This window comes from Balaenoptera physalus, assembly GCF_965194825.1.
Source record: "Balaenoptera physalus genome assembly, chromosome: 11".
Taxonomy (NCBI): domain Eukaryota; kingdom Metazoa; phylum Chordata; class Mammalia; order Artiodactyla; family Balaenopteridae; genus Balaenoptera; species Balaenoptera physalus.
This window is the reverse complement of record NC_138896.1, coordinates 107,392,858-107,533,948: the sequence shown is the minus strand read 5'-3', so window position 1 is coordinate 107,533,948 and position 141,091 is coordinate 107,392,858. Positions and strand designations below refer to the sequence as shown.

General features: G+C 53.7%; 1 protein-coding gene and 1 long non-coding RNA gene across 6 annotated transcripts; both read left to right on the top strand.

Moving 5' to 3' along the window:
• The first annotated feature begins 30,082 nt into the window (after positions 1-30,082).
• LOC309638044 lies at positions 30,083-35,023 on the top strand. The gene is made up of 2 exons (XR_014250973.1): positions 30,083-30,205; positions 34,737-35,023. It is a non-coding gene; the product is annotated as an uncharacterized lncRNA (long non-coding RNA).
• A 10,762-nt stretch (positions 35,024-45,785) lies between these two features.
• On the top strand, positions 45,786-124,318 carry SLC6A6 (solute carrier family 6 member 6). Of its 5 annotated transcripts, none has more exons than XM_082413467.1 (16): positions 45,786-46,030; positions 58,240-58,277; positions 73,840-73,949; positions 84,836-85,078; positions 87,005-87,139; positions 88,214-88,448; positions 97,917-98,049; positions 104,859-104,993; positions 106,144-106,247; positions 106,380-106,504; positions 110,222-110,334; positions 114,984-115,121; positions 116,078-116,180; positions 116,770-116,870; positions 119,065-119,235; positions 121,880-124,318. In XM_082413467.1, the coding sequence occupies exons 3-16, from the start codon at positions 73,931-73,933 to the stop codon at positions 122,018-122,020; spliced, it is 1,896 nt and encodes a 631-aa protein (XP_082269593.1). In that variant the 5' UTR covers positions 45,786-46,030; positions 58,240-58,277; positions 73,840-73,930; the 3' UTR covers positions 122,021-124,318. The 5 variants fall into 5 exon arrangements, with proteins under 5 accessions (XP_082269593.1, XP_082269592.1, XP_082269594.1 ...); XM_082413466.1 differs by having other exon boundaries at positions 45,786-46,077; XM_082413468.1 differs by lacking the exon at positions 73,840-73,949.
• Positions 124,319-141,091: the final 16,773 nt, after the last annotated feature.

Sequence of the window (141,091 nt, the reverse complement as noted above, 5' to 3'; positions counted from 1 at the left end):
TATACTAAATTTAAGCTGCCTTGTTCTACAGGGTCCACCACCCTAAAATGGATGGAGTGTTCATTTCCCTTCTTAGACTGAATTGGGTGTCTGTTTCCACACCCCGCCCACCACGTTAGGCTGGAGGAAGTGGCTCCAGGCCCACAGGGACTCACAGGCCCTGCAAAAAGCCCTGGACAGGGAGCCCCACACACACCTCGATGCCAGTCTTGGCTCTACAGCTAACGAGGCACTTCTCCTCATTTTTCTCATCCATATAATGAGGACAGTCATACCCACCTGAGGGCACAGTGCCAAGTGCCTGGCACACAGTAAGTGCTCAGTAAACATGAGTTCCCCTGACCCCCACCCACCCTGGTCTCCCTTCCTCCTCATTCATGGCTGCTCCCCCCATTTCCTGGGTCAAACACCGGCCACAGATCTCTTCCCGCTTTGGCTTAACCACGGCAAGTTGGAGTTGGCCACAATTAAGAACAAAACATCTGCAAGAAAAAAAAAACAAAACTCAGAACAAACAAGCGCCTGAGCCTGGATGCCTCTGAGTGACATGTGAGGTTGGCGTACAGGGACAGAGGTGACCATCCAGGGGCCGCTCAGCTATCAGGGGTCGAGCGGGTCAGGGGCCAGCTCAGGGTTCTGGAGCTGCCAGCCCTGCCGGTGAGTCCAGGTTCTGATCTTCCGTCATCGCGTCCCATCACGCCCTCCCCTCCCGCCCCCCAAACCCCCGCTGTGCCTGCTTCCCCGTCTGTGAGATGTGGGGAGAAGGAGCAGGCCCTTCTGGCTGGTAATCCTCCAGTCTGCCCATGAAGTGGAGCGTGGAGAAGGGGCTGAGGCAGAGAAGGCTTTTTAGGGGGCGGCCGTCAGTGTTGTCCCATCCCAGGTGGGCACCGTGGGGAGGCGTTTCGCTGCTGTGGCCCCAAAGCACCCTGAGCGCAGTCAAGTCCGGGGGAGGCTCTCCTCGCCCCCCAAGCCTGCATGCAGTAGGTCCTTTGTCAATCATGGTATGTCAGACCTGGAAAGTCATCTAACCCAGTGGTCTTGGCCTTTTTTGTGATAATAACTTTTAGCTTCCGTCCTCTTTCTTCAAATAAATTCTTACAAAGCAGCCCATTGGGGAAAAAGCAGCACAAGATCCCAATCCTGTCAGCCCATCCTCCTCCCTCTGCCCCCAGCCGCCCACGCACACCCCCATGAACCACAGTGTATAAATCTGAGCCCAGTAGTGATGACGCCTGCCTGCATTAATAGTGCGCCTGCTGTGTACTCTGCACTGCCTGAGCCGGGGGTCTCCATTCCCTCCACTTGTCAATCACAGTCCTAAAGTGTGATCCATCTCATCCACCTGCTTCCCTGTGAGAAGACGAAGACTAAGAGAGACTAAGTCAGCCGGGGTCACCCAGCTGGTTTGCAGCGTCCAGGATTCACCCCGAGGCCGTCAGCCCCTTGAGGGCTGTGCTCCTTCCACTGCCCCAGAGAGCATGGAGAAACTGCGGCCCGGGGCCGGGTGGGAGTAGCGACTTCCCGAGGCTACCCCAAAATCTGCTGAACGTGGGTCAAGGCCAGCATGACCTTGGTGACTTCCAGGCTGGTCAGCTGTGCTGTGCCGATACTGTCTGTGGGCCCCCGGCATGGGGAGAGTTTGCTGGGCAGGGTTTATACTGTCCTGGACTCTGCCAGGCGGCAGATGAACATCTAGAGCACTGAAACCACAGCCACATGTAGGGTGTCTGGGGCCTGGAGGTTGCCATCGCCCTTCACCCTGAAATCCAGCTACCAGCATCCAAAGGTGGCCAGAATGGAGGGACTGTCAAGACTAACCCTAATGTTTGCAGATGGGAAGACTGAGGTTCAGCCTTGCAGCCTTCCACTGGGCAACCTCTGTCGCCATTATTTCACAGTTTTATGGGTAACGTTAGCGACTGCATCCTCCCAGGAACCCCAGCAGTCAAGGAAGGGGCAGCATTAATTAAGCTCTGACTGTATGTGTAATACTGCTTTAGGCGTGTTCCTGTCATCTTTTTCACCCCGCACAACTGCTCATCTAGTGGAAGGGGACCCGGAGAGGGAAGGTGACTTGCCACCTCTCCCTGACTCTCAGACTCATTTCCCAAAGCCGCAGGGACCCACCATAGGAGCGCTGGTGTAAGCGAGAGGGCAGAGGGTGATTTACAACCCTGGAGACACCCACCAAACAGAATGTGGGCTCTACTGCACACAACACGTGCTTCCTGAGTGCATGGTGGAACGGATGAACCCCAGACTCATTGGGTGCCCTGTAAGTGTTTGTCGAGTGAATGGGTGGATGGGTGAGTGGAAAATTCTCAGTTGGATACATTAAAAGACTCCCGGCCCCTGTCCTTATTAGAGTGGAGGCTTGGATCAGTCTGATCCCCTGCCCCCAACACCTTATTTTCTCTTTCCCCCCTTCCTACTCCTCCAGGAGAGCCACCTGCCCAGCTCAGTTTCTTGTTGGGAAGTACTTGTCTCTGCCTCCCTCTGTCTCTCACCTCTCAAAGCTGCTTTCATGGTCCATTCTTCAGGGACATCCTTTTCTTGACTGAGGGATGAGCACTAAGGTCTGCCTCGGTTCCTTCTAGGGGCAGGTTTGCACTTTGGAAGGCGTAGTCTTGAGAAGGTAGAATCTGAGAACTTGGTGTGGTCTGGCAGCATCCAGGACTGGGGCTCAGCGTGGGGCTGGAGCTAGGGCTCAGTCTGAAGCCAGAACTGGGAGTCGTCCAGAGATCGAGTTCACGCCCTGTCTAGAAACAGAATTAGAGCTCAGTCTGGAAACAGAGTCAGGGCTCAGTCTATGACCGGGATCAGGGCTCAGTTAGGAGCTAGGGTCAGAGGTCATCTAGGGGTCAGGGGATCAGGGACAGGACTGAGGACTCAGTCTGTAACTTGGGTTAGGATTCAGTAGGGTTAATGTTTGGGCTCAGGCAAGGAGCAAGATCAGGGTTGAGTATCCAGTCAGGATCAGAGCTTAGTTCATTCTGAGAACCAGGATTACGGATGAGTCTGTGGTTAGGGTCAGGGCTGTATCCAAGGCAAGGGTCAGGCCTAAGTCTATGGCCAGAGCTAGGACTCAGTCTGTGACCAGGATGAGGCATCAACCTGAAACCCAGTTCCATCTATGACCAGAGTCAAGACCCAGGTTATGACCAGGATCAGGGCTCAGCCCGGAACTAAGAGCAGGGCTCAGTCTGCTTTCAGGGTCAGGGCCCAGGCTAAAACTTAGGTTCAGGGCTCAGTTCATGACTGGGATGAGGGGTTAGTCTATGAACAGAACTAGGGCTTAGTTTGGGAACGAGTTCGGGCCTTAGACTGTGACTAGGGTCAGGGCTCATTCTGGAGCCAGAACCAGAGCTCAGTCTGTGACTGGGGTCAAGGCCCAGGTCATGACCAGGATCAGAGCTTAGTTTATGTCTGAGGCTACGTTATAACCAGGCTGTGTCTGGGATGAGGAGTCGTGTGAGACCACGATCAGGGCTCAGCCTACATCTGTGTTCAGAAGCTCCTCCATGGATTCCTGCTGACACAGAAGAGTGAACAGAGCTTCCAGAACCATTTAGCTCCCTCCCTTCCTGGCGCCAGCTGAATTTGCATTCTATTCCTTAAAACCCTAGCTTCTTTCTAGTGGGCACTGTCCTGCCACTGCCCACACTGCCAGGGGAGCTGCCTCCGTGCCTCCACCCAGACCCCAGCCTCCCACTTCCCTGCCAGAGAACCTCCTGGCTCCAGGGCTATTAAGGGAGGAATCTGTGTGAAGAAGAGGGTAAACAAAATTCATGATGTCGGGCTGGGGCAGGCGCCCGTCCCTGCTGTGGCTCCGTGGGCTGACTCCAAGGGAAGCCAGCGGCACTGAGCGGGTGATGTTGACAAGAGACTTAATGAAATCCAGAGGGAGGTGCCCTGGCAGGGCCCACCTGGAAGGAGGCCCAGGATAGTAATTAAATTAATTCTGGGGTATGTCCCAACAAGCGCAGAAGCGAGAACTGAGGCCAGGGCCCATTCACTCGGAGCTCCAGGAGTTTGTCATAATTACAGGGAAAAATAAGTTTCAGAACTTACGTAACCCCACTGCTCAGGCCCTGAGGGTTAGGCCCAAATTGCTTTTCTTTTCCAGGAAATTCACTATTGCACAGCTGCACCTGCACACCAGGGTCACCTCTGTGGCTCACAGGACGTGCAAGAGCACAGAACAAGAACTTGGTTCTCGACCCCATTTCTCAGATGAGGCCAAACGAGGCTCAGGGGGCAGAAGCGTCTCGTGCAGAGTCATGTGATCTGGACATAGGACAATCTTCAAGTCCCAGATCCCAGTTATCCTTCCTGGAAACCTCTCCAGTGTGGAGACTGTGGGTGAGCAGGACAGAGGGAGACTTGCTCTGCCTGAGAGAGAGGAAAGGAAGGCTCTGGAACTGGTGCCCTCCTTTAAGTATGAGTGGGGGTTGGCGGGCCGAGAAGGGGGAGGAGTGTACCAGGCAGAGGAAACAGCATGGGGGCTGGAAAGAGCAGAGCATGTTGGGAGGAAGTGATCGTCCCCTCGGGCTGAGTGCCGGTGGAGGGCTGGGCTGGAGAGGGGGTTGAGGTGGGCTGGCCAAGAGGCCCAGAAGCAGGGGGAGGCACTGAAAGGTCTCCCACAGCTTGTCTTCTTTAATCCTCACAATGACCCTGTGAGCGAGATGCTTCGTTGTTCCCATCTGACGGATGAGTAAGTGGAGGCTCAGAGAGTATAAGACACACAGCCAGGAATTAGAACCCATGGCTGTAGGGCTCAAAACTGCCCCCTTAACCATGCTTCACCGCTCCCAACTCTCCCGGCTTCCTACTTCAGCTCAGCCCGGGTACCAAGGCATGAAGCTGCTCAGGCCAGGGTGGAAAACCATCAGGATTTCCAGGAAGAGGAAAAAGAGAGGAAACCGCTTGCCCAAGGGCAGGGCAGCGGCAGGGAGCTGGCTGTCAGCCTCAAGCCTCTGCAGAGCCGTCTCCAGGGTGAGGAAGCCCAAGACGCATGGCGGCAGGGAAGGGGGGAATTATGGGGAAGCCGGTTCCAAATGAACTGTGGGCTTCCTGGCCAGGAAGTGAGCATCCCATCCCAGGAGGTATGTAGGCAGAGGATGGACAGGAAGGCAGGAAAAGGCACTCCTGGATCAGATCCCTCCCAAATCTGCTCATCTGAGCTCTCAGGAGCCCCCACTTCTCCTGGGAAAAGCCCTTCCTGGCTGTTGGCAACTGAGGGATGTCATCAAATGAAGCTCCAGGAAGTGGCTACTCCCACCCGAGGGATCCATTTGCTTCCAGAGTGTTTCCCTCTTCAGACGTCTCCAGTACCTTGAAAGCAGTCCTTGAATAGAACCTGAAGGAAAGGTCCTTAGTGTGCGGAGAACTCTCTGTGGGGTCCTGTCTCCCTTGAGCAGGAGGCAACAGACGCAGTAGCAGGAGTAGAGGAGTGACCGATGGGGCATCACACAGCATGGTCCAGGTGGGCCTCCTGGAGAAGGGATGTGGCCAGGCTCAACCCTCTGGGCGAGGCCCTCTCTTTGGGTTAGAGGGTCCTTGACGTCGCCCTTCATCAGGAATGAGAGTGTTTGTTTTTGGCTGAATATCTTCCCGACTGCAGACAAGACAGGACAGAACTGCCCATTCCAGATTTCTGGCAGCTTGGGAAACTACTGTGGGTCCTGCCCGGTCACCTCGCTTCGTCCTGGTGACCTAGTGCCCACCCCTAAGGCCTGGGGTCTGGCTGCCAGCTTGTATGAGAACCCTGCTTGTGGCAAAAGGTGTTGGCAAAATTCACTGCCTCTCCTTTTTCCCCATCCTTGCAGACTCCGTGGTCCCTCCCCTCAGATCTCATCTCCATAGCTGTTAACCTGGGTGGTTGGTGTTGCATCAGACACAGCAAGGACAAGCATCTTGGGCAAGGGAACAGCATGTGCTGTAGCCCAGAGGCATGATAACAGTGTGGCCTCCTCAGAGAAGGGCACATGTGCTCTGTGGCTGAAGCACGAGCCTCCTGCTGCATGGGTGAGGAGACAGATAGGCAGGTTTGGCCAGCTTTCCAAGGCCCAGAGCACTAAGAACCTGTGTTTTATCCTGGGCTCAAATCTTGATGGGGAGCCCCAGAAGTTGAGCAGGGGAGTGCCATGGTCAGAAATGTGTCCCAGAAAGCTGCCAATAGATTGGACAGGTGAGAGCATGGAAGCTGGGAGAGTGGGGAGGGAACCAGACTGAGAGCCCAGCCCAAGCATGGTACAGAGGAAGAGACCAGACAAGCACTTCCAAACAAGAAAGGCAGGGCCAGGTGATCAGCTGGTTGTGGGCCTGACATGTGGACATTAGGGCCCCCATTATACAGAAAAGGAAACTGAGGCTTAGAAGGAAGTGACTTGCCCATGGTCACTCCTCTAGGGAGTGATGGAGCCAGCACCATAGATCCAAGTACAGCGCTGTCTCTCTCTACTGCATCCCCCTTAGCAAAGTTCACCACCTTTGCCACCTGTGGCCGTGATTTGCGAGGTGATTCACTCCCCCTAGCCAGGCCCTGGTGAACTCCTATTCATCCCTTGATGCCCACCTCCTTAAGGTTGCCCTCTCAGACTGCTGCAAACAGAATCAGTCTCTTACTTGGGACAGACAAACTCTGGGAAGTTTGTCTGTCCCACTGCCTGGGAGGGCCTTGTGGGCAGAGGGCCTATCTCATCTCTGTCTTCCCAGCACCCAGACCAAGGCCAGTATACAGTAGGTACTCAATAACTGTCAATTAGAGAGAGATGAATGAACAAACAGGTGAGTGAATGAAAGAACGATAACACATACACTCAGGAGCACAGATGGTCAAAGACAGGTGTTTTTTTTTTGTTTTTTGTTTTTATTTTTATTGAAGTGTAGTTGATTTACAATGTTCTATTAGTTTCAGGTGTACAGCAAAGTGAATCAGCTATACATATACATATATCCACTCTTTTTTAGATTCTTTTCCCATGTAGGTCATTACAGAGTACTGAGACAAGTTCCCTGTGCTATACAGTAGGTCCTTACGTGGAATCTAAAAATATGGTACAAATGAACTTATTTACAAAACAGAAATAGAGTCACAGATGTAGAAAACAAACTTATGGTTATCAGGGGGGAAAGCGGGGTGGGGGGGAAAAATTGGGAGACTGGGACTGATATATACACACTACTGTGTATAACATAGATAACTAATCAAAGACAGGTTTTGAAGTCAGACAGGCCTGGACAAATCTTAGCTCTGTGTCTTGCGGGCCAGTGGCCCTGGGGCTTCAGCCCCCTAATCTTGGCTTCCTCCTCTGTGGAGTGTTGGCAGTCGCCCTCGGTGTGCAGCCTGATGAGCAAGTTTGGGAACACACTGATGCCAGACAGTCCAGAGGAGCGCTTGAGCATGTGCTCCATGAAGCCAGCAGGCCTGGGCCCAAATCTTGCCTCTGCCACTTAACGTGCGTGAGTTTGGACAACATGCTTGACTGCTCCGTGCCTCAGTTTCCCCATCTGCAAAATGGAGAATAACAATGCTCACCTCGTAAGGTTATTTTGAGGATCAAATGAGGAAATGCATGTAACATGTTTACAACAGAATGTGGAGAGTAGTGAGTGCCAGACACGGGCTTGTTACATGTGGTTGTTCATGACACGCCTGACACGTGGTGTGTGCCTGACAGGCGAGGGTCCTGCTCTCCCACCCCCTCTCCTCCATCCTGCGGCCCAGGAGGGGTGCTGCGGGGACACAGCTGGGCCAGAGGGGGCTCTGATTGGCTGTCAAAGCCTCAGCCTGTCTCTGTGGAAACATCAGTGGGTCAAACACTGCAGGATCTGCTGCTTCTCCAGACAGAAACCCCACATAGACATCAAATTAACCGCCCACGTCAGCAATAATGGCATTCATTTCAGAAACTTCAAGGAGGAGGAAAATATGAAGCACGTCTTGCTGTGATGGGACTTCAACTTAATGGTTTCAGCCTCTGAGCTCCGCTCCAGAAGTGCCTTTTTAACATGCTCCTTTTAAATCCCAAACTGTTCCAGTCTACTCAGCAAGGTCGATGTTACTATGAGCATGATTATTTTACTTGCCTTTTTTAAAAACTATTTATTTATTTAGGCTGCGTCGGGTCTCAGTTGCGGCACACGGGATCTTCGTTGCGGCACGCAAACTCTTAGTTGTGGCAGGCATGCGGGATCTAGTTCCCAACCAGGCATTGGACCCAGGCCCCCTGCCTTGGGAGCGCAGAGTCTTACCCACTGGACCACCAGGGAAGTCCCTAGCTGCCGTTTTTTTTGAGCTCTAAGTACTAGGTGATGCACCCAAATTATATGATTAATCCCTTCAACCCCATGATGGAGTGTCATTCCTGATGGAAGGAGGAGACGAAGGCTCAGAGAGGTTGCCAAACGAGCCCAAGGTCACCCAGCACGGAAGCAGGGTCAGGAGTTGAGCCTACACGTGTCTGACTCCAAAGGCAGTGCTCTTCACACTGGTTCTTAGTGCTGGCCACACGTCAGAATCAAATGAGAAGGGATTTCCCTGGTGGCGCAGTGGTTAAGAATCTGCCTACCAATGCAGGGGACACGGGTTCGATCCCTAGTCTGGGAAGATCCCACATACCACGGAGCAAATAAGCCCGTGCGCCACAACTACTGAGCCTGCGTTCTAGAGCCCGTGAGCCACAACTACTGAAGCCCGTGCGCCTAGAGCCCGAGCTCTGCAACAAGAGAAGCCACCGCAATGAGAAGCCCACGCACCGCAACGAAGAGTAGCCCCCACTCGTCGCAACTAGAGAAAGCCCGCGTACAGCAATGAAGACCCAACACAGCTAAAAATAAAAAAATAAAAAATAAAAAAAAGAATCAAGTGAGGAACTTTGAAAATGCTGGTTCTGGCATATGGCCTGGGCATCAGGTTTTATAAAGCTCCCCAGAAGGGGGCTTCCCTGGTGGCACAGTGGTTAAGAATCCTCCTGCCAATGCAGGGGACACGGGTTGGAGCCTTGGTCTGGGAAGTTCCCATATGCTGCAGAACAACTAAGCCTGCGAGCCACAACTACTGAGCCCACGTGCTGCAACTACTGAAGCCCGCGTACCTAGAGCCTGTGCTCCAGAACAAGAGAAGCCACCGCAATGAGAAGCCCGCGCACCACAATGAAAAGTAGCCCCCACTTGCCGCAACTAGAGAAAGCCTGCGCGCAGCAACGAAGACCCAACGCAGCCAAAAAAAATAAATTTATATATAAAAAAAAAAAAGCTCCCCAGGAGATCCGCCAGGCAGCCAGGTTGGCAGGACAGGTACAAGGGATGGGGGCTCATACCCAGGGGAGATGCATGTGATGGGAGAGATGCAACCCATGCAACTCTAACCCTTGCCCCCTCAGCTCCCCTCAGCCCCACAGGAACAATGTAATCATTCGAGACCAGACCCCAGGCTGAGAACTTCTGGAAAGCTGCAGCTCCACCAGGAGTCAGCAAGGAGGCAGCAGGTGCTGGGATGGAACTTCTTCCAGAAGCCGCTCTTGGGCTGGAGGCTTGGCTGTGTCCCCCTGATCTGACCTGGACCCCTCTCCAGCTCACAGCTCAGCACAGGCCTGACTCTCCAACCTTTTATTCCTGTTTCAGCAGTGGGATCATTTCTTCAAACAAAATCTGGGGAATTTGGCTTCTCCAGACTTTGACTCAGGCCCATTCCTTTTGACATTTCAATGAAATGTCTCTGAGCCTGCATCCTCCCTCCAAAAGCTCCTCCCAAATCCACAAACGCAGGTCCTGGTTGCTCATCCACCTTCCCCGAGGCTGGCGGCTTCCACAGCCCCCGTAAGATGCTGGCTTCCAATCGTGGTTCTACTGTTTCTGAACTGAGAGGCCTTGGGATGGTCGCTTAACTTCTGTGAGTCTCAGTTTCCTCATCTGTAAAATGGGCACCTACCTCATATTCATAGAAGGGCCGCCAAGATTGCAAGAGAGAACAGTGTAACACCCTTTGCCAGTGCCTAACATGCAGGAGGCACTCAATAACGACACTTGTTGTCAGCCTGATTGTGATAGGGGAGGGACAGCAAGCAGCCTAGACTGCAGGCCTCTGGGATTCATACTCCAAGAGGCCCACAGCTCTGATCCTGAGTCATTGTCCTGCTGCCAGAGGCTGACTCCAGGTGGTCATCCTATGGGTCAGAGGCCGGCACACCCACTGATGCACTCCCTTCCCCTCCCCCCAGGCCACCACACCAGCTTTAGTAATTAACACAATGAGCCTGGCCCTGGCCAAGGGACCCACTGGGTGCCACTGCCCCTCACACCGCCCTCTAAAGCTCTCTCGCTCCACCCCCACTGCCACCACCGTAGTCCAGACCCCCAGTGGTGCTCATTTCCTCCCTCCCACCGTGTCTCCGGGCTCAGCCCCTTGAGTGGATTCTCCACCCAGCCGAAGCCAGGTAGATCGTTTTAAAGCATTGTGATCATCTGTCACCATCCTCCATGGCTCCCCAGTCCCTCCGTCTCAGCCAGCCTCTGGTGTCCTCTTGTGACCTGGCCACAGACTCTCCATCACCTCCGGTCTCCACTGTGTGCTCCACCCACCCTGCAACTCTTGGTGCTGCCCAGGTGTGCCAAGCTCTCTCTTGCCTCTGAGTCTGAGCCTTTGCACATGCTGTTCCCTTTTCCTGCTGGAATGCCCTTTCCCCATCCCCTCTGCTGGTCAACTCCAGTTCATCCTTCAGCTGAAGTGGCTGGAGCCTTCGATCTTCCCTATGTGGGTCTCCACAGATGACTTGGGCTTCCTGACAGCATGGTGGCTGGATTCCAAGAGCAAGTGTCCCAGAAGACCAGATGGATGGTGCCTTGCCTTTGTGACCTAGCACTGGAAGCCATTCAGCATCACTCTGTCTTTGCCACAGGCCACCCAGACCCCAGGGAAGAGAACATGTGGACTTTACCCTCCAAAGAGAGGAGTGTCAGAGCCATATCGTAAGAAGAGCCCGTGCAATGGAAGATGTTGTGGCTATTCTTGGAAAACAAAAAACAAAAAGAGGGGGAAGGAAAATGTAAGAACTCAGCACACAGCTGGGGCCACCAGTGCGGGGTCTGATGTCCATGACCTCACTGACTTACGGCTAGTGCTTCGGTAGGCGGTATGGCTCTGACTCAGTCAGGAAAGTTTAGCAATGTTAGTCTCCTCTGCAAAGCGCATGAGGTGTCAGGGGAAGATTTCTGTGTATATTGGAAACATTTACAATTTAAAGCTCTAAATGCCAGTGATCTTGAAAATTCCCCTGTGTTGCTGAAAAAGTAAGATGGGCCACAAGTGATTTCAAAGAGGTCTGGGGCAGGAGAGATGGGAAATTTTCCAAGTACACCTGGCCCACTAAGGATCACGTCCTCTGAGGGCTGTTGGGAGAAAAGGCTCTACCTGGCATCCATCTTTCCAACCACAAGAAAGGCCTGGAATATTCTGGGGGGATGTCCAATTGGTTCTGGCATGCACACACTCCATGCAGAGGTTACAGAAGGAAATTGTAAGATGGGGCTGAGGGTGCTGGTGTGAGCAGAACCAACCCAGATTTCCTCTCTTGTCTTTCACCCTGGGTTCTGCTTCCTCTTTCCTTTTGCCAGTTGGGCCCAGATAATTCAGATTTCCAGAATGTGAGGAATCTTCAGACCCCATGGTTTAGCCAGTGACACCCTATTTTGGCTGTTACAGCTGTGGGGCTCCCTCACCCTTGAGCGTTTGGCTGTGCCATGTGGGTCTCCCTGGGCCTCCAGCATTGACACCTGCTCTGTCTCCTTGGCCAGGAAAGGTGAAGCTGTGTGACTTGAATCATGTTCCCTCACCTCTCTGAGCCACTCCCAATAGCACCCTGAGCTGCTGGTCTCACGGAGCAGTTAGGGAATCACCAGACAAAAGTGATTCATGAAGAGACTCTGACAGGCTGTACAGTTAGCACTCATGGTTAATAATAATGGAACTCCATCCCAAGACGAGAGCAAGGGTGCAGACAGAGAAAGGAGGGATTTAGGAGCTCTTTTGCTTCCAAGTGTGAGTGAACCTTTCACTGAGCATTTACTGAGCACCACCTGTATACCAGGGCCCAGGAAGCACCATGGACACAATGATGGACATGATGTATGTGGCCCCTGCCCTTGAGGGCTCACTATCTGGACTGTTCCAGAAACAGAACGTGAGGTCTAAGCAGAGACCTGAAAGATGGAGAACCATCCAGATGGGAGGTGGGAAGGGTTGCTTTCCTGATAGATGGAACAGCGTATGTGAGAGCCCAGGGTCCAGGGAGAAGAAGGGCTTCTGGAAGGTAGAGTTTCAGCACAGAGGTGGAGCTAGAGGGGGATAAATAGTAAGAAAAATGAATAAATATAATATATGGCATGTTAGGATTTGGTAAGCGCTAAAGAGAAAAATAAATCAGGAAAGAGGCTGAGGTGTGTAGGGGGTAGGGATGGGGGTGCCATTTTAAAAAGGGGGAAGGCTGCACTGAACAGAGCCAAGGAAGTGAGAGTCACGTGAGTATTTGGAGAAAGGGCATTCCAGGCTGGGGGAAGCAAGTGCAAAAGTCCTGAGGCAGGGATGTCCCTGCACTTGGGAGGAATAACCAGGAGCCAGTGCAGCTGGAACAGAGAGACCAGGGGAGCATGGTGGAAGGTGAGGTCTTGGAGATAACAGGGCTCAGACTGCACAGCCTTTGTGGGCCACTATGAGGACTTTGGCTGTTATCCCAAATGAATTGGGAGCCATGCAGGGGGCAGCTGAACAGAGGAAGGATGAGGGTTGACTTTAACAATATCCCTTTGGGCTTTGTGAGAAGAGGCTGAAAGAGCAAGGAAGGAACAAGGGAGGAAGCGAGAGAGATTATGGTGGCTGGACCAGGTGGCAGCAGTAGGTGTGGCAAGAAGTGATGGGTTTCTGGATGTGTTTTGAAAGTAGAGCCAACAGAAACTGGAGAGAGAGAGAGAGAGAGAAGAGAGGCATGAAGAGGGGAGGGGAGGGGGAAAGGAGAATGGAAAATCCATGGCACACACACCTCTGTTCCCTCCTGGGTCCATGACAGACATCATTAACTGAGACCTTTTCCCCGTTGATCCCAGATTGGTCCTCAGACTCCTCCTCAACCCAAACCTACAAGCCATTATTCCCACTAATCAAGATTGAATACTGAATGAGGTTGGAAAGCAGTCTAGGTTCACACAGGGATGGAAACCATTATTTTGGGACATCTACCCCATGCCTGGCACTAGCTAGTTGCTTTTCTCTTTATTTATTATAATTTTCAAATTAGTTAAGTAATTAAGTTCCACCTTTATTGAGATCTAATTGACATATGCTGCTTGTTTTTCACATTCTCTCATTTCAATACTCACAACATACACTCTGTGGTTGGCATCAGCATCCCCATTTCACAGATGAGGAAACTGAGGCTCTGAGAGGTATGGACACTGGTCCAGAATTTCCCATTTAGGAAGTTTAGCACCAGGGTTCAAACACAGCGGTCACCTATTCCAGTGCCACCCCCAGCTCCCCACTGGACACCTCCCTCCCCACCCTGCCCAGGCCTCACCCACCACACCTGGGCCTCCTGGCCCTGCCAGGCTCTACATTCTGACAGGCTGGTAGAGAAAGGTGTGGGCAGAGCACACCTGCAGGCTGAGAGCCCCGCCTGCCAACCCCCAGGCCATCACCAGGCGGGAAGTTTGGAGGGGTGCATGCAACGACGTTGAGAGCCGGGTGCTGGCTGGGGGCTGGCCCTGCCTGGCCAAGGTTGTCAGTCTCTTCTCTCCTCTACAAGTTCAGGGCCAAGACTTATTAAGGAAAAGGTAGAACTGAGGAAACGGCACCGTCCATACCTGGAGGTGACGCCAAACTCCAGGAGGTGGGGCTGGCCGTCATCACCTGAGCCACCCTCTTCTCCAGTGGGGCATCTTCCACATAACTAGAGAGTAGATGCGTCTGTCTGTCCTGATGTACTGTGGAGTCTCTAAGAGGCTACCGTGGCTTAGGAGGACAAAGAGAGTCATGATTCCATGGGGGGCTCCAGAGCCAGACAGCCTGAGCTCAGATCCTGGCTCGGCCACTTACCTGCTGTGGGGCCTCGGGGCAGTTACTTTACCTCTCTGCACCTCTTTCCAGGTGAAGAGGGAAGAGTAATAGTATCCACCTCATAAAGTTTGTGAGTATGGTGGGTAGTATACATGTGAAACATTTAGCACGGTAGGTGCCCAGGAGGGCAATAGTAGTACTATTACTATTAGTATTATTAGTATTTCGTCATCATCATCATCATCATCATTATTCATCCCTGAGTCTTCAAGATCCATGTGGACCTGAGCAGGTGCCCAGTAATTCTGTGGAGAAACACAGTGACAGCCAACCTCCTTGAGGTGGTAGTGGGGGCTGGGGCCTGAAGGGTATGAGCCCATGTCAGTCACCATCTTGCTGTGTGACCTTGGGCAAGTCCAGTGCCCTCTCTGGACCTCCATCTCCCCTTTGTTCACGTGCAGACATACACGAAGGTCCTCCCAGCTCTGCGGCTCTGTGACTAGACTTTTTATGGGCACCTGCTGTCGGCCCAGCCCAGGGCCACGTGCTTGGTGAGGACTTGATATCAGATTTGGAGGGGGCTCGGGACCTCTGGGCTCCCAGTCCCTTGGAGGGGTGCTTGTTTTCTGAGGAGGGGGGATTGGGTCTTGCTGGCTTTTTGGTTTCGCCGTGCGCATCCTCCCACTCCCCCGCAGGCTGAGGTCCACGCTCTCTTCCTGGTGTGCAAAGCTCCAGCCTTTTGGTACCAAGCCAGCTCTCCCTCCTCCTTCCACACTCAGGTCGGCTCCACCTCCTCCAAGAAGCCTTCCTTGACTCAGGCTGAGTTAGTTACCTCCCTGGGCCAACTCATGGCCTCCTCTCATGAGAAGATGGAGCTGGGGGTTCACCTCTCTACCAGACAGCTCTTGGAGGGCAGGCGCTGTGTCTGAACTGTGCTGTGTCCCTGGCACCGTGGAGTGCCAGCCGTGTAGGCACAGGGAGCCCTTGATGAATGAAAGAAGGGAGGGAGGGGGAAAGGAATGAAGGAAGGAAGGTAGGAAGGAAGGAAAGGAGTGGAGGCCACCGAAGGCTCTAGTCGTGGAAGGAAGAGATCTTCAACACTGTCCGCCTGAAGGGATGGGATGATGCTGAGAAAAAGGCCAAGAATCAGGAGCCACACAGATCAGGATCTAAATCTGGCTCTGCTCTGTCCTAACTGGGCAAACTTCCCCTCCGTGAACCTCAGTTTCCTCATCTGTCACAAGCAGGCAATCCCCGTTGCCTCTCAGGCAGGCCCACATGGAAGCCTCGTTCCCCGAGATCCTGGAGATGGTGTGTGTGTGGTTCTGAAGGGTCCATGCTCAGTGGGTTTCTGTGTCCCCTCTTCTGGCCATGAGCTCCCCAGAACCCTCCCTGCCTCACTGGCTTCCCGACACCAGGCCGGCCCTGCCTCACACACAGGGTTAGGGTTAGGGTTAGAGTTAGGGTTAGGCTGCACTGGCCTAGCCCCCCGCACTGAGCAAGGGACGGTCGCCCCACAGGCACCTGCGGAAAGGACAGGTCCTGACGAGGTGCCAGCCTGTGGGAGTCTGAGCAGAAATCCAGGCAGGCTGGGCAGCCCCTGCTCACCCGACCCGGGCCGGGCAACCTCAAGCAAGTGACCAACAGCTCTGAGCCTCCATTTTGTCACCTGTTAAGTGGAGATGTTCAGGGCTGTCTCAAAGGTTAAAAGAGCTATGGATTCAGAGCCGGGCATGGCCCTCGAGAAGAATCTCACTGTGTGAGAGCCCTTCCCTGTGCTAATCTAATGCCTTCAGTCCTTCTGAGCAAGTTGAGGGCTCGGCGCGGGGCGGGGTGTCCTGGGTGCCTCTCTGCCACTGGCTACTCTGTCCTCAGCGAACGGAAAGCCGGCCTCTGGCTCCTAGCTCCCCCAGGTAACAGAGTCTAGAAACAATTATTACAAGACCTTATTCTGTCTTGATTTTATTTGTGTTTCTGGTACCTTCCGTTCATAGCAGCCGTTTCTCAGATGTGACGTGGCTTTTCCTTTCTAAATATGCTGACCTAAGCAATAGTGTCGGGCAGCAGAGGGGTTGCGCTCAGGGACCCTGGGGCCAGGTGGTCCTGGTTGGAATCCCAGCTGCGCTCCTCCGTTGCCCTGTGCTTTCAGGCAGCTCTCGCCTCAGTTGCCCCACCTGTACAGCACGAGGATAACCCCAGGACCCCTGTCTGGCCTGAGGGCTCTTATGACGGTTGATGTGTATGCAGTGCCCAGGGCCGGGCCCGGGGCACGGTCGGGGTTACCTCTTGCTGTGAAGACAGTTTAAGAAGTAAGTTGACATAGAGCACGCTTGGGGCTAGTGACTGCAGCCATCACGCACGGCCTGGAAAACGCCAGCCTGCCCCGCTCCGGCAGGCCTGCTGCTACCTGCCCGCCTCCCTGGTAAGCCCCCTGGCAGCATCGATTTTAATCTCCAGGCTGGTAAACAAGCGATCAGGTTTCCCAGCCTTTGTCCTGTTACTTGGAGCAGTTCTCAGGCCCTTCACTCTCCTCCCACCACCCTCCTCCCACCAGCACTGCACCCACCCTGACTCCAAAACCCCCGGTTCCCTCTGACCCTCACCCATGCCTCAGTTCCCTCATCTGTGAGGTGGGCAAGATACCTAGCTCTCATCCCGGAAATGGGCATCACGCTGTGCTGAGAAATGGCTCAAATGCTTGACGGCAGGGCCCCAGAAGATTCCACTGTGCCCTGCACCCTCCTCTGCTCACTCCCCCGACGCTCAGCCTTTTCCTCAGCTGGGACCCTCACCCAGAATACCCTCCCACTCCTTCCTGCCCACCCATCTTTCCCACCCCCCTGACATCCCACAGTATGGAACCAAGGGCATCACCTGCTACCTGGCAGGTCGACTGGGGCAAGGAAGGCTAGCAGAGGCAGGCCAGACCTGGGCTACCCACTCATTCGACCCTGCGTGCCTCGGTTTCTGCATCTACAAAGTGGGAAGAGTAACCGTTGCTTCCTCACGGGGTTATCCTGGTGGTGCCCTGAGCCACAGGCCTGGTGCAGCCTCATGCCCCCATGACTGTATTACTGGCATCATCATCTGTTTGAGAATGAAACGAGAGACAATCCTGCCTTTTGCACGTCGTTTCTGACACTGTATTCAGTCTAAGCACGTATGGAAAAATTCACCTCATCTCTCGCTCTCTGCACACAGCTACCTTGGCAGGGTGGCCCGGTGCCTCTCACCTGCGCACCACCACATGCCCATCTCCACAGCTGAGAGCCGCGCCCCGCATCCCACCTCCACCGAGGCCAAGCCCTGGAGCACGGCTTCCAGACCCCACCTCTGAGCGGCTCCTCCCCTGCCCTCGCCCCTCCCAACGCCCTCCCACTGCCCCCCTGGTCCCCTGGCCAGGCCCTGTGACGTGTGGTTCCCCAGATATGCCTCCTGCCTTCCTGGCTGGGCCTCCAGCCCGGAGGCCTCTTGGGCTAGCCCCAGGCCGTCACCCGCTGAGATCTTTCTCCTACTTCACAGCTTCAGGCTTTCTGGACAGACCGGGCAGCGGGGGTCGGCCGGGCCTGGTCTGGGTCCTGGCTTCTACCACTGACATGCTGCCTGGTCTTGGCCAAGCTGCTTGTCCTCTCACAGCCTCGGTTTCCCTACCCGGAAAACAGGATCATGTTAGAGATCAAGGAAACATAATTTATGGTGTGGTTCCCACAGTCCAGGCACCCAGCCAAGCATTTCACCCACATGATCTCATTTTCCCTTCCCAGCTGCACTGTGACGTAGGTAACAACTGTGTGCCAAGCACTGTTCCAAGCACGTTATGTGTATTCACTCATTTACTCCTCAAAACAGTGCCATAGGCAAGGGACTGGCATTATCCCCGCTTACTTATGGGGAGACCGAGGCAGGGGAAGGTGGAGTGACAGAGCTGGGCAGTCAGGCTTCAGAACTCATGCACTTGGCCACGGGGTGATATGATCTCTGAGGAGACCCAGAGAGCAAGAGTGACTTGTCCAAGTTCACACAGCTGGGACAAAGAACTGAGTCCAAGGATGGAACACTCCAAACCCTACACCCACAAGGCCAGCCACCTAATAGAGTCTCTGTAGAAGGGATTGAATGGGACTCCCACTGACTAAGGGAAGATCACTTCCTGGGGAATCTGCAGGCTCTTCTCAAGGGCCCCTTTCTGCTTGGGGTGGAAGTGAGCTGTGAACAAGGGTAACCCTCCTACCCACCTGAGAGCTCCTTGACTATAGGGACTTGACCTCATTCATCCATCCACCTACCTACCCACTCATCCTTCCACCCATCCACACACATACCCCATCCATCCACCCATCCATCCATCTGTCCATCCATCCACCCATCCATCCATCCATCCATCCATCCACCCATCCATCCATCCGTCAGTCCATCCATGGACCTATCTACCCATCTATCCACCCATCACCCATCCTTCCTTCCATCTTTCCATCCATTCACACATCCATCCACCTACCCACACTCCACCTTGTATCCACCCGCCCACCTGTCTTTCCATCTATTCATCCATTTTTCCTTCCTTCTTTCCTACCTTCCTTCCATCATGCATTCATCCATTCATCTTTCTATCCATCTCTTCTGTGCTAGTCCCGGTGCTGGGCTGTGCTGAGAACCTGGGTGAATTGTCTCCAGTCCCTAATATCCAGGACTCACCCCCCAGTAAGGGAGACGGGGACTTACAATTCAGTGGGATATGGTGTGACAAATGCGATGTAACTGAGGCAGCAGGAAGGGCTACGATACACCAGGAAAGCAGAAGACTCTGCTTAGGGATCAAGGAAGACTTCCTGGAGGAGGTGTCCTTTGAAGGGCATCTGTATTAGCCAGGGCTCTCTAGAGAAACAGAACCAATAGAAAGTATATATAGAGAGAAAGATTTATTTTAAGGAATTGGCTCATGTGATTATGGAAGCTGGCAAGTCCTAAATCTACAGAGTGGGCCAGCAGGCTGGAGTCCCAGGAAGAGCTAGTGTTACAGTTCAAGTCCGAAAACTATCTGCTGCAGAATTCCCTCTTGCTCAGGGGAGGTCAGTCTTTTTGTTCTATTCAAGCCTTCAACTGATTGGATGAGGCCCACCCACATTATGGAGGGAAATCTGCTTTACTCATGGTCCATCAATTTAAATGTGAATCTCATCCAAAAACCCTCTCACAGAAACATCTAGTATAACATTTGACCATATATTTGGGCACTGTGGCCCAGCCAAATTGACATGTAAAATGAACCATGACAGCATCTGACATAAGGAGGAACAGGGGTTCAAAGCATTCTAGGCAGTGAAAACCATCCTTACGTTGGTCCAGAGATAGGACGCAGCTTTCGGACAGTGGATTCCGCTAAGGGCAGAGAATATGGGCAGCAAGGGCAGTGAGTAGGTGGTCCTGTGCTGACACGCAGAAGGGAGCAGTTGCTGAATTCTGACTCCCCAGGCAGATCTGGGGGAAATGGGGTGGTTCACAGCTGACACTGCCCCTCTATTCCCTTCCTCCCACCCCAAGGCCTTGCCAGGCCCAAGCCGGATGTGGTGGGCAGGGAAGAGGGCCTGGCAGGCCGGGCTGCCTCCAGCTGCCCCTGGGTTAGGGGCCCTGTGTCTGCTCTCGGGGAGGGGCAGGCCTGGCCGGGTTCACTTGTGCCCCCCTCTCCAAACTCTGATTTCTCTCACCCCCACCTCCACGCCTCTACCTGTGTGCCTCCTCTGTTCTACTTTTGTCCCCGGCTGTGTCTGCCCACCACCCCCCCTCTATCTCTCCATCTCTGAGATAAATGAGGCATATATCAATGGCTCTTTCCCTCCCAGACATTCAAGCATCCCAAATACAGAGACTAGCCAGCTGGAAACATCTCAGAGACCACCTTTCCAACAGCCGGGACAACTGAGGCCTCTGAGTCCTGCCCAAAATCACTCAGCAGGTGCGAGGGGGTAAGAAATGCCTCCCACTTCCCCTGACTCAGGGGTGGGCCATCCACAGGGCTTCTGGAGTCTGGGACCCCCTCTCCTTCTCTGCAGCCCCCACAGCAGCTAAACCTAGAAAGAACAGCAGAACCTTGAAACAGCAGTCAAACCCAAGGCTTGCAGGAGGGGCTGGTCGCCGAGGGCCTAGGACTCCGCTTGGTGAAGAACAGGCTCCTTGCAAGTCTTAGGGCAAGAGAACACGCCGGCCTCCAGGGGAGGAGGTCGGGGCGGCGCCACATGTGGGCCTCCGTCTCTCGGCCTCCGTGACCCCGCCCATCCTTGGAGGCCAAGGCTGGGGCCTGGTTGGGACGTCCACGACCCAGCCCCTCTCTGGCCTGCACCCTCAGAGGCCCCACAAATCCCGCTCTTCTGTCCTCCTCAAACCCAAGGTCTGAGGCCCAGGAGCATGGAGTTCAAGCTATGTGGCCCTGGGTGAGGCAAGCCCCCTCCTTGTAAGAATGGAGCTAATCCCCCTCCTGAGCAGGGCTCTGGGGACAACCAGGTGCCAAGTTCCTGGCATTAGTCTCTGTGTGCCTCGCTTTTCTGATCTGTAAAATAGGGAGAGTGGCATCTCCTTCCTAGAGCTGCTGTGAAATCGAGTGAGTTCAAGGTAGAAGTGCCTAGAACAGTGCCGCACAGAGCAGGGGCCATGGCCCTCCTCCTCTCCCTGTTGGCACTGTTATAATCCCTGTTCCCGCCCGACCAGTGGCAGGGCAAGACAGAGAAGATGCCGATTACGTGTGTGTCCGCTCTGGAGAAATGGCTGATGCTGCGATCTTGCTACCAGGGCCACCCAGAGGGCAGGAGGCCTGGACACTCGCCCCAGCTCTGCCGGGTGACCACAGGCAATCCCTGACTCACGCTGTGCCTCAGTTTCTCCATCTGGGACATGATTTCACTCCAAAGCTTCTTCCAGCTCTGACACGAATCAAATCTGGGAAATTTTGGCAGAAGGCTCAGCCCACCTATTTAATGTGAACTGTTGGGCAGACCACCATCCTGGCCCGAGAGTAGCAGTGCCAAGATCAGACCCAGCCTGTCTGACCCAATTCCCAAGCTCTTGCATCAGCCTGCCGTATCTCCCTCGAGGGTGGGCCCCTTGAATCACCTCATGATGGGTCACTCTGAAGCCGCTGGGGACATGGGAGGCAGAGAAAGATGGAGGTTGAAATAGATAAAGCAACAGGGTAGGGTGGAAGGGACCAACAGGGCCCTTGGCACTTGGTGACACGCCAGATAAGATTTCCAGCAGGGCCTGCTGTGGTCTGAGCCCTGAGCTGTCTCTGAGGGTGACCTGAATTGGCTCTTGTGCCCGGTGCGTGCTTGTGTCAAGCCGGTGTCTCCTGCCCGAGTGACGACGTGAGGGTGGGCAGGCTCCCCTGACAGCGGCCGCCCCTGGCAGGGTGGGCGGGGCCTGTGCCAGACACCAAGGGCTGAAGGTTTCGGTGGGTGGGTGTGGGGTGCGGGCTGTGGAAACCCTGCGAGAAGCAGCTGCCTCTCCTGGGGAGGCGGAGGGCGGAGGAGACGGCAGGGGAGGGGTTTTCCTCAGCCCCATCCTTGGGGCGACGTGACCCCGTGTCTGGTGCGTGAGCTGACCGCCGGCTGTGTCCGCGACGCACCCCAGGGCCCTCCCAGTGTGGGGACAGCGCCAGCAGCCAGCGGCCCTGGGCTCCAGGATGCTCCCTGGTGCCCTTGCCGGCTGTGCCCTGCCCACACCGGGGAGGGGAGATGCAGGTCAGGGCACCTCCCACATCTTCTCCCACAGGAGCCGAGAGAGCCGGGCGGCCCGGGGTCGCACAGCCAGCGCACGGTCTGTGGCTAAAGGTCCGTCTGCCATGGCTTGCGGCTGTGCCCTCCTGACTCCTCATTCTCATAGACACTGGGCCCTCAGGGCCGCACTGAGCCCCTGGCCCAGGGCAGGGGCCCAGCACATGCTTGTTGAATGAATGAATGAATCAGTCAATCAATCTGGACAAAACTGGAGTAGAAGCCCCTCGGGATCATTAAATATCAGATGCTCTAAACAATGTTCAAGCCTCCCTCTGAGCAGGTACCATGATTATCCCCAAATTACAGTTGAGGAAACTGAGGCTTCGAGTGGAGTCTGGCTCAGGACCGGCTTCTTCAGCAGCCCGGGCAGGAGGTGTCTTATGGACCCAGGCAGTCCCCCTGTGACTTGTGTGCTGTGTCCCTGGGCTCCCCCTGGGGTGGAGAGAGGCCCACAAATGGGGCTGGTGCGAGGGTGGTTCCTGGCCCCTGGGCTACCTTCCCAGCGGACATCATGTCAAGGCCCCCTCCTGGCTGCCCCCCGAGGGCTGAGATGGCCTCAGTGCTGGCCCGGCTGCGTGGTCTCTTCCCCTCTGTTCGTGGATCTTAATCTAAAGGAGGCTGTGAGCCACATCATTTGGGACTCAGTAGGGGGGTTTCTGCCCCTTAGAAGCTGGCTAATCCCAGACAAACTCCTTGATCTCTCTGAGCCTGCTTTCTCATCTGTAGTATGAGAACCAAAATCGCACCTGCCTGAACCATTGGGAGTAAAACAGGAACAACAGATTAAGTAAGAGCCTCTCCATGGATCACTGTACATCAGTGAAGAATCAGTGTCCTGCAGCTACACGCACCAACTTGCCGAACCTCAGAAATACACTGCGGAGGGAGAAAAGGCAAGTTCCAGAAGAGAGTGTTCGTGTGGTCCTCTTTTTTTTTTTTTTTTTTTAATATTTTTCTTAACCATATTTGCTTATTTATTTATTTATTTTATTTTATTTTTATTTTATGGCTGTGTTGGGTCTTCGTTTCTGTGCAAGGGCTTTCTCCAGTTGCGGCAAGTGGGGGCCACTCTTCATCGCGGTGCGTGGGCCTCTCACTATCGTGGCCTCTCTTGTTGCGGAGCACAGGCTCCAGACGCGCAGGCTCAGTAGTTGTGGCTCACGGGCCTAGTTGCTCCGCGGCATGTGGGATCTTCCCAGACCAGGGCTCAAACCTGTGTCCCCTGCATTGACAGGCAGATTCTCAACCACTGCACCACCAGGGAAGCCCCTGGTCCTCTTTATAGAAAGATTAAAGACACACACGACCTTTGGTACATGTTATTTGTAGATACATACATAAGTATTAATAGTAAAAGAATAAAAATACATTTGAACGAGAAACACCAAGTTCAAGACTTGGTTACCTTTGCGAAGACTGAGAGGCGCCCAGAGGTGTGTGTTCAACTTGTCCAATGTACCCATATGTCTCAGCATCCTTTGTCCCACCTGTGCCTCGTCCAGGCGAGTGATGCAAGAAGATGGGACCAGCATGGTGGCAAGGACGGGGAGAGCGGGTGTTTTGCAGGTATATTTTGACAGGCATTGCCTCTGGGTTGCCTGTGCCTTTGGGCAACTGACTTGACCTTACTGAGCTCAGTCCCCTTGTCTGTGAAATGGGGACACACCTGCATGGAGGGCCGTGGGGGCTCAGTGCAGTAATGCCCGTAAGGCACTCAGCATGATGCCTGCCTCGCCAAGGTGCTCATTCAGCCGTGATGGCCTTAGCCACTGTCGTCTGTGCAAGTGTGGGGGTGTGGAAGAGGGGAGAATCTGTGTGGGCCTCTGGAACTTGGGGCTCTGAAGCTGGGGCAGACCCCCAGGAGCCCCCCAGTAGCCCAGGGCCTCTGCAGCTCTCCCTGTGGAAGGAGGTCAGGCCCAGGGACATTTTGCTCCACTGCAATCCCCAAAAATCCCTCCCCATGTGACTCACGGGCCCCACTAATTGGTCATAAGGTTGACCTTGAGCACAGAGGCTGAGCCACACGACTCCAAACCGCCCTCCTCCCATGTCGTGAAGCCCTGGGCCTGCAGGGATCTCCTGCTGGTGGTGAAGGAGGGCCAGCACGTGCAGCCCAGTGCATCCCAGAAAGCCAGGCCAAGGGCTGCTGCACCCGCATCTGTCTGGGCCCCGGGCACGCACTTTCAAGGCCTGGGAGTAGGCCTTGTTCCGTGTCCTTGGCCAGTCTTTCCAGCCCTGAGCCTTGGTTTCCTCATCTGTCAAATGGGGATATGATCGTGCCCACTGCAATCAGATGATGGGTGGACATTGCTTGACCGGAATAGAGCTACTTTTACTACTAGTAATCATCTCAAGGGCATCTCCAGACCCTGTCCCTGACACAGGACCATACTTTGAAGCACTGTGAGGGCTGTTTCATCCACTGCTGGATCCCAGTGGCCAGCTCAGGCCATGGCACACAACACAGTGTGTGAACAATTGCTTTGTGTCAAGTAGGAGTTGGGGAGTGTGTCTCAGGAGGCGTGGGCTTGAGCCCCCCATCTGCCCTGACCCCTGTGTGACGCTGTCCCCCACCTGCCTAGTTCTCCTGGACGTCCACACCAGCTCAAACACCACCTCCTCCTGGGGCCTTCCCTGATTGCTGGGCCGGGAGCTTTCTCTCTCTCCTAGGTCCTTTTGCCCTTTGTCCCAGTACTCCTGACACATCGGCCGTGTATGTGAGGCCTTGGCTGGTGTGCGAGGCCCTGGCTAAGGAGGCTCTGTCCAGGTTCGGCAGCTTGTTCATCCTGCGTGGCCCACAGGGCTTGCCCACCTAATGAACCCTCTGAATGGATGGAGTTCTTTCACTGCTTACCTCACCCCTGCACACCAAGGCCTAGCACAGGGCCTGGCACACAGGATGACTGGAGGGTGGGCAAATAGACAGAAGTTCTTCCCTCTTAATTGCAATCGACTGCCTGCGTGCCTCCAAGGTGGGTCCCAGAGATTCTCTCCTCCTGATAGTCACACCCTTGTGCAGCCCCTCCCACCAAGCAGGGCTGTGTAACCCGTAGGATATTGCAGAAATGACGGTGTGTGACTTCCGTGGTTGAGTCACACAGCGTTGCAGCTTCCGTCCTACTCGGGGGGAGGCAGCTGCCATGAGGGCAGCAGCCCTTGCAGAGGGCCCGAGGCCTCCCACCGGCAGCCGGCACCGACAGCTGGCCCTGTGAGCCGGCCACTGGGAAAGCAGGGCCTCCAGGCCCAGTCAAGCCTTCTGATGACCGCGATCTCACGAGAGACGCCCCCGGACCAGAGCACACCCAGCTAAGCCGCTTCTGAATTCCTGACCCACAGAAAACACGAGCTGTAACCAGTGTTCGTTGTCGCTTGGGGTAATGTGTTACACAGTGATGCGGGACTGACACACGCAAACTTGGGCCAGAAGCATTCATGCAGGAGCTGCCCCCAGGGCACTGGGAGACGACTCGCCAGGTACAGATGACAGGCAGGGGCCTGACCCTCCCACCCTGGACCGTGGTGGGGAGGCATGAGCCTGAGGACTGAGGAGGCCGGCAGAGCTCTCTGTCCCAGGCCTCAGCTGGGAACTTTCTGTCGCCAGGAGGCAGATCTGACTGTTGTCAACACTGTTTGTCCCTCTGGGGCAATGTGAATGGAGCTCCCCAAAAGCAGAGAGGCCTCCCTGGTGTCCGGGGCAGAGGACTGAGAGTGTTATTAATCAGAACTGCTGCAAGGCCTGCTGGGTAACCAGGTCAGACTCTTGTTCTGTGTTTTGGGGTTTTTTTGTTTTTGTTTTTGTTTTTTTGCAGCATCAAACCCCGAAAGTCAGGACTTCCCTGGCAGTCCAGTGGTTAAGACTTCACCTTCCAATGCAGGGGGTGCGGGTTGGATCCCTGGTCAGGGAGCTAAGATCCCACATGCCTCACGGCCAAAAAACCAAAACGTGAAACAGAAACAATATTAGACTTTAAAAATAGTCCACATCAAAAAAAAAATCTTAGGGCTTCCCTGGTGGTGCAGTGGTTGAGAATCTGCCTGCCAATGCAGGGGACATGGGTTCGAGCTCTGGTTTGGGAAGATCCCACATGCCGCAGAGCAGCTAAGCCCGTGAGCCACACCTACTGAGCCTGCGCGTCTGGACCCTGTGCTCCGCAACAGGAGAGGCCGCGATGGTGAGAGGCCCGCGCACCGCGATGAAGAGTGGCCCCCACTTGCCGCAACTAGAGAAAGCCCTCGCACAGAAACGAAGACCCAACACAGCCATAAATAAATAAATAAATAAATAAATAAATAAATAAACAAACAAACAAACTCCAATCTCTTTAAAAAAAAAAAAAATCTTAAAAAAAAAAACAAAAACAAAAGTCACAGTTTCCCCGAATTCAGGCACACCCAGGTATGACTAGGATGTCCTCTCTGCCAGGCCGCAAGCTGGGCAATGGGTGCTGGTCACGCAGAGGTGCGTGAGCCTCTGCCCTCTGGGAGCTCAGCCCGGACCAGCCGACATTGAAGGAGGGCCCAGTCCATGCAGGGGCTGCAGACACAACCATCCCCTCCACTCCCACCGCTGTAGCACTGCTCACTTGCCTGGACTCTTGCAGTAGCCCCCTCACTGGTCTCCGTGCTCTGTCCTTGCCCCCTGCAGTCTCTTCTCCTCCAAATGGAACTCAAAGTGGTCTTTACCAACGTAATTCAGACCACGTCACTCTCCTGCTCAAAACCCTCCACTGACCCTGACAGAAAAACGAAAACTTACCTTAACGGTGGAAAGCTCTGGGGCCACTACCTGACCCACCTGAGATCATAGACGGTGGGACCACCTGCCATCCTGGGCATCTCTGGGTGGGATGTGATATGCGGGGCACAGCCCTACCTGCAAAATCTTGACTTGGTGAATTCGAGGCGTTTTGGTTCATACGACATGAGGACACATTAGGTGACACCACGAGGAAACCGGCAGACACCACAGCTGTCCTGGACCCCATACTCAGTGTCGCCAGACACACCCCAAACGCCCCCCGACAGGACAACAGGAAAGTGTGTAAAGTCTGTTCCGCCCGGAGCTGAGGCGCCTGCATCCTGGCACTTCCTGCGGGTGTCAGGCTGAGTAGAAGCAGCCCTGCCCAAGAACGCTGTCTGGCCCCATGTCCGCAGAGCTCCAGGACACCCGAACCGGCCTGCAGCAATGGATGGATCCTTGGCTGCCTTGGGCGGGGTGGGGATCGCCTGGAAGAGTGAAGGGAACCTTCTGGGAGAGTGGGAATGTTCTCTATCTTGATCTGGGTGGTGATTGTATGTGTACAGATTCACCAAGCTGCATCCTGAAGATCTGTTCACTGAATGTGCGACAAACCTCAATTTAATAAGGCAATCGAATGAGTAATCTTTTTACAAAGTCAGTGTCAGGGGAAGCAGGTGGGAGACTGTTCTAGCTTAAAAGAATTTGACATAGTCGTCAAGTGCGACATGTAATCCTTCATTAGATCCTGGGTCCAGGAAAGAAAAGAAGGAAGGAGGGAAGACCCAGCCACATGAGACATTCGGGGTCAACTTGAGTATGGATTGAGAATTAGGGAATCATTTTAATTTTCTCTACTAATAATGGTAACGTACTTATGCAGAGGAGCGTTCTCGCTCTTAGGAGACATATGATCAAGTATTCAGGAGTCAGAAGGCATAGAGTTCTCAAGTTTTCTTCAAATGCTAAGGGGAAAATGAAAGTGCGTGTGTGTGGTGGGCGGCAGGGGGACGAGTTCCCCGGTGGCCTAGTGGTTAGAATTCCCGGCATTCACTGCTGTGGCCCGGGTTCAGTCCCTGCTTGGACAACTAAGATCCTGCAAGCCAAAAAAAAAAGAAAGAAAAAGAAAAAAGCACACCTATGTGAAGATAAGGCAAATATGCCAAGATATTAACAGTGGTTGTGGGACTTCCCTGGTGGTCCAGTGGGTAAGGCTCTGTGCTCCCAGTGCAGGGGGCCCAGGTTTCTATCCCTGGTCGGGGAACTAGATCCCGCATGTAAGCCTCAACTAAGCGTTTGCATGCTGCGACTAAGACCCAGTGCAGCCAAAATAAATAAATAAATATTAAAAAAAAAAAACAACCTAGTGGTTGAACCTAGGTGGAATATATGAGTGTTTATTCTATATTCTTTCAAATGTTTCAAATTTTAGGACATTTTTATAATAAAAGTTGGGGTACAATGAATAAAATCTAAAGGTCTGGCTGTGGCCTGTGTGGTCCTGTGTCATCCTGCCCCTGCCATCCCTGATCTCATCCCCTGTCACTCTGCCCCTCACTCTCCCTGCTCCAGCCACACACGCACACACACACGCACAAGCACACGCGCACACGCACAAGCACACACATGCACACACGCACAAGCACACACATGCACACGCACACACGCACGTGCACACAATGCACATATGCACACACGCACACATGCGCACACACGCACACATATGCACACACGCACACACACTGGTCCAGAATACACCAAGCTCCTTCCTGCCTGGGCCTTTGCACTGGCTGTTCCCTGTGCCTGCAACACCCTTCCCCTCAATTGCCACACGGCTGGCTCTTGTCACTCAGGTCTCAGCTCTGATCCCAGGGGGACTCAGTAGCTCAGTGCTGTCCCAGGAACCCCAGCACTTTCTGACTTCCCACCCTCGGTGATGACACCTTCCTCAGCATGTCAGAGACACCTTCCCTCATGGACACGGAAGACGGCTCCAGCTCCAGTTACCAAGTGCCCTCAGCTGCGAGAGATGGGGCAACAACTTCCTCCCCTGAGCAGTGAGGTGTCCTTCTCTTCTCTCCATGAGGAAAACCTTTCCCGAAAGCCCCTCAGCAGACTCCCTCTTACGTTTTATTGGCCAGAACCTGGTGGCACACCCACCCCAGACCTGTCACTGGCCATGGGCAATGGGAAGGCTGGTGCTCCCTCCCCCTAAAGCAGCGTCCTCTTGGCCGCAGGGGGTGGCGACCGGGGAGACCACGCCAGGGTGGTTCTCCCACATGTCTGGAACTTGGAGATGACAAAGCTCATTTTGCATCTGTGCCTTCCTTTCATTCTTCCAACAGGCCAAGGGAGCAGCTGGTAGTCTCAAGTCCCATTTTACAGACGGGCAAATGGAGGATCAGAGAGGCAGAATGACTTACTTAGTCTTGGCTGGTCCAACTCCAAATCCCCTCTAAGTACAGAGGCTGCAAGGGCAGGGTGGGAAAAATGTCACGGACGTCCAGGAGCTGGGGGTTCCATGGGACTGGGAAATGCAGCAGGCTTCCCGGAGGGGGTGGCCCTCAATGGTGCCTGGAGAATGGAGGGGGTTCAGCAGGGACTGGACAAAGTGTCAGATGGAGGGAACAGAGTGACCAGGGCAAGGAGGGACAGAGCACAGGGCACATCTGGGCACCAAGGATGGAGGGGGAGAGCTGGGAGGAGGGTGTGGCCAGATGTCAAGGCCTCCTAGAGCACCAAAGGAGGGGCTGTTCTTTGTTCTGCAGGTAGCGGGGAGCCACTGAAGGTTCTGGGGGCCGAGCCTTGCAGAGCGAGCTGAGAGAGGAGGACTGGAGGGGTGAGATGGAGGCCAGGAGACTGTGGAGGAGGCTGGCACAGAGCTGCGCACGTGGAGAGGACAATCGGGGCCCACTGCTTTGGGGAGAAAGTCTCGACTTCCGGGGGGTTGGGCCTCATCTGTGAAGTGGCATCTGCAGTGGCCCCCGCCTTGTGGGGCTCTCACGAGGACTGAAGTTCTAACAGCGCCTGCTCGTGGGGGCCTCCCCTGCCCTGGGCCCTGTACTGAGAACTGCACTTGCTTCTCGTCGCGCTGAATTCCTGCAGCCCCCTGCGAGGGTCGCGTTATTTGAAAAGCCTCATCCACCACACACAGCTAGGGAAGGGGCCTGGCCGCGGTGTCCTGGAAATCGGGGCCTTTGCCCCAGCTGCCCTGTGACCGCCTGCCTGAAGCCCCACTGAGTCAGGCCAGCCCAGCTCAAGGGGTCCCGGAACCTGCAGTGGCCTCTGATGACCTCACCCACCTCCAGCCCACCTCTGGGCCACCTCTCGGGTCCCCATCCCTGCCTCTGTCCCAGCCTCATCTCCCAGCCCCGGCTCCCTCCTGAAAGTGCCTCTGCCCTCGGGCCAGGCAAAGGGATCTGAGCCTCCTGGAGGCCAAGAAGACAGGCTCGGTGCCAGGCGCCTCCTGCCAACCCCGGGACACAGCAATTTTGGTCTCAAGGAAACCTCCCACTTGGAAGAAGTACCTGGAGCCGGCAGGGAGCTGAGGATTCCCTTCCACTGCTGACTGGTGCAGTTCTATCCATCATGGAAGTTGGCACAGCGTACAGCTCTTCGCAGCAGAACCACTGTTGGCAACAACGGCCTCAGGTAAGCCTCTGGCTGGCATCTTCTGAGATGCTTTGGGTGCAGGATGGGGGGGCTTGCCGGCTTCTCAGGTTCGCTCAGGTTTGGAGGCCCCTTAGCCCTAGATGCTAAGTCTCTGCTGCCTGATAGTCCCCTGTTAGGACACTGGGATTCCACTGAGGCTTATCTCCTGTGGCTTCTTGGGCTGAGAGCCCACCACTGTTCCATCCTCCCCGTGAGCCTGGGGAGGTGGTGCAGGGGTGCAGGGGGTACAAAGAGGGCCAGACTCTGCCCCCAGCCTCAAGGAGCTCAGGAGTAATTGCGCAAAATGCACAATGGTGAGACAAATTACCGAGCTCTGTCCCCTAATTCAGAAGGAGCCCTCTGCTTGGCCTGGGGAATGGGGGGAATGGACCCACAGAGGGGCTGCTCAAGCAAAGGCATAACAGTGGGAAAAGCCTAAAGGAAAGAGAATCCTTTCATGTGGCTGGTCAGAAGAGTTTAGGGGAGGCAGCTGGCAGTCCTGGTGGAGAGGTAGGCTTGTGAGAACTTGAGGGCTGGGCTGAGGGATTTGATCATTCGAAGGGCAATAAGGAGCCCCTGAAGGTTCTTTAGCAAGAGAGTGACATGTGAGTTGGCTTTTCCCCGGGGGCTCAAGTGGAAGTGAGCCAGTGAGGAGGGTTCTGGCAGAGGCCGGGCAGGAGGCAGGGCCTGAGTCAGGGACGGGCCTTGGCATTACATCCCCATGGCCTGGGGACAGGGACTGACGCGGCGGGGGGCTGACTGGGTGGGGCATTTAAGCCCCAGTGAAGATCAGGAAGAGGCCAAGAGAGGGGACCCTCTAGGAATTCAAGATGGCTGGGCTTAGCCCCTTCCTGGCACAGATAGGGTAACCAAGGTCCGAAGAGGGCCAGGGTCCCACAGCAAGTCTGTGGCAGTTCCGGGCCCCAACCCAAGGCTGCGAGCTCCTGATCCCAGGCTCTGTCTGCTCAGACAGCCACCCCCTTCCCCAACCGCTCTGGAATCAGGCCGCCAGGATTCCAGTCCTGCTCTCCTCCCAGGTTCTGTCACATGGGGTGGATTGCTTCATTTCCCTGTTGGCAAAGTGCAGATGATCGCAGCACCTGCCTCACTGGGCTTCCGTGAGGATTAAATGAACTAACGCGGTCGGAGAGCTGAGAATAGGAGCTGCACTAGGGCAGGGCTCAGGAGCCTTCCCGCCACCGTTACCCTGTCCCGTGTCCCTCCTGCCCCTCACCGTCCTTCCTCCACTCCACACACAACCCTTCCCCCATTTTATTTTCCCCTTCTTAAAAACAAACAAACAAACAAAAAAAACAGGCGTTCACCTGGTCAGGTGTGTTTCACAAAAACAAAAAGATCAAACTCACAGCTCCCTGGGGGATCCGCCAGCCAAGGGGAGCCTCTCCCACCCACGTGCTGATCACGGAGCCCTCCCTCCTTGAGGTCCCCCTGCTCCTTCTCACCAAAGAGCCTGAAGCTACCACAGCTCCACTGCACAGGTGAAGAGGCCATAGCCCAGAGAGGTGAGGTCATTTGCCCAAGGTCACACAGCTTGGACGTATGAGAGCTGGGGCTGTCCTACCCCAGAGCCTGTGTGCTAGGCCCCAGTGCTATGCTGGGGCGAAAGGCTAGCCCTTGGGGGCATTTACCCAAGAAGATTTCACTCACTCATTGGTTCATTTATTCATTCATCCATGGTCTCTGCGTCTCCTCATGGATCTCATGTTTCTTGAAGATGTAGACTGTACTGTTTGTTTACTTCTGTATCCCCCAGACCCTCGGGGCATAGGAGGTGCTCCTAATGGAACTGAAGAAATGCATACGTAAGAGAATATTTGGGAACATAATATGTCCACACTGCATGCCTTCCCTTGCTCACCAGCTCACTCCCTGAGCCACTGTGCTCAGACTTCCATCCCCTGCACTCCACGGAATCCCATCTCCAGGGCCATTGATGGCTGGCCTCCAGGTGGACACATCCAGTTGTCACTGTCAGTCCTCTTCCACTGACTCGGTTAACCCCTCCTCCTCCTTCATGATTCCCATGCTCTTCCCTGGGCTCCCAGGACATGCCCTCTTCCCTCAATCCCCTCACTCGTCTTCAGGCCCCTTTATGAGCCCCTCTTCTGAGGTCCACTCCTTCAAGGCTGGGGTTCCCTTCTCTCTCAACATGCTCTCTCCTGGGTGTTCCCATGGATTCCCTGGGATCTAAAACACTAGTCAAGAAGGGCCTGAAGGGCACCTAACCCTGAGCCACCAACAGGAGACCCTCTATAACTAAGACATGGAGAAGGGAACCAATCTCAGGTGAGATAAAATTGGTGGTAAAAATCACCAACCCCACAAGAGGCCTCACCTTCTTTCTTTCACCTTTGACACAGGAGCAGGAGAAGACCAGCACTTAGTGGGCCTCCTCTCTGTGGCAGGCACTGTCCAAAGTGTTCCTTACTCCTCCCCAGCCAAAGAGGATTGGAGGAGGAGGTATTAGTTAGCTCTAGCTGCGTAACAAACATCTGGAAACTAAGTGGCTTAAAATAGTAGCGACTTATTTGGCTCACAATCCCATGGGTTAGCAATTTGGGCTTGGCTCAGCTGGGTGGTTCTCTGCTGGCCTGAGTCTATGGTCAGCTGGTGGGCTTCTCCACATGGCCTCTCATCTGCCAGTGGGCTAGCTGGGCTTTTTCACGTGGCAGGGGAAAGGTTCTGAGACAGCAAGAGCAGAAGCTGCAAGGCCTCTCGTGGCCCAGACTTGAAACCGGCACTTCGTCACTCCCGCTGCATTCTGTTAGCCTGAGCAAGTCACAGGGCAGCCCCGCATGACAGTGGTAGCAGCAGACCCCACCTCTTAATGGGGAGGACTGCAAAGCATCAAGGTCATCTTCCAATCTGCTGCGGAGACAGTCTTCATTTTACAAAGGAGGCTGGTAGTGACAAAACAGCCGGGTGGACTCCAGCCCACTGACCCTCCCACAGACCCAGACCTGTGGGCCTTCGAGCTCGGAGAGGCAGGCCTCACCGAAGAGGCTGTTCAGAGGGGTCCCAGGCAGGCCGGTGACAAGCAGGCGCTTGACTCAAGAGGAGGATTAAGGACACTAAATCCGTCCCTGAGGTTTGAAGGGTGGCCAAAGCAGCAGGGCGCCGCTCCAAGTGCAGGCCTCCCTCCAAGAGAGGGGAGCACAGTGGCCTCCCCACCCGACTGCCTGGCTCCAGCCTTGCTGGCCCAGCCCACTGGGAATCTGTGTAGCCAGCATGTGCCAGGCCCGGGCATCCGATGACCGGCAATGGTTCCTGCCCAGACTAGCAGGGCACACAGGTGCCACCGACAAGAGCCCTCGGTGTTTCCCCTGGGGGTGTCCTAAGGGCCAAGGCTGAGAAAAATGAGGCTTTGGAGCCTGCCTGTGTAGAGCCCAGCCTTCCTGCTTCCCAGTAAGGGTCAGGCCTTGGGCAAGCTGCTGCTCTCTCTGGGCCTCGGTTTCCTCCTCTGTAAGATGGGATTGAAGATGATGCTTTCCTCACAGGAAGGTGACAGAGATTCAGGAAGACAAGCACATAAAGTGCTTCTCTCTGGGCTGGGCAGATGCAACATTGTCCAGAAATGGTAGCCATCACCAACTATAGCCTAGGGCCCTCAGTCCTCTCTCCAAGGGCCGAGTCCCAATGTGCCTGGGGATTAGAAAAGCGACGTGATGCATATACCACATAGTACACGTCACCCCTCGGGGCTAGAGCAGCCCCCATCCATCAGACTGATTTTTCTGTGGCGGAGCTTGACTATTCAAGGCACCTGGGCTCAAGTTTCCAGACAGCTTCATAGAATTTCAAGTTTTCCCACTAAATCAGTTTTTTTTTTTTTTTCAATTTCATTTTTCAACAAATTGTTGGCTATGAGAAGCACAGATAAGGGATTCTTTGGATCATGGTAATTATTACTCAGCAGCTCTCAGTCTTGGCTGTGTGTTAGAATGAGGTGGGGAGCAGGTTAAAATGCAGATTCTTGGGCCTGACACCAGACCAAAGGAATCAAGTTTCAGGAAGTGGGTCCCGGGGAACAGCATTTAAAAAATGCTTCCGAGGTGAGTCTGATGCATAGGCAGGGATGAACCGTATTCTAGAGATTATAAAACAGGGGAGGGGCTTCGCTGGTTTAGGAGGGTCAGGGAAGACTTCTCCGAGAGCGGGACCAAGCTTGAGCAAACTGACTGGGTAAGAAAGGGGAGGAAGAAGGTTCCCAGCAGAGGGGACAGTGGGCACCAACTCCTCAAGGCAGGAAGACACTCAACAGCAAGTTCAGGGAACGGAAAGGTCCCGGGTGGGCTGGAGCAAGGGCGAGCTGCCTCCTTGGGTTCTTCTTTGGTGGGGTTAAGGGGGGAGATTTGAGACCGGGACCTTCCTGAGGGTGAAATCTGTGCAAAGAGGCTCTTTCTCCCCAGAGAAAAGGGAGCAGCAAGGCCAGGGGAGGGGAATAAATTAAAATCAGCACGTGAGGACTTCCCTGGTGGCACAGTGGTTAAGAATCCGCCTGCCAATGCAGGGGACACAGGTTCGAGCCCTGGTCCGGGAAGATCCCACATGCCGCGGAGCAACTAAGCCCGTGCGCCACAACTACTGAGCCTGCGTCCTAGAGCCCGCGAGCCACAACTACTGAGCCCACGTGCCACAACTACTGAAGCCCACATGCCTAGAGCCCATGCTCCGCAACAAGAGAAGCCACCACAATGAGAAGCCCGCGCACCGCAACAAAGAGTAGCCCCCGCTCGCTACAACTAGGGAAAGCCCGTGCGAAGCAACGAAGACCCAACGCAGCCAAAAATAAATAAATAAATAAATTTATAAAAAATCAAATCAAATCAGCATGTGTCGGGCTGGGAGGCATCCCACAGTCCGATAACCCAATGGGTTTTAAGTGTTTTTAAGTTATTTTGGTGGCTTTTTGTCAAACAAAATATTTTGCCACTGTCCCTGTAATGGTTGGAGCAAAGTGATGGTGATGTAGGGGATCTGGGGTCCTGCCCCCTTTGACCTTCACCACCAACCCTCCCCAGGTCCCCTTGGGACTCTGAGGAACCCAGTTTGAAAACCCCAGGGAACCGAGGCTCAGAGAGGGATGATGGGATTGCCCAAGGTGCCCCCAGTCACGAGGGCAGGGCTGGGGCAGGACCCTGGCCCCCTGGCTCCCTTTCCTCTGCTCCTTTGTCCTGGGCAGAGTTCCCCAAATCTTTGTCAAGTAGGTCTCCCTGTACAAGTTTTTCTTTTGCTACAACTCACTTATGGGTTGAACTATGTCCCCAAAAAAGATATGTTGAAATCCTAACCCTCAGTACCTTATTCAGAAATAGAGTCTGTGCAGATGTCATCAAGTTTAAGATGAGGACATTAGGGTGGCCTTTATCCAATGTGACCAGGGTCCTTATAAGAAGAGGGAAATTTGGGCACTTCCCTGGTGGTCCAGTGGGTAAGACTCCACACTCCCAATGCAGGGGGCCCGGTTCCATACCTGCTCAAGGAACTAGGTCCCACATGCGTGCTGCAACTGAAGGTCCCGCACGCCACAACTAAGAAGCCTGCATGCTGCAACTAAGACCCGGTGCAGGCTAAATAAATAAATAAATACATTTAAAAAAAAAAAAAAAAAAAAAGAGGAAGAAGAAGAGGGATATTTGGCTGCAGAGGAGGGTGGCCATGTGAGCTCAGAGACACATGGAAAGAAGGCCAGGTGACCCCCGAAGCAGAGATGGGAGCAATACAGCGGCAAACCAAGAAACGGCAAAGATTGATGGGAACAACCAGAAGCTAGGAAGTGGCAAGGAAGGTTTCTGCCCAGAGCCTCAGAGGGAGCACAGCCCTGCCGATACCTTGATCTCAGACTTCTGGCCTCCAGAACCGTGAGAGAAACATTTTAGTGGTTTTTAAGCCATCCAGTTTGTGGTACTTTGTTACGGCAACCTTAGGAAACTAATATACCTCCTAAATCATTACTCGTTTAATTTTTTTCCTTCAAACAGACTCGTTTTTAAACAACACATTTTGCTAAAAAGCACACATTTTGCTAAAAAGTAAATCTCCCATCGCTGCTAGAAATGGAAGACCACGATCCTTTCCATAAATAGTAGGTGCCTTAAAAGTAAAGACAATGAAAACTGGCTAATCTAGCTGGAGGAAGTTGCCTGACGGCTCTGATCTGGGGATATCTTTGTTGGAAAAGAAGATGAACAGGTGACAGAGGGCACTGAAGACACACAAGCGCCCAGCAGAGACCTCTCCATGTATCAGAGGGAGAAAATGAGAACTGAAGAGAGAAAACTCCCTTATTACCCGAAAATGTCTCATCCTGAGATGTGTGCAATGATTAGGATTTCAGGAGTGGCCATCCCCCACCAAGCCCATCCTCCTCTTATGTTTGAGGAAACTGAGGCCCAGAAAGCTTCAGTGATTTGCCCAAGGTCACACAGTGTTGGTGGCCAAGGTTGGATTTGAACCGAACGCCTATGTGCTTTCCAGGAAATTACATGTGAGAGACTTCTTGGTCCCATCCAGCAGCCCCGGGTCATGCTCGGGTGGCCATGGACCAAGCACAGGGACACAGAGCAGGGGCAATAAGCTCTGAAGGCCAAGCAAGCAGACTCAGCCTGTGTGTCCTAATCCCATAGCAGTTGTAGCCAAGTGAAGGCCATGCAGAATTATTACTATGCTTCAAGGCAATTGGACCTGAGCGAAACTTGGCTCACACCAAGGGTTATAATTCAAGTGATGATCACAAGATTTTTTTACTTCTTGATTCATTAGACTGTCCATATCGAAAATCAGGGTCGATGCGCGCAGCCGTCCTTGTCCTGTTACGTATAGTCACATGCTAAACAATGGAGGTCATGGGGCCCATCCCCAAACCAGGCATCTCCTTCCCCTTCGTCTGACCAGGTGGCCACCCTCTTCCCTCTCCCTCTGCTTCTCTCTCTTCATCTCTTAGCTTCCATTGCCTGCTATGGCCCCTGTGAAGGAGCAAGGCTTAGAACATAGAATCTGATACACTTGAGTTCAAATCCCAGCTCCACTGTGTGGCCTTGGGTGGGTGGCTCATCATCTCTGAGCCTCAGTTTCCTCATCTGTGAAATGGGTCCCTTCCTCTGAGGTCATGTCTGTGAGTGTTTGCCTCAGCGCCTGGCACATGGCAGAAGCTCAGTAAACAATGATTTTCTCCACCTGCCAGGCTGCAAGCTCCTGCTTTCTCTGCCAAACCTCAACTGCCATGGGAGTTTTCAACATCGCCAGCCATAACGCTAATTGTGCCTTTTTATGAGCCGAGTCCTGTTCCTGCATTAACCCATTTCATCTTCCCAGCAACTGTGTGCAGGCCATACTGTTCCTGCCCCAGACAGAGGGGCACACACCTCAGAGGACCTCTCTGGGACCCTCCCCTGCTGCTCACCTTCCCCCAGAATGAGGGTTCTGCAGGGTCAAAGGGAGGTGTACATACAGAGCCGGCACTCTACAGTACCCCAGCCCCGAGTGCTCCACTGTCAGCCCCTCCCGCGTCCATCCACCTGAGGGTGGAGAGGTCCACGGTGGGCACCAAGCCCGAGGGTGGACAAGCGGGGCTCCGCAGGGAGTGCGGGTGTGGCTGAGCTGGAATGGGAGGCGGGGTTGTCCATATAGGTGCGTGTGCAAAGCTGCTCAAGGGCGAGGGCGGAGCCAGGGGTGGCAGGAGAGGGGTGAGGGGGCCACCAGCCATGGCCACAGGCGGAGGACGGCTTCTCCCCTGCCCCCACTTGAGGTATAGAACTCCAAGGTGACTGAGAAATTTTCATTCAAACCTGGCCCCTGGCTCGCCATGAAAATACACCTGCCAAGGTGAGAGAGCAGGATAGCTTCTAGTTAACAGCGCAGTAGCTTGATGTGTAATTTGTCAGTATCAAGACAGATACATGTGGGTCTCTTTGAAGCCTGGGGGCAGCCCCACCAGTGTGAGGAATGGCCTGGTGTCATCTCTGTTTTCTCAACTCCCGACCCATAGAGGACAATGCATTTGTCAAATTAAGGAATGTGCTGGGCCCAAGGCTTTCTGTACACAAGTGGAGAAGACCAGGCTCAAAAACAGCAAATAGCGTCTAAGCACAAGCGATGATAACACCCCTGGAGACCAGGTTCAGGGCCCATGTGGCAGCCACCTCCGCCCTCACTGCCTCGGTTTCCCCACTTGCACAAGAAGGGCATTGGCTTCTCTCCTACCCCAGGGCCTGACTAGGATCCCCCTTGGTAACCTAGACCTAGACCTGTCTCTTCCCTTCCCATCCTCTAAAACGAGCCTCTTACCCCAGGTCAGGCATCTGAGATCTGACAGATAACCTCCTATATCCCCCTTTCCCACCGTCCTCCACATGGTCTTCTCACTTGCTCATGCCAGCTGGCTTTGTCAACTTGGCAAAAATAATCAGAATGATGGAATCATTATAAGGACTCACCTTGTACAAGCCCTGACCTTCACAGTAACCCTGGAAGGGGCTCTAGTGCCATCCTCATTTTACAGATGGACAAACCGAGGTTCAGTTAGGGACTGGTCCCTTGCCTAAGGTCACAGCTGGTAAGGGGCAGAGCCTAGAACCAAACACACGTCTCTCTGACCCCCAGAGCCCACACATCTGCCCTACAGCCAGAAATCACAGAGAAGAGGGGCCTTCTCGGCACTGCTGTGTGTCCTGGGACAAATCACTTGTCCTTTCTGAGCCTCCATTTTCCCGGAGAAGTGGCCACGGAGGGCGCCTGGGGTCACCTAGAGCTGACGGATTCTGGGATTCCAGGAGTGGAGCTGGGGCGGCTGGCATGCCAGGGGCCCACCCCGTCTGGCTCAGATGACCAGTCCTGAGGGCCCAATCAGGCCAGTCTTGGATCAGGCCATAAGTGGGAACAAAACAGTCAGGGAGCTTGCCTCCTCAGCTTTGTTTATTGTCTGGGAGCTGGGAATATTTTGAATTGTTGTGTTTGGGGAGGGAGGGAAAAATAACCAAATATAAGAAGGCAGCCAGAGAGAGGCCTAGGCAGGAATGCAGAGGAATTAGGCCTGCCTGGGTATGTCTAGGAGACGGTGATGCTCCCAGAGGCCCAGCACCCTCTGGGTCAAGGATCCTCCACTCTGACGAGACATTCAGATTGCCTGGAGAACGTCATTAAAAAAAAAAAAAAAAGCCTCATTTCCTATTAAATGAGGATTTTGGGGGGAGGGTGGGACCCAGATAGAAGGATTGTTTAAGCTTCCCAGGTGATGGGGATCTGCTCACGGCAGTGCCCGTCGGAGGACTGGGGAGACATGATTGCTGGCCCTGACCCAGAGTTCCAGATTCGGGAGGGCTGGGTGGGGCCTGGGACCGGGCATTCCTCACAGGTTTCCGGGCACTGCTGCTGGTCTGGGGGCCACACTTTGAGAGCCTCCCCTCTGTACTCTTATGACTCCAAGCGTGGTCTGGGGAGCAGGGGCATCTGAGCACGTCAGAAATTCAGAGCGTCAGGCCCCATGCCGGACAGTGCCGTCGAATCTGCCTGTGAGCCCGTTCCCAGGAGACTGTATGCACTTCGCAGTTGAGGGTCCAACCTAGGTCACCTTGGCTAGCCATTCATGCCACAGATGGGGAGACCGAGGCACTGAGAAGCAGAGGCCCTCAGGGCTACAGAGCCATTAAAGACCCCTCGGTGCTTGGATCCAGTTCTCTCCGGGGAGGAGCTTCCATGTGGGGTTGAATGCACAGTCTTGAAGATGGGGGAGGGAGGGGCTTTAACCCCAGCTACACAAACGGTTAGTTTTACAGTTTGTGGACCTGAGTGTGTAAGAGGGGGTACCCAGCACAGGGGTGGCGAGGCATCTGTAGGTGGCTGCGGTCCCATTCATTCGTTCAGCAGAGGTCTGGGGGCACCTACCAAGGGCCAGGCACTGCTCTAGGCCCTGGGACCCAGCTGACTCAGCCCTGCTGTGTGAAGCGGGCAGCCCAGATGTGGAAGCAGATATGAACAGGTGGACATAAAAGCGATCAAGGTACACTGACATGGTTCTCTGAGTCAGGGTGAAAATATAACCAGGGAGGAGACATTGGCCTAAATGATGTGAAGGAGCCAGTCCGGGAAGGGCTGGGGGATAAGTATTCCGGGACGGGGAGCAGCCAGCGAAGACCCTGAGCGAAGGAGTCTGGGGTTTGAGGGAAGCCTGAAGGGCTGTGTGTGTGGCTGGAGGGGAGGAAGAGGTGAGTGACAGAGCGGGGGGTGGGGTGGGGGGGTCATCAGAGGCTGTGAGGAGTGTGGGCATGGGGCCAGCGGGCAGTGTGTGGGCTGGTTCAAAGCAGGAAGAACTCAGGGGCTCTGGGGCTCTTCCATTAGATTTTTACTGAGGTATTCATCGCATTGAGTGATACGTTCAGATCTAACGTGTATGGGTGTTTGCAGATGTACACACCTGAGGAGGCTTCACCAGATCAGGAGATGGCACCATTCCAACCCAGAAGGTGGTCCTTCCAGCCAGCCCCTCCGCCGCCCCAGGGGCAGCCACTGCTCCTCTTTCCAAGACCACAGATTCGCACTCCTGATTTAGAGTCCACATAAACGGCCATTTAAACGGCGGTCTGTGGTGCCTGGTGTCTCGGCGATCGCCCCGGGTTGGGGCACCTCACGAGTCCTCCGTCTGCTTGTCTGTTCTGCGGAGTCCTCCTATGGATGTTCCGTCTTTCGGTTCTTGGGAATAGTGCTGCCATTCACATGCTCGTACAGTCCTGCGTGGGCGTCTGTTTTCATGTCTCTTCGGTCAATGCCGAGGCATAGAATCGCTGGCAGATCGTTTAAGTGGATTTTTAACCTTATGAGAAATTGCTGAACTGTTTTCTGCAGCCTCTGTGCCATTCCTGCCTCACCAGCCATGGAGGAGAGTCCTGGATCCCTCCAGCTGCCGAGTGGAGATGGGCCGGGCAGGAGGGGACACAGGGAGGAGACCTGCAGTCACCAGAGGGAGATGAGGGTGGCCTGGCCTGGGGAGCTGAGGACCTGGACAGCTGAGCTGCGTGGTGAGTGAATACACAGGCGCACGTGTTCCCTCCCCACAGGTTTGTCTCCTGCACTGACACTGTCCCCTTCCCTGGGGCAGATCTGCTGTTCCCACCAAGGGAGAGGGGGAAGGGCACCCTGACGGCCTGCCACCCACTGACCACCACATCAAGGCAAGGGCTTCCTGGGATCCTCTGTGCTCCGGCCTTGTGCTGGGCACTGCCAGGCACCCCTGCCTACTGGGTGCTCCCAGTCGGGCTGAGATCCAGGCTGCTGGAGGGCAATGGGCAAAGTGCTTTGGGGGAAGGAACAGCATGGGGGAGGGAAAGGCGTGGGTGAAGGCCAGGAGGTAGAAAAGCCCAAGACACGAAGGCGGGAGGGTGGGCGAGCGTCCGGTTAACCAAAGGCTAGACTGTGTGCAGCGCTCTGTGTGAGTCTCCACTTACTCCTCACAACAACATGGCATAGGGGGTCTGACCAGTCTGGTTTTACAAATGGGGAAACTGAGGCACAGAGAGGTTACACGATTCCCTCTGGGTCACACAGCCCCTGAGAGATGAGGGTGGGATTTGGCAACAGATAGGAGGAGGGTGGGTGGGCGGGAAGCAGATTCCTGAGGCTAGATGTGCCGATAAAGCCTCTGTGGTGCCACCATCTGTCCGTCCACGTCCAGAGATGTGGACACGGCCGTGCCCAGGAGAAAGTGACCAGGATGGGGCCACTCGGCCACTCCATCACCATCCCTTCCTCTCTTCAGGGAATGAGGTTCTGAGAGGCATGGAGGCCGGCCAGATGACCCTCGGCAGGGCTGGTGCCAGGGCCTCCCTGCACTGGCCAGATGGCCCAGCATGGCTGGATCCTAGCAGTATTTCAGCAACTCTTGTTGGTTGCCTGATAGATGGATGAGACGAACTATTCCCTGGCAAGGGACGAAGGGTTTTGTTCAAAGCCCTGGATCGATTTTACGTTATTATTGCCAGATGCTGAGAAAAGCATCATCGAGCAGCCTTTTCAAAATCTCATTCACTGCCTTTGAGTCCAGGGCCTTCCGTGAGCTCTCCCCGCAATCGATTTCTGTTCTTGGAATGGGAGGAGTTAGTCCCCACGGAATTTCAGGCCAGGATGCCGCTTCTGAAGGAAACCTCTGCCTGGGTTTCCTTGAAGGTCCCTCCTCCTGCCAACATGTTCACTTCCTTGGTGCTCACAGCCTTGTCCTGGAGCTTCAGACACCCCACCGTGGCAGGGGGACAGGGACGTGCACAAAGGACACCCGGGTCTCACACTCAGCCCTTCGCAGGGAACTGGCCGGGTGGGGATTGGCCCCTGGGGAGCCGCATCCCCATGTGAGGGGGTGGTTGATGCCTCTCGGCTCCAAGTGACAGTAGGTAAGTGCCCTGAGGTGGCTCCATCTTGCCACCTTTTCCAGAGAAAGCAGACATTCAAGTCTGTAAAATGTCAACTCTTCCAAACTTTCATTCACGGCAATTAACTCAAAATATTTTAAAGCGCAGTGGAGGCCAAAGAAGTACATCTGGGAGCCGGATTCAGTGCAGAAACACCAGCCCCCGCAAGTTTGAGACCTCTTGTCACGATGGCTCAATGAGTCCGGACTATGATCTCCTATTATGGATGAGGAAACTGAGGCCCAGAGAGCCGGCATGCAGGCCCAAGTCCCAGCAGAAGGGGGTTGGAACCTGGGGGTCTCTGGCCTCCATGCTGGCTCTCCCCACCTCACCCGGCCCTTCTCTGCCTCTTGCTGCTTCGCCTTGGGGTGGAGGTTGGAGCATTTCCTGGTGCCTTTCCTCCTCCTCCTCCTCCTCTCCCTCTCCCTCTCCCTCTCCTGCCCTCTGGGGTTGGGTTGTGGTCTGGCAACCACTAAAGGCCCCAGAATCCCTTCAGTTAAGAGTGTGTGGCCTCTGGAACTAGATGGCCTGCTGAGTGACCTTGGGCAAGTTACTTAATTTCTCTGTGGCTCAGTTTTCCTTTCTGTAAAATGGGGGGGAGATTAATAGTACCAACCTCACAGGGTGGTTGCAAGGATTCGGCAGGTTAAGATATTTCAATGCATTGTACAGCGCCCAGCATGTAGCTAAGTGCCATACAAGTGTTCGTTAAAATAAATGCAACGAACATTTGTTGAGTACCTGCTGTGTGCCAGGCCCAGGTCTCGATGGAGGTACAAAGGACAAGGTCCTGTCCCTCGTGGAGTTGATGGTCTAGAGGAAGAAGGCAGATGGTTGAAAGGGCCTCATCCGTGGTCCTGCACCGATAGCGTCTGCACTGCACTGGCCCACCTGGAGGTCAGCCGATCCAACAGGCCTTCCAAACGGCAGCCCTGGACATGCCACTCCCCATCACAGGTCCAGTGGCCTTCACTGCCCTTGCTCACTCCCTGCGACGCTCAGGCCCACGTTACCTTTGCTTAGGGCCCCCCACTCCTGCCAGCAGGCCTACGCACAGCAGATTCCTCTTCCTGGAACATGCTCCCTCTCCCCTCCCCTCAACCCTCGGGCTTAGTCACAGCCTCCTGGTGGTTCAAACCTCAACTCCAGGGTCACTTCCCTGCACTGTGACCTGCCACTTGGCGCTGTGTGCAGTGACACACAGGGGGTCTGGGGAGTTTTTGCTTGCCATCTGCCCCTTCAGCTCACGGGGGAGCCTCACGCACATCAGGAGAAGGGGACAGGGGTGGGGACGCAGTCGCTCGATCTCCAGCTTTGGTTTCCTCACCTGTAAAAGGGGGGCAGGTACTCTGAACGCAAAGGAGAGAGCTGAGGTGCCCAGAGTAGATGCCACCCGGGGTGGCTGGGGTGCTAGAGGCACTGCTGGTCCCTCGGTGCTTCCTGGAGGAAGGGGCGCCTGGGCCAGCAGAGAAGGGCAGGGAAGGCTCTGGAGGAAGGTGCAGGAGGGTATGTGCCAGTGTCTGGCTTGGCTGGAGCTGCCGTGGGGGCAGAGCCTCTAGAAAGTCAAGATGGCGCCAGAGAGCAGGAGCCTCAGTGAGGAAACCGGGGAGAGATGAAGGGTCACCCACGGAATCCTGCCCCTCGCATGCCTGTATGCCTTCTGGGGCCGCTCCAAAGAGGGTGTTACCCAGCGCTTTCAGGAGGTGGATACAGGCTGGTCCAGGTCTGGCAACGGGGATGGCTCTCTATGGGGCCTGTTTGACATTTCTTCTTTCAACCTCAATCTAAAAGGTTCTCTGCACACAGCCTCCCAGGTGCAGAGACGGAGTGAGAGAAAGTGAGACCAGCACAGGGCTCAGAGAGGGGAAGGGCATGCTGGAAGTTCCACAGCACTTCCCTCAGGCCTGGCCAGGGTGTGGATGTGGAACGTGGTCTCTGAGGACCTGCTCATGCAAATAAGGACAAGAATAATGGCACATTCCCCATTTTTTAAAAATTTTATTTATTTTTGGCTGTGTTGGGTCTTCCTTGCTGCACGCGGGCTTTCTCTAGTTGCGACGAGAGGGGGCTACACTTCATTGCGGTGCACGGGCTTCTCACTGTGGTGGCTTCTCTTGTTGCAGAGCACTGGCTCTAGGCGCGCGGGCTTCAGTAGTTGTGGCACTTGGGCTCGGTAGCTGTGGCTCGCGGGCTCCAGAGCATAGGCTCAGTAGTTGTGGCGCACGGGTTTAGTTGCTCCTCTGCATGTGGGATCTTCCCGGACCAGGGCTCGAACCCATGTTCCCTGCATTGGCAGGCGGATTCTTAACCACTGTGCCACCAGGGAAGTCCCACATTCCCTATTTTCATTTAAAAATAGACTCTCACTTGGCACTTATGTGCCAGGAGCTCTTCTGAGCTCTTTGCACTGTTAACCTTGGGTCTTCATAGCAGCCAGAGAAGATAAATTCCATTATTCATATTTCCATTTTACAGATGAGGAAACTGAGGTAAGGAAGAGAGCCTGAGTAGTCCCCCAAGGTCACCCAGCCAGGGCAAAGCCAAGAAGCCAGGGTGGTTTCACATCACTTTCTCAGGTCACCCTCTGGCCTGGGGGAGGCGGGAGGGTGGAGTGGCTGTGCCTGGTTTTGTCAGGGGCGGGGGGGTTGGGGGCTGCATACAGAGGCTCAGAGAACCTGGATGCCGCCCAGGAAGACGCAGTGGAGTGCTTCAGACCTCACCACTCAAGGAGCCCTGGCCCCACCCCATAAGCCAGGTGGGGGTGCCGAGTGGTGAGCTTGGTGGCTCGTGTTGGGAGGGAGCGAGTAGGCGTCGTGGGCTCTCTCGTTCCTAATCGGAAGACAGGAGGGTGCTGAGGACCCGCTGCACTCACTCCTTGGCTCCAGGGTTTGGAAGTAAAGGGCTTCCTCGAAAAGAGCGCTCTAAGGGGGTAGGCAGGGGACCGAGTGCTCGCCCGCCGCATGAGGGTGTGTGCACGCGCGCTCGGCGAGCCCGGGCTCTTTGTGTCCGAGCCCGAGCGCGCGTGCGTGTGCGGTGTGTGTGCGTGCGTGTGTGTGCGTGTGTGTGTGTGTGTGTATGTGTGTCCGCGTGTGGGGCGGGGCTCGCGCCCCGGCCCCGCCCCCGCCCCGCCCCCTTCCCGGCCAAGCTGGTATTTTTCCACCCAGCAGGATGGGTGATGCTGAGAGCTGCCTGCTCAGACAACAGACACGCGAGGTCAGGAAGAAGCCGCTTATAAATTACCGCTTCCTCCGCGCCGCCGCCAGCGCCGAGCTTCGGGTCCTGGCTGCAGCACAGCTCGCTGGCCGGCGCCGAGTCCCGAGGACCGCGAGCTCAGAGGCCGAGCCCAGCCTAGAGGGAGCGCCGAGCGCGGACCCCGCGGGCCAGAGATCGAGCCGGCTGGCAGCCCTCGGTGAGCGGAACCGAGCGCAGCCGAGTGCAGCGCCGCGGCCGCCCCAGGTACCGAGGGAGAGGGAGCCGGGCGCGCGGAGCCCCCTCCCCATCCCCGCGCCCCAGCTAGCCCCGACCTCCTCCCCGCCCAGGGACCCCGTTCCGGCGCCCCTTTCACCACCCAGGGACGGACGGAGGGTCGCCCGCTCAGTCCCCCCGCGGGGCTGTTATTGTTTCTCGGGCGAAGGGGCTCGGGCTTCTCGTGCGGGAGCCAGGTGTGTGTGTTTGTGTGTGTCTGTTCTGGTGTCTCGATCTCTCTGGGGGGGTCTACATGTATCTCCGTGTGTGTCTGTGTGTTTCTGAGGGTGGCTGTTTCTCCATGTTCCCAGCAGCATGTACTTGTGTGTCCCAGTGTGTGCCTGCTGTTCTGTGACCTGGGCTGTGCGTGTGTGTGTTCTGGTGTGTGTCTGTGATACCTGTGTGGCTGTGTCTTCAGATGTTTGCTCTTGTGTGTCCTGGAGTGTGTCTGTGTGAACCTGTGTGTGTGTGTGACTGTATCTCCGAGTACCTGGCTGTGCACGTGTGTGTCCCAGAGTGTGGCTCTGTCTCTGGGTCCCTGGTTTCGGACACTCATGTGCCCTCGACTGTACCCGAGGGAGTGTCCCCGGTGCCTAGAGGGCCACACAGCCAGAGCTGGTTCTCCAGGGCAGGCGCTGAGTGGGTAGAGGTGATAGGGCGACATGGCTCCAAGGGTGCTGCCTGTGTGCAGCGTGCAGGTGGCAGTGCCAACGTCCAGCAGCCTTCAGTGGCAGGATCCAGGCCCCGAGGGACAGCTGGGAGCCAAGTGGACAGCGGGCAGGGAGGGCAGGACGCATCCCTCTCGAGACCTTTCCCTTCCTTCTGGGGGTTCCTCTTTTGAGCTGGAGGTTCTCGTCCCCCTCCCACTAGGAAAGCCAGAGAGAGGATCTCAGGGATTTCATCCTCCGACCGCTGAGGTTTTGTCCTGGACCGGAGGGGGACCTCTGGGCTACCCTCCCTGGCACTCAGAGGGAGGTGTGTGCTGGGCAGGGCCACCGGCCTGGCTATTTTGGTCACTGCCCAGCCTCTGCCAGATCCTGGCCTCCCCCAAGACCAGCCCCAAAAGCTTGGGAGGCAGCCTGGACCCCCATTTCCTGCCTGGAGAAATAAATCAGCTCAGTAACCGCCCGGACACTTGAACAGAGGGTCTTGGGGCTGAGGTTACGAGGCACGTGGCTCCATTTGGACTTGGGTGAATTGGCCCATGCTTTGGCACCGCTGATGTTCAAATAAATGTCATGGGGGAGATCTTTTTTAAATTTCTTTTTAATTTTTTCTTGGCTGGAAAGGAGAGGATCTCATCCAGAGTCTCCCAGCCAGAAGGAGTTTATTTTTATGAGAAAGAGCGGGTGAGCGCTTAGCAACCGCCTGCCTCCCTCTCGACCAGGGAGTCATCCGGGGAGTGTGGGGTGGGCACAAGGGAGGTGTGGTGTGGGGGCGGAGTGGGGGGAGGAATTTCATCAGGATGGTTTTGGGGGCGTTTGGAGGGGGCCCGAGGGCACTGGCTGAGAACCCACCATAGCGTAGTAGTGGGGGACTGGCTAGAGGTCGTGGGCCTGGCTCAGTCCCCTGTTGACCTTGGGCAAACTTTTTTGTCCTCTGTTTCCTCATCTGTAAAATGGGTGGAGTAAAGTGGCTATGGGGTAAGCTGAGACGAAAGGCAGGAGCTCTTCCCCAGGGAGCTGAGTCCAAGTACTGTGCCTCTGTCTTAGTCTGCAGGCGACCTTGGGTGATTCCCTCAGCCGCTTTGAACCTCAGCTTCGCTGTCTGGGCAGCAAGGACGCCAAAGCCGGCCTCACTGCGTCCTTGAGGGGATTGAGGGAGATGAGGCTGAATAAGCCTGTGGTAAGCTGTAAAGCCGGGCTCGGCTTTGGAGCTGCCGATTAGAGGGTGTCACGAGGTCCTAGGTCACTGTGGTATGCGGCAAGGGCCAAGGCTCACTCTCGAGCTCTTGTCCTTCGGGGATGCCCTTGTACTGACCTGTGGCGCAGCCACAGTCACCTCCCCTGCCCCTTCCCTCCCATCTCGTCCTGCGGAGATCCGGTCCCATCTGCTTTGTGGAGTCGGGAGGCCCTAGCGAGCGGGTAGTGCCTCTTTTACGGATGGGCAAACTGAGAGCCGCCCAGAGGACTTTGCCTTGATTGGACAGCGGCAGGATTGGGCTTCAAAGGCCTTCCCTGGGCCAGCCGCGAGTTTGGGCTCTGTGGGGCTTTAGTCACTGATGTCCTGGGGAGTTGAAATTGGACCAGGACCTGGGGAGAACAAGGGACAAAGGCTCCGGGTCTTCAGGGTTGGAGGGTGAGTGCGTGGGCCCCATTGGCACCTGGATTCCACCCCTGGTTACTCATTCTCCCTTCTCTGTGCCTCTCAGGGAGCCCTGCCACTCTTCCTACTCAAGTGTCAGCCCCCCACGAGGCAGTGTGGGCTCTGGGGATGGTGTTTTCTAACTCACCGCCTATCAGCTTGTCAAAGGATTTGGGAGCCTCTGAGACTTTATCTGGAAGTCTTTCCAAAGGTCCCGAAATGATAAGACACTTGTGAGTCATTCAACACATTCCTGTATATAGGAAAGAGGTGAAAAATAAATTACAAGGAACACCTGGGATGCAGCCTGGTCACAGCTGGAAGGGGTCTGGGTGGGAATTCGGGTTGGCCTTGGAACCCCAGGGCCACCCTCCAGGTGTGGGCTGACCACCCCCACCAACTTCTGCCGAAGGTCGTAAGTGAGGGTCGGATTCTTCGGGGCTGCATCTCCGAAGAATGCAATCCCATGTTGCAATCCCGTCTCCAATCTCCATGTTGGCTAACTTATCTTGGCCAAAGTGTTTGTTTGAATTTACGGGTTCTGGGGAGGAGCCCTGGGTGTGGAAATGCCCAGGGTGGCCTTCAAGTGTGAATGGGAGATCTTTTATAACATGCCTTGTTTCTTTGCTGTTGTCAGTTCCGGCCAGGCACTGGATTTGGGGTAGAGTATTGGCTTTCGAGGAGCTCATAGCCCAGAGGGAGATGGGCAGCGCAGCAGCCGCTGTGACCATGCTGCATGTGGGTGCCGGCGCTGAGCGTGCCTTGGTGGCAGGGTCGCAGGCAGGAGGCATTTCAGCTTCTTAGAGGAGGTGATGCCGGAGCTGGCAGCTTCTGTGGGCAGAGGAACTGGGTGCGCTGGCATTCCGGGCAGGGGGCATAACAGGTGCAAAGGGACAGGGCATGAAATAGACAAGCGTGTTTGCAGAACAAGCCTCACAGGGACCCAGCTGGAGAGAGGAATAAGAGCCAGGTGTGGCGGGCCTTGAGCGCTGGGTAGATGGGGTTAGCCTTTATTCTGAAGGCAGCAGAGATAGAAATTGCATCAGGCTGGGTTTGGGGACAGCAGTGTCGAAGCCAGTTAAACCCAGGAGTCCAGGAGACCCTCATGGTGAGTGAGGAACTAGTCTGAGGTTCAGGACCGAAGGTGGCCGGGCCACTGCTAGTCAGGGCACAAAGCATTTTCCATGCCAGCGAATCTTGCCCTGAGCTCTTTTTGTAAACATGGGGTGAAGGCCCGGACATGCTGTCTAACAAGTACACAGGCCATTAACTGTGCCTCTGACCTCCCCGGAGCACACAGCCCTGGTGCCTTGGGTGAATTACGTCTGTCCTGGACAAGGCTTCTTTCGGGGTTTCCCTGCCCACCTCACCTGCTCAGAGGCTCCCTTTGGAAACCTAAGCTGAGGGGCAGGGATTAGGGGTGGTGGGGAGAGGGCAGAGAGAATGGAAATTGCTCTTCTGTTTCTAAAAACCAACATAGAAACAACAAATCACCCAACACAGTCCAAGGGGGAGGGGGTGTGTGGGGAGGGGGCAGGTCGCCTTAACTCTAGTCAGGCATCAGAATTACCCGAGTGACTTTGTACAAATTCAGATTCCCAGGCCTGGACATATGGAATCTGAATCCCCAGGGGGTGGAGCCTAGGAATCTGTATGTTTAAAAGTTTTCAACTGTGACTGTTAGAAGTATGTATATGAAAATTGAGATATAATTTGCATTCAGTGAAATGCAAAGATTCTGTTACAGTTTGTTGAGTCTTGATACACCCGTGTAACCATCATCCAGATCAAGATATAGAAAATTTCCAGCTCCCCTGGAAAGTTGACTTGTGCCCTTCCCCTCCCAGAGACAACCAGTTTCTGATTTCTATCACCATTAGTTTTGCCAAGCCTAGAACTGGATGGATTTGTATGGTATATACTCTTTTGTGTCTGGCTTCTTTCTGCTTGATGATTTTAAGATCCATTCATGCTGTTGAGTATATCAGTAGTTCAGTCCTTTTATTGCTGAGGAGTAAACCATCATATGAATGCCTCACAGTTTGTTTATCCACTCTCCTGTGGATGGACATTTGGCTTGTTTCCAGTTTGGGGTGATTATGAATGAAGCTTCTATGAGCCTTCATGTACAAGTCTCTTTGTGGGCGTATATTTTCATTTCTCTAGGAGTGGAACTGCTGGGGCATAGGGTAGATATTTGTTAACTTTATGAGAAACTGCCAAAAGGGTCTCTTTTAATTACGAAAACAATAGACCTCAAGCAATACAGCACTGTACAAACAAAAGGTGATTCTTAAAGATCGTTTTTTAAAAAAGTGCAATCTAGTCTTCAGTCGTCTGTCCATCGTCTCTATCTTCCTATAATAACAATAAAAGCCTTTAAGATTATACGTTTTCCTCTGCGTACAGCTTTGACTGTACCCCTCAGATATCTAGATGTACATATATTCCTTTTTATTCTTTTTAGATCAGTTTTCATTTCAGTTTTGATTTCCTCTTTGACCCAGGGTTATTTAGGATCATCTGTTCAGCAAGCTAGCTGTAGTTCTGTTTTGTTGTTAACGAAAATGACATCATGCTGTTCTTGGTTCTGCCACTTAACACTATTCAAACAACAGACCATTGTGGAACGGTCGCTTGTCAGAACATACAGATCTCCAGGCCATTCTGAACAGCTAGTCTGCATGTGGGAATCACTGACCGAGTCTGGCCTGTCTTAATCACCCCGAGTACTGCCACCTTAGTGAATGAAACGCTTCCACCCAATGGCTTTGAACTTAATCTGAAGGTGGGCAGAGAAGCAGCCCAAGGCAGCTCAGTATTCTGAGATGGGAAGGAACCAATACTTTTTCAGCACCACTAGGTCCTATCTCCCTTCCTGCATTTAAGCCCTGTGCCTGACTTGGGGGTTCTTACCTCCATCTTCTAGAAGAGTTCATCCAGTCTCAGAAAAGTGACTTACCGCCCCTCACACAGCTGGGACCTGGGAAGGAGAACCAGAACCACTGCCCATCCTCGTTCCACTGCGCATGCTTTTTACTGAGCACCTACAAGGTGTCTGGCATAGGGCCAACGCCAGAGGGAGGGATAAACAGATAAAACAGCCCCTGGGCTCAAGTAGCTCACAGTCTCACAGGAGGGGAGAAGATCTGTATCCGGAAGAGGTTAATGAACAATCCCAGCAGATTATGCCAAGGGCAGGGAACCCAGGGAAGGTGTCAGGGAGGGTGCGCGGTCCACTGGCTGGGAGTGTGGGGACTTTGGGGTCATGGAGTTAAGCCTCCCTGCCCACCCACTTAATGGATGAGGAGACTGAGGTCCGAATGAGGCCTAGATCAACAAGAGGGCCATTATTCACAGACTTAAGGTTCTCCCCCTCCGCACCCCGGCCCACCTGCCATTCAGTGCTGATGAAGTTAAGCACAGTGTTTCTACTTCTGTCTCAAACTTTCGATGACTCTCTTCACAGCTTTCCGATCCTGATTGTGTCACAGCGGTGGGAAGGGGGATGGAAGGGCCAAGCCATACTGATCCGAACGATTCCTTGGGCTTGGCCGTGCAGGAGACACCTGCAGCATCTGGAACAGGGCTTCCTGGGCAGCGGGACCACCTGCTCAGGGAGGAGCGGGGAGCCTGGCTCTGGTGGGCAGCTCTGGCCACTGTGTGGGACAGAATGGAGGCAGTTGTGAGAGGGCTGGCGAGTGTCCCTGCTGGAGGGCGGGGCAGCTGCCTTCTAGTTCCGCTCACCTTGGGTCCTCACTGGACAGACACCAGCCCCCAGCTTTGCCCCGCCCTCCTCCACTGAGCGGAGGCTGGGACCACATCTCTGTGGGGTCCCTAGTGTGGACGTTCTGAGAGTTTTTTCCTTCCCACCGCTCTCCTTTGCACACGATGAAAGAATTCTACCATCCACTTTCCTGCAGAAAGTCCTTAACACAGCCAGGTTGCCGTCACCTGGTGGCGGTGGAGGGGTGTGGTTGGCCTTGGGTTTCAGCAGAGTCATGCTTCCTGGGGGAAGGGCTTCGGAAGGGGGCGGTCCTAAGGCTCTGCCCTTTTGCCCCATGGCCATTCGGCACCTGGAGACAGAGGGCTGCTCAGCCCTGATGGTGGACTCAGGCCGTGATTTTAAGAACGTTCATTCTATCACCACATGGCACCTGGTGTCTCCTCTCTGGGTGGATGCCACCACAGCTCAAGACAGGAAACTCCTCCCCAGCCTCCATGCCTCCTGGGCTCTATAGCGTCGGGGGCCAGCTCTCAGCATGTCACTCTCCTGCTCCCAAGCCTTCTGTGGCTCCCTAGTGCTTTGTGAAATCAAGTCCAAACTCCTTAGCCTGGCATTCAGCGCCCTTCCTGATCTGGCTCCTGGCCAGTGTTTATTCTCATCTGCCACCACTTCTCTCTGCTCCCTGTGACCTGGCTGCTTTCTGCTCTCAGCCCGAGCCTCAGGCTCTCAGCCCTGCCCAGACCTCAGCCCGAAAGGCTCTTCCTCCCTTCCCTCCGAATTCCCACTCTTCGAGGGCCAGCTTGAGGCCACCTACTGCATGAAGTCTTCCTGGAACCCCTTAAAGGTGCGTGACACATCGTAAGCACCCAACAAAGATTCTCTGAGTCAAAGTGGACTTAACCTCACCCTGCTCTGAGCCCCTGTGGACCTTTTCTCTGGCTGGAACCCAGACCTGTGTGGTCTTACCTTTTTTCCAGCCACCTGACCAGAGGCACATCAGGGGAGTGACAGATGCCCCAGCAGCCAGCCAGCACGGGGCCTGGCGCACAGTAGGTGCCTGGCACACAAATAGAGGCCCTCTGATTCCCTCTGTCCTGAAATGAGAGCCTATGATTTGAGCATCTGAGTGGGTCCAAGCTTGGAAATTATATCCACCCATCACTATCCATCCTTCCAACAAATGTTTGTTCTAGAGCCTGTCGTAGGCCCTGGGGATGTGGCAATTGAACAGGATGGACCAACTCATGCCCTCAGGGAGCTGACCACAAGGGTTAAGTGAATTGTTACAGGCGCACTGGATGCCCTTGGCCACTGGCTTGCCGTGTGACCTAGGCAAGTCCTTTCCCTGCTCTGTCCTAACCTGTAAGGAAGCTTCATGTTTGAGGGAAATACCTGCTGAGTGAAGGGGGGAAAGACCCTTGTTTCTCTCTGTTGGGGAGCACATGTCACTACATGGGTGATGGTCCTATGGGATTTGATTGTAGTCCCATTGGTTTTCAGGATGTTTTAGCCCTCGCTCTGAAAGGGGGCACCCGATTTGGGGACTGGAGTTCAGGGATGCTCTGAGCAGAGCTGTAGCAACAGGATTTTAGTGGAAAACACTTCCTTGGAGAAGAAAGTGGGGTTTCTTTTAAAAATATTTATTTATTTATTTGGTTGTGCTGGGTCTTAGTTGCGGCAGGCAGGTTCCTTAGTTGCGGCACGTGGGCTCCTTAGCTGCAGCAGGTGAACTCTTAGTTGTGGCATGCATGTGGGATCTAGTTCCCGGACCAGGGATGGAACCCGTGTCCCCTGCATTGGGAGCGTGGAGTCTTAACCACTGCGCCACCAGGGAAGTCCCAGAAAGTGGGTTTTTATTCCGTCATTGGTAGAAGAGTATAGATCAGAATAGACCTTTAAAAAAAAAAAAAAAAAAAAAGACCCAACCTGCCAGCCTCTGTCGCCGGGACTGAGCAGAATCTGTTTCTGCTTCCGCTTCTCACCAATGCAAGGTGTGGGTTGTTTGCAAAGGATTGCATCCCAGGCCTGAGAAAACAGTACTAGTCGCTGCAAAATCGTCCCCCACGGGCAGCTCCGGGCGTCCCGTATGCTTTGTGTGGTCCACTCAGAGTTTTATAAAATTGAGCCAGTGTTTCTTCAATGTGGGTTTTGTTTGTTTTTTGCATCTGCCTCTGGCCACTTGGTTTCTCTGAACGGCCCTCCGTTGGTTGGGACCCGGCTGCCTCGAGGCAGGGACGTGCTGCCGGTGGATCCTGGGCAGGTGGGGGCCTTCCTGCTGTGTTCCTTCAGCAGGACTGATGGTGCAGCATAGGGAAGAGGGATTCCTCCCCCTTTCAGGGGACCCGTAGTGCTTTCAAGGGGCATTTCAGGGCTGGAGCAGGAGAAATCCAGCCACCCCTGCCTGCGCACTGCTCTGTGGGGGGCTGGGGGGGGTGGCCTGGCTGCAGCACGCACCTCCCAGGGCAGCCCCCTCTGCCAACCTCTGCTGGGAGTTCCGGGTGGCGCTGCAGGCAGAGAGGGTGATTTGCCTCCTTGAATGTAAAGCACTCAGCCTTCTGGAGAGCGGACCAGGCAGCCGGTCTCTGCCAAAACCTGTACATCTGAGATCTGTAATTTTTTCGGTGTATTTTGTCGCCTTGGCTGAGCCATGAGTTAAGTCCGATGGTCCGCGCCTACTCGCTAAGCCCTGTGTCCCCTCCCCTCTCCTGAGCCGTCCGGGGGCTTGTCGTTAGTTGGGAGGCTGGGGAAGCTGGAGAATTTTTCTTCCCTCTCTCAACACTTCATTACCTTTGACCCCTGCCTGCCATTCCCCCAGGCCTGGGGGTTGTGGGTGTATCTTGGCTCTGCCCTGGGACGTGGCAAGAACGACAATAGTAATTATGACATATACCAGCACTCCTCAGACTTGGAAGATGTAGGCCTCACTCGCAATCTTGTTAAAATGCCCCTTCCCTGGCAGGAGGGCTAAGGTGGAGTTGAGATTCTGCATTCCTCACCAGCTCTCAGGAGCTGCCGAGGCTGCTGGTCTGTGTGGGCGGGGCACACTCTGAGTAAAGGAGGTTAATCATAGCTTTTGCCACACTCTGTAAGCCAGGCCCTGTGCCTTGTAAGCATCATCTTCCTAATCATCACAAAAGGTACCATTTTGCATGTGAAAAGCTGAGGCCCCAGAGAGAGCAGGTAACTTGCCCGAGGTCACACAGCCGGGAGGCAGCTGAGCCAGGCCAAGCTCTCTGGGCCAGTGCCACCTTGGAAAGGCTGCTGGTGGGGAAGCCCTTTTCTGCTGAATGGTGTCCGTGGTCCAAAAGCCACAGGAGGCTTTTCAAGGCAGCCAAGTCGGATGTAAATCAAGGAGAGCCAGGGGCCAGCCAGGCCGCGCGTTGACAGCAGGGTGGCCCAAGGCAGTGTGTCAGGACCAGGCCCGCTGCGGGATTTGGTGCTGGCGTGCGGCCTGGTTGGGGGAGCAGCTGGGGGATGCCCACAGCTCCTGTACGACCGGTGTGGGGCCTGCCTGGAGCCCAGAGGCACCAAGTCACACTTACCGCCTCCCCATTATTTAGATAACTCCCAGGATGCAGGGCTGGCTGGAAGGGTCAGCAACGGGACAGGCGGAAGCTGGGACCTGGTGCTTTAGTTGTTTAAAGGCTGGCTCATCCTTGCAATCACATGGGCGCTTTCCCTTAATTGGGGGTCTGCTCTGGGGACTGAGGGGCTGTGGTCTCCTGCCTGGCTGGGCCTTCATCTCTACACTAGGCACCTGCCCCAAGCAACTGGGAAGAGTAGAATAGATGTAGAGTCTGGGTCCTCAGAATGTGGGCACTGGGCGAGCAGTCTCAGCATCACTGGGAGTTGGTTAGAATGCAGAATCTCGGTCCCCACCCCAGCCCTGCTGACTCAGACCCTGGGGGTAGTACCCAGTCCTCTGTGTTTTAACAAACCCTCCAGGATTAACTCTGAGAAGGGCTCATTTCTCCATCTCCAGGCAGATGCCCAGGGGTAGGGGAGGATCAGTCCTAACCTTTGCAGTTGGCTAGAGTGCCAGGGCAGCAGGAGGACCGCAGATGTCATTTCATCTGTGCCTCCCTTTTCTGATGGCCTGAGTGTCAGAGAGATAAAGAGACATGCATGAACTTACACCGCAAATTCAAGGCAGATTTGGGTCTGGGTTCTTAGGGTTGCAAGTGGCAATAATCAGTTCAAACATTTACTGACTCCTTTAACGGAAAAGCCCAGAGTCGTACTTCAGGTATGGCTGGATCCAGATGCTGAGAGATGTCACTGGGGCTCAGTTCCTTTCTCTCCCTTTCTGGCTCCATGTCCCTCCTCTGTTGGCCCCATTCTCCTTGGGGTGCCCCCAGCTGCACAGGGTGTTGCCCACCCCCACCCCCAGCAAAGCCATCCCAGCCTAGAAAGAGCTTTCTTTTTTCCCAATATTTTCAGCACAAGTCCCTGTTGTCACTCTCAGTGTCCAGTCTTGGTCATGTGCCTGTCCTGGAGCCAATCATGACAGCCCTGATTGGCTCAGCCTGGCTCAAACACCCAACCCTGGAAATAGGAGGTGGGCTCAGCCCACCCAGAACCCCATGGGCTGGGAGTGGCATGTGGGGGTCTCCAGGGGGAATAGATGCAGGCTGTGCCCAGAAAAAAGGGTCCAGGTGCCAGCACAGTAGCTAGACATACAGGGACTTGTTGCCATTTTTATTCTCCTCTGAGTTGGACTCATGCAACTGCTAATGTCTCACCTCAGATAAAATTGTATTCTCGTTCCTCTGGTTCCTTTAACATTGTGCCTGTAATTGTGCATTGAACATACTACCTCCATTTCCCCTTTGTCCCTCCTCCCTTGGTATGGTCCTGGATAACCAAGAACACATTGCCACTTCCACCACCTGCTGCAGACATTACTAATCCACCCAGACTTCACAGAGCCGTGCGTCCACCCAGAGAGTGAAGCCTCGATGGCATCCATGTCAGCCCCTTCTATGTGATTCCAGGCTCCAGGAGAGTGGCGACCTCAGCTGTCTTGTTCACTGCCGAGTTCCAGTGCCTAGAACAATGCCTGGCATATAGTAGATGCTCAATAAATAATTGACTCAGCATTCCTACACGCAGTGCCTCAGACACAGTGGGTGCCCATGTGAGCCTGGTGAACATGGAAGTCCAAACACGGCAATGAGGTGGTCTAATCTGGGGGACAGGGGGCTCTGTAGACTGCTGGAACCCAGTTCTGAGTCTGGGGAAGAGGCTCCAAGGGCAGGGCTGCAGGTACAAAGAGGAAAGGAGTGAGCAGCCCTGGAGGCCTCTCTGCTCTTCCATCACAACCCCCTTCCTTCCCTGCTAATCTGTTTAACTGTTCATTGAAGTGTAAGATCTTCCTTGATAAGGAAGCATTTCCTGGTTTTCTGCATTTTTTATTCCAGGAAACCAGGAGAGCTTTCCAGCACAGCTCTGCTGGTGGAATGAGGCAGAGGTGATCTGCCCCCACTTGCATTGTTTCCCAAACCGAGTCCAAAAGTACGGAGGTGGTCTATTTAGAAAAAAAAAAAGGCTTCAGCGGTCAGTCACACCTGGGGAGTGCTTGGCTCAGCACAGGTCAGCAGACTTCCTTGGCACAGTGACGCTCAACCTCTAACCAGGTGATGCGTATCAGCTTCTCCATCTGGCTTTGGCGCATCCCTGTGCTCACAGGGGACGGTCACTCACAACAGACCCGGGCAAGTGGCTGAGCTCGTGGGGGGCTTGGGGGAGCGCAGACTTTGGGTTTAGGGCTGGGGAGACGCTTACCTGTTCTCAGCCAGCAAGAAGAGCCTTTCCCCTCCTGAGTGCAGTCTGGGCCACCCACCCCTCCCAGCTCTGGTTCTTGCCACTGACAGTTTCAGGGATGCTGCACCCAGGCGAGGGGTGTGTGAGCGTGTGCCTGTGTGTGAACACGTGGTGTGTGTGTGTGCATGCTTGTGCGAGTGTGTGCAGGAGCGCCCGGGCGCCTGGCCCCATTGGGTGTGGACGGGGCCCCTCCCAGTTGTGTGTGCTGGGTGGTCACACGGAATAGACTCTGGGTCCTGAGTACATCACACCCTGACCAGATCTCTTCTTTCCTTCTCTGCTTCCTTTCCTTGCAATAGGTCCAGAACAACAGCGCTTTGTGAGGAGCCTCCAAAACGTAAGTGGCATTTGACCTCCCCATGGTCTCGGTGTCTCGCCACGGGTGGCAGTGACCCACGGTGGGCGCTCAGGATCTCAGAGGAAGAGACAGAACCCCCGAGGCCCCAGGACCTTGTCCACAGGTCACCTCTGGGTGGCAGGTCCACGGCCTGCCTTGGCCACCTGTGCACATCGGTGGCAGGGAGGTAGCCCTGCAAATGGGCTGAGCACTGATTTCGAAGTCCTCGCCTGGACCCCAGCCTGGCTCTGCTGGTGAGGTGGTGAGGGGGCCTCATGAAGGTGAGGGGGCCTTTGTGGAGTTGAGTCTAAGGTTTGGGGTCAGAAGCGTGTGAAAGGGTGAGCTCCTTGGCTCCCAGCAGACAGGATGCTCTGGGAATCGGGCTGCTGTCGCAGCTATCTCTTTATTGAACGTTTTATTTTTAAAAAATTGGAAACCTTCAAGAAAGTTGCACGAATGTTACAATGAACTCCTGTAAGTCCTTCACTTAGATTTTCCCATTGTTAACATTTGCCTCCTTTGCTTCCTCGCTTCAATATATGCTATAAAAACAGTCACATTGATATTCTGAATCACTGGGGAGTTTCAGGCATGATGCCCCTTTACCTCTAATCCTTCAGCATGCATTTTGTAAGAGCAAGGCCATTCATTCTCTTATATAAGTACACAATGATCAGCCCTGGAACATTTAACATTGACACAATTCTGTTATCTAATCTAAGAACTTAATGACGTTTTGCTGATTGTCTAGTATTTATAGAACCTCCCCCGCCGCCACTCCAGTTCAGGATCACAGTAGCATTTTTAAAAGGGGTTTAATGGGGCAGGAACCTGACTCAGTCACTTTTCTGCAGCTGCCTTCTGCACCTTGATTTAAACATCCTCACTGTAGGGGCTTTCAAAGAAGTCTTGGGCTCGAGACATTCAGTAAGAAGTATACTTTACAACAGCATGCTGCGCGTACTTAACACGCGTGAAACTGAAACGAAAGTTTCACAAGATAAAACTCGTAGTCTCACCGTCTGCAGGGCTCTGTTCTGTTCTGTTCTCTTTTATAAAAATGATAACCCTCACCCTCTAAGTTGATTGCATGACCCACTAGTACACCCTGCTCTGGAATTTGAAAAACCTGGCTACCTGGGCAGACACTTCTCGGGATCACGCTCCCACGGGGCCGGGGCCGGGTTTGGTTGATTGGGGTCCCCTAGGAGGCCAGGACTGGGAGAAAAGCCTGAAGACCCTTGGCCTCTTGCTGCCGGTGGTGGACCCGATTCCGCCCCAGTCATCAAGCTCCCAGCCCTGGGTCTCTGTCACCGGCAGCCACAGGCCTCCGGCACCACCCAACACCTGTTCTTCATGCTGTGACATCAGTTGCGGAGAATCAGGCTGGCATATCCCTGGTGGTCAGGAGATGCCCCGCTCCGGGTCAGCCTCCAGGGTCACCACTGTCATAAATAGCAAAAGGAATAATGGCGAACATTTACGGAACTCTTTAACAACGTTCACGATGCTGCCGAGGGTTTAATGATAGCAGCAGATTTTATCCTGCACCTGTCCTGTGATGGGCGCTGTGGTTCCACCGTTTATTGAGCGCTTGCTCTGTCTCAGGCAGTGCTAGCACCTTAGTCGCCTGCAGTCCTCACAGTAGCCCTGTCAGGTGGGCGCTGTACAATGGTGGTCCCCATTGTACAGATGGGGATACTGAGGCTCAAAGGTGGTGAACTGCCTGCCCCCTCACCCTCGGGTCACACAGGATTTGAACGTGGTTGATCTGACCCTGGTGCCCACACCATCCAGCATAGCCCTCCCCTCCCCCTCCCCCAGGCTGGAGCAGACTCTGGTCCAGCCCCTTCCTGAGGCCTCTCACTGGTTAATGAGTAGCCCAGGGCAGCCAGGAAGCCAGGTGCCTGCCGCTGTGAAGCTGGAATGTGAGTTCTGCTTCCAGATAAAGAGAATCTTGTGCAAGGGGCTTGGCCTTTAGAGGCAATAAACAGAGGCCGGCCAAGGTTCCTCTCCCCAAGTCTTGCTGATCCGTCCATACTTGGTGGGAGCCCATTTTACTAGAGAGGCCGCTGAGGCTGAGAGGCCTGTCTGACGCCTCCTCCAAGCAGCCCTTTTGGTTTAGTCTTGCCAAAAGTGCTCACTGCTCCCTGACATGGCAGGCAGTGGGATTTGGAGGGAGGTGTCTTTAGAGAACAGTTGTCATCTCTGAAGTCTGAGCCCTGCTGGGTGTGCGGCCTTCAGTTTCCACCTGCGAAAGGGGATGGTGATCACTCAGGAGCCCCTGCAGAGATGACAGATGTGTGCATGTCCGTCGGGTGTTCAGCAGACCCTGGGGTATTAATGAACCAGCCAAAAATAGTATTCCTGAGCTGGGGGCAACCCGGATAGTAGAAAGTCCTTGGAGCTGGAGAGTCAGACAGCCCAGGTTCAAATCCTGGCTCCATCCCTGGCCAGCTGTATGACCTTGAGAGGGCAGTCAGAGCCTCTCGCAGCCTCCTCTTCCCCACCTGTGAAATGAAACAATAACAGCCCCGGGAGGAGCAGAAAGTGAGTATGGGATCAGGGGTAACGACCAGTCATCACGGTGGGGTTTGGAAGCGCGCAAGGGGCCTAACAAAGTCAGTGCCCCGCACCCAATAGCATTTCTTTTATTTGTTTATTTTTTATAAATTTATTTATTTTATTTCTTTATTTTTGGCTGCATTGGGTCTTCGTTGCTGCGCGCGGGCTTTTTCTAATTGTGGTGAGCAGGGGCTACTCTTTGTTGCTGTGCGTGGGCTTCTCATTGCGGTGGCTTCTCTTGTTGCGGAGCACGGGCTCTAGGCGCACGAGCTTCAGTAGTTGTGGCTCGCGGGCTCAGTAGTTGTGGCACGCAGGCTCAGTAGTTGTGGCGCACCGGCTTAGTCCCTCCACGGCATGTGGGATCTTCCCGGACCAGGGATCGAACCCGTATCCCCTGCACGGGCAGGCGCGTTCTTAACCACTGCGCCACCAGGGGAGTCCCCCCCAGTAGCATTTCTTATCTCATCTCCTAGGTGGGATCCCCTGAGCAACTCCCCCCCACCTGAAAATCAGGTCCACCCTCTTGGGTGCCCAGGAATTTTAGGGAGGGGGAACCTCTCTGGGCTTGTCGTGAGAATTCCCGTGCGGCCTTCTCCACCTGTGCCTCCCCCGACCTCACCGCCCTCCCTCCCCAGCTTGTAAACTCTGGCAAGGGAGGGGGTGTCAGTACGACCTCTGACCATCCACCAAAGCACTCGCTGCCTAGAAGGGCCAAGACAGTGAGAAAATGGTATTTATTGTTTGTTTACCCTGATTATAAAAGTCATACAATTTTTCCAAAATTGAGATAGGGTTGGCATACAACGCTGGTGTAAATTTAAGGTGTACAGTGTGTTGATTTGGTCCATTGCTATTGCGGTATGAGTGTCACCGTAGCATTAGTTAACACCGCCATCCAGTCACTTAATGATTTCTTCTAGTGTTGAGAAGTAATATGTTTTTCATACAGAAAATTTGGAGAGCGCAGAAAAGTCAAAACAAGAAAATAAAATTCACCTCTATTCCTACCATCCAGAGATAAGCACCTAATGGTACATTTATACACGTGTGGGTAATATACCTTATTTAAAATTTTCCTTTCCAAATTGAACTCGTAGCATGGCTCTTTAGGAGCCAATTTCTCCCAGCACACCCTCCAACCTATTTCTGATAGCGTTTTGGGGTCTTGGGTCTTCCAAGTCCAGGGTTGGCAAACTTCTTAAAGGGTTGGATAGTATGTATTTTGGGCTTGTGGGCCATGGGCTCTCACCTCTGCTATTGCAGCTAGAACCCAGTCCAAGACAATAGGCAAATGATGGATGGAGCTATGGGCCAATAAAACTTTATTTACAAAAACAGTGCTGAACCTAGCCCAGGGGCCACAGTTTGTTGACCCCCTGTTCTAGTTTGTTTTGATTTGTTTGGGTAAACCATCATTTATTTAAGTAATTCCCTAGTGAGGAGAGATTGGCTGTGTGTAGTTTTTCTTTCTTGAAAACCACTCTGCTGTGAACATTTATTTTTCTATTTTTAATTATGGTAAAATACACATAACATAAAATTTGCTGTCCTAACCATTTTTAAGTCTACAGTTTAGTCGTGTTAAATGTATTCACATTGTTGTGCAGTCAATCTCCGGAACTTTTTCATCTTGCAAAACTGTATGCAGTAAATTACATATTGGTCTGGTCAGGAAACTGGAATCGCTAGCATGAAGGGAGTGTGCATTTTTAAGATGCTGGCACTTGTTGCCAAATTATTGACCCTCCAGAAATTGCCCTAATGTCATCAGTGACAGTCCTCAGTCCTTGAGAGAGAGGTGGCACGTTCCTGGTGAATGTGCTCTCAGGGTCTTAGGGGGCAGAAGATTTAAAACAATCCATCCCAGAGGAGCTGCTCCCAGTCTGCCAGCCTTCCGTTTTTGGGAAGAACATAAAAACTCAGGAAATATAAAATGCTATGAATTCTAGGCCTCCTCCGAGGCTGATAAATACACCCTTTAGAGAGAGGAGAGGTGTGTTTAAGACCTAATCTCACCATGAGTCTGGGTGTAAATGTCTTTTGGCCTCTGCCTTGCTGTGTGACCCAGGGCATGCCACTTAACCTCTCTGGGCCCCAGGGTCTTCTGTCAAAATAGACATGTTGTAGAATCTCCCTTCTGTGGTTGTTGTGAGGATCAGGGAAGAAAAACTATGAACCTTCTCAGTACAGTGACTAGCCCATAGCAATTACTGAAAGTGGTACTTGTCACTGTAATTGGTCTTCCTATTGCTACTATTACTGTTAATACTTTTGATACCTCTATCAGGGTAGGCTGAACATATGGACAATAATAGCGTGCACAGCTCTTTGCAATTCTCAAAAAGGTCTCCCATCTTTCATACTTGCATTATCGTATAGCGTAGTTATTACTGTCGCCACCTAACAGGTGAGAGATGTGAGGCTCAAGAAGGCAGTGGCCAGCTTGAGGTCAGCCGTGTTTCAGGACGGGACCTGGGGTGAGCCACGTCTTTGGCTTCTAGCCTTGAAGTCAAAGGTGCTGGGAGACGGGGCCTCTGGACCACCAGGCCAAGCAGGAGCGTCCTCTTCTGGCCTAACCTGTGGCGGGAAAGCTTGGGCCTCAGGTGGAGAGAAGATTCCTTGGGTGTATCTTCCTGTCTTGGCTCTTATCCCAACGGGGGTCACACAGGGATTTCTTCAAGGAGAGAGATTATTATTCTAATGTGTGTGGTTCTTTCCCCACACCACCAAGCAATGCCCAGCACCAGCTGGGCATCCTACGACTTAAGTCAATACTGACGCTGTTGGTGAGGAGGTACTCTCAGGTTCCCCAGGTGAAGGGCTCAGTCCCACAAGACTGCCCCCACCCCCGACTTCAGCCCGAATGGCTATGAATCGGAGGGTCCCACGACCCCCTCCTCGGGTTGGATTAATTTGCTAGAGCAGCTCACAGAACTCAGAGAAACATTTTACTTACTAGATCACCGGTTTATGACAGAACGATATAACTCAGGAACCAGATGGCAGAGACACACAGGGCGAGGTGTGGGGAAAGCGAGGAGCTTTCGTGCCCTCTTCAGGCACCCCTGTCCCTGAATCTCCACGTGTTCACCAACTGGAACCTCCCCAAACCCTGTCCTTTCGGGATTTTACGGAGGCTTCGTTACCTAGGCGTGATCGATTCAACCTCCAGCCCCTCTCCCTTTCCCAGGGCTGGGGGGTAGTGGGACTGAAAGTTCCAGCCCTCAAATCACTGGTGGGTTCTCCTGGCAACCAGTCCCCTTCCTTAGCTCCCTCCTAAGTCGCCTCATTAACATAACAAAAGACACCTCGATCCCTCTCACCACGTAGGAAATTCCAAGGGTTTAGGAAGTCTGTGCTGGAAACAGGGATGAAGACCAACTTTATCTTTTTTATCATAAATCACAATATCACAGTCCCCCCCCCCCCCCCCCGCCCCCCGCCCAGTTTTTGAAACTGACAGGGCTTTTCAAATACCAGAGCTTCCCACAGTGGTGAAACCTGAGAGGTTTCTGAAGGATACTGCTAACTGTTAGCCTGTGCTCAGCCACCAGACTGCAAGTCCAGAAACCTGGGCTCCTAAAGCAAAGCAGGCACCTCCCAACCCCTGGGGCTGCGGTTGGCCTCTGGCCTCGGAGGGCCTGGCTCCCTGGGGCAGTTCCCTTTAGCACCTCCTTTATTTACCCATTTGCTGGGGGACCTTGGACAAGTCACTTCCCTTCTCTGGGCCCTAGGGCTTCCTCACGTGTAAAACAAGGGTCTGGAATCATCTCCCTGGGGTGGCTGCTGGCGTGACAGTGCCGAGCTTTGGCTACGAATGTCAGCTCTGCCATTTCAGAGTCAGGCGCCCTAGTGTAAAGGGTCTCCCTCCCTGAGCTGGGTGTTCTCTGTAAAAGGGGCGAAAGTGCACGTACCCCCCCGGGGTCTGTAGGTTTAGGAAAGGGGCCGCCCCCACCGCAGCCTGGCCGCTGCTGGCACACCCTCCGTGGGGCCTTACACGGGGACACCTGGCATCCCCTCATTGCTCCTCCCCCAGAGGGAATTTGGGATCGGCCCGCCCTCCTGCCCCTCATTCCCACCCTCCTCACCCCCAAGGCCCCTTCCTCACTCCTCTCCTCCTCCCCGAGCTCCTGCTCTGTGGGTCCATGAAGGCCCACGCCTCCCTCCCTCCCTCCTGCCACCGTGAGGGGGGACGTGGCTCTTATTTCTGTTTTGGGGGTCCTGTGCCGTGAGCTTCTGCTTGTCTTGCTGCCCCCCTAGCCCCCCTAGTCTTTTCTGGGCATCCTGCCTGCCCCTGACCATCTCCCTCATGTGAGCGCATTCTCTTGTCTGTTAAGTTCCTGAGGTCCAGGGAGACGGGGTTCTGATGAGGAATCTAACGCTGAGTCCTGATGATCGGTGGGAAGGATGCCATGATCGATTAGCAATGTCTGTTGGGGGCACGGGATAGGAGAAGGTGGCATGTGGGTGGCACACGACCCCCTTGGTAGCAGACACCTGCTTTGGAAAAAAGGAGGAGCTGAGCGGACCGTGAAAGTTCTGTGCAGCCATCAGGCAAGAGGCTTCTTCTGGGTGGGAAGAAAGAAAGGAACACGACTATGGGAGAGGGTGACCCTCAAGTCCCAAATTATTTAATTCATATTTAGGTGGAGGTTTTCAGACTAGGCACCCAGAGTATTTGATTCCTCTTATTTTCTGGGTCTCATATTCTTGCTAGATATGGGATGGCAGGGTGATAACACATCAGGACCCTCCGGATGAGGTTGCCAGATAAAATGCAGGTGCACCTGAGAGGTGCAGCGACCTGCCCAAGGTCACACAGCACCTTGACGTTGGGCATCTCTCCTCTGCTGCTTCCTGGCTGTCTGACCTCAGGTGAGTCCCATCCGCTGCCTGGGCCTCAGTTGCCGCATCTGTTAAATGGGGACCGAGATCAAGATGCCCAGCGGGTGAACTGGCGCACGTAGGAGAAAGCAGCTTGGTGTACTGAAAAGTTGATGAGCTGATTTCTTATTAATGTGGCTTATGAATAATAGCTGTAATAAAGTGCTTTCAGGGAAGGGTTAGTCACACTAAACATACCAGACATTGAGTGAAGTCTCTCGCCCTAAAAGAGACAAAACTAGAAAAGCTTGGAAGGTGCCGGGTGGCTGCTTCTGGGCACTGATACCCGACACCTCGGACCCCTGGGCTAGCTGATCCCCATGTGGCCAGGCCTGCGAGCGCCACGGCTGGGCACCTGGCCTGAAGTGCTTCTGGGGAGAAGGGTCCCCCCTAACTTTATTAAATTAATTTTATTTCATATTCATAAACGTTATGATAGGTGCTGGTGATACAAATATAAGCAAGATAGTGTCAATTTTTTAGAATTTTACAGTCTAGTAGGTGAGACTGTGAACCTGTAAATTACATTAAATTTTGGTGGTTTTTTTTCCAGTTTTATTGAGAATAAATGACATACATCACTGTATGAATTTCAGATGTGCGGCATAATGGCTTGATTTGCATATATTGTGAAAACGATTACCACAATAGGTTCTGTTAACGTCCATCACCTTGTGTAGATACAACAGCCCCCAACTTAAGGTCATGGGGGGCAGACCTTTGTCTTCCCTTGGGCCTTTCCAGTCCATTGAGAAATTCGCATGTTTTCAAACCCTTTCCAGCTCTGCTGAGTGGGGGAAAGGCCCAGGCAAGAACATTTGCTGTCAGGGGAAGTTTGGGGAAAACCTGTAAGCATCTGAAAACTGAGAATTGAAAGTCTGCTCATTCAGTCATCAGGGAGTTATGGACTTGTCCTGTGGCTCAGGCCCCCGCTGGGCCCTGGGGACCCAGAGATGAGCCTCGCTCTGTCCAGCCTGGGAACTGCCTGGCCAGGAAATCGGGATGCTGCAAATCGGGCGTCCATTGGCGGGGTCTCTTGAAGATGCTTGGGCACCCAACGTTCAAAGAACTTTCCCTGAGGCCTTGAATGGCAAAGCATGCCAGCTGGGCACAAAAGGGGAAGGGCATTACTGGTGAGGGAGCAGCCCGTGGAAGGGCCGGCAGAGCGTGAAAGCGTGGAGCGAGGACCCCGGGGCCGAAGGAGCCTGGGTGGCTGGGGTGCTGTGTTCTGGGGCAGGAGGAGGAGCCGGATGGGTGTTGGTGTAGCCTGGTGCCCCCAAGTGCCCTGCTGAGTGCTTCGTCTTGATTCACTTTGGGGAACCAGCCTGGAATCAGAGTCCTTATTTAATGCTTCCAGGTGTCCCTTAAAGGTAGTAACTGTTTAGTTGTTTTGACAACTGGCTTCTGCTCAGGAAGAAAAACAAACAAGCCCAGCCCTCACCACCCAGACTTGTAGGAGAATCACAGGCGCGGCCAGAGGTCCCAAGAGGAAACCCACTCTAATGAGATGTCTAACCTAGTTTTGCTGATTCACGTGGTTTTGGGAGCACACGAAGTGCCTTGGGAGGGGATGGCGGTGCCAGCGGACTCGGCTGCTGGTTTGACACAGAACGCCGGATGGAGAAACTGTTTATTTGGTATTTTCCCTGCATGACAGATCAGCCCTGGGTGTTTGCTTCTGCCTCTCCCAGCACTTAGCTGGGTGATGCTAACAACGGGTGGAGTCCGTGTTTGTTGATTTAACTGCATGAAATGCAAGGTGGCTGATCTCTCTGGTTCAGGGGCAAACTGTTTCTCCTGAGAGCAAAGCCAGGCTTGTATTGGGGCCCTTCCTTGTACCTTCCCTTGTGTAATGTGAGGTGGCCCATTTTACAGATGGTGCAACTGAGGCCCCGAGGGGAAGAGACATGCCTGAGGTTACTATTTGCCGCTGACAAGTGGCAGAGTTAGGTTCCCACTAAAATCTCTTATGGTGATGCAGAACACGCAAAAGCGGAACCAGGCAAAGGGTATTTGGGGAACAGAGTCTCATGGGCGGGTTTGGGGGCGGGAGGCTCACTCTTGGGGAATTCAGAGAACGAAGCTGGAGAGGCCAGGAGGGTCTTTCCTCTCCACTGACATTATGGGGAGGAGGGAATTTTGTACAACTCGGCCATCTGGGGGTCAGCCGTAACTGACTGACCAAATAAATAGATGAGTCAGTTAAAAAGGACAACGGATTTCTCGACTATTTATAGTTGTGGCCTAGATCTCAGGTATCCTTGCCCCCACGGAGTAAAAGGAGACTTTTTCGGATGGCCCAGGCTCTGCACAGGGTGAATAAGCTGATTAAGTCCCAGGCTGCAGTGGATGGGACACTGTGAGGGGGGTCAGGGTGAGAAAGGTCAGAGGAGGTAGGGGCGGGGGGATGCTTCTGGGGCTGAGAGGGTGCAGACAGGCGGGTACCCCATTTCCAAAAGCGGTGCAGGCTAGCAGACCCCACACCCCTCCCTTCCTTTCATCAGTTCACTGAGATTAGCCGCATCCCTGGACATGAGCTCTGGGCAGGCTGAATTTGAAGGGTTAAAAGCTCTCGCTGGCCTAAGGGGCCAGTATTTAGCCATCGCAGCAGGTGTACATGATTAAATGGGAAGGTCCTGTAGAGCACACAGCCTCAGTGAGGTGGATTCTTTTGGTTGCCGCTGTTCTGTGGTTGAGGCCGCTGGGTCCTAGTCCCTGAAGTTGTGTGTGATGTGGGCCCACTCAGGAGATTCTAACCCTAGCTGGTGAATTTGCCAAATGACACCCCTACCTCCTGCTGGCCTCAGTTTCCTCCTGTGTCAGGTGAAGAGGGGGACCTCTTGGTATCCAAGGTCATGGCCAGGAGATGCCCCAGAGCCCTGTGGTCGAGGACCCAGGACCCTCAAGTCTTGCCTCTTCCTGGCTGTGCAACCTTGGTTAAGTCGATTGATCTCTCTGAGCCACAGATGGGTAAGATCCGTCATCTCATAGGGTGGTTGGTAAGGACTGGGTAAAATAGGGAACCCAGGTGCCAGGTGGTGCCCCAGGCACACTTGGGCGCTCAGCCCAGGGAGCTGGTATTCCTCTCTGGAACTGACTGTGCAGCTGGAGGATTTTTCCATACATTTAAGGCATTTCAAGTGTGCTTTTTCTCCTGTCAGACTCTCTGAAAATTCTATAAAGTCTCATTACCTTTGGGCTGGTTATAGGAAAAAAGTGAGCAGCCATAATCAGTGAAAAGTGATTTAAGGAAATAAAAATATTTAGCATGTTTTTAAAAAGTTACTATTAGCTAGAATCATATCAAGTGGCCAACACAGTGCCAGGTACATAATGTCAGCCGCAATTATTATTGTTTCCAGGATGTAAGAACAGCTGGAATTGGAACAAAGGGTTGCTATGACAGTGGTAGACCAGGCTCCTCATTCGCTGCCGCCTGGGAGGAAGCTGGGACCCCTGCCCTAGAGCACCCAGACCAGGGGAGGAAGAAGACACGAGGATTACAGCTGAGGAATGAGCACCTTGTTCTGCTGGGAGATGGGCGGGGAGGGGATGGTCAGGGAAGTCTTCCTGGAGGAGGTGGCATTTGAGGATGGAGAAGAGTGGAGATGTGCATTCCAGGGCCTGGAATGGCCTGTAAAAATGCACCAAGCTGTGACAGCCTAGGGTCTTGCAGGCAATGGTATGTAGAGACGGTAAGCTCTGTGATCAAGGAACCCTCTCTCTGGCTTTAGTTCTGCTAAGGGATGTTCCTAATTGGTGGCATTTTTCTGGAGAACGAAGTCTCTGGGCACCTGGGCTGTGTTGGAAGGGGCATTGTGACCTCATGAGCAAATATTCTGAGACCCAGAGCCGAGGGGCTGGGCATCTTCTGTACTCTCTCTGGCCTCTGATGGCATCCCATTTCCCAGTGCCTGGGGTAAGTCACATTTGCTTGTCCACCCGTGTCTGTTTGCTCACAGAGCCTCTGTCCCCTTAGAGAACCACCCTGGGCTGTCTTCTATGATTCAAGCTTGTGAGGTCTCCAACAGCTGCAGTCGCCTAGGAGATGGTGTTCAGGGAGACTGCCCCGGAGGGGGAGCAGGAGACAAATGTGGGAGCCCTTCAGTGCTTACAAGTTCTGACCCAGTGGTCCCGCTGGGGGCCTGGTGGGAGGAAGGTATTGCTCAGAGGCATCCAGCTTGGAGCAGGCCATGGCTCCCCTGGCTGGAACTGCTCTACCAGGTCACCCACCCCAGACCACCAGTGGGACCCTCTGTTTACCCACCTCCTCAGCCCAAATCCTTGCTTGATGGAGCCTCTCAGCCCCTGAGCTGACTGCAGGTAGGTCGCCGGGTGAAGAGACACGGCATTCCCTTGGGGTCAGGGGCCTCCATGGAACTTGAGGCTCTGGATTTCCTGAGCCTGGGAAAGGGTCCTCAAATAAGTAAGGAGTCGATCTGGTCCAAGGCATCCAAACAGCAGGAGCTAGTGGGAAGGGGCACTGGCTGTGCAGAGCTCAGAGCTGAAACCTTGGAGACTGAAGCTTGTTGTGCACCTGGGCCTCAGTTTCCCCGCCTGTAAAATGGGCACATTAGGCCAGATGATGGTGCTGAATTTCATGAACTAGTACATGTTCAAAAATCAAATTGGGGTTGAGGAGCGGAGTGGCCCACCGTCGGACCGTACACCTGTCATTTTACCCCTTCACAGCAGTTCTATAAAAGTGACCATCTGGTCTCACTCCGATGTTGTGAAAGAAAGACAATTTTAACCTCCCCTCCAAATAGGAAGGCTGCAGTTTCAGTAGGTGGGGGCACATGTGTCTAAGAAAGAGCCCTGGCAGCCTCCAGGCTTAGCCTGGAGGAGGTTTCATCCCAGTTGGCCCCGCCTGGTGTTGGGCAGCTCGGAGCAGAAGCTCTGAGAACCACCCCAGCCCTCGCTGTGACTCACCTTCCTGCTGCTCGGCCCTTCCCCAAGACCAGCCTCAGTGTGAACAGACGCTCGTCCTCACGCAGGACATGGTAATATCCCCTGTCTGTGCGCCCGCCCCGTGCAGAACGGCCTGGCCCGCCTGCATCAGCTCACGCGGCGGCCCTTCCACCCTGGGAGGTCGGCGCTGCTCTTGGCCACGACTTACAGCTCAGGAAGCAGGGTCAACTGAGCCTCCTGGCAAGCCCCCTTCCCTTTCAGGCCTCAGTCTCCTTATCTGTAAACTCTGGGCATTGGGCTCCTGGCTTGATCTGTCACTCAGTGATGGCCAGGAGAGAGGGGTCTCAGATACCCAGGGACCTCCAGCTAGGATCCTTGGGCTTTCGAGGCTGCCAGGAGTTGAGGGGTCACAGAATCTGATTTCTGCAGCTTCAGCCATCCTGGGGGACACCAGCGAGACCACCTTCCCCTCATGAAGGTTTTCTTCACTGCTGCCCAGGGTCTCTGGCTGTGACCAGGGGGATGGAGGGAGGCTGCTTGGTCGCTCTTCGATTAGCTGGTCTGTAGTTCACGCCATGGGTTGTCACGGCCACTCTGTAGCCCCATTTCCCAGCGGCAAAGCTTTTGTCTGCTCTCAAGTTCAGGTCCAGCCCCTGTAACTTCCGCCTCCCCTGCTTGACAGGTGCCACCACCCAGGGGCCCGAAGGGTACCAGCACCTTGTATGGGGAGCCGCCTGAAGTGCTCTCCAATCCCACCCCAAGACTAGGCCAGGGAGGTGAGGAATGTTTCCATATCCAAGCTCAGACCCCCAGGGAGTACCAACCTAGGGGACCCCAGGGGACCCCAGGGTCCACCAGTCCCACCCACTGTGGAAGAGGGCAGGAAGTTGGAATAAGAGGGTGCAGGGGTGTTAGGGTGACGCCCCGAGTCTCATAGCTGGTTGACCCTGGTCCTGGCTCTGTGGGGTATCTGTCAGGTTCCCAGTAGGCCTGGCACACAGGAGATGCCCAGCAGGGCCTTGGCTGTGAGTCCAGGCTGCCGCTGGTCTCAGGGAGAACGTGCGTGAGTTTGCTCACCATCCTGATGCTGATAGCACACACGTCGTCCAGGTGCTGTTCTAAGCGGTCTTTACATACTCGCTTATTTAATCTCAGCAGCCCTAAGAGGCAGGTCCCCATTCACTATTACTGTCCCCATTCTACATTTGAGGAAACTGAGGCACACAGGGTTTATTGCTGACGTACATTTTCTTCTGCTGGGGAGACTGCCTTCGCTGAGGGAGAGAGGGCTGTGTGTACACGTGTGTGGGGAGGGACAGGACACTGCATCTCCAGGCTTGGGGTCTCCTGGTCGGAGGGTCTAAGCCATAGCCCAGAGAGGGCAGGCCTTGCCTTGGTCAAGCAGCTGTCACTGGCAGAGCTGACCCCACCAGGGCCTTGTGCTTGGGCGGCTGGCATTTAAGGGACAGGGGTTTCTTTTGGGAAGGCCCCACCTGCTGCCTCCACCTTAGAAAAAAGTGACTGCTGGGGTGACAACCAGGGGATCCCCGAGTCCCAGGCGGTGTGCCGTGCGCCTCGTCCCTGTCCTTGGAGAAGCTGCCTGAGGTCTGCTCAGCTGGACTCTGCCCTTTACCAGGCTTCAAAACCAGGTCCTGGCTTCCTTTGTGTGTCCCCCTCCCAGGGTAGGGGGCTCTCTCTGATGCTTGTCCCTCCAGGATCACATATACCCACTCAACTCCCTGCCCCAGAGGCCCCAGGTAATGCACCTGCCAGCCCTCACCTTCAGTTCTCAGCCCCCTTTTCACTTTAGTAAGCGGATAACAAGGAGCGCTGGCCTTGTCCTGGGTTCAGTCCTGGCTCTGTCACTCACTCACTGGGTAACCTTGGGCCAGGTCCTGTCTCCTCACAGAGCCTCAGTTTCCTTATCTATAGAACGGGGCAAAGCGCCTGTGCCCCGGGGTACTGCAAGGAGCAGTGGCAATGGGGAAGGTCAAGTCTGGGGTGGCCCTGGGCTCACCAGGGCTGGCAGACATGAAACCCAGCCGGCCCAGCCTCCAGCTACTCACAGTCTGGCGGAGGAGGCCACGCACGTGCACTCACACACTCACATGCTCACGTGCATTGTCATCACCAACAAGAGTCCTTTTCACTGGTTGGTTTTCTTTTGCATTTTACCAAGAGTCTCCCAGTGCATTAGCACCACTGTCCCTGGCCTCACCTGATGCTGAGGTTCGCTTGGGGGCTCGTTTAACAGCTTTGAAGATTCAGTCAGGAGAGGTGGGTGTTGGGGGAGGCGTCTGCATGTTCAGCCAGAGCCCCAGGTGATGCTGGTGTTGAGGCCCGTGTGAGGGTCTTGGGCATCTACTAGCTCTGCCCGAGAGCCCAGAGACTTCAGCCAGGGATGGCTTTATAGATTGGGAGGCCCATTTTACAGGAAGGAACTGAGGTTTCCCAAAAAGAACTTTGAACTTTGTCCAAAGTTGCACAGTTCTGAACAAGAGCCCAGCACCTGGGAGATGGGGGTGGGGGGGTGACACTGGACAGAGGAGGTGCGGGAAAGAGTGGGGTGGGCATGAAGGGCTTCCTGGAGGAGGCGACACTTGGGCCAGATCTTCAAGGTAGGTGGTGGGATCCACCTAAATATAAGGGAGCCCACAAGCAAAGCACAGGGCGGAAGGGGATAATGCTGGGGAGAACGAGGAGGCCCCAGGATTCATGCAGGACAAGAGGAGAAATAAGGCGGCAGGGACTGCGGACAGGGCCAGACATGTAGAATGAGCCTTGGTTTCCAGGTGGGGAAATTGAGATGATTAGTCTCCAAACAGCTGGGATAGTTCCACTAATAGTTCTTGAGCTAAGGGCGACATGGCAGGCAGTGGGGTCTGCCAGAAACAAGCTTGGCTAAGCTGGTGGGAGCAGAGTTCAGGGCGCGCCTCTGGGGATTTTCCAGTGGCTGGGTCGGCCTCGTCTTGTGGCGCTGCGTGAGTGGCAGGCCGTGCCAAATCCCCAACACCGTGCTCTTGGCAGGCACCACGGAGGCATAAGTGGATCGCAGTGAAAGGTTAGGGGTCATGGAGGCTGTGTGGGGCTGCCTGGGAGGTGGTCTGCACGTGTAGGAAGACCACAGTTGAGGAATGTCAGCCATCCCTGGAGCCCGCCCCGCACCCCCAGGGTGGATTTTAATGCTGAGTTTTTCTTCTAGCCAAGCAGTAGCTGCTGTTAGGCACCATCTTGTAGCCCTGGAAGTCGCCGCTGCTGCTGCACCAACATTCACCAACCTGACGGAGTTAGATATGAATCCGGTCCACTCAGGTTTGGAATAAGACCTTTACTTTCCGCCTCTGGCGCCCACTGTGCTCCACTGGGTGGGGGTGTCGGGAGCATCCCCGCCCTCCATCAGCTCCTTCCAGCCTCAGTTTCCCCTCCAGCTCTGATGGTCTGTCTGTGAAAGAGACTGATCCTCTTTGTTGATCCGCCGTGGGTCCAGGGCCTCGGTTTTTCCATCTAGAAAGTGGGCTTGCATTCACACGTGTCAAGACCTCTAAGACCCCAGCTGGAGCCTTCAACTTTTGTTCAGGATCCACTGGGATCTCCAGCACTGGGCAAACCTTTAGGGAACCAGAGAGAATTCACTTCAAACTCATTTTTGGAAGATGCTTGGGGAACACATTTAAGGAAAATTGATTTCCTAAAGATTTGGGGCTCATCTCTCAATAAAAGGCAAAGCTTTGTGGAGTTTTGACCCTTTGGGGGGAACTGTGCTGAGATGCCAGGGATACATGTAACAGAGTTACATCTTTTGCTCTTTGCTCCATCACCCTCATCGAGGGGCCTCACAGCTGCGAAGTGGAAGAGACTTTCTCCGGCACTGAGTGTCCCCAGAGTCCTGAGCCCTAAATGTTCCCTCTGACAAATACTCATAGTGCCAGGTCTTGTACTGGGTGTCGGGAAGCAGGCCCGGGGACTATGGGGCAGAGGTGGAGGTGGTGTGGCCTGCGGAGCCCAGGGAAGGCACTGGGGGGTCCTCGGGGCCACCATCCTGGGGGATTGCCTGTGAGTTACTCGGGGAGCAGCGTGCTGGGCTAAGGGAACAGCAGGAGCCGAGGTGTGGAGGGAGGCATGGGAAAGCACGGGCTGTGTGGTTCAGAGGTCCCTGGGCATCTTGGGTGGGCTCTGGATGGTGGAGGATGCTTGAAACTTGACTTCCAGACAAATGGAGTAAAAGCCCAGGCAACAAGCCCCTTTGCTCTGCGGTGGGCGCAGCGGCAGCCCGTGCCAGTGGATCACCCCCTCTTCCTTGCTGAATCCCAGGCTGTTTCACTCCACAGGCACCAAACTCTCCTTGAGCTAAATTTCTAAGTGAGGGAGAGGTAAGTGTGGAGCTGGGCAGGAAAAAGAAAGTCCTTCCTCTTTGAGAAGAAACATGATTAAAAGAGGAACGGTGAGAACAGGGAGCTTGTTTACAAACACTAATGAGCTAGGAGTTGTCACAATGTAGACAGGATGTGATGCCCATCTTACGGAAGGTGACACCGAGGCTGAGAGCAGTGACTTGCTCAAGGCCCTACTGCAAAGGCTGCCCTGGCTGGTTTCCCTGGAGCTGTAACTTCCAGCAGAGCCCTGGTGACAGAGTTGGGGATGGCCGGCTCTGAGCGAGCGCTGGGCCACACGCCTGCCCTTAGCTGGCCCTGCCCCGAGGGCCTGTCTCTCTCCAGTTTCTGTAGAGGGAGGGAGGGGCTGCCCTCTGTTTGCTTTTCACAGTCAGCTAGAGGAGTGAGGAGCATTCGGGTTCGTACAGCTTGAAAGGGGAAGTTTGAGGAAACAGAAACCGAGCCTTTCTTTTTTCTCATGTCTCTTTTTTTTGTGGCCTCCAGAAATAATCCTGGGTTCTGCAGAGCCTGTCTCAGGATCATGGTTGACCTACTCTACCCACACTTCCGGCAGAGCCCGGCTGGGGCCGGGGCGGTGGGGAAGCAGGCGGGGAGAAGAGTGACAGGCTTGCGGCTGGTGAGTCAGTGGCAGGAGGCCGTTGCCTGCTGACTCACCACCCTGTACGTGAAAACAGGCCCCCTGAGTCCCCCGCAGCCACGGCGCCCTCCCGGCTCCCTGCTTCCTCTCTTTCACCTGATTGGTGGTTACGGCGCGTGCTGGCAATCTCAGTGGCATTTGGGGTCCAAGCCCCCTCAAACAGATTCGTGCAGCCTGACTGTTCCTGGACCTCCGCCTTCCCCCAGGGACCAGGTCCAGCCTGGCCGTGGGCCCAGCCCAGGGGGTGTCACGGGACCTGCTCCTTGAAGCCTCACTCCAACCAGACGCGTGACTCCTGTCCTCCTCCTGAACTGAGAACCATTTTTGTGATATTGTGACGAAATGAGCCCCCCACCCCCAGATATTAGTACCCTGAGGGCAGGAAGGCGGTAGGTGCTCGGTCCAGGTAGGGCAGGTGGGGTTTTTCATGGAACCAGTCCGAGGGAAGTGACGTGTCCCAGATCGTATAGCGTCAAAGACTGACCCTGTTCTTTCCAAAACCCATGGGTTTTATCCACGGAAGGGCCAGGGGTCTAGACTCACAAGGACATTTTCTTCTCTCGGTCACCCATGTTATGGTCCTTGGCCAAAGGACAGCCGTTCTGGCCGCCCATCCTTGGCTGGTCCCTCTTTGCAAAAGATGACGGTCACTTCAGCCTGTCCCACAGGTGCTCGGCTCACAATGAGGAGGCCGGCGGCTCTGAGGTGTCGGGGTTCAGGACTTGGGCTCTGCAGGCCCCACTAGAAAGCCCCTACTGGCAACAGCTTACAGAGGAAAGCCCAACATGGGCCCTCGAATCCCTTCAGGGTGGGAGGGAGCCAGGTGGTCAGGGATAGCCTGAGTTGAGCACTGCTTGGGGCAGCACAAAGCTCTCCAGGGGCCCTCACCACCCGCTAGATAAATCCAGGTTCTGACCTGGCCTCCAGGCCTGGCTTCCTCTCCGGGTCGCCCCATGCCCTGTCCCCCTTGCTCTGTCCCACACTGGCCTTCCCTCTGTTCCTTTGCCGTGCCCAGTGTGGCCTTCTTCACACACGCTGTCCCTGCTCTGAGAATACCGTTCCCCCAGATGTTTGCCATGCAGATCCCAGCTTCAAGGTGGTTGAAAGCACAGACCCTGAAGCCCATTGCTGTGTGACTTTGGGCAAGCGACTTCACCTCTCTGGGCCTCATTCCTTCATCCAGGCTGGTGAGAGGAATAGATGAATTGGTACCTGCAAGGGCTTAGCACAGGGCCTGCCCAGAACCAGTCTTTTTTTTTTTTTTTAAAGTATTTATTTATTTATTTATGGCTGTGTTGGGTCTTCGTTTCTGTGCGAGGGCTTTCTCTAGTTGTGGCAAGCAGGGGCCACTCTTCATCGCGGTGCGCTGGCCTCTCACTATCGCGGCCTCTCTTGTCGCAGAGCACAGGCTCCAGACGCGCAGGCTCAGTAGTTGTGGCTCACGGGCCCAGCTGCTCCGCGGCACGTGGGATCTTCCCAGACCAGGGCTTGAACCCGTGTCCCCTGCATTGGCAGGCAGATTCTCAACCACTGCGCCACCAGGGAAGCCCCCAGAACCAGTCTTTAGTGAGCGTCTGCCGCTATGAAACGTCACCTCAGAGGGTCCTCTGACTCCCTGTGCCCTCATCTTGCTTGGTTGTCTTCTGCTCACCGGTCCCAGTCGTAAATATTTATTCGTGTATGTACTTAGTGTCTGTCTCCCCTTCTGGAATGTCAGCTCCAGGGCTCACCTCCGAGTCCCCAGTCCCTACAGCAGGGCCTGGCACCTAGTAGAGGATGCTCTCAGTAAATATTTATTCGGTACTCACTGCTCGCCGGAGCTGCCCTCTCTCCGTCTTATCCCCAAATATCCAAGAGGCACAGGGGAAGTGCTTGGCCTGCAGAACTGGAGCTGGAAGCAGACCCAGCTTTCTGCCTCTTCACCTACTGCCCTGTCCCCTGACTCGGTGGCCTACTGGGCCAGGGCCTGGGGCACCTCTGTTTTGGGCGTGTTGTGTGCCCAGCTCGCGTTCCCCTCGAGGACAGTGCCGGCCTTCCTGCACCTGCTGCCCGCCCATCCCCGGGCCACGCGGCCACAGAGCAGCCTGATCGCGCCTTCCTCCCCCCCGCCCGCCTGCAGGTTTGGTGCCGGGGAGAGGAGAAGGCTGTACATTGGGCCCACATCCTGCCCCCTGCCCCGGCGTTGTCCTAGAGGCCAGTTCTTTGCAAAACCTGTTCACCTTCACCCACTTTTTCCTCCGCGAACCATAGATCAAGAATTATGACCTGCTCTGTTAGGTCCCTGTACAGAGGCCACCTTACCCTGGGGTGGCACCAACTGCATGGAGTCAGGATCTAGGTGTAAATCTTGGCCTCGCCTGGTGGCTGTGTGACCTGGGCCAGACCCTCCCCTTCTTCGAGCCTCAGCTTCCTGATCTGTGAAAAGGAAGGCTCCGTGAGGCTTGGGGCGAAGTCAGTGCTCGTGTAGGTTGAAGGCCGAGCCTGAGCCAGGCAGGATGCTCTCAGCAGAATGCGGGTAGACATAAGCCTTCGTGGGGGGAGGGGAGGGCCTTGCCCACGGACGCTGAGCCCAGGAGATAACAAACCCTGTCCCCAGAGCTGCCGTGCCGAAAACAATTCCCCAAACAGAACTCACTTTCACTAGGACCACAGAATTGTCGCTCATTGTTTCGACTTTGTTCCTGGCAAAACAATGCCGGGCTTCCTGGATGACCTCACTGGGGCGAGCCATCGGACCTTGGAGGCTGGGCTGGTCAGCATCTCCAGCCGAGCCTGTCCTGCCCTTTGCTGTGACTGCCTTGGGTGACCTGAGACAATGGTCTGACCAAAGAGGACAAACTGGGTATTTGGCCCACACGATGTTGTAGAAATTGGAAGTTGTATGTGCACATACATCTCAGATTTCGATACCTCTCCAGAAATTGGAGGACCTGGCCTCAGTGGCCTCGATCCCAAAGGCAACCACAGTAGCTGGAGCTGAGGAGAGCTGCCCGTGGCATATTCTGCAGGCCCTTCCCCACTGGCGTCCATTCTTTGCCTGCCAGGTCCCTGGAGGCCTTTGAGCTTGTCATGCTTGAGTTAGCCTGAGTTAGGAATAGATAACCAAGACAGAAGGATACAGACCTTCTGATTGAAGGTCAATCAAATGATCAAATGATTCAATCAAATGATCAAATCTTTTAAAGGTGTACCTTTTCATGAAAAAGAATAAAAAACCCTTTTTTAAAATTAATTCCTGCTTTCTTTTCAAAATCAGCTGCCCTAGATAGTGAAATAGTGCTCTTAACGCACGTTTTTTTTTCCCTTTGGTGCTTAACTGTTAAATGCTCTCTAGGGCCAGGATTTATTTAAGCAGCGTGCCTGGGGTAGACATTACTAATTGGTCCTGGCCCTCCTCCTTACTGAGCCTGTCCCTCACCTGCAGTCTGTGGGGACAGTGCTCGAAGGAGCCCCTCCAGGGCTATCAGAGAAGTCTGGGAGAAACTCTTCCTGTTCGCTAGAGGAAGCCTCAGGTCCATGGCTCCATCTGTCATGCCCCAGTCAGTGCGTTCTGTCGGCCTGCTCAGCCCACCCCTGTGGCCGTGGGCACTGACTGCTGCACGGGTCCCCAGGCCCTGCCCTGTCTGTCTCTGTCATGTGGCCCCTCACTTCCCTGTTTGCCTTCACCTACTTCCCTAATTTGTCAGCACAGCCCAGTAGCTTGAAGCTGGCATAAAGGCGCCAGACCTGATTTCACTTTGTGACATATCTAGAGCAAGTGATCCAAAACAGCCGAGTGGCTGAGAACATGGAATTGAGAGGCCAAAATAGACCTGGGAGCCGTTTGAAGCTTCAGCGGCCTTTTGCTTGCTATGTGACCCTGGGCAAGTAACTTCACCACTCTGTGCCTTGTCAGCAAAAGGCAGATGGTAATGGCCACCCATGGACAGGGTTAATTCAGAAAATGCTTGCAAAGCGCTTAGCACAGTGCTAAATAAGTGTGCATGCAGCCAGTGCCCAATAAATGCAGCTTGCTTTCTTTTTCTTTTTTTTAAACGCTCAGGATACGATGCCTGCCACATAGTGTAGTAAAATCCCAATGTGATCAGATGTTTTCTTCAATAATAGCTAATATTTATTAATCACTTGTATGTACCAGGCACTGTGCTCAATATTTTACAGGCATCATCCTATTTGATCCCTATAAGGGGAGTTTTACTTTTACCCCCATTTTTTTAACCAGTGAGGAAACTGAGGCACAGAGTGGGTTGTCACTTGGACCAGGTCACTCAGCTTAGTTGTGGCCTCTGTGAGCCCAGAACACTGGCTCTAGAGTGGAGACGGGGGACAAGGAAAGGAGAGAGGAGGAGGGACCCCTGCTCTGGAAAGGGCAGACAAGGGGTCCAGCCGCTTGCTTGTTTCCATAGCAGGCCCAGCGGGCTGGGGGCCGTGCAGGCTGCAGGCTCCCTACCTGCGAAATGAATGGATCTGTCGTCCAGCTGTCCTCCTGCCCCAGTTCGGGGATTCTGGGAGTCTCTTGCCAAACCCCAGATGTCAGGCCCGGAGACTGATCGTATAGCCCAGCTGTGGGCTACGCCCTTTTGGGGTGGGGACAGTATTCCAAAAAGGAAACAGAAGAAGTACCTGCCCTCTTATTTAAAAACCTTGTAGGGACTCCTGAGTGACAACAGGGCACTTGAGTCATTGTTCTCGACAGGAGAGAGCCACATGGGAAACCGCTTACTTGAGAAAGTTCAAGTTCTGCAGGGGAGGGCAAGGCAGAGAGCCCCCCAGCTTCTGGGCTTGGTTCCCCCACAGCCTTGGGCTGAGGTGGCAGGTGTGGGGGAGGAGCCTCAGTAGCATCTCAATGTCAAGACCCAGCTGGCTGGTGCGTGGGCACCTGGGGTCCCCAGCCCTGCCCTGCTGCTGGCTCTGTACCTCTGCAGTCCTTTCCCTCTGGCCTCAGTGTCCCCATCTGCACACCCTGCAGAGGCTGCTCTCTAACCTTCGCTCCAGTGCTTTCAGCGTTGGGCAGACCAGCTGGGAATTCTGCCTCTAGTCTCCTTCCCACCTGTGTATCCTCAGCCAGGTCACCCTCTTCCCTGCTTCAGCCTCAACTCTCCCTTCCGTAAAACGGTCCTAAAAATCCCTTGTGCAGTGTTGAGGGTGTTTGAAGAGTGCATAGAAAACTGTGTACAGACAGCTCAGCACGGAATTAAAGTACTCAAAAATTTGGTAGTTTTACATTGGGAGGAAGCAAAGGAACATCTTGTCAACGCACGGCATCGCTGGCACTAGGTTGACTCTGTCTGAGTACGTGTCACAAGCCGACCAGGTGATCTGCATGTTGGTCTTCAGGCACCAGAACCAGGCCCTGGCCGTGACTTCCACCCCAGGAACAGAGTAGGAGTTTTCAGCTGGGCAAGACGGGAGCCTTCGTCGTGGAGCCTCTGTATTGGAGCCCATTCTAATCACTTGTAGCTGTAATAAGCAAATAGGAAGCTCTTAAAATGGGGAATAATGTATCACGGTCGCTACAAAATAGCCCTGGGCCTGGCGCCAAGGAAAACAGCGCTCAGCGGCGGCCTGCAAGGCAGCGGGTGTCTGGGACACCTCGGAGGGAGCTCGTTCCCAAGTGCTGGCTGCACCAGGGGGCGCGATGTTGGTGAGTGATGGGCGAGAGAGAGTTAGTGAGTCTCTCGGGGGTCTGCAGAGTTGGACGGGCTGGACTGGCCACGGGACAGTGGAGGCGGAGCTGGGGGTTCCAGAACACCATGGTCGCTGTCACTCCCAGCTTCGTGACCTCAGCAGTGTCACTTGGCCTCTCTGGGTCTTGCTGATCTCCCCCTGAGTAGGACTGAGGCCTTCCGTACCGCACGGTCAGCGTGGACCCCGTAATAATTAGAGCAGTAATAGCAGAGTAGTACTGGCAGATACTAGCTCAGGAGCACTTGCCATGGGCACCCCCTCGTTCAGTCCTCATAACATCCCTATGAGGTGGCCACAGTTATCCCTCTTTACACACGAGAACACGGGGGGCCAGAGGGTGGAGTAACTTGCTTGAGGTCACTCAGCCAGGAAGTGGCTCTCGGCTCCTAGGCCGGGGCTCCCCCTTTGATTCCTGCAGGGGCCAGGCTGCCACCAGAGGGCCTGGAGCCGCCATGCAGGGAGCCCGAGCCTGAGGGGTGGGCTGAACTAAAGCAGTTACGTGGGACCAGTGTCCCAGGGAAAAGGGGCCTGTGCTGAGACCCAGTAGCTGTGGTGAGGAGCTTGTGTTTTCTTCCGGGAGGGACGGAGGGTTGCGGTGGGAGGGCATTATGATCTGAGTCTGCTTTGTAAGTTGCCTTCAGCTGCTGTTTTTAGAACAGATTGTAGGGGTGGGGTGGGCAGAGTAGCAGCAGGGAGACCCAGGAGGAGGCTGCAGGGGATGCCCATGGAGGGCTGTCGAGCCTGGAGCCAGGCAGTTGCCATGGTGATGGAGAAGTGGGTGGATGCCAGGAACGTACAGGAGGCAGAATCCGCAGATCTTGCTGCTGGGGCTTCCTCGGACACCCCAGAGGAGCTTGGAAGGAGCCCCCCTGAGAGGGAGTTGGGGTGTCTGCACGTGGGTCAGACCTCATCCAGGCGTGCGTCTTGAGCGAGGCCATGGACATCACTGGGCTATGTGTTCTCAATGGCCAGGCGAGCCTGTGATGGCAGCAGCCACAGGTGGGACAGGTGTCAGTGATGCAGGAACACATCTCCAGGTACACCTTGGCAATGAGCAGTGAGGAGACCACTACAACACCAGGACATGACAGGCCTCACCCCCGATCCTGGTTCAGGTACAGGCGTCGGGAAGATGGGGTCCTGAGTGCAGAAAAGGGGGCTGGAGGTCTCATCTTATATGGAACCAGAGCCTGGAGCCGAGGGTCTCAGGGAGCTTGTGGCTGCTCCCTGCCTCATGTTTCTAGAGAGTTCTCTGAGGGCCAGAGTGGCAAGTGGGCCTGGGGCCCAGAGGGCAGAGCCAGGGCTCAGAGTAGCTTTCGCCAGTGCCCCCAGCCTATGTGAGCAGAAGCCGGCCACCTCCCCCCTCCTCCATCTGGCTGACCTGGTGAAGTGCCTTCCGGCCCCGAGATCCAAGGAGGGCCCGAAAGGGCGGCACCGGCCCTTCTTGGTGAGGAGGCTCAGGGGTCATTCCCTGGAAAACAGCCCCACTAGGAGGGAGTGGAGTCCCACATCCTCCAATTATGCTCCCATCCAGCCGGCCCACAATGGGCCGCTCAGATAACCATCGGGGGCTGCACGGATCAGCGCTGGAACAATGCTGGCCGCCCGGGCTATTTTTACAGCAGCCGTGCGCTCGGCAGAACCCCGCGTCGCCCCGAGGGAGCGGGCAAAGAAAGGCCTGCGGATGCCGTCGCCGGGAGACAGAGGAAGGCCCAGTGAGCCGCCCGGCGGCTCCAGGAAGCCTTTTCTTGGTCTGCTCACCGCCAGATAGCGAAACAATCGGGGTCCCCCGCCCCCAGCCAGGAGAGGAAGGAGGCGTGGGGGAACGGGGGTTCTGTTGTGCTGCGTGCCTCTGCTCCTCAGAGCACGGCCCTGGAGGGCCCACTGCTGGGGCCAGGCCAGCGCGTCCCCTCGCCAACACCACCCACCCCCCCCCGCCCCCATCCTCGGCAGCCCTCACCTGGCCCTGCCCCCGATGCCTCTGGGCCACACGCCGAGGACCTGCCAGTGTCATGGGGTTGGGAAGCGGCAGAGCTGGGGTTGGTACTTGGCCCCAGCTGCTTGTAGACACACTCTGGGAACCATCTACCCAACAGTCCTTGCCTGACGACCTACTGTGCGCCAGCTCGGGGCACCCAGCAGTGGACAAGGCAGGTCCCGGTGCCACGGAGCCTCTGTTCTAGTTGTGGAGGAGACCATTAACAAGGAAGCAAGGAAGGCATTTTCAGCTAGTGCCACTGTGACAGGCAGACTCAGACGCCCCTGGACAGGTCCCGTGAGCCGGGTGGTGCCCTGGCCCCGGTGTGCCGGGGTGATGGCCGCCTCTGGTCCAGCTGATGGTCATTGTGGGGAGCATGAACCCAACGTGGCCCCCCTTCCGATTTTGTAAGAAAACCTAGGAATCTTGACTTTTCTCTGGAATCTGATATTTCAGTGTTGGCCACCGATTTGGATCACGAAAACAAGCAGGTTGTGTTCAGAGCTGCTTGGCTATGAGTCGGTCACCTCTGCCATCATCCTTTTCATTCTGCACGTGGGGAAACTAAGGCTCATCTGTCTTCATGGTCCTCTGCCAGGGACAGCGAGGGCTCGGGGACCTGAGGAAGTACAGAGAGCAGAGGCGCTGCGCTGGCCGGTGGCCGACTTCCTCTAGAATGGGGTCCCAGCAGGGGTGGGCTGAGGGTGACTGTGAACGGCTCCTGGGGGCTTAGAGATTTGATATCCCCTGGGGCCTCTCCTTGCGAAACCCACAGGGTAGTCAGAGGGCCAGGGCCCTGGATGATACAGGGGTCAGAGCAGGCCAGAGCATGCAGAGAGAGGGCTGGACACGTGGGGATTAACCGGCATTCTTCCATAATCCTGACCAGTGCAAATCCCTTATTTCTTATGCTGCAGAGATGTGACTGGTTAATAAGTTGCAAATATATTTTATAAGCATCCATTTTCTGTATGTGATGGAAACCCTGTTTTCAAATATCGTTTCCATTCCAGCCTGAAACCCCATTCCTCACTTGTTTGTGTTTATCCATTCTTTAAACAGTGAGGAACGAGCACCTCCTGTGGGCCAGGCCCTGTGCTGAGGTGTGAGTGAAACGGGAGGCATCGCTTTCTGTGCAGATCTGAAATTTGGAGATCATTTCTAGAAAATGCAGGCGGGCTGTTATTCGGAAGCTGCCCTAGACTTGCCTGGAGGGTGCGGTATTCTGCAGAGATGCTGCCAGGGCTGGGTGGCTTCATGCTTATCTCCCTGCACCGTCGTGGAGGGTGGGGTGTGACATTCAGGGACGCCGGGCATGGGCCCCGCTGCTTCTGTTGGGAATGGCACCTGTCAGTCCCTGGATCACTAGGTCCCCGATCACCTAGGGGGTCAGAGGAGTGGACAGACGAGGCGGCGGCAGGCCAGAGCCGGCCAGCCGGGTTGTGTTAAGACACACAGGGTGTCCCTTACTGACGCACGTTGCGCTCTGTTCTGTCCCCCACAGAAAGCGAGAAGGACATGGCCACCAAGGAGAAGCTGCAGTGTCTCAAAGACTTCCACAAGGATATCCTGAAGCCATCCCCAGGGAAGAGCCCAGGCACACGGCCTGAGGATGAGGCTGAGGGGAAGCCTCCGCAGAGGGAGAAGTGGGCCAGCAAGATTGACTTTGTGCTCTCCGTGGCTGGCGGCTTCGTCGGCTTGGGCAACGTCTGGCGGTTCCCGTACCTCTGCTACAAAAATGGTGGAGGTGAGCCTGGGTTGGGCAGAGAGTGGCATTGGAGGAGAAGGGTCGGGCCAGAGCGTGGGTGGCCTCCCCATGCCTGGCTTTCCAGGCTCCCACCTTGACTTCCCCCGGGTCAGCCTGCTTTAGCCCCCAGCCCACTCCTCGGAAGCAGGAGATGAGCATGACTGGGAATCAGGTGGTGTTCTTTCAGGGTCTTACTGTGTTACCTTGAGCAGATCCCTTACCCTCTCTGATCCTCCAGTTTACCATCTCTGAAGAGTGTCATGAGGCCAGGCCGGAGTCCCCCGAGCCTCAGATATTCACACGCCCCCTTTGTAAATTCCCTCACAGCTCTGCACTTCCCCACTCTTCCTTACTTTATAACTTTTTTAACCTTTGCTTTTCTAACTTAAACCAAATATAGTTGAAAAGCAAGCTTGGTTTCCCACCTTAAATGTAAAAAGCCAGTATCATTTGCCATAATGGAAAGGTGGTATCCAGGAAAAAAAAATACAGCGAAGATTTTTTAAATTTTTAATTTTTACTTTTTTCCAGTTTTATTGAGATAGAATTGACATGAAACCTTGTTTTAATTTAAGGGATACAATATGATTTATGTCTATATTGAGAAATGATCACCACAGTAAGTCTAGTTAACATCCGTCACCTCACATAGTTACAGATTTTTTTTTTTCTTGTGATGAGAACTGTTAAGATTTTGCTCTCTTAGCAGCTTCCATTTTTTTTTTTTTTTGTTTTTTTCTGGCCGCGCCGTGCGGCATGCGGGATCTTAGTTCCCTGACCAGGGATCAGACCCGTGCCCCCTGTGTTGGGAGTACAGAGTCTCAACCACTGGACCGCCAGGGAAGTCCCTTAGCAACTTTCAAATGCACAGTCCAGTATGTTGTTACTGGCGTCACGATGCTATACATGACACGCCCAGGACCGATTTATCTTATAACCGGAAGTTTGTCCCTTTAGACCCCTTCACTTAGGTGAAGGTGTTTTTTAAGTGTACATTCTCTGTTTGGTCAGTTGGTTAGTTGGTTGGTCCGAGTTTTTTGGGTTTTGTTTTTTTACCTGTTGAAGGCTCTGAGCTAGAATCCTCTCCTGTTGGAGAAGTTCAAGTTGGTCAGACACGATGGAGACTTTCTGGCTGACGCAGTGAGAACTCACTCCCAGCTCCCCGTGGCAGCCCATGACCGAGGGCTGGCGCGCCGGCAGAGCCGGGCATGCGCGTGTTGCTCCCGTCAGGAGAACCACCTTTCGGGAAATTCTGCCTTCGAGCCTGGTTTCTTAACCTTTTGTAGGTCTCAGGTGCCTCTGGGACTCTGATGAGTATCCTAGACGCTCCCCAGAACAAAGTACATACACGTAGACCCAAGTTGCCCACAGTTTCAAAGGGTTTATGGACCCGCTGAAGCCATTAGTGGACACCAGGTAGGAACCCTTGCCCGATTCTTTGCCCCTCCCTCGTCCCCTGGCTCCCACCTCCGCCTGGAGAGGCCCACCTCTCACTTCCCATCACCCTTCCTAACTAGTTCTTCTCAGCTTCCTGCCCCGGGCGGGCCAGGGAAGGCTAGCTGAAGGCTTTAACGAGGAGGCCTGTTTGAGACGGGTGTTAAGGGCTGAGCATTCCTTCTTCGGGTGGACGGACGTGGGGTAGGCAGGCAGGTGGGCAGGCACGCAGCTTAAACAAAGGCTCAGGGACTTCAAGCACCTGGTAGATTTGCAGAAGGCAAGAGGGCACCCGGGAAGGGTGATGCCGGCTGGACAGGTGGGCAGGGCCTGGAGAAGTTTCAGCCAGGTCCAGGAGTTTGGCCTTTACCCTCATGTCTCTCACCCATGCCCTCTGATTCCACTGACCGGGAGGGCTTGGGAAGGAGACCTACAGCCTCGGCCCCATGACAGCCGCTGCCTGAGCCTCACCCCGCTCTTCTCTCTCTGCAGGTGCATTTCTCATACCATATTTCATTTTCCTGTTTGGGGGCGGCCTGCCTGTGTTTTTCCTGGAGGTAATCATAGGCCAGTACACCTCTGAAGGGGGCATCACCTGCTGGGAGAAGATCTGCCCCTTGTTTGCCGGTGAGTGTGGGACAAAGGTCACCTGGGGCCTGGTGTTCATTGGTTCAGCAAATTTTTATTGAGCAGCTACTGTTTGCCAGGTACAGTGGAGCCTCATGCAGGCCGCTTGGCACCGTGCCTGATGCAGGTCACGGCCAGCACATTGTACACGTGACGCTGCTACTCATTCCCCGTAGCTGTTCCCGCCTCTCTGGGTTGTTAAAGGATAAGGGAGCCGGTAGCTGCTAAGCAGTAGAGTGCAGAAGAGAAGCCTTTCAGGAACCGTTCTGTCTGGCTTCAAGTCCCAATTCCTCGTTTTGCTAATTCTTGTGACTTTGGGAAAGTCACTTAATCGCTTTGTGCCTCAGTTTCCACATCTGTAACCTGGAAATAATATGCTTACTTCAAGGATTGCTATGAAGACAAAACGACATAGCCATGTAAAAGTGCTTTGTGCACATAGTAAGCCCCAAACCAGTGGTAGCTTTATTATTATTGTAACATTTAGTCCTGTGCCTAGTACCTAGTATGCCCTCGTAAGATAATACTGTCATGATTATAATTGGCAGGGGCGGGAGAATGTGTGAGTCTCTTCACTCAGTCATCCATGTAAATCTACCCATCCATCTATCCATTAAACCTTTCTTTCATTAAACTAGTCAATAGTTAGGCAATCCATCTGTCCATCCAACCATCCTCCCTCTACCCATCCACTCGTTCATCCGTCCGTTCATCTGCCTCACCTTCCCTTCAACCACCATCCGTACATCCATCCAACAAAGTGAATATCCATCATTCCAACATCCATCCATTCATCTATGAGTCCATCTAACCATCCATCCGTCCACCCATCCATCAATCTATCCCTCTTTCATACATCCTTCGATTCATCCAACTATCTGATTTATCTAAGCACCCGTTCCTTCACCTATCCATCCATCCAGTCATCCATTCATCCTACACATATTTGCTGGGCACTGTTGAAGGGCCCCTTCTGGCCCCAGGCCTGCAGATTCCAGGGTTTTCTGGTGGCGGGTGTGGCCGTGGTGGGTCTGGCCTCCCTCTGATGCTCGTCTCGCTTACCCGCACTTGCAGGCATCGGCTATGCCTCCATTGTGATTGTGTCCCTCCTGAACATATACTACATCATCATCCTGGCCTGGGCCACGTACTACCTGTTCCAGTCCTTCCAGTCGGAGCTGCCCTGGGCGAACTGCAACCACAGCTGGAACACGCCCCAGTGCTTGGAAGACACCTTGCGCAGGAACAAGAGCCTGTGGATCTCCCTCAGCACCGCCAACTTCACCTCCCCCGTCACCGAGTTCTGGGAGTAAGGCTGGCCTTGCGGAGGACGGAGGGGGCAGGGGAGGAGGCAGTGGGCAGCCCGCTCCCTCGTCTTCTCCCCAGGGATAGGGGAGCCACTCTCTTGGGGTGGGGTGGGTGGAAGGAGGGGTACAGATCTGGAGATAAATCCATGCCTTTGGTCTCAGACAGGCCTGGAATCGAACCTCAGTTCTGCCATTTTACTGGCTGTTTGACCTCCAGCAAGTCACTGCCCCTTTCTGAGCCTCAGTTTCTTTAACTGTCAAATGAGGGGAGTGAATCGTTCCTACACCCATGGGATCTCTGTGAGGATTGTTTCCCAAAGGCAGGTATATGTTCTTATGTTGTCTGAAAATGATACAGTTTTCTTAATGTATTTTAGAAAAAATAATAGTTAGCACATCAAACCTGTTATTGCACAGAGAAAAATGCATATATGAAGCTGAAGTAGTTACTCAAGTCAAGAGGTGAGTAGCTAGAGTGAAAAGTATGTATCAGTTAGCATTTGCCGGGTAACACCCATCCCCAAATTCAAACAGCCATTTATTTTATTTGGCTCATGGTTCTGCTGTTTGGCAGTTTGGGCTGAGCTTGGCTGGGCAGTTCTTCTGGTCTTTGCTGGGCTCCCTCACTAGTAGGTCAGCTGTAGGGCATCAGGGTAGCTCTTCTGGAAATTGGCTGGCTATTGGCTGGGGTGCCACAGGCAACTGGTCCCTATGGTCTCATTACCCTGCAGGCTAGCCTGGGCTGGTTCCTAGGTGGCTCAGCATTCCAAAAACAACAGATGGGGAAGCCCCAGTGCAGGAGCACTTTTCAAGCCTCTGTTTGCAGCATTTTTGTTAATGTCCCATTGACCAAAAAGAACCACAAGACTAACTCAGACTCAAGAGGTGGGGAAATAGGCTCTGTCTCTTGATGAGAGGAATGGAGAATTATGGGCATTTTTGCAGTTTTCCACAATATAGTCAATAACTGCAGAAGTATACACATAGGCCAAACATCAGAAAGGCAGAACATGGAGGCCTGAAGTTTGGGTAGCTCTTAGCTGACATACCGGGAAGTCCTTCTAACACAGTGCTTGGAGATGCATCAAAAATGTATTAGTGCATTGCTTTTCCTGCTCTCCATGAGCCATTAAATTGGGTGCTCAGTAGTCCCTTCGATCCTGGAAATAACAGATGAGGCCTTGCGTGGGGTTGAGAGCCAGGGGCAGGGGACGGTGTTAAGGAAGGGGGTGGCCCCTCACGATCACAAGATGAGACTCCCTCTCTTTTGTGTGTGGATTTGCTGCTTCAAGGTATCTCTCCACCTCTTAGAACCTGGCCCAGGATCAGGCCCACAGAAGAGGGAGTTAACTGCTGGCTGGTCCCAGCCAAGCGTTAGGACCAGGGCTGGGGAATCTTAGGCCAGAAAGGGTCAGTCGGCCTCACCCAGGTGGTCCACGTCCGTCTCCTGACACGCGGACCTTCAGTATGTGCTCACAAGTACCCGGGCTCCTGGAACTGGGGCTCTTTTCCATGGACATATTTCCCACTTGCAGACAAAAACCGTTACAGACACATTCACCCCCCACCCTTGCTCCCCACCCTCTGGACAGCTGAGTTTACAGACAAAGAAATGCAGGCACTTCATTCTTCTCGCTTGAATGGGGCCCGAGACCACAGCCCTGTCCGTTCTCTGCCGTGCCTGGCACAGCCTGACCACCCAGGGCCCTGGCATTCACCCAGCTAACTCAGGTGCCCGCCGGGGCCTCGTTGCCTCAGGCATGGTTTGGCTACCTGGGTTGAAACCCTTGTTCTGCCACTTCTAACTCAGGCAGGTGCCTTTTCCTCTCTGGGCCTCAGGGTCCTCAGCTATACTTGGGGAGATCTTAACCCTGCCCTCCTAGGGTTGTAGAGCCGCCCTAATGGAACAAGATCGTGTATGGCCAGCCCTGAGAGCCTGCTTGATAAATGTGGGCCATTACTATTAATTTAGTGTCCTCATTGTGGATAAAACTGCCCCCTGGGGACATTTGAAACTCAACTTCAGAGGGACTAAGAATGGCCCATTCTCAGGTGCCCGTATGGTCCCGCTCTTACAAAGGGGCTGTGCCCTCTATCTCAGGCCCGAGTGCTCTTGGGAAGGAGCTCATGTGAGCCGTGAGGTTCTTACCCGTGCCTCCTCTCCTGCCTGTCCCCCAGCCTGGGCCCTCCTGGGGGGTTCTAGGCCTCCTGCCTTCCAGAACCCCCATTCTGAGTGCCCGAGCTCCCTATCCTGGGCCAGAAGACATTGACAGGATTAATCTTTGGAAACATCCTGGTGCTGCAGGCACCTTCCCAAGCCTCGCATGGTCCACATAGACTTGCTCAGTCCAGAGAATGTCGGCCGCCCACCTGGCCTCCCCTCCCGCTCTAGCCTTCACACCCTCCCCTGGGCCCCGGCAGGGCTCTGTGAGCCCACCTGAACATTCACGCATAACCTTCCCTCTTTTTAGAACCCTAGGGAGGACTGGGGTCCACAGAGGAGAGGATAGGACTTGCCTGCCACCTGTGAAAGCGGAGAGGCTGAGGCCACCTGCCTTCAAGGGCCTTCCCTTCTCTTGGGCATGAAAGAGGGGGAAGGAAAGAGAACTCGTGTGGAATAACTGACTCCCGTGAGCATCGTCCCAGGGACTTGCCCCTGTCATTTCTTCCCATCTTTGCAGAGGCCCTTTAAGTAGGGAACATATCTAAGAATCATCCCAAACTCCTTTCTGCCTCAAACCCCACATCCAATTCGTGGTCCTCTTGGCTCTCCGTTTAAAGTCTATCCAGAGCCTGGCCACCCTCCCCACTTGCACCGCCGCCCTTCCCCCACAGGACCCCCTCATCCCTCTCCCAGACCCAGCATGGCCTCTTAATTGCTCTCTCCACCTTACCTTTGCATCTCTGCAGTCAGCTGTGAATCCAAACACGTCATTTCTCAGCTTAGAACCCTCTCATGGCTTTTTCCATGATCATAATCTTGCCCAGCCAGGGAGGATTAAGTGAGAGTGTTTCAACACTGAGTAAGTGCTCACTGAGTGCTGATTCTTATTCATTCCATGTTTGCATCCAGCTGGCTGTGTAGCTTGGAGCAACAAGTCACTACCCCTCTGGCCTCATTTCCCCATCTGCAAATGGAGGGGCCATGTGAGCTGGGCTTTGAGGGATGAGTAGGAGTTCACTAGGCTGGAAAAGAGAGAGGAAAAGACATCCTGGACAGAAGGAACAGCCATGCTGAGGCTCAGCGTTCGTAAAGCACATGAGTAGCAACGAGTCATTGGTTTGGCCGGAGGATAGGACACATGGGGCCAGGAAGAAGGCTGGAGGCCTTGGATGTTAGGCAGATAAATTTGGGCTTTGTTCTCTAAGAGGGGGAGCCACGGAAGCTAAGGAGAAGGGAAGGGGAGTCATGCGATTGAATTTGTGTTTTCTAGACTTGCTCAAGGAACACACTGGTGAGAGAGAGGCTGGGACATATATTAAGCGCCTACTGTATACAGGGCCTCAGAGGGCTCAGCCATCAGTATGTGGGTTCCCTTTAAGGTGAAACTTAGCTTATATGATTTCCCCTGAAAATAGCCACCAGCCCGGCAGTGACTAACTCTGGGATTTCCACTGAGAGAGAATTGCTGGGAAGTGACTGAGGTGTCACTGGCTGGTACCCACTGGGCTGCCGAGCAGTAAGCATCCTCTCAAGGCTGGTCTCCGGGCCCCTCGAGCCAAAGCCCAGCCCCGGCCATCAATTCCTTCACCTCTCTCATCTGCACCAGACACGTGGGTCCCTGAGCTGGCCCTTCTTTCTGCAAAAGAGGCCTGACAGTGCTCGGGAGCCACCTGGGGTTCCAGATAACAAGACACCACGGAGCTAAGCCTTCCTCCTGGCTCTGGACAGGAAAGGACCTGGTTGATCGTCCCTGCCAGCCCCTCTGCCCCCTCTGGTTTTACAAGAGGAGCTAGTGGAGAGCCACGGGCCATGCTCCCGTCTCCTAGAGCAGGGACACTGACTCTGGCCCGGCGTCCCAGCTGCATGGCCTCAGTGCAGTCACCACCTCTCCAGAGCTCAGAGGTAGCGTGGTCCTAACACCTCACAGCCTGGCTGAGTGTTAAAGTGCTAAAACAAGCGATATGCTGAGGATGGAGCCTCTGGGCGTGGCTTATGAGGTGGAACGCTGAGGACCAGAATGGTTAAGTGACTTACCCAAGGTTACATAGGCAGCTAGACATAGCAGAGAGCTCAGCCCTGATCTCCAGTACTGGACGCCACCTCCAGGGTCTACATCCCCACCAGCCGTAAGTCCAGGACAAGTCCACGGTCACAGGTAACATCGTGCCGTGTGTGTGTGACCCCACTGTCAGGTTACGCATGGGGTCTTCTCTTGGCCTGGATCCCCACGCCTACCCCGTCGGCAACGCTAAAGCACCATCCTCAGCGGGAGCTGGTGAGATGCCCCTCCCTTGAAAGCCGCCCAGGCCCCCTGAGACAGTCATTTCACGCTGGCTTTATAATTTAACTCTGAATCGCTCTGTGATGGGGAAGCAGAGCTTCTGCCCCCAGTCAGCCTCATCCTGCTCGCCGCTGCTCTGAGGTCACCTCAGTCCCGAGGGTCCTGCTTCGCCCCCAGCCCTGGAAGACGGGCGGGGCCAGATCTGGCTAAATGCCCTCCATCATCCTGGAGCCATGCCTTCCTCCCCGGTTCCTCCAGAGCCCCCTGGGAGCTCAGCACATATCATTAGACTTTATTAGAATCAAAGAAATGAGTCATATTTGCAAACAAGCCCTGCTCAGCCAATCTTCCCCTGCAGCTATCGGAAGGGAGAGACGGCGGAGAGAGCCCTGTGCGGCCCCATGCTTGGGGCGGATGGGCTCTTTTATAATTGTTGCCTCCGCCAGTCTCTAGGGAAGAGCCATCGCCAATAAATGGCTGGCCGGCAGTCAAAAGGAAACGATTTGGCCCACTCGGAGGACGTATTTACATCTCTGAGTGCCGGCTGGACGGCAGCGGGGCGGCCGACTCAAAACAGACGTCCAGGCGATTCTTTTTTGGATCCCACCCTGGAATGAATCATTACTATTCTTGGACAAGAATGCAGCTCACCTCTAGGTCTCCTTCTCTCTGTATGAGAGATGCAGGGAAGCCTGGGAAGCTGGGGCCCCTCTCGAAGGGTAGCATGGTACCCAGCGCATGGGTGGCTGCTCCCCAGGGTGGGATCAGAAAAAGAAACCAGGCCTAGGGTTGATTATTTTTATCTGGGTAATTTCAGGTGAATTCCTGAACCTCTCTGAGCCTCAGTTTCCCCATCAAGCAAATGGGTATAATTAATTTACTCAACTAATGTCTGTTGAGCATTCACTATATGCCAGGCACTGTTCTGAATCCAGCAGTGGTCAAGACAGACACAGGTCCTGCCTCCATGGAGATGACATTCTAGTAGGACAGACAGACATTAAACAGATGATACAAGTAAAATTGTAATCTACAAGCGATGATAAGTGATGTAAGATAAAGCCACGGCAGGGGAAGGAGAGTGACTAGGGATGCTTTTTACGTTGGGTGGCCAGGAAAGGCTGCCCTGGTGAAGTGGCATTTGAACAGAGACCTGAAGGTGGTGGGGTGGCATGTCATGTAATGAGTGGCCAAGGGAAGAGCCAGTTCAAAGGTCCTGAGGCAGGAGCGTGCTGGACCTGTTCAGGGAACATTCCAGAAGCCAGTGTGGCTAAAGGAGGAGGGGAAGGGGCCACAAGGATGAGGTTTGAAATGGGGCCGCTACACACGGAGCTTGTCCCGGACAGGTCCCATTTATGCCTATGGTCCCAGCCTCTTATTAATAGGCACCACCCTCGCTCTTTAAGATGTCTGGGTCTGAATGATAGAGTATTTGGTCACCTTATTCAGGGAGGCAAAAAGGAATGGGGCAGGTAGGTGGGAGCCATGGGGGTTGTGGAGCAGAAGTGGGGTGTCACCTGACTTGGGTATTGCCAGGTTCTGTCTTGATAAATCTGACTGGGGGTGAGAGTGGAGGCAGGAAGACCAGTGAGGAGGCTGCTGAAACAGCCCTGGGGAGCAACGGGGCCTGGACAGGGGTGGTGGCAATGTTGGGGCGATGTGGCCAGATTTGGGGTAGCTTGTGCAGCCTCCAGGCGAGGTTAGGAGGCACTGGTGAGGGGCCGTGCACCATGGCAGTCCCTCTGGGGCACAGTACTCTACAGTGTACCGAGCACTCCCGTGCACCAGAGGGAGAAGGGTCAACAGATCCTGGTTTGTGCCTTGTGGCCGAGACTGTGCAGGCCCGACAGGGAAGGGTCCTTCAAACTGGGTCCCTTCAAGAAAGGGTTCAGACGGACTCACACAGTCTCCGGCCTCCTCGGCTATCCCTGAGATGACTTTGGAAAGGATGTCGGTTACTTTGGCCCCGAGCCTACATCAGGCTCTGTTATGACAACCGCTGTTTGATAAGACAAGTTCGCTCCATTCCTAGAATGTCTGCATGGCCCCATGCAAGCATTTTTAAGAATTTAAAGTAATTTTTATAAAGGTGATATGAGCACATTGAAAACATTCAAATAGTTTAAAAAACATCTTCAATGCCAAGTGAGTCCCCACGCCACCCCCCGCCACCCCCCACCCCTGCATCCCCCGGGGCAGCGACTGCACCATTGTCTTGTGTGTCCTGCCAGAGTCTGCGAATCTGAGCACGTGTGCCCGCCTTCCGCACAGTGAGGCAGCCTCAGCACTGTTCTCTGTTCACTTATCTCGCCCCTGGGACGTCGCCCCTTATCAGCACACAGGGAGAGTCCCGAGGTCTTAAGGGCTGCACAACATTCCGCCAGGAGCCTGCTCCGTGCCTGCTGGGCCCCGACCCATGGCCATCTGGATGGTTTCCAATCATTTGCTCCTGCTGACAGAGTGGAGATGAATAGCCGGGGGTGGACCCTGTCGTTGGCCACACCTGCAGATGTAACTGTAGGAGAGTCTTAGGATAGAACCGCTGGGTCACAGAAAACGTGCCTTAAACTGTCGCAGGAGGGCACCGCAAAGGGGAGTGCCACCAGCAGTGGAGAAGCAAGTGTGTGACTCAGTTTCCCTCTTGTGGCCTCCGTGGCTGGTCAGCTGCCCAGAGCAAGGCCACGTGGCAGCCTCCTGTCCATAGTGGACACCACAGGTTTGCCCAGCACGGTGCTGGGAGAATGCAGAAGGGCACCAGTGACCTGAGCGCGGGCTGGGTGTGGTCAGAATTGGGACTCTGGGGTTTCAAACTCTTGGCCAACTTGCCCTAAAGGAGAAAAGGAAAGGCCGTCTTGTGACTGGGCACCGCCTCGGCATTGGCTGAGTGCCTGCTGTGTGCCTGCCGTGGTGTGTCTAGAGTCTGGTAGGCAAGACAGACTCTCCCCTGAGGGCAACGTCCAGTGTGAGAGGACGGCCTGGGAGACAGAAGGACGCTGGTCGTCCAGAGCATCATGGGAGGCCTCCCTGGAGGCACGGGGATGGTGTGTGCCTGGCGGTGGAGAGGTGCCTACCCGACGCAGCCCATTCACAAGGAGGCCTTGGCTGCTGCCCAGCAGGCCCTGGGCTTTCATTGAAGGCGCCGAGCTCTGGAGGCTGCACAGGGAAGGGCTTTTTGTTCTAAAGCTACCGTAGCCGCCAAACCCACGTGCTTGGCAGGGCCCCAGCCGGGACGTGGTTGGCCCACAGCCTGCCTTGTGAGGAGGCCCCCTGCCCTGAGGCTGCAGTGACCCCTGTTGAAGCAAGGCCTGGAGAGGTTCTTTTTAAAGTTTAGGCTCTGTTTTCTCTATTAACCAGAGGGGCAAGGTAGTGGAGTCCAGAGAGCATTGGCGTTGGGGATCAACACAGCCCGGGTGTAGGGTGGCAGCTCTGCCACCTGGTGGCTGTGTGTCCGTGGATGATTGGTTCTCCAAACCTCAGTTTTCCCCATCTGTAAAATGGGGCAAGTGACTTCTAGTCCTTGGACCAGATGAGATAAATTAGAAAAGCTCGTTGATGGAGCCCCTTGATGTCGGTGTGACCAGGAAGAAAGGCCTCACTTGAATGCCAGTTGAGGTGGGAATATTGGATTTATTCAAGGTCCTCGTGTTGAAGCTTCTTTGGGAAAAAAGGAAAAAGTGATGAGAAAGTGTCCTGGGCCAGTGGGCCTTCCGAGCCCTGACCGTGGGGATCATCCCACAGACTAACTGAGAGCTGGGGATGGTCTGGGGGGCAGGAGCTAGTATTCGTGTTTTACAAAAGAGGAAACTGAGGGCAAGGTCGCACGCCCCTCCTGCCTCTCCTGCCTGAGACTGTGGCCCTCGAACGGGGAGCTGACTCATTAGAGGGAACCCAGCTTCTCCCCAGGGAGCACGAGCCCCCATCTCCTGTGACTCCTGTGACTTCGGTGGCAGTGACCCCTGTGGACCGATGTCCCTGTGCTCGGCGTGGCTGCCCTTGGTCACTGCCACAGCAGTCGGAGCTCTGGGACCATGGGGACACTTTCTGGGCATTAGGTCTCGTGGTCTCTTGGCTGCCAGCGTCCTGCGTCATCCCAACCCACCTTCAGAAGGCTCCTGCCCCTCGGGGGTGTGTCTGAGTAGGTGTTGCGTGCGTCTGCCTCGGCCAGCAAATTTCTTGGACTCCAAAGAGCCAGGCTCTGCCATGTGATGCTGGTTGGGGTTGGTGGCTGCCTTGTGCTGATTATCCTTCAAACCGTCCACTCACCTCCTCCTGAGCCCTTCACAACCCTGGCAGGGAGCAGGGGAGGAAACGGCACTGCTTAGGTGTCCGGAGCTGCTCTGGGGTCTCTGCGCCACGACGGTAACAACCGCTGAGGTTTACCGACTGCTGGCTGCATCCCAGGCCAGTAGCTAATACTTCGAGTGGGCTTTCTCCTAACCCTGTAAAAAGGTGTGTGAGTGTCCTACAGCCACAGATAGAACAAACACTCTGCCCCCTTGAGGCTTACCTTTTAGTGAGAGATCCAGGTAAGAAACAGGGGCGAGTACAATGAAAGAGGGACAGGACAGAGAATGTTGGGGGAGGGTAGTTGTTCCCATTTTAGAGATGAGGAGACTGAGGTCGCGCAGTTGGGTAACTAGCCCCAAGTCAGTGGTTGCGTGGTGGAGCCCAGTTGGAACGCAGTGTTTGGCCCACAGTGGGCACTGAGGAAGGGTCTGCCGAGAATCAATCACACAGGAATCAGCACTCAATTCACAGATGAGGAAACTGAGGCTTAGGGGTTTAACTTAACTTGCCCGAGGCCTGGCTGGGTAGAACCCAGGTTCGCCTGACTCAGGAGTCCAAAGCTATCCCCTTGTTGGCCTCCACCACGACTCTGTGACACAGGTGTTAACTATTTCCCAAGACCAGTGGGATTCCACAGTTTGGAGCCAGGATTTGAGCCCCAACCTGTTGGAATCCAGGCATCAGCTCTCTCGGCCCCTGACCGGGCCCCGTCTGACTTGTGGCTCTGTTTGCTTGAAGGCGTAATGTGCTGAGCTTGTCTTCTGGAATTGACGAACTGGGCGCTCTGAAGTGGGACCTTGCTCTCTGCCTTCTCCTCGTCTGGCTGGTCTGTTTCTTCTGCATCTGGAAGGGCGTCAAGTCCACGGGCAAAGTAAGTTGCGCTCCTGTCCCTCCCCTGCCTCATGGAGACTGGCCCTCTTCAGAGACCGGCTCCCGAGCCCCCAGGCCGTCCTGCTTGAAACCAGTCCTCCCAGCAAATACAGAGCCCTGGTTTGTGGCATGTGCCCACCTCATGATGTAAATATTCCCACCAGCTCCAATTCCAAGTTATTGATGGTTCAACGACCAGCTCAAAAAATTCCTGAAATTGAGCTGTCAGCTCTCCTGAGCCTGCACAAGCGCCCACACACCACTGGTTCCCCATCAGGCAGTGGGCAGCAGTGTGAATGTTAGCAGATAACAAACCTTGGCGATGCCACTGATAAGTTAGCTGGTAATTGCATTGTTAATTACCAGCTGCTCTCTGACCACATGCACCCTTGTAGCCTCAACATCCCCTGGGGGCTCGTTAGAAACGCAGACCTGTGGGCTGACCCCAGACCAACAGAATCAGAAGCTGCATTTGAACACTTTCCCCAGATAATCCAAATGCACACTGAGGTTTGAGAAGCACCAACTGGGATTTTTGCTGCTAAATCAGATTAACTGAATTATCTTACGATTTGCATTTCAGCTGGTAACTAAGATATTAGTTATTAAGGAAAGCTTTCACTGATGATTAAGTCGTTCGCTCATAACCAAAGTGTTAGTTGTAACTAAAGTATCTGCTGCTGTTTAATATGTTACATGATGACCAAGATGTTAGCTATTAGCAAAGGTGGTAGCTGATAATTAAAATATTACCTTATAATTCAGGTTTTAGGTGTAGCTGGTATATTGTCAATATGAAAATATTAGGCTGTAACAAAAATGTTTCCTGTTAGCAGAGCACAGCAATTACCTGATAACCAAGACACTGACTGATATGATATCATAGTTTTTCTGATGACAAAAATCCGTGCAGAGGGTTCTGTTGGGATCACAGGTGTGAACCCAGGGCACTAACTAAGCCACAGCAAAGGTGTTGGCTGATATGCCCTACGTGCCCCCGTCTATCATGCCCCGACCCCCGTCATTTGCATCTCGATAGGGGGAAAATCTCTTTAAGATCAAAAAGCCCTCAAAGGTCAAAAGAGTAAGTTGAGGTGGCATTTGAGGGACATCGATGGGCAGTGGGTGAAGTCATTTGGAGAAGGGGCCTTTGCTGTACACATTCACCCCAGACAAAGAGGCCCTTAGGCAAAGTCATGGATCTGAAGAGACCCCAACAGTACTCAGGGACACGCCGGGCAAGAGGTGGGTCCCCGGTGGTGGAGGCAGAATGAGCACGGAGGCCTGCGCGCCCACGCCCTCCGCCTGTTTCTCGGAATAGAGCCACCTGCAACCCTAAAACCCAATCTGGAAAGGAAGCAGGCCAGGCTTCAGAAATCTGCACGGGCACGCGCCCCGCTGACGTCACCCACCCTGACAGGCAGGAAGAGGGAACGTGGCGTATTCCCGCCTCTCCTTGGGACGCGCGTCCTCCTGTCTTGTCCCATGTCCTCCACCGTCTTGTGTGCGAGCTGTTTCCTTACCACCTCTCTTTAAACAGTGAGGGAACTGAGCTGGGAGACGTTAATGACTTGTCCAAGGTTGCCCCTCCCTCTGAGCCTCAGTTTCCTCATCCAGAGATGGGTGAGGGTTAAAGCAAGCTGTGTCAGCACCCGGCACAGTGCTCGGCACAGACTGTGCAGTAAGCGCCAGTCCCTGCTTCCCTCTGTCCCTGCTTCCCATGTGGAGGCGAGCCCATCAGGAAGCTCTGTGGACCCTGGTCCCGAGCGGTGCTGCAGACACACTTACGCACGCGTGCTTTGAGCCTCTGCCGTCTGCCGGGCGCTGCCGTGGGCATGGGCCCCAGGGTGCACAGAACAGACAGAAATCCCTGCTGTCCAGGAACTGACAGACTTGTTGGCTGCAACAAGGGGAAGGCGTAAACCATACAGGAGTCGTCAGTTGGCCACAAGAGCTATGGAGGAAAACAGGAGTGTTGGGTGCAGTTTCAAGGGGGGTTAGCCAGGCAGGGCTCTCCGAGAAGGGCACTTGGAGGCAAGGATCTGAAGGAAGTGAGGGTGAGCCGTGCAGAGGCCCGGAGGTGTGAATGACCAGACCCTCGGGGAGCCCCTAGTCTGATGGAGGAGCTGATGTCCACTAGGATCAGTGAGCAGCGCTTGAGACACTTGCTGGGGCAGGAGAGTTGAGTCAGAGCGAGCAGGAGAGGGTGTAGGGCTGCATCGGTGGCGGGCTGAAGGACGTGACTTGCTAGAGGTCCCCCTGCCCACCCCCAGAGACGAGGCTCCAGGCCCCCAGGGGTGGGTGTGGTTCCCAGAACAATAGCAGGGCCTGGGCCAGCCCGGAGAAGCCAAGACAAACACGGTGAGGCTCAGTGGACTTCCTCAAGCCCCTCCGCCTGCCTGCCCGCCCACCGCCAGCCGGGACTTCCAGCCCTGGCTACAGACCAGGCTCACAGCCGCCATGGGGGCTGGGCCCACGGGCAGCAGGACGGCTTCATCCTGGCCATGGCCTCGCTCCAGTGGCTGACCCTGGTGCGGCAGGGGGTGGAAGGAGGGAGCGCCGGGTCCTGGGAGGCTCAGGACCTGAGTTCAATCACTTTGCCTCTCTGGGTCTCAGTTCCCTTTTTTGTACTATTCAGCCTTCTGAGGGTCTGACACTTGGCCCCGAATTTGCTGCCGCTTCATTCATTCAGGAAATTGGGATAATGGCGGCAAATGCTCTGTGGCACGTGTGTGCCAGGCGCTGTTCTCAGTGCTGATTATTAGTTATTAGTTCATTTAATCTCCTGACGCCTGAGGTATGTGTGGCTCTTACTACCATTTTACAGATGCGGAAACAGAGGTGCAGAGGGGTTAATGAACTTGCCCAAGGCCACACAGGTTGTCGTGGCCGAGGTGGGATTTGAACTCGGGCAGCCCAGCTCCTAGCCTCCGTGCCCGTCGCCCGCTCTCCGCCCTCAGCCCTGTGCTGGCCTGACGGTCGTGTCCGATGCAAGTCCCAGCACGTAAGGTCCAGGGAGGTGACACAGAGACCGAGATCCTCACACAGGAAGTGCAGCTCTGTGGACCCAAATGGCCGTTTGGTCCCGGACGTGAGCACAGGCGCTGGCCTCTCCATCACCAGCCTCCAAGGCAGCTCTTCTGTCCAGTGCTTAGAAACAGGCAGGGGCGGCCGGCAGAGCCAGACCTGGTTTGGGATTTCAGCTCTGCCCCCATAGCCTACATGACTGGGTGCCAGTCCTTTTCCCCCTCTGAGTCTCGGTTTCCCCTTGTGTGAAAAGAGTAGCGGTACCCAGCCCCCAACAGGAGTGCTGTGAGGACCCTCAGGACCTGCCCAGGCGCTGGTCCCAGACCCTCGGCCCCAGGTCTCTGGGATGAGTGACCCATGCTGCCCAGGCCTTCTCCTCAAAGGAAGCTCAGGGCAGCAGGAAACTAGCCCATCTCCCTCCTGCCTGGCCAGCCACCCTCTCCCGACCGTCCCTAGGGAATGAGGAAGCGTTGTCCTTGTAAGTTTCCAGGGCAGTTGAGCCACAGGGCTTTTGGGTCGAGGGCTCAGAGGAGCTACGGAGCTTTGCCAGCAAGAGTGGAAAAATACCACAGCCCGTGGCAAGGCCTGCTGGGCCCCCGCCAGAGGCCCGCTGGTGGCGGCTGGCACCAGCGTCTCCCACGAGCATCCCCGGAGAGTCACCAAGAAGTTGAGAGAATGGCTCTCAGGGGCTTGTCCTCGGCGACAAATTCTGCAAAACAAGGGTGTCTTTCCAAAGAGGTGGCTGAGGTGGCATGACCAGGTGGTTTGGGGAAGACAGCGGGGACACACACACACACGCGGGGACACACACACACACACACACACACACACACACACACACACACACACACACACACACACACACACACACACACACACACACACACACACACACACACACACACACACACACACACACGCCAGCTGGCCTGGACCACATCCCACCTCTGCCACCTACTGGCCCTGGGCTCCCAGGCAGCTGACGTGACCTCACAGGGCCTCCGTATCCTCATGTAGAAAATGCAGGTGATAATAGTCTTACTTCTTCCAGTTGTGAGTTAACACGCATAAAGCTCTGGCATGGCGCCGGGCACACAGCAAGCACTATATAAGTGCTTGTGAAACGAATTAAATACATGGAAACAAGGGAAGCCACCCCCACCCCGGGAGGTGTCCTGTGTCCGTGACACAAAGCCCTCTGGCCACAGCCCACACGCCAGCCCAGCCCAGGGGGCGCTCAGGCTTTGAAGCAGCTGCCCTCCGCCCTCCGCCCTCTGCCCTCCACCCGGCCCGCTGTCAGCAGCCATTGTTCTCCAGGCCCTGAGCTAGGGGCCAGCGGGCCTGTCGGCAGGAAGGGAGGAGCGGCCTGCGGGCTGGTCTTCTTTCTTCTCTCACCCCTTCTGTGGCTTCCTGACCTGCCTCCACCCTCCGCGTCTGCCTTCTGGTCCCTGGGAAATGGAGGGCTCTCTGCCTCGGGAGAAGACAGTAAGGTGGCTGGGGAAACTGAGGCCCGGGGGAGAGGGCGTCCAGGGAGGGTGTGGCAGAGGCGGAAGGAAGGTGACCCTTTTAGCCTGGGATCCTCAGGAGGACCCGCTGCTAGGGTGAGTGGGGAAGCCGCCCGCTGGGAGGGTGCAGAGGTGGATACGGACCCCAGTCTGTGCAACCCCAGCTGACTCTCTTGGCCACTCCACCCCTCCCGCTGGCAGAGCTGGAGGGAACCTTAGAGCCCGGCTGGTTTTAGCCCCCCCACTTGGCAGGTGGGGAAATGGAGCCCAGAGAGGGGCAGTAACTTGCCCAAGGTCTCACAGCAAGCTTGTTACTGAGCCTGAATTCTGACCTGAGCCCTAGAGCCCTTGGGGAGTCCAGCTTCCCTCTGGTCTTTGGGAGGATTGAATGAACTGCCAGACGTTGAAGGGCTTTTTACTGCCGTGCTGTTGTCACTGGAGGAGGTTCTAGGCTGCCCCCGCTCTGCTGCTTAAATGCTGTGTGACCTGTGGGCAAGGGACAGACTCTCTGGGCCTCAGTTTCCTTGCTTTCAAGATGGGATTGGGGCAGGACCAGGTGAGTGTAGAAGTCACTTCACTTGGATTAGCACTAGGCACACAGTAAGCGCTCAATAAATGCTGGCTGGTGGTATTGACTGAAGGCAGCTGAGCCCGACAGGCCCTGAAATCTTCCTTCTTGCCTTTTTCCAAAGCCCCCTGCTAGTTGTTTCTACTCAAAGGGATGGCGGCTGTCCGAGAACTGGGCTCCATTATGGCAGCTGGGCAAGGTTCAGGGCTCTGTCACCCCACTGTTGGTGTCTGTTACCTGCCTGAGTCCCAGAAGTGCCTGGCAGTGTTCTGGCACCGCCCCCTCCCACAATGCCACGGGCCTTTCATCCTGTTCTCGGTCTCAGTTTCCTCACCTGTAAAATGGGTACGTTGGCCATGCAGTGGTCCCTCCCTGGGCCCCTGGCCCCAAGGCCCTCAGAAGGGGTCAGCGGCTCTGTGAGCTAGTCTTAGCATTTCCACAGGTCACCACGGACTTTTGCATGTCCTGCACCGCACAGTAAGATGCCTCATGCCTTGGCTCGGGGCTGACCCTCCGCCCGCTGGGTGCAGGCCTTGAGCACGGTGGTGACTTGGAGAAGTCTGGGAGCCCTGCCCAGCCTCAGTTCCTTCTCCAGCGGCAGGTTAGCCAACATACCGATTTGGGGGTGTGGTGAGCATGAAGTGGGCTGGTGTTGAGGAGGCCTGGCTCAGCTGGTGCCCTGCTGAAATATCAGGATTTCACTGTCCATTCAGCCAGGCATCTTCGAGCTCCTCTCAGGTGTAAACCCTGCCTGGGAACTTCTTGTGTTGAAGAAAAAAGTTGGGAAAATCCATCCATGAACTGAGGCTACAGGAGGTATGAAGGCTGGTGCTTTCGGGACAGGAGGAGTAGAGAAAGTAGGGCAGGGCCCTTGGGGATGGAAAGGCCTGGCCTGGGTCATCTCTGGTCCCCACCTTGATTGACCTAGGCCTGCCTGGGACGTGCTGCGTGACCCAGGGAAGGCTGTGGCTGCCTGCACCCCCAAGGAAGTGGAGGCCTTCCCCATCCTCGTTTCCCCTCTCCAGAAGTTCCTGTGTGCTTCCTGCACAATCGCATGGCCAACGACAGGCCGCATTTCTTGCTCAAGCACCTAAGCGGCCACCTAAGTGCCACGCACTGTTTTGACCATGTTACGAGCATCATTCCATTGAATCCTTGCCTTATCCCTTAATGAGGGCCTTCTGTTACTCTTATCTCCATTTTACACATGAGGCCGCAGGCCCAGAGAGGTTAAGCATCATGCCCAAGTTCATGCAGCATGTGAGGGGACAGAGCGGGGATTTGAACCTACTCTTAACCTGGTTCTGAACCATGAGTCATACTAATGGTGGTAATGTTAGCTGATCTGTGCTACATCCTGTGGGCCAACCACTGGGCATACACACTTAATAGTTTACTCTCTTATTGTGCATTTTCCTTCTTCACTTGCTAGAATGTCAGTTCCATGAGGGCAGAGATTGGTTCTCTGTATTTCCCGGGCCTAGTAAATATTTATAGATTTTTTTCATTGAATCTCAGTACATCTATGAGGTAGGTACTTGTATTATACCCAGGTTACAGGTGAGGCACCTGAGGCCCAGAGAAGGTAAGCAGCATGCCCAAAGTCACCCTGCAAGGGAAACATCAAGCTCAGCTCCAGAATGCCTGCCTTGGAGAGGATGCTCGAGTTTCACAGCAGCAGGCCCCCTAAATCGCTCTCATCCCTTGCAGGTCGTCTACTTCACTGCCACTTTCCCGTTCGCTATGCTCCTGGTGCTGCTGGTCCGGGGACTGACGCTGCCCGGTGCAGGCGCAGGCATCAAGTTCTATCTGTACCCCGACATCAGCCGCCTGGAGGACCCACAGGTACTGCAGGGCAGCCTGGCCTCCCTCCCACCCAGGGCCGGTGTGGGGAAAGGAAGCTGAAGCAGTGTCCGTGGTTCTGGGCACACAGATCTAGCCGGGCCGTCAGCCCTGGTACTTTTCCACTGGGCTGTGGCGGGTTGTTCACGGTGCTCGTGGGCCATTCCGCCTGCGTGTATCTTTCCACATCGAGGACTCCGGAGGCGGGCCAATTATAAAGCTTCTTTAGGTATTGCGCCAGGTAAGGGAGAGAAGTCGCTATGAGCTGTTCTCCTCCTCTGCCACAGTGGCCTTGAGGGCTGCATCGTGGGGATGGGAGAGTTGGGCTTCCTTGTCTGAGGACGGAATTCAGAGTTGGTGACCACTTAGAAGGTCGTGGGGGGGTGCAAATACTAAACGTCCACCTCCAGGCACTCAGCCGCATGACCGCAGGCAGTTGAAGAGTTTATTGGCCCATCTGGGGATCTGGGGACCTTCTGTCCCCAGGGTCCTCAGCCTTTAGGTTGCCTCCAAGGGCCTGGGCTGCTTCGGGTCTCTTCCCCGCTGTCCTCTCGCCCTGGGCAGGAGGTAGGTGGGAGGGGCTTGACCATCATCAGAGGACAGCTGGGGAGGCAGCTCTCCTGGCCGTCAGGAGCCACTTGATGAAGGTTCTGGAGAACAGCTTTGCCTGCATAATCCATTCGGGAATTCCTCCCCCTTCCAACTCGGGGGTCCCCAGACAGTAACAAGTACAATAATGGTAGCAGCCTTGACTTACAGGCTTACCATGTGTCTGGCACTGGGCTAGATCTTAACTCTTTGAACGTGCAAAATAGTGCTGTGGGGCAGGGCAGTGGAGCCCATTTTACAGATGTGAAAACTGAGGCTCCAGGAGTCATATTTACATCATTCCACAGTTGGAATCCAGGTCCCTCTGCTTCAAAAGCCAGCCTCTTAACCCTGATGCTGAGTGACTGGGGGGCTTCTTAGACTTCTGGGGTTCCTTGCAGCTTGGATTCCAGCACAAACGCTCCAATTGCATCGAGAACCTGCATACTTCGAGGCGCAGTCCTCGGGGCCCGGTGGCCAGGGACCCGCGCCACCTCCTCCAGGCAGCTGGCTCTAATGTCTCCTTTTCTCTCTCCTTGCCACCCTCCCCCCGCACCCTTCCCAGGTATGGATCGATGCTGGGACCCAAATATTCTTCTCCTACGCCATCTGCCTGGGGGCCATGACCTCGCTGGGGAGCTACAACAAGTACAAGTACAACTCGTACAGGCAAGTGTCGCACCAGCGGGCCTGGTGGGCCTTAGAAATGATGATGATGTTTAAAGAAAAAAGAGAAGAAGTAGGGAGCGTGGCTTCCTTGTGTTGTGAATTAACTTGCTCCCTGACATATGTGTAACATAGGGACTGTATGCTGCTGGGATGCCTGAACAGTGGTACCAGTTTTGTGTCTGGCTTCGCAATTTTTTCCATCCTGGGCTTCATGGCACAAGAGCAAGGGGTGGACATTGCTGATGTGGCTGAGTCAGGTATGGTGGTATCGGTGGCAGTGGTGGTGGGCACTGCCACCTAGTGTGTAAGCCGAGTACTGCAGGCATGAAGCCAGACCCCCAAGGGGGCTTTGTGGGGGGGATGAGCCTGGTTTCTGAAATGGACCCCCCCCCACCAAGACGTCCCCCAAGTATCAAAGAGTATAAAAGCTAAATTTTAAACACTTCTAATTGCAATTTTGCCCAAGGGGCGGCAGAAACATGGGGGTTGGTTAAGTTGGGGAACATTCAGCTCTTCTCATGTGGTCTTTCCCCCTCCCTGTCCTTCCCCAGCAAACTCCTGGTTTCAGCAACAGAAACCACTTCCTAACTCAGGCCCAAGGCAGCCACCAATCGGCATTCCATCACCACCTTCTCAGCTTTGGTTTCTGTATTTTGCACTTTGCTCCCAGCACGCCCCCTCTAAGCGAACCCATTCATTCATTCCACCGCTGTTTCTTGATTTGCTGAGTCTCTGCCCTGTGTCAGGCACCACCGTAGGCCCGGGTGGGGGAGGGACAGGGGGTGTAGCAGGCCACCCTCTGGGACGGTGACAGGTCCAGTTTGGGGGAAGGTTGTTGGGGACACCATCATCCCCCTGGGGTGTGGGCCCCATTGGTGGGGCACTTCCTGCAAGACACCTGCCAGTGGAGAGAGAGTCTTAGAATCAGAGTCTGCAAAGCCTGGGGTCTTAGGCTGGGATCCTGGGGTTCCAGCGAGATGGTTCTGGAAGCCGAGAATTGTGAGGGCTTCAGCTGCTAGAATCCTAGAGCCTCAGAAGCACAGGTGTCCCAGTTCTAAGACGTGCCCGTGGGTGCTCTCGGTCCTGGACCCCAGCTCTACAGCTGCAGGGGCTTCGATGTGGGAGCGCGAACCTTATTCCCAGGGTCCCCAAGGTCCGCCTTTCTGGCCTCTGCGCCCTCCTCCCATCCTGCCCAGGTCACTTGGAAGGTAGTTGTTGCTGTTTCACAGCCTGACCACCTGACTTCCCGCGACCTCTCAGGGGCCACTTGGAGGCAGGTGAGGGCCCTGGGCTGAGGCCCCTCTCAGGCCCAGAGGAGAGCGTGAGGTCCTAATTCCAGGGATCACAGACCAGGGTCAGGCACAGCTGGAGTCCCTGTATGGAGCTGCCCTTGCCCTTGTTGGAAACGGGCTGGTGTCCTGGTTCCCCAGCCAGGGACCCTAGTGTTGGGGGGTTGGGTGCCTCAGCGTCATGCTTTCAGATGTCACCACCGCAGATGAGGCCAACGGCTTGAGACCTAGGGCCTTGCTTGGGCTGGTCAGGGTCAGAGCTGGGGTCTCCTGGACAGGCCCCTCTGACACGAGGATATCCCCCTGCAGCCTACCCATCCCACCGTGCACACATGCGACCTCTGGGTTCCTCTGGCCTCTCAGAGCCCCAGGCCCCGCTTACCCCCTTACTTGGTGAAGATGCTCATTGCCCTGCCCCCTCCTCCCATGCCCAGTGCTGCAGGACAGGCCTGACAAGCCCACGCCTCAGCCCCACAGCTGCCTCCACTGCCCCCGCTCCCAGGTCGGACCTTCAGACATAGTTGTCCTTCCCTGAGAGCCCCCAGAGGCAGGCCAGAGACTGAGGACACAGAAAGTAGTTCCAGAAGTGAAATAGCCGCACCCATGTGGGAGTTTGGCAGAGTGACGAAGGGGAGACAGTTGACATCTCCTTTGCAAATGGCTTTTTTTTCGGTTGAGGGCTTGCAAACCAATTCTGATTGATGGGGAATCGCCAGGAGCATGGAGGGAATTTGGCAGTGGGAGATTATGAAATACGTGAAATAGATCTTTCAATAGATCTGTCAATATATGAAATAGATCTTTCTCTGTGGACAGCTAGATACTTTTATATACGTATTCATCGTCAAGATAAGTTGTTTCTTATTCCCGTCCACTTCAAAGACCTTGTCATTTATTCCCCACGGTGATGTCTGAACAGCCGACACATCAAGGGTGATTATTTCGCTAATAAGCTTTTAACAAGCACCATATTGAGCAAAGTGCGTTGGAACAAGGTAATAATTTAGCCGAAGAACGGAGTGCAAATTGCAGATGAAGCGTAGAGCGGGGCATCTCTGCTGCCCCAGGGGCTCCAGCGGCTGCCGTGTCTCCCCGACTTCTCTCTCTAGTTCCCGTGCTTTCAGAGAAGGATGCTCAGACCCTCCCCCGGAGGCTGGCTTGAAAAAGGCAAAACTGAAATACAGAAACAGCCATTGAGAAGCTTCAGGGCCCAGCGGGCGGGCGGGGGAGAGGTGGGGTGAGGGCCCCATTTTACATCTGTCTCGCAGCGGCTGGCTTGATTTCTCCCAGTGCCGCCTACCACTCAGGCCGGAGCTGCCCTGGGGGGCCCGGGGGGCCCCAGCCAGGTGGAGATGCGGGTCCTACTCCAGCCGGGGCTTTGGGGTTGGGACGAACACCCTTCCACCTCTTCCGGGGGTTTTCCACCATCGCCTCCGAGGACATGGGCACAGTCACCGTTGGGCTTTCCTCACGTCGGGGGACTCTGGCTGTACAGGGTCTCGCCCTCGCCGCCACGCGTGTGGTCAACGCCGTACGATGTGGTTTCTGGCTCCAATGTATTTCAAAGTTTTTTTTTTTCATTCTCAGACCATTCATTTGGTTCCTGATAACCTGTTTCAAATATCCTGCCCTCCAGCCCTCCTTATTTCCCGTTTCTTGCCTTTTTTTTAATGGTTTTTGAGTTGTGGATTTTGCTCTATTTTTTTTCAGCCCAGGCCCTCCCTGTCTCCTTTCTTTGGCGGCTCCCGACCGTCTGGTGGACCCACAGGTCTCGGTTACAACTCCGCCTTTCCCCCGGCGTCTTCTCTCAGGCCGACTGGAGGCGAGAGGGGACGTTTCCAGTTGGAGGCACCCCCAGAGCTGGTGGGGCTTCCGCCTCCAAACAGTCCGGCCCTCCCTAGAGACCAGAGCCCTTTACCAGGGAAATGGCACCAGCACCCAAGAATCTGAGCAGGAGAAGCCTCGCTGGGGTTCACGTCCGGGAACCTGCCCCTCGCTTCTGGGGGGAGCCTGAGGCCCCGAAAGGGCGTGTGGTGACCTGACGCGGAGGTGGTGGGCCGAGGACTGGACTGCAGCCTGGGGGGCTCTCCGCCTGGGGTCTTGCCCTGCACTCGCCTCCCTCCGGCTTCGGGCCTTGGCCGCGACGGTGCTCCAGTGGGTGCACAGATGCACCCCCAAGAGACATCGGCCCCGCGGGGCGTGGTTCTGTGTTCTTTTTTCTGGCCACTCATTTAGTGTTTCAGGAGAAAGCTTTTCTTTGCAAACAGGGCGTTAGTAGTCAGATAACTCTAGTAGTCAGGATGCTCCCTGTGTTTGCTTCCTTCCAGCAAGCGCTGGTGTGGTTCTCTGGTTTGGGGGGAGGTCCTCCTTTTCCGAGCCGGCAGACTGAGTCCCAGGCTTGGTGCTATTTCCCACCCCATAACCGGTGTCCGCTCGGAACCTGGCGTGGGAGGAGGCCACCTGTGCTGCTGCATAGGAGACAGATGCTAAAACGGGGCCCCGCCTGAGCCCCGGTGCGTCCCACCCCACAGTGAGACAGGCCTGGCCTCTTCCCCCAGGCGGGACCCTGCATCTGGGGCTTGGGAGACCCGCCTCAGACCCGAGTGTCTTGTGTGGCTCCGGGGCTCGGGGCGGCTTGGGCGCTGATGTCTCCCCTCTGCCCCTCCCCATCTTCTCTTCCGTTAGGTCCTGGCCTGGCCTTCATTGCCTACCCGAAAGCTGTGACGATGATGCCGCTGCCCACGTTTTGGTCCATCCTTTTTTTTATTATGCTTCTCTTGCTTGGACTGGATAGCCAGGTATGTACAGAGCGAGGGGATGGCCCCTGGGTGGGACCCCCTCCGCCCCCCTCCACCCCCCCCGAACCTTGTTCTGGAAGAGCCTCCCTCTTTGTGCTGTGAGTGAGCTGGTCACACCCCTTCACACCCCTCTGCAGACCTGCAGCAGCTTCAGCCAGCGAGGGTTCCTCTGGGACCCCAGGAGTGGAAACAGCCCCAGGGCAGCAGCAGGATGTTGTCTGCCCCAAAGCTCGAGTCTTTGACCTCGGCAAGGGGAAACGGACAACCACAGGGTGTGGTCCACAGGGAGCCATGTGTACCCGGGCAGGCCAAGGAGGGACATGGCACACAGGCCGTTCGGGCAAGGGGCCAACACCTCTGTCTAGGGCACGAGGTGGTCACTGGCCAGGCCATCACTGGCAGTCCTAAGTGTGGCCGCAGAAGCTGGAACCCGGGCTGTGTTCTCTGCTTCCTGGGGCACATGGGTCGGCGAGCTTGGCCCCCACGGGGAAACTGATCCTCCGGAGCCTTGCCGACACCCATCCTGCCCTCCGGCCTTCCCGGCTTTCTGCCCCCACCCCACAACAGGCAGGACTCCACGTATACCATGGTCATTTCCTGTGCTTCTTAACCCCCACGTCCCATCCCTCCAGGGCTCAGGCCTCCCCCCGACCCCCTGGGGATGTCAATGAGAGCCAGCCGGGGGCTGCATCTGGCTTTGGAGTAACACTGTTCCCAGCCCCCACACTGCTCTGTGTCATGGAACACGTTTCCTCCCTCCCTCTGAGCCTCAGTTTCCTCATCTGGTAAATGGGTATGATTATACCTACATTGCCTTGTGGGAAATGCCCGGCACAGTGCCTGGTAGGGAGCAGTCAGTGGTGCTCGGAGGACCTTAGAGTGAGCCCCTGGGAGAGGCTTTTGGAGCCCCAGGACACCTTCCCTGGAGATAGGTGTGTTTTCTCTGAGGCCTTCTTGAGAGCACAGGTGTGGCTCCAGGGGTGGGCAGTTAAGGTGTGCAGGGTGGGCTGGCCCTGTGCGCATGGCCACACGGGCCTTCATCTGAGGTCAGTCACTGAAAGGCAGCCTCGTCTGCAGGCTGGGGTCCGGCTGCCTCACAGAGGTCTGGTCTCACCCTGTGAGAGGTGGGGGCCTGCTCCTGTTCAGGAGAGAGCTTTGCCACTGCCCCCTGGGCAGCAGCCTCAAAGCCCGTGCCCGGATGGTCCCCGGGGACTCAGAACCAGGTAGGAGGAAAGTCTTAGAAGGTCAGGCAGCGGAGAGGAGGTGGTCCGCCAGCAAGGTCAAGAGCAGAGTGGAGGATTTGGCAGAAAGAGGACCAGGATTATCAGAGAAGACGGAAGGAAAACATTTGGGCGACTGTAAACAAAATACTTGTGTGGTTGTTGATGGGCTTGAGCTGTGTAAACAGCAAGAGGACTCCATCCATCATTCCTAGTTAATGAGTTTGGCCTTCAGAGGCCCCAGGCAAATGGCTTTTATAACTTCTTCCAGAGCGCTCAGTGAAAGCCAAAGACAAAAACAGAAAGAGGTTAATAAATGAGAAAGCATGACATCTCCATGGGCCCAAAATTGGCCTCTTGGCCTGCGGAACTGCTTCGTGAACGGGCGGAGGTGGTTATTCATTAGATTCCCCCTCGTTGAGGGTGTGCACCTCTGAGCCAGGCCCACTGCGGCTGTTTAGGGAATCCCAAAGCGCTCAAGGCCAGCCTCGCAGGGAGCCGGTGCTCTTCTGCTTCAGAGCATGGAACTCATGGCACTGAACGACCTGCCTAATTGATGTGCCGGGAAAGGGCACGGTGGGATTCGAACCCTGGGATCTCTCCCCTGCATCTATGTGCTCTGTGAAGTCAGGGATGTGGGGGAAGGTTTTGCAGATGCCAGCGACCACCTTGTACTGCACCAGCAGTGATAGGGGCCCTGCCCTACGAGCTGTCCACTCGGACCAGGCTTCACGTGTCATGTGTGGCAAAATACACAGAACACAAAATCAACCATCGTAACCATTTTTAAGTGCCCAGCTCAGAGCGTTAAGTACACTCACGTTGTTGTGCAAACCATCCCCACCATCCATCTCCAGAACTTTCTCATCTTCCCAAACTGAAACGCTGTCCCCACTAAACACGAACCCTCCCCCCTAACCTAGCTCTTATGCGTCAGCTCCTTAATGCACACAGGGTCACGATGCCTGGGTACAGCTGTTCCCCAGAGCCGAGAAAACTGAGGCTCAGAGAGAACTGGACCTGGGCTGAGGCCGCACCCAGTGGGTTAAGGACTGGAGTCACGGCTGCCTGTCCCCAGACCTGCCAGTTCGTCCCTGCTAGTTGGCCTTTCCTTTGAGTTCCCCCCAAAGAACTCCGTTCTTTGGACATGCAGGGATCCACAGCCAGTCTCAGGCAGGGGGAGCGTGAGCCTCGCTCGTTAGAGGAGGGAGGGTTCCTAGCATTTGGGGGCAGCGCTCTGTTGGGCTGAGGGGCCCTCGTACCGCTATGTGTTTCCCAGGAAGAGGGAGAAGGACCGTCACCCTCACGGAGGCAGATGCCTGTCGCTAGCGGGCCTGCCCGAGGGGGGCACAGTCTGTGAACAAACAGCACGAGGAGAAGAGAGCTGGCTTCCCTCTCCCCCAGGAGCTCACCCATCCAGCCCCTGACGTGCGTTAGCAGGAATCACCCCATTGCCAGTCTACTCTAATGATTTCCCATCTTTCTCATCACGCCTGTTGAGGAGGCAAGATGCTCCCATTTTACAGAGAAGGAAGCTAGGCTCAGAGAAGTCAGGGTCACACCACTATTAAGTGAGGGAGGTCTCGAGAGGCTGGTGGAGGGGGTGAGGGCTGGGGTTGGTGTCCCCCACAGGTGCAGTGAGCTTGGAAACAAGGAGCTTGTGCTGGTGTTGGCCCTGACTCTCAGTGACACTGGATCTTCCTGTCTTTAATTTTCCAATCTCAAAAAAGGAAAGAACCTTTGTTTTTTTTGTTTTGTTCTGTTTTTAATTAATTAATTTATTTTTTACCTTTGGCTGCGTTGGGTCTTCGTTGCTGTGCGCGGGCTTTCTCTAGTTGCGGCGAGCGGGGGCTACTCTTCATTGCGGTGCACGGGCTTCTCATTGCGGTGGCTTCTTTTGTTGCAGAGCATGGGCTCTAGGCGCGAGGGCTTCAGTGGTTGTGGCACGCAGGCTCAGTAGTTGTGGCTCGTGGGCTCTAGAGCACAGGCTCAGTAGTTGTGGTGCACAGGCTTCATTGCTCCGCGGCATGGGGGATCTTCCGGGCCCAGGGATCGAACCCGTGTCCCCTGCATTGGCAGGCATATTCTTAACCACTGCACCACCAGGGAAGTCCCAGAACCTTTGTTTTTAACTGCTTTTCAAGCTTAATGTTTGAGCTGTGGGTCTGCTATAATCCAGTGGCAGTTTAGGCTCAGAACCCCTTTGGCTGACACATCAATCAGAGGTCAAATCATCAGCCCCCTGTTCTCTTTGGACCCCTTTCAAGAGCCTCTTGATCATCTTTTCCCTGAATTTCCAGCCCCTTTGGGCACATGAAAGGGACTTGCTCCTTGTGTATGTTCCTCGATCCTCCCGTGATGCTTCCCAAAGGAGTCAGCGGTTGGCCATGTCTGGTAGGAAGGCTGGGGAAACCTCCTTCCCAAAAGCCTCTCCCAGATGAAAGAGCAGACAGGTTTTAGCTTTTTAACGTTTAAAGGAGTCAGATGGCCTCAGAGGGTGTGTTGGTTGGCAGAGCAATTTGGCTGTAGCCACCCCAATTATAAGTGCGTCTGCGTGCCCTTTAACTCTGAAGTGTACTTCTAGACTGTGCTACGGATACTTGTGCACACATGCCTAAAGACAGACTTGGGGGAAGAGTCCTGCCCAGGTCAGCAGCCGCGGAGGCTGGACACCGTCTGCAGGGCACTGGTTAGATCCATGATGATAAGCGTCCACAGGATGGAGTTTTATGCCACCATTTAAGAACCGAGGCAGCTGCATGGACTGATGTGGGATGACCTCCGGGATAAATCATTAGGTGCAAAGATGAGAAGATTTAGAAAGATTGAGGGTCACCCTAGAAAGTTACCCATGGACTGGCTTTTTCAATCAGCTGTTTTACCTTTGGGAGCCCAGGGATGGGTTCTTGGGGTCACGGCAGCATTTGGCTCACACACATGGGCCTGTGGGCATGCACGCACGTGTGCAAAACCCCCCCACGGGCCCACGATCCCCACAGGGTTAAAAACCACCATGTGAATTGGATGGGAAACTAAGGCCCAGACTTGCCTGGGTTACCACCCATTGGTCACGTGCTGCCATGCGGCCCTTTGTGCCAGGCCCGGCCGGGCGCTCAAGGCCCAGAAATGATGGGGCACCGCCCTTGGCTTCAAAGGTGACCCAGACCAAAGTGGGAGGTTGCCGCGTCGACGCACGCGTGCCCGGTGGAGGGTCAGCACGGGCCTCAGAGAAGCGCTCAGGGCCGCAGAGGTGTGGAGTATTTGGACAGCTGCACGTGGCCCGCCAGGCCTGGCTCAGCGGGCAGGACTAGTCACCACACGGAGCCCAACGGTGTGGACGCTACCCCACAGCCGACCTCGCCGGGGCCTTGTCTCTGAGCTGAGGGGCTGCTGGACCTCTGCCACTCACCCCTCTCCTTTCCTCCCCAGTTTGTGGAAGTGGAAGGACAGATCACGTCCTTGGTTGATCTTCACCCATCCTTCCTAAGGAAGGGTTTCCGCCGGGAAATCTTCATCGCCTCCATATGTTGTGTCAGCTACCTGCTGGGGCTGACCATGGTGACGGAGGTAGGTGGCTCTCTCACCTGGCATGAGGGGCCTCCCCTGGCAGGGCCCTTGGTGCTCTAAATATGTTTCAAAGGTCAGTTCAAGGCCACGCCACCTCCCCGCTCCCCCCTGTGGAGGCAGCTGGGTGAGAGGTCCAGACCTGCTGAACTCCCAGCCACCCTACTTCAGGGGTCCTGCCCCACCCAGGGGCAGCAGGAGGCAGCTCAGGACCCAGCACTTGAGCCAGACTCCCTGCCCCACTTCCCTGTTACCCTGGCAACACAGTGGCCACCCTCTGCCCTCTGTCCCTCCTCATCCCCAGAGGCCTGGGGAAGGGGTGCTTCAGCCGAAATCCATTTTAACCACGGCTCTGTCCCCGCCTCCCCCCCACCTCCCCACTGTGTGCAGTGGCCCTTCTCAGGCCTGCAGGGGAGGCGTGTGAGCGTGTGAGCCTAAGCCCGGGCCCGGGCTGATCCGTCCTATGCCCCTCACCCATCTCTCCATACTCTCCAGCACAGGGTTGCATTTGCCCCCAAATTCGGGGTTTCACATCACCGATTGTCCTTACCAGAAGTAAACATAAATGCTTTTCTCGAAGTGTCTGTAAGAATCACCCCCTGAAAGGCAGACCACAGGTTCATACACTGAGCAACGGGGTCTCACTGAAGTCTTCTGTGTTGGCCACTGTGAGTGTTAAGCCCTTCCTTTGGAAACAGGCTTCAGAGAACCCATCATTTTTTGCTAAGAAAGACATGTTTTGCTTTCTTTTCTCTGTGTGTGTGTGTGTGTGTCTTTTTAATTAAATTTGTCAAACATGAAGTTAAGCATCTTTTTAGACATGCATCTGGTCCTCACACCCTCTGCACTTTTTTTTTCCTTGGGTTTTCTATTTCTTATTGACAGGCCAGATCTCTTTATATATTGAGGGAATGAGATGCCAAATAACAAATCCACCTTCTCTGGTTTTTTCTTCACAGGGTGGCATGTATGTGTTTCAGCTCTTTGACTACTATGCAGCTAGCGGTGTATGCCTTTTGTGGGTTGCATTCTTTGAATGTTTTGCTATTGCCTGGATATATGGTGAGTAGAGATGTTTGCATATCTTACTCAAGTCTCTCCTTTGGGCTTCTCTGTCTAGAAGCTTCAGAAACAGAATTCTAGTGGGAATTTCATTTTGAGTCAGACACAGAGGCGCTCCCTGCCTGGACTTTTCCTCTCAAGGCCGCCCCTTCCAGCACAAATAATCTGACCGTAGCCACACCGAAGATTCTCCCCATGCTGAAGGTGCGAGGTGTGAGTGGATGCTTTGACAAACACAGAATTTGGCCATGCAGGGGTCTGTCTTTGGTGAACCACTCTAGGGTCCAGGAATAGTCCATTCTGACTTCCTCGAGACCTTGGAATGGCCACACCGGGATTTGGGGGTCTGCGTAAAGTTGCCAGAAAAATACCGGGTGCCCAGAGACATGTGAATTTTAGATCATTTCAGATAAACGTCTGCCAACACTTGGGTCTATGTGGTGTGGAGATGCAGGGACCTGGATGAGGCCCTGGAGACACCCCCTCCCCACCACCACCCCCAGGGCCCTTGAGCCCCTGCTGTGCTGTTCCCGGGGCGGATGCTGCATCGGACACCAGGTCAACATCTGTCTGCCTCTGTCTCTTGCAGGCAGTGATAACTTTTATGACGGTATTGAGGACATGATCGGCTATCGGCCTGGGCCCTGGATGAAGTACAGCTGGGCCGTGGTCACTCCGCTTCTCTGTCTTGTGAGTGTCCTTCCGCGCGGCCGTGGTCAGTAGCCGTTCCTCCCCGGGGCTTGACAGTTTCACCTGCTGACCCATCGTTCACTCAGCATCTGCTTAGTGCTGGCCTCTGACAAGCCTAGTGACAACTCTGCTCGGGGAGGGGGCCAGGCTACTCCGGAGGGTTCCCTGTGAAGCATGAGTTAGGAGCTTGTCAGGAGGAGGGAGCAGGAAGGGCACTGCTGGCAGAGGAGCGTGAGTTGGGCACGTCAAGAAATTTCAGGGGCTCCATCACTGAGTACATGACCTTTCCCCAAACCCTTCCAGAGTTCATTGGCACAGTCAGGGTCCCTGATTAAGTTGAGGGGCCTTGGGGAATGTTGAATGGAGACGTCATAGACCCTGGAAATGTGGTGTTTCCCATGGAGGGCGGGGCTTGTGCCTGGAGAGGGGAGGTCCCAGCAGAGAGGAGCCCTGGGCTCTCCCAGGAACAAGGAAGCTTAGTAGCTGCCAGGACCCAAGGGCAGTGATGTGCACGTCCCCCTTCGCACCGGGGTTCCCGCGCCTGCCTTCTCGGGATGTGGCCTTGGGGCCCAGGCACCCGTTAGGCTCCGCTAGGAGGCTCTGGCCCAAGGGAGGTCCTCTGCAGCAAAAGCTGCTTCCCTGCCGGTGTTTGAAACCTATCGTGAGCTTGGAGCTAATTGCAAGGAAAGATGTCTGCAATGCTGCTCTCAGCTCAGACCGTGGGGAGCACAGATGGCAGAAATGTTCCTTGTGTTTAGGAACCAGGTGCCGGGAGATAAATGGGCCCTCCCCTCAGTGACCTCTGTTTCCAGGCCTTTCCTCTCAGGGACCCAGTTCCTGCATTTGTAAAACAAGGAGACTGACTGATGCGGGGCTGAGTGGCAGCGACCCTCTTAGGTTGTTACTTTATTACTGAGCGCGGTCTCGGCCTTTTCATCTGAGATGCAGATTTCCCCCACAAAATTAAGGAAACTGTGGCAGCCCATAACCACGATCGGGGAGTGCATTGTTGGAGGTGAATTTAGGTGGGTGCAAAGCCCGTGTTCTCATCCTCACTTAATGATTTATTTGTGGGCAACTCCCCTCACCAGTCTGACCATCCGATTCCTCCTCCCTCCCTCCCTCGGGGACTGGATAGGCGAGAGGCTGCATTCCGAGGTGGCGGGAAGAGGAACGTGACACAGGCAGACACGCTGCTTCCTGGGTTGGGTTGGGAGAGCAGAGCTGCCCTCCCTTGGGACCCTCCCCCACTAAGCTTCACCCCACACGTAGGACAGCAACAACAGGGCCAGGCATACAGTAGGTGCCTAATGAAGAGCGTTCCCCCCACCCCCTCACCAATTCTGGTTTAGATAGGTTTGTCTTCCCTTCAAACCCACCTTATTAGATAATGAAGGTTTAAGTCATTTTCACTGGGTTCTACACGGAGAGGCTGTAGTTCTGACCAGAAGCAGCCCTCCAGCCAGCCTAGAGTGCAGGCTTTGGGGCCAGAGCTGACCCCACCCCACCCCTATGTTCCTGGATGGACAAATGGCTTGCGCGTGGCTTAGGCTGGACCCCCAACAGGGCAGCAAGGCCCAGGTCCACACCCTGCCTTGGGGGCTGGGCCTGGGGCTCAGAGGGAGGTGGAGGGATGGCAGTGGGGGAAGGGAAGCTGTGTGCCCCTGGAGCTACACCACATGTCATGGAAACAGGGGAATGAGACAGCCACACCTCCCGCTCTCATTGACTCAGGCTGGGTGGGGAACGAGTAATTGTGACCACACGAAGAATCTGCGCTTTCCGGGAAGGGAAGTGTGGGCACCTGACTGAGCCTGGGCGGGGCCTGGGCAGGACCATTAGTGCAAATTTAGGATGAGGAGAAGGTGAGCTCAAGAGAGGTTCCCAGTGAGTGGGAACAGCCTGCCCAGAGGCCCCAGGGCAAGCGGCTGAGAAGCTGAAAGGAATTCCAGGTAGCTGGAGTATAGTTGCGGAGGAAGAGGCAGTGGGTAGGTGACAGGGAATTGCCGGCCAGACAAGGACTTTGCATCACGAAGGTCCTGGGGAACCGCAGAAGGGTTTTGAGCAAGGAGGCGGCTTGATCAGGTTTACCCTGGGGGCGGCCCTCCTGCACCAGAGGGAGAAGGGTGTGAGCCCCTTGGGTGGAGCCTGCCCTGGTCCCAGAAACCCCCTGACTGCCCCCGTCTCTCCACAGGGATGTTTTATCTTCTCTCTCGTCAAGTACATACCCCTGACCTACAACAAAGTCTACGTGTACCCCAACTGGGCCATCGGGCTGGGCTGGAGCCTGGCCCTGTCCTCCATTGTGTGCGTCCCCTTGGTCATGGTCATCCGCCTCTGCCAGACGGAAGGGCCATTCCTCGTGGTAAGCACTCAGGGCCCCGAGTCTGGATTTGTGGTGGGGGCAGGATGCTGAAGGCCAGCCAGCTCTCAGTTTGCTGTGTGACCTTGGGCAGGTCACTGGCCCTCTCTGAGCCCCAGACTCCTCACCTGCCCTGTGGAGTGGTTGAGATTGTGGGCAGGAGAGTGTGTAGTGGGAAAATGGGCAGCAGTGACGCATTCAGGGGCCGGGCTGGGGGCCGGAGAGGTGGTGGTGGCTTTGGATGCCAAGATAAGAGCCAGGGCTTCACCTGGGAGCAGTGGGGGCCAGGTTTCCCAAGCGGTGAGACAGGAGACAGGAGCTCATGAGCAAGGCTGGGCTCCAGCCAGAGGCCTTCCCTGGCCCTGGAGCCAAGTTTCAGATGAGCCCAGCCCGTGCTGGTGTTCCCCTCGCCGGACCTGTGGCCCCATCTGCTGCCCGACCCTCAGAAGCCACCTGTGCACCGAGCAGACCCTCCAGCTCCCAGGCCCCTGTGCCCGCCAGTCTCCTCCCTGCGCCTCCCTCCCGCCACCATCCTCTCAGAAATTCCTCCAACAATCCTGGAGATTCCAGGCCCTGGCAAAAGTCGGGGCTCTTTCCAAGAAATCCTTTTCTTAGAATCTCCCTTAACCTTTGGGCTTGGGCTGGCTCCAAGACGGCACTGTTTTGTTCTGGGCTGTTTTTATTGTTATTCTCTTAAAAATCTGGAGCCAGGATGTCCTGGGGCCCTGGCTCCTCTTGGGCTGGGCCGGTTTCCTTGTGGGCAGGGGATTGGCCTGGAGGTGTTGTTGGTGGGGAAAGATGCCAGGCCGGGCAGAAGGAGACCAGACCAGCCTTCCCGAGACAGAGGAAGTAGGCAGGGGTATGCCAGGAGGAAACCATGAGGCTGGGGTCTGTCTGAGCCAGGAGGACCCTTGGGGTGTTCCTGCAGCACTGGACCCACTGTATTTTCTCAGAGGACACAGGGAAGGACCCCAGTATTCAGCCAGAATGCTGATTGGCCCTATCGCTTGTCAAAATGCTGAAATACTGGGCCTGGGACAGACCCAGGCCCTCCCACAGGAATTTCCAGAATGTCCCTACCACCCAGGAACCAAAGGGTTAATTGAGGGCACCACAGGGGGTGTTGGATGTCTGTCCTGATTGCTCAGTGCCCACAGCTATACCCAACAGATCACTGACTTGTGTCTCTTCAAAGCCTAATTTTAAAATATTGTTCCATCCCAAGTTTAGAGGTTTGGGCAGAGTGGGGTTGGTGTAGGGGAAGGATTCGAGTCCACCCCGAATTCACAACCGGTCTTCACCCCCAAACCTGACCATTAACCAAAGCCCCCTCCTCTGAAGGCAGCTGGCCGCCATCCACCTGTCTTCACCACGTGCTCCTCGACCACCTACCTGCACAGGTTGCCAAGGGGTCCTCCCAGCCGTGAACTTCTCTCTGAGCTCCGTCCTGGGAGAATTCCAATTATGTCTGCACCTCCTGCAGAAATGGGGCCCCAGGTAGCTGCCCGGGGGTGTTTGCCTCGTGTCCCCCGTTCGGGGCACACACCCATTGTACAGATGTCCGGAGAGAGGCAAAGCGATGAAGGGGGAGCAGGGCCCTCCCCTCCGGCTGGCTTCCACCCTCGCCCTGTACCTGGGGCCTCTGGTCTGGTTCCTCCAGGGCCCAGGCAGCCAACCCAGGTGGGGAGGGGGACTGGGGAGCTGGGGCTCGGGGGAGGCGAGCACCATCGCAGGATGCAGTGCGGCTCTCAGCTCTGGCCCCCGTTTTCAAGGAGATGTGGGCCTGGGGTTGCCAGACCTGTGGTTTTTAAAGAGCAGATGGAAGTCTGGATTTTCAAATGAAATATCGTAGCTTTTAACAAGCAGCTTTTAAAAATTGTTATATACCTAAATTGAACGTAAATGCCGAGATAGAGGGTTTCTTGTTAGCACCTGCTTCCTACTTAAGCCTCTGAGTGGACGCTTGGCGGGAGGTGGGCTGGGAGGCGGGAGCTCTGAGTTCAAGTCCCAGCTCTGCTGTTGCTTTTCTGGGTGCCCTGGGGAGGGCTCTTTCCCTCACTGATCCTATTATCTGGCAACCTGGGGAGGACAAACTGCCGCGTGCCTGGCAGTGGTCCAGCCTCTGGCCCCTCTGTTGGGAGGGGCAGTGCAGACCCAGGCAGTGGTCTCCAGGCCCTCAGTGGGGAAGTGGAGAAGGCAGGACATGCAGCTTGTGGGAGACGGAGGTTCTCTTCGGGGAAAGTGGGAGCCATGGGAGGCTCAAGACAGTTACCCAACCTCGGGCATACAAATTGCAGAAACTCAGCTGCTTTGCAAGTCAGAGAAATAGGGGAACGGGAATCACAAAGAGGTGTATTTCAGCTCCATGGAAGAAAGAATGGGGAAAGAGTTTGGAGGCGTGAGTCCCCCTGTCCCTGAGGTGTGTAAGCAGGGCTTGGCCAAGGAAACTACCGGCGGGCACTCTGCCCTCATTCAGGGCCTGGAGGGACCTTAGTTCAAGTCCTCTGTTTGTCAGTGGATGAAATGGGGGGTCCAGAGAGGGTACTAGTTTGGCAAAGGCCACACAGCACACTGGCAGGACCCGAGGTGAAGAGGGAAACCAGGCCCCCTGACTTGCCTCCCCGTGCCTGTCCTCTTCTTTCTCCAGAGACTCAAGTACCTGCTGACCCCGAGGGAACCCAACCGTTGGGCCGTGGAGCGAGAGGGGGCGATGCCCTACAGCTCTCGCATGTCCGTTAACAGCTCGCTCAGGAAACCAACCCACATCATAGTGGAGACCATGATGTGAGCTCTCTCCCAGTCGACGGGCTGCTTTCCTGCTGTTTACTAACATTAGATTCTTATAGGACCAGGTTTACAGAGCTTTATATTTGCACTAGGATTTTTTTTTTAATTGTCACAGAAAATGTTTGTGTGTGTGTGTGTGCGCGTATGTGTGTGTGTGTGTGTGTGTGTGTGTGTGTGTGTGTGTGTGGTGTCGTGTGTATGTGTATTTTGTTTTGATTTGGGGATATTTTGTACAAAAAGAAAACCCACGGGCAGCTGTCCGGGGTGAGGCAGAGCTTTCATATGGAATTAGATGTATTTTATGGGAACTTGGTCAATTTTTCTTGGTATTTTTTTTTTAACATATAACTATGTACACACGTAGAGATTGTCCTACACTTTTACCACTTGAATTGATCTTGCCAGCAATAGATCTTGTTTTCAAAAGCAATTCTTCGGTGCTGTGTAGCTGGCAGAAAGTTCTGCCCCCAAAATGCAGGGTGGAATTTTCCTGGGACAGCAGACCCATTTTAAAGGTGTAGTACCTTACCAACCTGGTTCAAGTGAAGCAAACAGCTATCTGGCCAGACCCCGAGGGGCTGGAGAAAGGAAGGCTGTCGGGAGACGCCTCACGACACTTGTCTTAGCCAACAAGAGAGATGCCAAAATAATGAACCAAGCCCTCAAATATAAAGGGACTCAAAGCCCACAGATGAGGCCCAACAGGAAAAGTCTGATGCTAAGAGCGCCGGGAAGCACTGCATCAAGAGCAGAGTCCCTTTTACTTCGAGATTGAGGGGGGCTCGTCAGAAGGACTGTCAGAAGCAGCCGTCTGCGAGGGAGCGGCGTCCTTCCTGGGGCGTCCCAGGGAGCGAGTGGAGGCCGCCCAGCAGGAGCTGGGGGTCTCAGGGCTGCAGACCCCACACAGATGGGGCTGTTGCCTGCATGCGGATTCCGATCAGGTCCTGGTTGTTCCCCCAGCCGACCTCTCTCGCAGCTGCCTGTAGGGGAAGCGTGACGTATTTGGTGAGGGGCGAGGGGTGAGCAAGTGGACCAAAGGACGTGGCCCCAGGCGCCCGGGACCTGATTTGGGGGAGGGGGCGGTGCTCTTCTTTCCTCATCTCTCCACCCTCAGCTCTGTATTCATCTCTCAGAGGCTCTTGTTGAAGACCCCAGCCCGGGGCCGCCCTGGCGCCTAGCAGGGGGTGCCAGGAGCGAGCTTTCATTGGGGCCAGGTGCTACCCAAACTCTCCTGCAAATTCAGGCACAAGTACAACCCACGCTGGTAACCTGGGAGATAAGGAAACTCTTTATTCCCCCTTCCCCGCAAAAGCTGGGGTCGGGTACGCACTCTGTGGGGATCGAGGTCAGGAGGTGAGTCAGGGTTGTTCGGGGGCAGGCACCCCAGAACCGGCGTTCCTCCCTGAACCAGGACGGAAGGCACTCCACCTTTAAAATCCCAAGTACGGACACGCCTCCACCCAGCCCGCATTTGGATCTAAACTGTGCCATTTAAACAGAAACTTCCAAGTTCAGGGTCTAAAGTAAACTGAAACGTGGTCACGCGCAAACGGCAGTGACTGCCTCGGGGGTGTGGAGAGCCGGATCCGGCTCTGGCGTTCAGAGCAGGGGCTCTCTGAATCCTGGGACCCCCTCCCCAAATCCGGGCAGGGGGGGAGTCTCGGGTGTCCCCCTCCCAAGGGGCAGAGACAATTCTGAACCTCTCGTCTTTAGCAAGCATTCACAGTCCGCTGTCTCCAAAACATATACCCTGCCAAACAGCACCCAATCCTATTCCAAACCGTCAGCAAGTCTGTGTGCCTGTTTTATGATGCATTTATGGTTGCTACTGTGTCTGATTTGATTGTATTGTTTTTGGTTTTTTTCCTAATTTTATCAAGTAGCAATGTGACCTGTTCTCCTTTGTCTTACGGAACTTTAGTAAACTAACCACTGTCGATGACTGGGGACAGGTTACTTACGTGCGGGGGCGAGGAGGGCCACAGTGTTTCGGGTTGGTAGGCAAATTGCAACATTCTGGAAATGGCCCAAAAAAGGCCCCTTCTTCTAAGATTCCCAGACCAAATTCTAGACCAAAGACACATGCAGACCAAGTCCCCAGGCCCCGCCTGGAAGGACGGTCAGCCACTTTCCCAAGCCTGCTCCTCGCCCTTCTCCCGGAGCACCTGTCTCCACTTGTGACCCTCCTGTCTGATACCCTAGCTCTTGTGTATCAGCAGAACTCTGCTCTATGAGTACAGTGTGTAATGGTGTGTGACTTCTATGTCTCCACATAAAGGAAACTTGTCATTGGAGCTCACGACTCTGGTCCGCCTGTCTCTGGGCAGTCCCCCATCCATGCTCTGCCTGGGATGGGTTGGAAATTCTGATGCTCGCAGCCAGATCTGGAAGGGATGCAAGAGAGAGGTTTAAAGGATGTTTTTAGCATGCAGAAATGGGTAATGGCCCCAGGATAATCTCACCTGGGGAGATGCTCTGTCCAGCTGGGCCTGGGCCCTGTTAGTCCCTATGGTGGAACCACATGGTCACTGATAGAGAGGCTTCCTGGGCCCCCTGGTCAGCACCCTCATTGTCAAAGGGGCGTGTTCTCCCTGAAGACCAAAGACCAGCCTTTATGAAAAGGGACATGCTCCGTCCCCAGAGTTCAGGGACGCGGTGAGCTGCAACCCACCCTGTGACCACACTCATGGGCCAGCTGGATCCCAAGCTATGGCTTAGTGGGACGGGAGCAGCGGTCCACCCGGCCCCCTCCCCTCAGCAGCCGTCTGGAAGCGAGGCACTGAGACGTCTGTTGCACCACAGGAAACTGAGGGGTCCAGGCAGAGCCCCTCAGACAGGATTTAGCCTGAGGCCACATGGGAAATTCCCAGGTGGCCGGAAGTGGCCTTGGATGATTTCTGGGCCATACACAGCTCCCTCTCTGTACCTCCGGTCCCACATTCTCACCCCAGATCCCCAGCACACCCCAAGACGGTGGGGAGACAGAGGGGAGAGGGAGCCCCCCTCAGCCTAGCCCAGAGTGTTCTTGTGTCCCCAGGTGCCACCGCACTGTGGTCAGGGCCCCAGCCAACGTCTCCCAGCACTACCCCTCCAGCTGGGGCAATGCTTTGGGCAGCCAGTGCTCCGGCAGGCGCGCCTCCCTTCCGCACCAAGCCTCAGACACAGTCTGGGAAAGGACCCAAGAGAAACCCCCTCAAGGCGGCTAGAGGTCCCATCCAGCCCTCAAACCCAAGGTCAGGTGGGCCAGGCAAGGCTGTCCACGTGGATGCTGTGAATATCACTGTGCAAAAATCCAGCAAGCACAAACCCACAAAACAACAAAGCTCAGACATCAAAACCTGGAGAGGGGTGTAGGTACCCAGAAGCCAGGAAATAGCATTCCCCCCTCCTCCGTGCTCCCTCTCAGTGCCAGGCTTTCAGACTGCAGCTCGGAAGCTGGGTTTCATTGTTCTCTTATGGGTGTCACTACAGACTGTTCTGCCATGTTCCCTGAGGGATTGGAGCATCTTGTTATATACTTGGCTTCAAATTGAGATGTTGGCTTAATTTTTTTTTTTTAAACCCAATTAATTTTCAAATCCCTAGCAACTGTGACTGTATTTAGCACAAGAGAATGCTGAGAATGTGGGTCTTGCTTCCTTCCAGAAATATGTCTGGCTCACCAGAACCTTTTTTGAAACTTCAAAATATTTTTAAGATATTTTAAACTTTTGTAAAAAAAAAAAAAAATCAACCAACAAGAGACTCTTCTGAGGAGGAGCATTTGTATTTGAATAAAATCCTTGGTGTGTAATTCAGTCTTGCAGTATACAAGCTTTTATGTATAAATGTTTTCTGATATGAATCCCTGTATTTTGCAGGGGTTTTCTCTTCCTCTTTGGCTTTTTAGATAAATATGTATACCTATATTTTAAATTCATCTTTGCTTTTTTTTTTTTTTTTTAGAGGAGTTTGTAATCACCTTATAACATGAAAATAAACATTTCCTTTTTAAAATCCAAAACGTGTGGGTTCTGTTCTGATGCAGCTGTTTCTCTTTACGTTTGGCAAGCACTTTACAGTTTACAAAGGGCTTTCATTTCTGCCCCGGGACATTCCTCAGAGCGGGGTGTTATTCTCTGAGGTTGGAGACACTGAGGTAGAGGTCCAGGAGGGGACAGTTTGCCTCAGGGCGCATGAGTCCCTGAAAGAGTGGGCAATCTCCCCAGATTCCGGGTCTGCTCCAGCTGCTTCTACTGATTTCCTGCGACCGGGGGGTCTCATCACCTGATCTGGAGTGAAGCACCGCCCCCTTCATGCTGATTGGAGGTGGTGCTCACCACGCACCAGCACCAGCTGGTATCACTTACACCCAAACCAGGGCTCTGACCTTCCGGCCAGGAGAGCGCAGGCTGCTGGGAGGCTGGTAAGAGACCAGCCCTGGAGGGATGGTGCCGCGGACACTGGGACCTCGGAAGTGAGGGCGGTCAGGACCCCAGAGGTCAGTGGTTGGCACAGACGTGGTTGGCCTTGGGAATCATGAGCCCAGCCCGCTGTTACAAATGGGGAAACAGAGGCTGGGAGAAGGGCCTGGCGTCCCTGGGGTCACAGAGAAGGTCCATGTTTGAGGCAACCTTCGGGCCCACTGGCCCAGCCACCTTTGTGAGTGTGCTAGGTCAGGGGGCTTGCAGGGTCTTTTCCCCAAATCCCCAGACCAAAAAACCTTTCTCAGTAACTCATTCTACATAGGCAATGCTAGAGTAAAATCTCCCTCCCCACTCTTTCTGTCTGTCTCCCTCCCTCCCTTCTTCCGTGAGTGTCTTGGTCTCCTGGCCTGTGTTCACATCCTGGTTCCATCCCTGACTACCTGTGTAAAGTACTTAACCTCTTGCCTCCTTCACTCCTCTGTGATGTTGAGATCATAATACAGCTCCCTCCGAGGCTGTTGGGGAGGATCTATAAAGGGATTTCTTTTTTTATTGAAGTATAGTTAATTTGCAAAGTTGTGTTAGTTTCAAGTGTACAGCAATGTGGTTCAGTTGTACATACATATATACTTTTTCAGATTATTTTCCATTATAGGTTATTATAAGATACTGAGTAGAGTTCCCTCTGCTATACAGTAGGTCCTTGTTGTTTTTCTATTTTACGTAGTGTGTATGTTAATCCCAAACTGCTAATTTATCCCCTCCATCCCTTTTTGTAATTATAAGTTTGTTTTCTATGTCTGTGGGTTGATTTCTGTTTGGTAAATAAGTTCATTTGTATCATTTTTCTATACTTCACAAATAAGTGGTATCATATGGTATTTGTCGTTCTCTGATTTACTTCGCTTAGTATGATAATCTCTAGGTCCATCCATGTTGCTGCCAACTGCTTTATTTTATTCTTTCTAAAGCTGAGTAATATCCCATTAAATATATGTACCACATCTTCTTTATCCATTCATCTGTCAGTGGACACTTAGGTTGCTTCCATGTCTTGGCTATTGTAAATGGTAATGCTGTGAACATTGGGGTGCACGTGTCTTTTCGAATTATGGTTTTCTCTGGATATATGCCCAGGAGTGGGATTGCTGGATCATATGGTAACTCTGTTTTTAGTTTTTTAAGGAACCTCCATTACTGTTCTCCAAAGTGGTTGCATCAATTTACATTCCCACCAACAATGTAGGAGGGTTCCCTTTTCTCCACACCCTCTCCAGTATTTATTGTTTGTAGATTTTTTGATGATGGCCATTCTGACTGGTGTGAGGTGATACCTCATTGTAGTTTTGATTTGCATTTCTCTAATAATTAGCGATGTTGAGCATGTTTTCATGTGCCTGTTGGCCATCTGTATGTCTTCTTTGGAGAAATGACTAGGTCTTCTGCCCATTTTGTGATTGGGTTGTTTGTTTTTCAATATTAAGCTGTATGAGCTGTTTGTATATTTTGGAAATTAATTCTTTGTCAGTCACATCGTTTGCAAATATTTTCTCCGAGTCCGTAGGTTGTCTTTTTGTTTGCTTGTTTATTGTTTCCTTTGCTGTGCAAAAGCTTTTAAGTTTAGTTAGGTACCATTTGTTTATTTTTCTTTTTATTTCCACTACTCTAGGAGACAGATCCAAAAAAATATTGCTGCGATTTATGTCAAAGAGTGTTCTGCCTATGTTTTCCTCTAGGAGGTTTATAGTATCTGGTCTTACATTTAGGTCTTTAATCCATTTTGAGTTTATTTTAGTATATGGTGTTAAGGAGTGTTCTAATTTCATTCTTTTACATATAGCTGTCCAGTTTTCCCAGCACCACTTATTGAACAGACTGTCTTTTCTCCATTGTATATCCTTGCCTCCTTTGTCATAGATTAATTGATCATAAGTGTGTGGGTTTATTTCTGGACTTTCTATCCTGTTCCATTGATCATTATGCCTGTTTTCTGTGCCAGTACCATATTGTTTTTCTGTTTTTTTGTTTTTAATATATTTATTCATTTATTTATTTTTGGCTGCATTGGGTCTTCGTTGCTGTGCGCAGGCTTTCTCTAGTTGCAACGAGCAGAGGCTCCTCTCCGTTGCGGTGCACGGGCTTCTCATCGCGGTGGCTTCTCTTGTTGTGGAGCGTGGGCTTCAGAAGTTGTGACACGCGGGCTCAGTATTTGTGGCTCACGGGCTCTAGAGCGCAGACTCAGTAGTTGTGGCGCACAGGCTTAGTTGCTCTGCGGCATGTGGGATCTTCCTGGACCAGTGATCGAACCCATGTCCCCTGCATTGGCAGGCGGATTCTTAACCACCGTGCCACCAAGGAAGCCCACTATGTAGCTTTGTAGTATAGTCTGAAGTCAGGGAGCTTGATTCCTCCAGCACTGTTCTTTCCCAAGATTGTTTTGGCTATTTGGAGTCTTTTGTGTTTCCATACAAATTTTTAAAAATTTTGTTCTAGTGCTGTGAAAAATGCCATTGGTAATTTGAGAGGGATTGCATTGAATCTGTAGGTTGCATTGAACAGTATGGTCATCTTAACAATATTGAGTCTTCCAATCCAAGAACACAGTATATCTTTCTGTTTGTTACAGGGTATTCTTGCAAAGCACTCAGAACAGTGCTTGGCTTGCAGCCAGGCTGTAGGACCAGTGCTGCTTCTGTCTTGCCTGGCCTGCCCCACACCTCCGTCCTGTTTCAGAAAAGCCCCAAGCCTGTCCCCCTCCCAGCGCTAGGGAGAGCAGCAGTGCCCTGTGCACAGCTCTGGCCCCCAGCGACTCTGGCCCAGCCACATAAATGCACCCGGTGTGACCCGGAGCCTGCTTGCACACCCTCCAAGACAAGGTGCTCACTCCCTCCTGCATAGCTGATGGCGAGAGGCTCTTCCTCTGCTCACACAGAGCTGTGGTTCTTCCAGCCAGGCCCAGCCCTGCTCTCTGGACTTATCCTGGCCTGGAGCCCATTTGGAGACTCAGGGGCATCACTGGGCCCCCACCCAGGCTAAAGGGGCTCCATACAGCAGACCCAGCACTCACCTGCCTCAGTGGCTTCCCCTGCACACAGAACAAAATCCGTAGTCCCCACTCAAGCCTCACACCTGGGCCCTGCAACCTCGAGCTCCACACCTCTTCCTGGCCTCCTCTCTCTTCCTGAGCCCACCAACCTCATTCCACCTCAGGGCCCTTGCACTTGCTGTGCCCTCTGCCTGGGACACTCTACCTCTAGATATCAGCACAAATGTCACCTTCCCGACCCCTGAACTAAAGCCCCCGGTCACTCTATCCCATGACTCTCTGGTTCTCTCCACTGCACTATCTACCTCTTAGAATAATTCCTTATGACTCACTCACTGGTTCACTGTCTTGCACGAGAATATAACCCTCCTGCCTGCAGACAGGTCCTCATCTGTTTTGTTCATGAAGTTTGCCAAGGGGGTACAATGATGCATACTATGTTAGTGCTTTTGGAATTAATGCATTAATCAGAAGCAGGTGAGATGTGACAAGATCCAAAAGAAAGATGACTCTTGCCAACCGCTGATTTTCTTTCTTCTTTATTTTAAATTGACGAATAGTTCATTTAAAATACTGTTAGGTTCTGAAATACACCGGAGTGATTCAGATATATATGTATATATAAATTTAAATATAGGGCTTCTCTGGTGGCGCAGTGGTTAAGAATCCGCCTGCCAGTGCAGGGGACACGGGTTCGAGCCCTGGTCCCAGAAGATCCCACGTGCCGCGGAGCAACTAAGCCTGTGCGCCACAACTACTGAGCCTGCGCTCTAGAGCCCGCGTGCCACAACTACTGAGCCCGCGCGACTACGGCCGTGCTCTGCAACAAGAGAAGCCACGGCAATGAGAAGCCCGTGCACCACAACGAAGAGTAGCCCCCGCTCGCCGCAACTAGAGAAAGCCACACGCAGCAACGAAGACCCAACGTAGCCAAAAATAAATAGATAAATAAATTTTAAAAAAATTAAAAAATAAAATAAATTTAAATATATATATATTCTTTTTCAGATTCGTTTCCATTATAGGTAATTAGAAGATATTGAATATAATTCCCAGTGTGTATACTACGACACTATTGATTACGCATTATGTGTATAGTAGTCTGTATACGTTAAACCCAACCTCCTATTTATCCTTCCCCCAGACATCTCTCCTTTGGTAACCGTAAGTTTCTTGTCTATTTTTGTTTTGTAAATAAGTTCACGAGTATCATTCTTCTAAATTCCACATGTAGGTGATATTATAAAATATTTCTTTTCTCTATCTGACGTCTTTCACTTAGTATGATAATCACTAGGTCTATCCATCTTGCCAGAAATGGCATTATTTTATTCTTTTTGATGGTTGAGTATTCTATTTTGTGTGTATGTGTATATATCTATACATACGCGTGCCACATCTTCTGTGCAATTTATCTCTCACTAGACACTTAGGTTGCTTCCATGTCCTGGCTATTTTAAAATAGCTCCTATGAAGGCTGAGGTGCATGTGTCTTTTCGAACTATGGTTTTCTCCAGATATATGCCCAGGACTAAGATTTCTGGATCACTAGGTAGCTCACGTTTTGGATTTTTAAAAATCCTACACACTTTTCTCCATAGTGGCTGTTCCCAATGTACATTACGACCAGCAGCGGAGGAGGTTCCCACTTTATCCATATCCTCTCCCAAATTTATAATTTGTACTCATTTTGATGATACACATTCTGACTAGTGCAAAGTTACCTCAGTGTAGTTTTCATTTGCATTTCTGTAATAATTACCAATATTGACCAGCATGTCACATGCGTTTGTATTATTACAAACAGGGTGAGTAAAATTTCCCTCTTGAAATAGGCTATGTAAAAGTCTACTCTATTTCGAATTTTTTTTTGATTACCTCGCCAAGGTCATTTTTTGAGGACACGTGTCATGAAAAGGCCCACAGGCTTTGTGAACAAAACATGATCTGAAGCACCCGTTGTGAAATTGTGTTACGGAAAACGTCCACAAGGAGGCAGCATTTCTTCGTGCCCAACCAAAAGCTTTAGGAAACAAAAGCAACCAAAGCAACCAAAACCTTTAGGAAGAGTCATCTTACTGGGCTGTGAATTAGAGGAGAAGCTGCCAGAGGCAACACCCAAGGACTTGTGTGTCACTATATCATCCCCATTAAGCCTCACGCCCCCAAAAATTCCAAACCCTGGCTATACCGCCCTGCTGGGGTTCCTGCGGTGTGGAGGTTGGGTGACTCCTGGCAAGGAGGCTGGATGTGGGAACCCCATCACCAGCAGCCGTGGAGGCTCGGTCATTTTTTCAAGCTCCTGCAGCCCAGACGGTCCCCCATGGTTTGGGTGCACTTGGCTTCCTTTTAGCTCTGCGATGGCCCACCTGGATTCTGAAGTTTTGCTTCCACCCAGAAAGGAAGAGATACTACAGCTTTAAGGGGATGCATTTACAGGCACATCCTACTCACCTCTCTGCGCTCCACCTCAGTGCTCCCTTGGGACCCTAGGCTGCTCAGGCTGCGGGGATGTGACACCAGTGCATATCACCGAGGCCAGAGGCGAAAAGCATACCCATATCTTTACTTTAGCATTCATAGTTACTTTAATTCTTATGGTATGTTGCAGTAGAGGTGATTTACAGTGTGGTGTTTACTGTAGGTGTACAGGAAACTGATTCAATTACACATGTAATATATTAACTGTTTTTCAGATTCCTTTTCCATACAGGTTATTGCAGAACGTTGAGTACAGGTCCTGGTGTTGTACAGCAGTCCTTGTCGAGTGCGTGTTTTATATATATATTTATAGGTATTTTACTGTCTATGTGTTCATGTGAACCGCCTAACTTACATCTCCTCGTCACCTTTCTTTTTTGGTAACCCTTTGTTTCCGTTGCAAGTCCGTGGGTCTGTTTCTGTTTTGTAAACTAGTTCAGTTGTGTGTATGTTTCCATTCCTCCTATAAGTGATATCATATGCTCTTGGTCCTCCTCTGCCTGCCTGAGTTCACTCAGTATTTTGGCATCCCAGGTCCATCCATGTTGCTTCCAATGGCATTATTTCATTCTTTCTCCTGGCTGAGTAACAGTCCCTTGTATACACGTAGCACCTCCTCTTTATGTATTCATCACTCGCTGGACTATTTGTTTTTGTGTCTTGGCGATTGTAAATATACCCGCAATGAATGTTGGGGTGCATGTGTCATTTTGAATTATGGATTTTCCCGAGTAACGAGCAGGAGTGGGACTGCAGAAGTATAGGGTCGCTTTCTCTTTAGTTTTCTAGGAACTGGGATACAGTGCTTTCTAGTGGCGATTACCAATGTACATGTCCACTCACCGAGTGGGAATGTTCCCTTTTCTCCACTCTCACTCCCCCATTGATGGTTTGTAGACCTTTTGATTCTGGCCATTCTGCCTGCTGGGAGACGATCTCTCGTTACACTTTGGATTTTTATTTCTGCAATAATGAGCCATGTTATGCATCTTGTCGTGGTGTGTATTTTTAATTTTTTAAACAGTGTTAATACACTTTCCCTCTTGAAATTTGGCTTCTTGAAAGCCTGTGTGTTTCGATTTCTTTTTCGGTTACCTAACCCAGCTTATTTTTGAGGATACGTGTCATTAAAAGCCTCACAGGCTTCGTGAATATGAGGTGCCCAGAAGCACCGGTTGTAAAGTTGTTGTTACAGGAAATGTCCACAAGGCGGCAGCATTTCTTCGTGCCCCACTCTGGCTCCTAGGCAACCAAAAGCTTTAGGAAAATTCATCTAACTGGGCTGTCAATTAGAGGGAAAGCTGCCAGAGGTAACACCCAAGGGCTTGTGTGTCACTACCTCTTCCCCGTTAAGCCTCACGCCTCCGAAGGTTTCGAACCCTGGCTAAAGCACTCTGCTGGAGTTCCTGTGGTGTGTAGGTGGGGTGACTCCTGGCAAGGAGGCTGGATGTGGGAAATCCACCACCAGCAGCCGTGGAGGCTGGGTCACTTTTTCAAGCTCCTGCAGCCCAGACGGTCCCCCATGGTTTGGGTACACTTGGCTTCCTTTTAGCTCTGGGATGGCCCACCTGGATTCTGAAGTTTTGGTTCCACCCTGAAAGGAAGAGACACTACAGCTTTAAGGGGATGCATTTACAGGCACATCCTACTCACCTCTCTGCGCTCCACCTCAGTGCTCCCTTGGGACCCTAGGCTGCTCAGGCTGCGGGGATGTGACACCAGTGCATATCACCGAGGCCAGCGGCGAAAATTGTACCCATTTCTTTCCTTTTGCGTTCATAGTTCCTTTAATTCTTATGGTATGTTGCAGTAGAGGTGATTTACAGTGTGGTGTTTGGTGTAGGGGTACAGCAAACTGATTCAGTTACACATGTAATATATCAACTGTTTTTCGGATACCTTTTCCATACAGGTTATTGCAGAACGTTGAGTAGAGATCCTGGTGTTGTACAGTAGACCTTGTCAAGTGCGTGTTTTATATATATATTTATAGGAATTTTACTGTCTATGTGTTCATGTGAACCGCCTAACTTACATCTCCTCGTCACCTTTCTTTTTTGGTAACCCTTTGTTTCCGTTGAAGGTCCGTGCATCTGTTTCTGTTTTGTAAACTAGTTCAGTTGTGTGTATGTTTCCATTCCTCCTGTAAGTGATATCATATGCTCTTGGTCCTCCTCTGCCTGCCTGAGTTCACTCAGTATTTTGGCATCCCAGGTCCATCCATGTTGCTTCCAATGGCATTATATCATTCTTTCTCCTGGCTGAGTAACAGTCCCTTGTATACAAGTAGCACCTCCTCTTTATGTATTCATCACTCGCTGGACTATTTGTTTTTGTGTCTTGGCGATTGTAAATATTGCCGCAATGAATGTTGGGGTGCATGTGTCTTTTTGAATTATGGATTTTCCCGAGTAACGTCCAGGAGTGGGACTGCTGAAGTATAGGGTCGCTTTCTCTTTAGTTTTCTAGGAACTGGGATACAGTGCTTTCTAGTGGCGATTACCAATGTACATGTCCACTCACCGAGTGGGACGGTTCCCTTTTCTCCACACTCACTCCCCCATTGATTGTTTGTAAACTTTTTGATTCTGGCCATTCTGCCTGCTGGGAGGCGATCTCTCGTTACACTTTGGATTTTTATTTCTGCAATAATGAGCCATGTTATGCATCTTGTCGTGGTGTGTATTTTTTATTTTTTTTAACAGTGTTAGTAAACTTTCTGCCTTGAAATTTGGCTTCTTGAAAGTCTGTGTGTTTCGATTTTTTTTTCGGTTACCTAACCCAGCTGATTTTTGAGGATACGTGTCACTAAAAGCCTCACAGGTTTCGTGAATATAATGTGCCCTGAAGCACCGGTTATAAAGTTGTTGTTACAGGAAATGTCCACAAGGCGGCAGCATTACTTCATGCCCAACTCTGGCTCCTAGGCAACCAAAAGCTTTAGGAAAATTCATCTAACTGGGCTGTCAATTAGAGGGAAAGCTGCCAGAGGTAACAGCCAAGGGCTTGTGTGTCACTACCTCTTCCCCTTTAAGCCTCACGCACCCGAACATTTCGAACCCTGGCTAAACCACTCTGCTGGGGTTCCTGCGGTGGGGAGGTTGGGTGACTCCTGTCAAGGAGGCTGGATGTGGGAACCCCATCACCAGCAGCCGTGGAGGCTCGGTCACTTTTTCAAGCTCCTGCAGCCCAGACGGTCCCCCATGGTTTGGGTGCACTTGGCTTCCTTTTAGCTCTGGGATGGCCCACCTGGATTCTGAAGTTTTGGTTCCACCCAGAAAGGAAGAGACACTACAGCTTTAAGGGGATGCATTTACAGGCACATCCTACTCACCTCTCTGCGCTCCACCTCAGTGCTCCCTTGGGACCCTAGGCTGCTCAGGCTGCGGGGATGTGACACCAGTGCATATCACCGAGGCCAGCGGCGAAAAGTGTACCCATTTCTTTCCTTTTGCGTTCATAGTTCCTTTAATTCTTATGGTATGTTGCAGTAGAGGTGATTTACAGTGTGGTGTTTGGTGTAGGGGTACAGCAAACTGATTCAGTTACACATGTAATATATCAACTGTTTTTCGGATTCCTTTTCCATACAGGTTATTGCAGAACGTTGAGTAGAGATCCTGGTGTTGTACAGTAGACCTTGTCGAGTGCGTGTTTTATATATATATTTATAGTTATTTTACTGTCTATGTGTTCATGTGAACCGCCTAACTTACATCTCTTCGTCACCTTTCTTTTTTGGTAACCCTTTGTTTCCGTTGAAGGTCCGTGGGTCTGTTTCTGTTTTGTAAACTAGTTCAGTTGTGTGTATGTTTCCATTCCTCCTGTAAGTGATATCATATGCTCTTGGTCCTCCTCTGCCTGCCTGAGTTCACTCAGTATTTTGGCATCCCAGGTCCATCCATGTTGCTTCCAATGGCATTATTTCATTCTTTCTCCTGGCTGAGTAACAGTCCCTTGTATACACGTAGCCCCTCCTCTTTATGTATTCATCACTCGCTGGACTATTTGTTTTTGTGTCTTGGCGATTGTAAATATTGCCGCAATGAATGTTGGGGTGCATGTGTCTTTTTGAATTATGGATTTTCCCGAGTAACGAGCAGGAGTGGGACTGCAGAAGTATAGGGTCGCTTTCTGTTTAGTTTTCTAGGAAGTGGGATACAGTGCTTTCTAGTGGCGATTACCAATGTACATGTCCACTCACCGAGTGGGAATGTTCCCTTTTCTCCACTCTCACTCCCCCATTGATTGCTTGTAAACTTTTTGATTCTGGCCATTCTGCCTGCTGGGAGGCGATCTCTCATTACACTTTGGATTTTTATTTCTGCAATAATGAGCCATGTTATGCATCTTGTTGTGGTGTGTATTTTTTATTTTTTAAACAGTGTTAATACACTTTCCCTCTTGAAATTTGGCTTCTTGAAAGTCTGTGTGTTTCGATTTGTTTTTCGGTTACCTAACCCAGCTTATTTTTGAGGATACCTGTCATTAAAAGCCTCACAGGCTTCATGAATATGAGGTGCCCTGAAGCACCGGTTGTAAAGTTGTTCTTACAGAAAATGTCCACAAGGCGGCAGCATTTCTTCATGCCCCACTCTGGCTCCTAGGCAACCAAAAGCTTTAGGAAAATTCATCTAACTGGGCTGTCAATTAGAGGGAAAGCTGCCAGAGGTAACACCCAAGGGCTTGTGTGTCACTACCTCTTCCCCGTTAACCCTCACGCCTCCGAAAGTTTCGAACCCTGGCTAAACCACTCTGCTGGGGTTCCTGCGGTGTGGAGGTTGGGTGACTCCTGGCAAGGAGGCTGGATGTGGGAACCCCATCACCAGTAGCCGTGGAGGCTCGGTCACTTTTTCAAGCTCCTGCAGCCCAGACGGTCCCCCATGGTTTGGGTGCACTTGGCTTCCTTTTAGCTCTGGGATGGCCCACCTGGATTCTGAAGTTTTGGTTCCACCCAGAAAGGAAGAGACACTACAGCTTTAAGGGGATGCATTTACAGGCACATCCCTCTCCCCTCTCTGCGCTCCACCTCAGTGCTCCCTTGGGACCCTAGGCTGCTCAGGCTGCAGGGATGTGACACCAGTGCATATCACCGAGGCCAGAGGCGAAAAGTGTACCCATTTCTTTCCTTTTGCGTTCATAGTTCCTTTAATTCTTATGGTATGTTGCAGTAGAGGTGATTTACAGTGTGGTGTTTGGTGTAGGAGTACAGCAAACTGATTCAGTTACACATGTAATATATCAACTGTTTTTCGGATTCCTTTTCCATACAGGTTATTGCAGAACGTTGAGTAGAGATCCTGGTGTTGTACAGTAGACCTTGTCAAGTGTGTGTTTTATGTATATATTTATAGGAATTTTACTGTCTATGTGTTCATGTGAACCGCCTAACTTACATCTCCTCGTCACCTTTCTTTTTTGGTAACCCTTTGTTTCCGTTGAAAGTCCGTGCATCTGTTTCTGTTTTGTAAACTAGTTCAGTTGTGTGTATGTTTCCATTCCTCCTGTAAGTGATATCATATGCTCTTGGTCCTCCTCTGCCTGCCTGAGTTCACTCAGTATTTTGGCATCCCAGGTCCATCCATGTTTCTTCCAATGGCATTGTATCATTCTTTCTCCTGGCTGAGTAACAGTCCCTTGTATACACGTAACACCTCCTCTTTATGTATTCATCACTCGCTGGACTATTTGTTTTTGTGTCTTGGCGATTGTAAATATTGCCGCAATGAATGTTGGGGTGCATGTGTCTTTTTGAATATGGATTTTCCCGAGTAACGTCCAGGAGTGGGACTGCTGAAGTATAGGGTCGCTTTCTCTTTAGTTTTCTAGGAACTGGGATACAGTGCTTTCTAGTGGCGATTACCAATGTACATGTCCACTCACCGAGTGGGACGGTTCCCTTTTCTCCACACTCACTCCCCCATTGATTGTTTGTAAACTTTTTGATTCTGGCCATTCTGCCTGCTGGGAGGCCATCTCTCGTTACACTTTGGATTTTTATTTCTGCAATAATGAGCCATGTTATGCATCTTGTCGTGGTGTGTATTTTTTATTTTTTTTAACAGTGTTAGTAAACATTCTGCCTTGAAATTTGGCTTCTTGAACGTCTGTGTGTTTCGATTTTTTTTTCGGTTACCTAACCCAGCTGATTTTTGAGGATACGTGTCACTAAAAGCCTCACAGGTTTCGTGAATATAATGTGCCCTGAAGCACCGGTTATAAAGTTGTTGTTACAGGAAATGTCCACAAGGCGGCAGCATTACTTCATGCCCAACTCTGGCTCCTAGGCAACCAAAAGCTTTAGGAAAATTCATCTAACTGGGCTGTCAATTAGAGGGAAAGCTGCCAGAGGTAACACCCAAGGGCTTGTGTGTCACTACCTCTTCCCCTTTAAGCCTCACGCACCCGAACATTTCGAACCCTGGCTAAACCACTCTGCTGGGGTTCCTGCGGTGTGGAGGTTGGGTGACTCCTGGCAAGGAGGCTGGATGTGGGAAATCCACCACCAGCAGCCGTGGAGGCTCGGTCACTTTTTCAAGCTCCTGCAGCCCAGACGGTCCCCCATGGTTTGGGTGCACTTGGCTTCCTTTTAGCTCTGGGATGGCCCACCTGGATTCTGAAGTTTTGGTTCCACCCTGAAAGGAAGAGACACTACAGCTTTAAGGGGATGCATTTACAGGCACATCCTACTCACCTCTCTGCGATTCACCTCAGTGCTCCCTTGGGACCCTAGGCTGCTCAGGCTGCGGGGATGTGACACCAGTGCATATCACCGAGGCCAGCGGCGAAAATTGTACCCATTTCTTTCCTTTTGCGTTCATAGTTCCTTTAATTCTTATGGTATGTTGCAGTAGAGGTGATTTACAGTGTGGTGTTTGGTGTAGGGGTACAGCAAACTGATTCAGTTACACATGTAATATATCAACTGTTTTTCGGATTCCTTTTCCATACAGGTTATTGCAGCACGTTGAGTAGAGATCCTGGTGTTGTACAGTAGACCTTGTCAAGTGCGTGTTTTATATATATATTTATAGGTATTTTACTGTCTATGTATTCATGTGAACCGCCTAACTTACATCTCCTCGTCACCTTTCTTTTTTGGTAACCCTTTGTTTTCATTGAAAGTCCGTGGGTCGGTTTCTGTTTTGTAAACTAGTTCAGTTGTGTGTATGTTTCCATTCCTCCTATAAGTGATATCATATGCTCTTGGTCCTCCTCTGCCTGCCTGAGTTCACTCAGTATTTTGGCATCCCAGGTCCATCCATGTTGCTTCCAATGGCATTATTTCATTCTTACTCCTGGGTGAGTAACAGTCCCTTGTATACACGTAGCACCTCCTCTTTATGTATTCATCACTCGCTGGACTATTTGTTTTTGTGTCTTGGCGATTTTAAATATTGCCGCAATGAATGTTGGGGTGCATGTGTCATTTTGAATTATGGATTTCCCGAGTAACGAACAGGAGTGGGACTGCTGAAGTATAGGGTCGCTTTCTGTTTAGTTTTCTAGGAACTGGGATACAGTGCTTTCTAGTGGCGATTACCAATGTACATGTCCACTCACCGAGTGGGACGGTTCCCTTTTCTCCACACTCACTCCCCCATTGATTGTTTGTAAACTTTTTGATTCTGGCCATTCTGCCTGCTGGGAGGCGATCTCTCGTTACACTTTGGATTTTTATTTCTGCAATAATGAGCCATGTTATGCATCTTGTCGTGGTGTGTATTTTTTATTTTTTTTAACAGTGTTAGTAAACTTTCTGCCTTGAAATTTGGCTTCTTGAAAGTCTGTGTGTTTCGATTTTTTTTTCGGTTACCTAACCCAGCTGATTTTTGAGGATACGTGTCACTAAAAGCCTCACAGGTTTCGTGAATATAATGTGCCCTGAAGCACAGGTTATAAAGTTGTTGTTACAGGAAATGTCCACAAGGCGGCAGCATTATTTCATGCCCAACTCTGGCTCCTAGGCAACCAAAAGCTTTAGGAAAATTCATCTAACTGGGCTGTCAATTAGAGGGAAAGCTGCCAGAGGTAACACCCAAGGGCTTGTGTGTCACTACCTCTTCCCCTTTAAGCCTCACGCACCTGAACATTTCGAACCCTGGCTAAAACACTCTGCTGGGGTTGCTGCGGTGTGGAGGTTGGGTGACTCCTGGCGAGGAGGCTGGATGTGGGAACCCCATCAACAGCAGCCGTGGAGCTTCGGTCACTTTTTCAAGCTCCTGCAGCCCAGACGGTCCCCCATGGTTTGGGTGCACTTGGCTTCCTTTTAGCTCTGGGATGGCCCACCTGGATTCTGAAGTTTTGCTTCCACCCAGAAAGGAAGAGACACTACAGCTTTAAGGGGATGCATTTACAGGCACATCCTACTCACCTCTCTGCGCTCCACCTCAGTGCTCCCTTGGGACCCTAGGCTGCTCAGACTGCAGGGATGTGACACCAGTGCATATCACCGAGGCCAGCGGCGAAAATTGTACCCATTTCTTTCCTTTTGCGTTCATAGTTCCTTTAATTCTTATGGTATGTTGCAGTAGAGGTGATTTACAGTGTGGTGTTTGGTGTAGGGGTACAGCAAACTGATTCAGTTACACATGTAATATATCAACTGTTTTTCGGATACCTTTTCCATACAGGTTATTGCAGAACGTTGAGTAGAGATCCTGGTGTTGTACAGTAGACCTTGTCAAGTGCGTGTTTTATATATATATTTATAGGAATTTTACTGTCTATGTGTTCATGTGAACCGCCTAACTTACATCTCCTCGTCACCTTTCTTTTTTGGTAACCCTTTGTTTCCGTTGAAGGTCCGTGCATCTGTTTCTCTTTTGTAAACTAGTTCAGTTGTGTGTATGTTTCCATTCCTCCTATAAGTGATATCATATGCTCTTGGTCCTCCTCTGCCTGCCTGAGTTCACTCAGTATTTTGGCATCCCAGGTCCATCCATGTTGCTTCCAATGGCATTATATCATTCTTTCTCCTGGCTGAGTAACAGTCCCTTGTATACACGTAGCCCCTCCTCTTTATGTATTCATCACTCGCTGGACTATTTGTTTTTGTGTCTTGGCGATTGTAAATATTGCCGCAATGAATGTTGGGGTGCATGTGTCTTTTTGAATTATGGATTTTCCCGAGTAACGT

Bases quoted from the DNA above. Each gene is read 5' to 3' on its own strand.
- SLC6A6 (XM_082413467.1), top strand. The intron at 87,140-88,213 runs GTGAGTGTGGGA...CCGCACTTGCAG, and splicing joins GATCTGCCCCTTGTTTGCCG to GCATCGGCTATGCCTCCATT. The intron at 106,505-110,221 runs GTATGGTGGTAT...CTCTTCCGTTAG, and splicing joins TGCTGATGTGGCTGAGTCAG to GTCCTGGCCTGGCCTTCATT.